General features: G+C 40.8%; 2 protein-coding genes and 1 long non-coding RNA gene across 7 annotated transcripts; 1 reads left to right on the top strand and 2 right to left on the bottom strand.

Annotated features, from left to right (window-relative positions):
* Positions 1–7,470: 7,470 nt before the first annotated feature.
* Positions 7,471–11,792, bottom strand: LOC124503667 (uncharacterized). Its single transcript, XR_006960236.1, has 3 exons — positions 11,760–11,792; positions 10,924–11,109; positions 7,471–7,603 (listed from the first exon to the last, which is right to left on the bottom strand). It is a non-coding gene; the product is annotated as an uncharacterized LOC124503667 (long non-coding RNA).
* RAB14 (RAB14, member RAS oncogene family) lies at positions 11,742–38,703 on the top strand. Its single transcript, XM_047068871.1, has 8 exons — positions 11,742–11,972; positions 20,875–20,933; positions 22,058–22,111; positions 23,604–23,781; positions 28,182–28,248; positions 33,044–33,131; positions 33,529–33,559; positions 34,543–38,703. Exons 2-8 carry the CDS (start codon positions 20,882–20,884, stop codon positions 34,718–34,720), a joined length of 648 nt encoding a protein of 215 aa, XP_046924827.1. The 5' UTR covers positions 11,742–11,972; positions 20,875–20,881; the 3' UTR covers positions 34,721–38,703.
* Positions 38,503–123,539, bottom strand: CNTRL (centriolin). 5 transcript variants are annotated; one of them, XM_047068834.1, is made up of 45 exons: positions 123,434–123,535; positions 120,848–120,959; positions 116,303–116,550; positions 112,643–112,773; positions 108,645–108,775; positions 106,944–107,085; positions 104,350–104,536; positions 100,754–100,947; positions 93,266–93,385; positions 92,499–92,727; positions 91,040–91,149; positions 88,844–89,038; positions 84,190–84,343; positions 82,666–82,886; positions 79,520–79,696; positions 77,250–77,384; positions 73,823–73,968; positions 72,698–72,905; positions 72,035–72,214; positions 69,230–69,409; positions 68,362–68,478; positions 67,952–68,096; positions 67,085–67,233; positions 65,228–65,417; positions 63,870–64,183; positions 62,168–62,373; positions 59,742–59,934; positions 57,110–57,240; positions 56,829–56,969; positions 56,601–56,727; positions 55,154–55,318; positions 54,235–54,394; positions 52,999–53,114; positions 52,698–52,915; positions 49,551–49,708; positions 48,452–48,525; positions 46,880–47,068; positions 46,247–46,472; positions 44,596–44,801; positions 43,451–43,591; positions 42,603–42,875; positions 42,371–42,433; positions 40,471–40,677; positions 39,176–39,260; positions 38,503–38,934 (listed from the first exon to the last, which is right to left on the bottom strand). In XM_047068834.1, exons 3-44 carry the CDS (start codon positions 116,517–116,519, stop codon positions 39,204–39,206), a joined length of 7,023 nt encoding a protein of 2,340 aa, XP_046924790.1. In that variant the 5' UTR covers positions 116,520–116,550; positions 120,848–120,959; positions 123,434–123,535; the 3' UTR covers positions 38,503–38,934; positions 39,176–39,203. The 5 variants fall into 5 exon arrangements, with proteins under 5 accessions (XP_046924790.1, XP_046924782.1, XP_046924797.1 ...); XM_047068826.1 differs by lacking the exon at positions 120,848–120,959 and having other exon boundaries at positions 123,434–123,539; XM_047068841.1 differs by lacking the exon at positions 120,848–120,959 and having other exon boundaries at positions 116,354–116,550; positions 123,434–123,539.
* Positions 123,540–129,028: the final 5,489 nt, after the last annotated feature.

The raw sequence follows: 129,028 nt of genomic DNA, 5'->3' as shown, positions 1-129,028 counted from the left end.
ATTTGCTTTGTGGGAAGACCACCCTGACAGTCCATGAACCGGGGGTTGAAAAGTGACGGTCCGAGCACCTTTCAGATCCACAGAAATGCTTTGTTTGACACACCTCGTTTTTTTTTTTTTTAATTAATTAACTGTTCTAACAGTACACAAATTATAACTACTTGATTTAAATAATTTAATCAATAATTTATTAACAGAATTTGAATTTATATAATATCCATAATAAATAACATTAATTTATACAGACCAACAAAATAAAATTAATTGTAATTATGTTAACTTATACATAAATTATAAATATTATTAATAAATTGGAAGAACTCGTAAAATTTCAGAGTTTTTTGAAAATCTTTTAATGGGCATTGTGGCTTGAATTGTGTCCCACATCAGGTATGTTGAAATAGTCCTAACCCTTAGTACCTGTGAATTTGACCTAATTTGGAAATAGAGTCTTCGCAGATGCAATTAAGATGAGGTCATGCTGGAGCAAGAGAGGCCCTTCATCCAATATGAACTGTGTCCTTATAAGCAGAGACAAGGGACACAGAAACACCAGCGGAAAAATGCCATGTGGCTGATGACAGAAGCAGAGATCGGAACAATGTACCTTGAAGCCAAGCAAGAGCAAGGATTGACAGCCACCATCAGAAGCTAAAAGAGGCAAGGAAAGATTCAACCACTTAATCCTCCTCACAACATTATATAAAACCTCATGCTACAGATGAGAACACTGAGGCTCAGAAAGGTTACATGGCTTAGATGATAAGAAGTGACACTGCCCCATTGCCTACTAGGTGCCAGGCACTGAGCTGAGCACTTAATGTGTGAGCTCACTGAATCCTCACAATACCTTTGAGCTAGGTATTATCATTATCCCCAATTATTTCCCCTCTCCCCTGTTTCGATGAGGAAAGTGAGGTGCCAAAGGGCAAGTAACTTGCTCAAGTTAGTCACCACTGAAGCTGAGATGGATGTAGCACTCCATTCCATGCTTCTGTCTGGATCCACAGCCCTTGCTCTACAAAGGCGCAGACTTGTTAGTTAAGGGGTTGTTTACCTTTCATTCATTTGTTCATTGATGAATGCTGTAATGCTTGATGTGTTTTTGAAGGGGGAAGCTGGGTATAGCACGGAAAGCATAGGCTCAAGTGTTCAGAGTCTTGGGTTCTGGTCTAGCCTGGGCCTCAGTTTCCCCATATGTGAAATGTGGGGATTCTACTGGCCAATCTTGAAGGTCCCTTCTTGCACCAAGAGTCTATTTTTCTGTGATTCCCCAGCCTTGGGAAGAAGTTACCGATCACTAATGCAATAGCTCAGGATGCTAACTCATTGGCCAATGTCTCCACAAATGACAGACAAAGCCAGGATTTTAATCCAAGTACACTTGACTCTCAAAGCTTCTGCACTTCCTCCTGAGTTCGGAAAAGAGAGGAACTAAAACAGAGGCCCAAGGACATACAACTGCCAAACCAGATCTGTGCAACACAAATGGGACCACTGACCAAAGCCCACGAGTTCTGACTAGGGAGCTGGCCTGGCATGGGCCTGTTACACCCTCTTGTGGAGCATGTCTGAAATGCTCCGTTCTGCCAGCTTTTTCATTTCGGTACCAGAATAGATGTAGGAATCCCGGAAGCAGGAAGTAGTTGTCCTAATAGATTTGAAAACCAGCAACTCCAGCTATTGTCCTAAAACAGAGACTGTTTGGAGGCGCCTGGGTGGCTCAGTGGGTTAAGCATCTGACTCTTGACTTCAGCTCAGGTCATTATCTTGCTATTCCGGGGTTCAAGCCCCACGTCCAGCTACAGGCTGAGAATGCAGAGCCTGCTTGGGAATTCTCTCTCTCTCCCTCTCTCTGTGCCCCTCCCCTACCTCTCTCTCTCTCCCAAAACTAAATAGCTTAAAAAACAAAGATTGTTTGAAGGCATCAAATAATACAATAAACTTAAAAAAAAATCCAGAGACTGTTTGAAGGCACCCTTCACTTAGGGAAGCCCAGCTGCCCTGTATTCATTTATCTATGAAACAGATCATTTGTTGTTTCTGTTTTTACATCTTGTACATACATTCTGTTTTACATCTTGTATCAGGTATAAAGCAGTAACACAAACGTACTTTTCCTCCTTAGTTCACAGTGAGGGAGGTCAGACATTAAACCTGTAAAACCCAGAATACATTCGAAGGCAAGAAAGAATTTTTCCTTCACGTTCCCTTTTCCCTGTTTTCTTTCCAATATCTGGAGAAGAAAAGGATCTTTAGCAAGACCAAAGAATGAAAGATGAAGACTTTTAAGCCTAACAGTTCATTAAAATTATGTCTATCTGCTCTCAAAAGTTTCATTTGTGTCACAGATGCTGTGTTTTGGGGATTCTAAAATAACTAAGTCCTCACCTATACTGAAGTGCTAGTCCCTCTTCTCCCAGGGAAATCAGCAGCAGTGCCCAGATTTAAGGTTGGAGTCTGCAGGGATCTCCTCCAGGAGGGACCTGACATTATGGCCACCCAAGAAGGATGGGAATAAGGGGGGCAGGTTATGGTGGAGAGGGATTTTAGATATATTCCTAACCTTCACAACAATCCAATATGGGGTACCATATACCTATTTTACAGACGAGGAAACTAAGGCCCAGAGAGATTCAAAACCTTGCCCAAATCTAAGAGCTAATAGGCTACAGAGTTGGAATTTAAGTGTTAGAAAAGCAATAGATTAGGAATCCAAAGTCTGGTTTTTCATCATAGGTCTAAACTGGCTTGCTGAGCAACTGCTGACCAAGTCAGTTAACATCTCAGATCTCTGTTTTCCCTTCTGCATAATGGAGGCTTGGCTCAAAAGGCATCCATAGACCCTTTCTGGTCTGCCAGTATTCGAGGCTGAGCAGAAAAACAGGATGGGGGCCCTGAGGGGCTCCGATGGACAGGAGGAGAGAGGAGCTCAAGTCCAAGTACAATCATTAGTCACTGAAGAGTGAATCACTGTTGAGCAAATGCCCTGTTAACTGTGATGTGTGATCACCTGGCAGCCTCTCATAGCTTGGCTCTCATAGTGGCTCTCATAGCTTTCTTGGGAAGAGAACACAGAACTTCTGAAACCTCAGATTCCCTTATCCAGCAGACTTTAAAGTTTTAAACAGAAGTACCATCCATTAAAAAAAACTTAAAACATTAACTGCTATGTGAGGGTTTGGGGGGGGAGGGAGTGTTTAAGGAGGGAATTGACAGGGTCAGAGACCACCTAATTAGACCTCACAGTGTGCGAGGGAGGTTCAAATATGTGGGCCCTATCCCCTCTCAACCCCTTCCCAAAATGTGTGTGTTTGGGGCGGCACAGCAGGAATGGAAAAGGGAAGGCCCAACCCTTTGCCCTGGACCCTATTCCAGCCAGTCTCTCTGATCAGCTGAAGCTACAGGAGTCTTGTTCTCCCATTTGTCCCGTTGTCTTTCCCTCTCCCAATTACTTTTATTATTCTGCAGAAACTCTTCTGATCTCAGTTGAATGCTGTGACAGCAGATAAAGGTGTTTTTCTTTCCCAACAGACATGGAGAGACTGCTTCAGGAGCTATTGATGGGCCCTCAGAAATGTAATTGCAGCTACTGTTTCCTGTGGGCTTCTTCATACCAGGCACTCTGCTAAGAGCTTGGCATGCTTTACCTCATTTTCTCTTCACAACCACCAGAGGAATTAGATACTACGATTTCCTCATTTTGGAGGCAAGGAAATGAAGAATTAGAGACCTCATGGAACTTATCCAAAGGCACACAGCTCCTAAGAGGCCAGGCTGGGGCTCAAATCCAATTATGGTGTTGGGTAATTTCTGACCTGTCAGTTTGGGTCCTTCTTGTAGTTGTTGGTTCTGTTATGGTTGCTTCTTCTGCTGTTTCTAAGCCTCGCTCTTTGTTCACCATAGACGGTAGAGGGGAACCCCTTTTCTCCAGTCTGGGTTTCAGTTGGAAGGGTTTTTTTCTAACCTCATTTCCTGCTTCCTCTCCCTGCTTTATCCATTCCTGCATAGATGAGGAACGGCTCTTTTGATAAATTTGAAAACACCTGGTCGTGCCTATTCAACATTGTCCTTCTTACGGGGAGGGAGCCGCTCCTGGGGCTCTGCCCCCCTTTAGCAGTGGGAGCTGTCCTAGTCTTTGCAGCCCAGGTCTGGGATTCATTATTAGTGGTGCCCTTCAGCTACCAGCTCTGAAAGCTTCTTTGCCAGCCTGGCTTCTTATCACTAGTAAAGGCGATCTTTTTGTTTTCTTCCCCAACCTGTTCAGAACTCAGGCAAAGTAATCAGGATGCTATTTACTCAGAGTCCCTCAGAGAGCCCACATGGCGTAGCCTGAGGGAATTACACTGGTGGGAGAGTTTCATGGTCTACTGCTAGTTCCAATCCTTATCTTGGTGGCTTCAGAGTAGAACTCCAACTTCCTCAGGCCTTCGAGCGCTATTGCCTGCCCCCTCTTAGGCAAAGGGCAGTGTGGCAGAAATGGCTAGTGGTTTCTCGGTATCTGTTCTTTTCTCCCTCTATTAATAATAGTCCTCCCCAGAATAAAGACTAGATTTCCCAATGTCCCTTGCATTTAGGTGTGGCCACGTGACTCATCAATGCCATGTGAGTAGAAGTGATGAGCACAACTTCTGTGTCATACGTGAAAGAGAAGTCACTTTCTATCCACTTCTTTTTCTCTCCTCTACTGGCTGGAATGGGACATGATGGTGGAAGCTATGTTTTGGGGGTAGCAGTGCAATAACCAAGGAAGAGCTTAAAAATTGCCACCTGAAACCTGCCATATCACCCCTAGACTACCTATCCAAACTTTTATGTGAGAGAGGAGTAAACTTCTACCTTGTGAAAGCCTCTATCATTTTTCGGTCCCATAGTTACAGCATCTGAACCCATGTATCCTAACTAACACAGGTAGGGGCCCAAGAAGTTGCTTCCCGATTTCGAGGAGGGGTGTAAGGCTCTGGCGCCTGATTCACATGTATGAGGGAATCAGTGAATAAGGGAAAGATAGAAGGATAGAGCATCTGTTGGATACTTGGAATATTCTAGATAACTGTGCCTGGTACTTTCAGTTACACTTTCTCAGTTGACCTAGACAACAATTCCATTGGGGTACATTTATTATTCCATTTTGTAGTTTAGGATCTGAGAAGTAATTTGACTAATATCAGGTAACTAATAAAATGTTTGCTGGAAATGGAGCTACAGTCACCATGCTTCTTAAAACCATATTCTTTCATCCGCAGCATACTACACACTCACCAAATATTGTACAACACAATGAAATCTTGCCCCCATTGGAAGCCGACCCTCCATGGGTCTCTCGTTTCCGCACACTTTGTGAGCACAAGGACTATCATTTGTCCCAGACTATTTTTTTCTTTTCTTTTTTTAATCTTTATTTATTTTTGAGAGAGAGAGAGCACAGGAGGAACAGAGAGAAAAGGAGACACAGAATCCGAAGCAGGCTCCGGGCTCTGAGCTGTCAGCACAGAACCAGACACAGGGCCGTGAGACCATGACCCGAGCCGAAGTCGGACGCTTAACGGACTGAGTCACCCAGGTGTCCCTCCCAGACTATTTTTTCAAGGATGTTTATATACCAAAGAGCCTTCAAAAATAGAGTTTCCCTTCAGAGTAAAGGACAGAAATGCTCACTCTCCACTAGGAAAGATTTGGTTTCCCTAAGCTCAGAGTTCCCTTCCTGTAACATATTGTGTGTTCAGACAGCCAAGAACTGAGGCAAAAGTGTTGATGTATGTGTTGCATGAACTGTTGTGAATAATACAGTCCTTTGTCTCTGACCCAGAGGTTTTGCGTCTTTTTGCGTCTTCTGCTTCTATCCAGGAAACTGCATTAGGCTAAATTATTAGCTTGCAACTAAGGTAAAATCTCAGTTCTTGACAGCACCTGCCATATTTGTACCATGGTGACAGTCACCATCAGTTTGATACACTTGTGTCACATCACACACGCTTTTAACCTACATTATTTCAACTAAATGTAAAAGGTCAACAGAGCAATAAAGAAAATCATACTATTTTGCATGTGATAAAAGAGCCAAATCTGCTATTTTCTTAGTAGATTTCAGTTTATCCTGTAGATCTCATGGTGTGGTCATTTGCCATAGTAAGTGTGATTCTAAAGTTGAAAGATGTACATTTTTTAGGGGCGTCTGGGTGGTTCAGCTGGTTGAGTGTCAGACTTCAGCTCAGGTCATGATCTCATGGTTCATGGGTTTCAGCCCCACATCGTGCTCTGTGCTGATAGCTCGGAGCCTGGAGCCTGCTTTGGATTCTGTGTCTCCCTCTCTCTCTGCCCCTCCCCCACTCATGGTCTCTCTCTCTCTCTCTCTCTCTCTCTCTCTCTCTCTGTGTCTGTCAAAAATAAACATTTTTAAAAAAAAAGAGAGATGCACATTTTTTTCACGTAACATGGCCTCTGAATCTAAACCACTCACTTCTTTTGGTGGTCAGCCAAAGAGATGGCCATCAGATCTGACACCAGAGGAAAACTAAGAAACAATAAACAGTCTCTAGTGTGGAGCTTTCCTGAGGAGTTTAAGTATACTTTTCACCTTAGGTAATTCTGCTGTGGTTGTTAAGAGAAGTCATGCCCTAATAAACTGTGATGCCAGAGGATTACAGTTTGGGGGGACTGGAAGAAGATCCATGGCTACGTTGGAGGGGGGACTATTTTAATGGTCAAAACACTTCTTTTCCAATTGAGTATATCATGTACTCATCCTTACATTTATGCATTATTTTCTTCTTTCGTATCATGAATTTGCATCGAATCCTTTTTCATATCCAGAGACTAAAAAGTCTCATGCGCTTGATTATGACTTCTCTGTCAATCTGCTAAATTTTTAAGTACATCAATTGCTATTTCTTCTTTGGTTGATGTAGTATTTTTTATTTGTTTGTTTTTACTTAATTGAATTACGTATCACTGGAGATTAACCAACTACACTTAAAAATGCACTTAAAAATTAGGTTCTTAAATAAAATTCAGAGTACAGATTGTTTTGGTTTTGCTATGTCTTCAATATCATCCAGGAACTAGAACACCAAAATTTTAGTATCTGGTTCTAGATTTATGGCAACTCCAAAACCACTGGACAAAATGGGGCGAGTGGAGAGAGAGACAGACAGACAGAGAGAGAGACAGAGAGAGAGAGAGAGACAGAGAGAGAGGGAAAAAATATATAACCTAAGACTAGGAACAAAAATTCTAAAATGCATGAGCAAAATTAACCAATGTAATTAAGCCTATAAAACCAATTAGGAGATGAACTAATTTGGTTTAAATAAGCACAATAGATAGATCCGAAAATAACTTCAAAATTTTAGGCTCTGGAGAAAGATAAAGACTAGGAAAACATCGATTTTTATTAAAAAACTATACAAATATAAACAGGGAGAAATGAAACAAGAATGGGTAGAGATGACAAAGAATCAGTACCTGGAGTGATCCCAATTCTCTCTCCCTAGGAATAGGTAGCCCCTTGTACATTTGCTGTATCTTCCAGCTGACCGCCAGCTTGTGTCATTTACACCACATGCCGATGATGAACATCTCTTTGCTGCGCTCCAATCTAGGACTGAAGAGTCAAGGTATGTATGGGTTGGTGGGACAGTTTCAGTCCCTCCCTATCTAGAGCCCTCCACCATACCATCCAAAGCCCCTTGCCATGTGGTCTCTCTCATGTGTTTTCCTTTGCCAGAAATGCAACAGCATAGAGCATATCAGTAAGTCTGATGCTCAAATAGCTACTGGGGAGTTGCCAGTCTCCTCTTCCTATAGGCACACCTAGTCTTCACTAGTGATTCCCTGGGAGCCCTGTTCCCTTGCTTCTAGGAAGGGATATAATCCCCCCATGGAGAGCAGGAAGGGATACGTCTCTTTCCAGAACACCACTCTCCCAAAGGCTGACTCCCCTGTCAACTCTCTATTCTTTCCACTGATTAGTGGTGATGGTTTATCTGTGGGGAGAAGGGATAGGCATGGAGAATGGGTGGGGTGTATCGGAGTGGAGATAGGGCTTGGTGGAAGGACTGGTTTCTCCAACCAATGGCTCTTTAAATGTCCTCCTGGAAGACAGCTAGTTCCAGTAACTGGCGGTGGGTACCTTATGTACTTTTTGATTTTTAGATTTGGGCCTCAGCAGCAGTTTCAGGACAGTAGGAAAAATCCCTCTCAATGTCCATTTACACAAATATATATATATTTCCCCCTCCCTTAAAAAAAAGGTGTCCATTCATTTATTTTGGGAGAGAGGGAGAGAGAGAGAGAGCAAGTGTGAGTGGGTGAGCCACACCCACCCCCCCCCACACACACAGAGAGAGAGAGAGAGAGAGAGAGAGAGAGAGAGAGAGAGAATCCCAAGCAGGCTCTGCACTGTCAGCACGGAGCCCCATGTGGAGTTCCACCTCATGGTTCATGAGATCGCGACCTAAGCCAAAACCAAGAGCCAGAAGCTTAACCGACTCAGCCACCCAGGTGCCTCTCCCCTTTCTTTTATAGTTTAACGAATGTTGGCATACTATTTGCTTTTCTTATTTTTTTCACTTGAAGTATTGCTTAAAGATAGTTCCATATCAGGACATACTATGTGCCTCAGTCTTTTAATTGCTGCATATATTACACAATATGGATGTATTAAAATTTATTAGGGGCGCCTGGGTGGCTTAGTCGGTTGAACGTCTGACTTCGGCTCAGGTCATCATCTCACAGTCTGTGAGTTCAAGCCCCGCATCGGGCTTTGTGTTGACAGCTCGGAGCCTGGAGCCTGCTTCGGATTCTGTGTCTCCCTCTCTCTCTGCCCCTCCCCCACTCATGCTCTCTCTCTGTCTCAATAATAAATAAAAACATTAAAAAATTTATTATAACAGCTCTCTAGTGATAGTTTGTCTCTAGTCTTTTACAAACAGTGCTGTAACCAATATTTTGTGTACATATCTCTTTTCATATAAGCAGCCTTAAAGAAAAAAGTTAACTAGGAACCCTAATAGACAGGCATCCAATGGACAGTTCTAATTATGCTGCAGTTGGTCACATACACCTCTCCTTTGAAAATTGTGATTTATTACAAGAATTGACAATATCTATAGTCTTTAATTGTATTGCTTAGCATGTAATAGACACATTACATTCACAACAATGTTTCTCTTCAATGCTGCATCCAGGGTAACCTCTTCCACACAGACTTAAGTAACAGTTAGAAATCTATACTTAATGGGGCCCACTGGCTCAGGTCATGTTCTCACCTGAGTTCGAACCTGTGTCAGGCTCTGTGCTGACAATCCAGAGCCTGGAGACTGCTTTGGATTCTCTTTCTCTCTCTCTCAATCTCTCCCCCCCCCAACCCTCCCCCACTCATGCTCTCTCTCTCCTTCAAAATTAAATAAACATTAAAAAAATAAAAGGAATCTACACTTAAGCTGCTAACAAGTGGAAATAAGGGATGAAGTCTAGAATGGGGCTTAGGAATGGGTGCTCTGAAGTTATATGTGCCTGAGTTCAAGTCCCAGCACTACCAATATTTATGTATTTTATAGTTTCTGACCTGTATGACACACAGTTTTATCATTCATAAGATGGGGTGAATATAGTACTGACTTCATGGGGATGTTGCAGGGATTAAATAAGAAAGTATACATGATTCCTAGGTCAGTTCCTACTTCACAGAGGGACTGCATGCAAATTCCCCCAGGGGCCAAGACGGGGAGGAGAGGCAGAGAATGGTCTTGGGAGCCAGGCTGTCTGGATTCAAGTCCTGGGTCTGTCACTTCCTAGTTGTGGCTTCAGGCGAGTTACTCTACTTCTCTGGATCTCAGTTTTCTTATCTTTAAAATGGGAGACAACAAATAAAAATAAAAAACTAAAATATAAATAAAATGGGGATGATGGTCCTCTCTACCTTATAATTTGGTTGCCAACTCAAATCATCAATACAAGGAAACTGCTTAGAACACTGCATGGCACATGGAAACCTAGGTATTATTTTTTTCAAGGTCATCTCTTTCATTCCCCTGCCTCTCTGCAATCATTTATTCCAGAAGCATTTCCTAACCATTTGCTATACATGAAGTTTTCAATTCAGGTGACAACTGGATATATAGAAACTCTCTAGCCAGACCTAAACTCACAGTTGGACAAGTAAAGGCAATTCGTCCACAGCTTTCATATTTACTTGGCATAGGCGAATTTCTTGATTTCAGAGATGTTAAATTGTGACCGCAAACAAACTATACTTATTGGAGTTAAAGAATACAGGGGAAAAAAAGAATATAGGAATAGAAGCATAGACCTACAGGGCTAGAAGAGATTCCAATATTACCTTATATTGGATTATCACATAATAGCCATTCCTATGTATTCAATATTTATATGTCAAGCATTTTGTACATATTACCTCACTTAATTTTCAAAAGGACCCATGTGTAATAGGTATCATTATCCTTATTTTGCAGAAAAGATTGAGGATCTGAGAAATCAAGTGACATGCCCAATGGTGGGCCATTCGTAAGATGAAAATGAGGTATTCGCACACAGGTCTTTCTGAAAATAAGAGGTTTGTAACCTGTCATGCACTTTCCCAAAGAAATCTCACTTGTCTGTAGCAAAGATAGCTTATGAAAGCTCTTCGGTGTCTAGAGAGAGCTGGAACTTCATTTTGGGTGACTGAGACAGGGCAGTCTTATCCATTAGCTACAACAGGCACAGTGCCCACAAAAATGTTTTAAGTGCTTTTAAAAGTCAGGGGAAAAAAAAGATGAACTTGTAGGTCAAAGAAAATGTTTTGCTGTACAACATTGATATATTCATCTCTATACCAATTTAGTTGTAAAATGTGAGCTATATAAGAATACGCATGTTTGTACATAAATATACATATGTATATGTTATCTATCTACCTACCTATCTACCCACCTCCACAAACACAAGGCCAATGTGTCGCGGTTCCAGGAAAGTCATAACGCGGCCTTGCGAAGTGCGCTAAACTTTCTGGGAAGGGGAGAATAGCAAACCAAGTTGGAGGGTGGGAAGCGGTGGTCAAATTGTGGAAAATGTGGTAACAATTTCTCTGCTCCCATCAAAGGAATCCTAAAAGAGAGGTTAAAAAGACAAAGGTGAAACAGAATAGGAAGCGCCCACGTTCTAGTCGCATGATCTTGGGACCAGTGACTTGATCAACGTGAACCTCAGTTTCGCCATCGATAAAATGGGGATAGGTACCTGGGACCTGGTTAGGGACCAAAGTGCTCACTGCTACGTAGGAATCGTTCAATACATACACGTTGAGTGAACGCTGTAATTGTATGGTTAGCATTGTGGCCGGTGTACCACATGCGTCCAGTAAGTAGTAGTCGGTGGCATTAAAAATTGTAAAAAGTCCAGAAAAGTGACAAACCTAGCCCTCCAAGACCTACTGGTCTCTCCGTAGGTTCCACGCGAACCTGCGCAGTAACTTCTCTAGAAGGCGAGAGCACGCGAATGCGCTTGCGCGGAAGCGCTTTCCTCCGCCCCTTGAGGCGCCACGGTCAGTGGGGTGGGCCTCGGCGGCGGCGCGACAAGTCCAGAGGGAAGGGCTGAGGAAGGGGCGTGGCTAGGGAAGCCAGGCCCCGGCCACCCTCTTCCGGGGCTCCGCCAGCTGCGCGCGCATTCTCCCCCCCCCCCTCCCCGCCTTCTTTTGTGGTCCGGCCCATTGCGAGGGTGACAGGAAACCCTGTGCAGGGAGCGCCGCCATCTTGGACCTGCCCGAGGAAGATCCTGAGGGAGCCGCAGGAGCAGTCGCCGCTGCCACCGCTACTGCTGCCAGTGCGTCTGCACCTCCTCGGCCAGCCCGCTAGCTGCCGGGGCCTCGGCCGATCGCCCCTGCTCCTCTCCAGCTGCGCCCGCACTCCTCTTCATCGTCCTGACGCCCCCCTCCCGCCCGGAAAGCTGCCCAGCCACCAGCAACCCCCCAGGTAACGCGGGCCTTCCGCAGTGTCCGTCCGGCCGAGGCCTCCTCGCCCGGCTCGCCGGGGGCCGGGGTGCGGACGACTGCGAGCAGGGCGGCGGGCGGGTGGCGCCGCAGGGCCGGCCCTGCCAGGCCGCGGCGAGCCCGGGGTCGGCGCCGGGCACCTCGGCGCCCGGCCCGACGGGACTCCCGTGCGGGGGCGGGGGGTGTTCCTGCGCTGCGTCCGCCCGAGCCTCTGGTCCTCCCCGCCCAGCCGAGAGCTGCGGGGCGTGCGGGGAAGGGTGTGTTCGGCCGCGCCTTCCCCGCCTCCTCGACCGGACCGGGCACACACGCACCTCCCGCAGGCCCCTCTCCCCGCTGCCGCTCTGGCGGACCACCCCCGCCGTATTTATCCACGCGGGCAGCGCCGCCTCGCAGCCCACGAGCCCAGACGTGGCATTCCCCGTCCCGGAGGCCGCGTCTGCCCGGAGTACAAAAGGCAGCACCTCGCAGCCTCGCCGGCATCTTGGACTAGCCCCGGTGTCCTTGTCGATGTGGGTAGACCGTGCACTTGGGCTGGGGAAGGGGTCTTATGCTTGCGAGGTCCTGGTTGGGGTGAGGCCCTGTAAGGCCCCGGACACCTTCCGAGGCCTCGAGCTTAGGGAGCATGGAGAAGCGGTGGAGAAGACCAAAAAAGTTTTGGCATTTTGAGAATGGAAGGAAAAACGGCGAAGCCAGCGTTTGTTTTGATGGTTGGCACCTTACCGTGTGCCGGGTGCAGCCCAGGTGTCTTCCCACAGGGTTTTCTTCGAGTAGCCCGTGGTGATAAGCAAAGTTATCTTCATTTGCAAGGGAGGAAACTGAGGCTTGAAGTTACGATGTGACCGGTTGGTTCAGGATGCTTCCTACCGACTGGCCTCTGCCTGCACTGTGCCTGGTGTTTCTCCACTACCCTCAAGTTAGGCTAGGGTTACAGGCATGGCCACGTAAAATGTACCCACAGCTTAATTCCTCTTTCCCTACGTTTGCACTGGATGACAACTGACGACTTCTTTATAACTGGAAGTCTGTAGTGTCACTCCTCCACTGCCAGTCCTCATTCTCCCAACTCCAGAGGGGAGATGGCAAGGTTTTCATTGTATATTTGAAGACGAAACTGGGGTTCCCGAAGGCCGAGTGCTTTTCTGGTGGTCCCACACAAGTGTCAGAGCTCACCTGAACTCTTGCAGAGTTTACTGCTCATTTTGTTACTGTCACAACCGCCTTTTATTTGTATGTGGTTATTGGAGACAGACTTGACCTTGCAGTAATCCAGCTCCCACTCCTTCCCCCAACACTTGCCTGTATTTTTTTCCACAGTTCTGCTTAGGCCCTTTTATTCGTGCATGCCTCGAGGCATGTGGTGGTTAAGAGTTCTGGAGGGTTTCTACACTAATACTGCCGCTTTCTAGTTGAGTGACCTTAAGGAATTGACTTAGCCTCTCAGAGTCAGTGCCCTTATCTATACAGGGGATAGTTGTACCTACATTTTAGAGCTGTTGCGAGGATTAAATGGGATTAAAAACCCTTAGCACCTTGCCTGGCATATAGTAGGTGCTCCATTGTAACAGTGCCAGGCATGTAGTGGTTGTTTAATATTTGTTGATTCAATTAAATCAGAGAGTTGTCCAGTTAGACGTGGGCCTGAATCTTCATTTTCCCTTTGGTAGTGTGGGACTGTGGATATATCAACTCTTAGTTGGTTTCCTTACCTGTAAAAAGAATTTTTAGGATTAGAGATTGTGTATAAAGTAGCTGGCGTATATTAGGCATTCAATAAATGGCAGTTATTGTAAAGAGGTAAGATCCCTTTAGATTCTCATAACCTAAAAAAATTCCTTGAAATTAAAGCTACCTTTTAAAAAGTTTTTGCTTTTTAAATTTCATGTTAAACTTTATTGTTGTGGCATACTTGAACTGTGCGACAGAATTTGGAGTGTTCTTAAAATTAATCTTTATCAGTATTAAATATTTTTGCATAATCTTAGTAAGATTTTGTACTATTAGGGGAAACTTTTGGTTAAGGCAAATATATTAAAACTAGGGCAACTGAGAGATTTTTTATTTTTTTTTAAAGCATGAAACATTTTTGTGTGGTTAAAAATGTCAGGCATGGTTGGAGACAGCAGTGTACAAATAGAAATATCAGAGACTGTACTTTTAAAAAACTTTATGTTCTAGATAGCTTTAAACATGTACAAAAGAGAGTGATATACTGAGCCTTCTCCTACCCATCAGCCAGTGTTAACAGTGATCAGTCTTGTTGATCTATATACACCTATACCCTCTCCACCAAATTATTTTGAAGCAAGTTTCAGACATCATATTTCATCAGTAATTTTTTTGCTATTACTAAACTTTTAACTCTAGTAGTAAGTACAGGGTTTTAGTGTTTTGCCCTTTTAAGTACTTTCATTCTGTGAACAGAGGTGCAGTATTGGAGTACTTCTTATTCATAGCATACCATCATAATTAACTGGAAAATTTTGTCTTTTTCTTGACACAGTAAGGGATCTAGTTCCTAATACAAGTATGACGTTAAATATCTTGTCCAAAGTGAGTTTTTTTAAGTGGATGTTACAAATGGGTGGGTTATTTTCAGAGATTGCATTACTGTTGAGGAAAGGAAATTGACCACTCTCGCTGGTTAGGTTAGATTATTAGATTAACTGCCCAAGTTTTGGGTCCACTTGTCTGACAGATCAAGTAGCATTCCATGTTAGAGGGCTTGTAAACAAATCAGACTGCTTCTGTTCTTAAGTTTCATGAAGGCAAGGAACAATGATTTTTGTGATCATTACTATATTGTCCAAGCCTAGTCCCAAGGCTTTGTGCTTAGTAGATGATCAACAAATATTTCTGTATTGGAATCACAAAAGCAGTCTATCTTGGCTCTGGTATTTAAACAAAATGTCTTGCATGTAAAACACACACACACACACACACACACACACACACACACAAAACAGGCTTAACTAATTTTAACAATGCAGATCAGAATATAAATCACCTGGAATATTTTGTGGGTTGTTTTTGGCCTGTGTTGTCTTGAATAAGTTATGTAAAAATTATACGGTAACATGTTCTAAGGAGTAGAATAAAATAGCTATATAGCAGTTGTGAAAGGATTAGTCAGACATAGTGCATAAGTTAACACGGTAAAAAAAAGCCAAGCTATTTAAAAAAAAAAAAAACAAAATGGGAAAATTACTGTCGATTATTGGAGGGAGTGGTTTTTGTCTGGTTTTTGAGGATGATCATATGATTGACTTCATATGATGTTCCCCATATTGTAAATGTGGAAATAATGTTGAAAGTGTTATGAAAGGGAAGTTTTTTGGTTCTGTTTAGTCTTTAATTTAGTTTGTATTAGAATTATATATTAAAATGTCTTAAATATTTCATAGTTTTTTATTGTCTCTACTTTGAATACTTTAGAACATTACTAGTGAATATAGTACATGCTCGTACTGTTAGTCCAGGCATATATAAAGTTAATAATTTCTGTCCTTTTTCTGCTCTAAATCCAAGTATTCATTTTTCACAATTTGGTGTGTATCCTTCCATATTACCTGTATACAGGATTGAGAGAGAGAGAGAGAGAGAGTGTGTGTATGTGTGTATGTGTGTATGCTATTGCATAAAATTCTGCCAACTTTTTTTCACTTAAAATCATGGATATGTTTTCAGGTTAATAATACGTGTATATATATATAAATGGTTTTTAAACTAAATGCATATTATTTCATAATACAGATGTACTCTATTTAATCATTTCCCTGTTGATAGGAGCATAGATTGTCTCCAGGTTTTGTTTTTTGGGTTTTTGGTTTTTGGTTTTTGGTGGTGTTTTTTTTCTGTAAAAATGCTGCATTAAATGCCCTTGGACCTATAACCTTATGGACTGAAGATTTTGTATCTGTAGGCTACTTCTTGGTCAAAGGGGGATTTGGATTATCTTTAAGATTTTAAAATATATTGATTACTTCCCCCAAAATGTGGTAATTCATACTTCCATAAGCTGAGTGTATGAAAAGTACCTAACCTTCCCATCTACCAGCATATTTCAAATCCAGTCATTTATATGTCTGTATAATCTTATTTGGAGAGATGTTTGATTAACTGTATGGAGACCATGCAATTTTATTTGGGGGGCAACAATGATTAGTTTTAGTATGCACTTAGTAACCATTTAGATAGATCTCTGTGTATTGGCCTGGAAATAGATCAATGATTTTGTTAGGTGAAAAACACTCTGCATAGTTTTATGCAGTAGCATACCCCATTTTTAAATATATTCCTTACTTTAATGGTGATATGTTTTTCTTGTTCAAGAGATGATGTTAATCTAGGGAAATCTTTTGTTAAAGCAGTATTAAGCATAGTTAATATTTAAAAGGGGCCAAACAACAATCATCAGTGCTTAATGTGCACTTATTAATCCTTTCTCTTGACAGCCAGGAAGCTCAGAGCTAAATTTTAGATGAGCTGATAGTAAAACTATGACCCTAAATATTTATTGTAGTTATCCTCCATTTTTCTTTTGAGTTTTTGATTTTATTTTATCAGTCTACATAGCTACCTTAGAGAAAATCATGTTCTTTGGAATCAGGCCTGAATTCAGATTCCAGCTCTGCCATTTTACTAACTTTGTAGCAGTAGCCAAATCAGTGAATTTCTCCAAACCTCAATTTTTTCAGTTTTTACATAAACCTAATAATGATAATGACTCTGCAGAGTTGTGAGAATTAAGTAAGAATTATATTAAGACAAAGTAGGGAAACATAGTCCTGATCATCCCATGGTTTACTCCCAGCGAATGTTAATTTCAGAAACTTTTTTGAAGGGGATATAATTTGAATTAGTGTTATCATTTATCCATATCTACAAATCCTGGTTACAATGCATCCTCTGAATATAATTTTTTTAGTACTACTTAGAGTATTAAATTAGAACCAAGTGAGTGAACTGAAAAAGATAGGTCTTCCTAAGTATCACAGAAGGGTTTCATGGTGCATCTCATAACTATGGAGGAGGTGGGATGGTGTAGTGGTTAGAGGGGGTTCTCTGCAGTCAAAACAGTCTCAGGTTCAGTATAGACTTGACCACTTAGCTTTGTGACCTGGGCATGTTACTTACCTATTGAGTCTTGATCTATAAAATGAGGATTATAGATGTTTTATAAGAGTGTAGTAGTAAAGATTAATTGAGATTGAATGTAAAGCGTTTAAAACATTGCCTGGCACATATTAAGTGCCTAATAAATGGTAATGTAACAGTTACATTTGTTATTAGTTTAGAAGTTATTCACCTGTATTTAATGATGCTTGTTGTCTCAGTATAGTACTTTTTTTTTTTTTTTTTAATGTTTATTTTAGAGAGTGCAAGCAGGGGAGGAGCAGAGAGAGAGGGGGACAGAGGATCCAAAGCAGGCTCTGTTCTGAAAGCAGACAGCCTGATGCTGGGCTTGAACTCACAAACCATGAGATCACGACCTGAGCTGAAGTTGGGACACCTAACTGACTAAACCACTCAGATGCCTCTGAACGTAGTACTACTCTTAAGGAAATCAAAGGCATTGAATGAGAGCTTATCTTCATATGAACTTTATTCACATGCTTTTGTAACACATGGAAAGAAGTGCATTTAATCACATCAGTAGCTGTGTACAAGTTACAGAGTATTTTAAGGTTTTTTAATTAGTGGAGATTATAGTGTTGAATGAACTCATGTTCTCAGTGTTTGAACTGGACCACCAGTTTTTGACTTTTGAGTAAAGCAAAAGAATCCTTAAGTAATAAGAAAAAAACTTGTTTCCCCTTCCAAAGTTACTTTAAAAAGTACATTCTTCACCTTAACAGTGGTATGTCTCATTCCATGTGCAAGAAATGATGTTGAAAAATACTTTTTAAAAATCATATTAAGCATGGCTAATATTTAAAAGGAGACCACTTGAATATAATTCTACTATAAATACATAATTTTGAGTGAATGTTATGCATAACATTATGTTTAAACCTAGGTAGTATCTTAGCTTATAATAAGAAAGGGAGGATCTGTTATGTTAGTGACTACAGTTGTAGATATTTTCTGCCTTCATTGTCTACTGAAATTACTAAGTTTGAGTAGCTTTCCTTTTTTAACTCTGCTTTTTGGGTCATTTTTAAGAAAGTTGAACCAGAAAATTGTGTGGTGGGGTAAAGACAGGGCACTGGTATTCACTGTGAAATAGTGGTCATTCTCTTTTATTTGGGAATAGTGTGTGCTAATTAATGCTTGATATTTTGTAAAAATGTTTTGAAAATTGGTCATTGTATAGATAATTAATGAATGCTTGTGTGATGACTAGCACGCACACAAATTAATACAACTAGAATTGGTTTATAATTTCCTGATTAGACTTTAGAACATTTCAAGAAGATATTAGGATTGTTAGAGGCCTTGGTTTCAACATAATATAATGGAAGGCAGCAAAGTATATATAGCTACAAGTTTCAGTAAGAAGAGGGAAAGGAAATAGGAAAATCAGAAAGGTAAGAACATGAAAGACAGTAATTTCAAGGTGACTAAATGATTACTTTTCCCCAAGTTTGAATGGGAAAAGAGGAGCTTAAAAAGGAAGTTAAAAGTTAATTACAGGGTTCTGGGAAGAATACAGGTGAAGAAGTTAATAACCTTTAAGTATCATTTTTATTGTGAAAGAATATTTTCTTCCTTGTGTTTGGGATCTGGTGAATAATCCACACCAATTTTAGCCTCAGGACCAACCAAGTTCATTCTTAAAAGTTTTGAGTCCCCATTGTCTGGAAAAAGGGAAACAAATTATTATGTTCAGAATCAGTTAATCTAACTAGAAAAACTCCCTTCCTGTACGAACTGGTTAAGGGAGTTTTCAGTGATGTTGAAGACTGATTATAAAAATGTTACAACACATCAAGCTGGAATGGGTAGCAGGGCATCCACTTTTGTTAAAATAATCCTTACAGCTCATTGAGAAGACTCTACTGTGTCCTGATTGTCTGATACTTTACTGTAATGAACTTTTTTCTCTTCCCTGATAGCAGTTATATACTTATTTTAAATATTTTTTCTACATGTTAAATTTTATTATATAGTAATTTTGTTAGTTTTAGTAATTGAACTTCTACAGATGTCTTATATAATGTGACAATTGACCATGGCAGTAAAGTCAGATTAAAAAATACTGGAAATTAAAATTTTAGAAATAGGGTCAAATATTTATAAGTGTGTGTATGTATAATTTTTTATCTTTTCCTTAAGCTGAAAACTGGTTTGAGAATAAATGTTACAGGAAATCATTACCAGTATTAGAATTTACTTCTTGTTTCTAACACCTAGCACTGTGTCTGACACATTCAAGGCATTCATTTGAATAAATTGGAGAGGTTTTTCTTAAAGTTATTAAAGTAGAAAGAAATTAGAATTATTTAGGTTAAGTCTATCTGAAGGTAAAGAATAGGCTGTGATCTTTAGAAATATTTTCTAATACAGGGGCGCCTGGGTGGCTCAGTCACTTAAGCGTCCGCCTTGTTAGGTCATGATCTCACGGTTCGTGGGTTCAAGCCCCGCATCGGGCTGTGTGCTGACAGCTCAGAGCCTGGAGCCTGTTTCAGATTCTGTGTCTCCCTCTCTCTCTGCCCCTCCCCCACTTGCATTCTGTCTCTCTTTGTCTCACAAAAATAAATAAATGTTAAAAAAATATATATTTTCGGGGCGCCTGGGTGGCTCAGTCGGTTGAGCGTCCGACTTCAGCTCAGGTCACGATCTCGCGGTCCGGGAGTTCGAGCCCCGCGTCAGGCTCTGGGCTGATGGCTCGGAGCCTGGAGCCGGCTTCCGATTCTGTGTCTCCCTCTCTCTCTGCCCCTCCCCCGTTCATGCTCTGTCTCTCTCTGTCTCAAAAATAAATAAACGTAAAAAAAAAAAAATTAAAAAAAAAAATATATATATTTTCTAATACATAAACTTGCCAATTTTTATAAACGTAAGTGGTATTTTATGCCATTATTTCAGCTTCTAGAGTAGTATGTAGTAGGCATTTGAGACATAATCTTCAAATTCTGTATTAGGTTGAGCCATATAAAACTGCAAAATAAATGACTTTTTAAAAAATACAAGAACAACAGTTTCATGTGGTTTTATCTAATCCTGGCAGTAATTTGGTTTGGAAATCATATGATTGGTCTTTCTTTGGAAGCTATGCTAACCATGATTTAAAGTAGAGTTTTAAAAAGGGTTATTTTATGTTTATAAGTTAGTGGTTACTTTCTATAACATTCTGTTGTGAAATCAGAGTCCTGAACAAGTTGGACATCAGTAATTCATTTGATCATTTGACGAGTGGGGACTTCAAAGAGGAGGGAGGACTGTTCCTAAAAAATAAGGATTTTGTAAAGTTTATTTATTTTGAGAGAGAGAGAGGAAGCATTAGCAGGGGAGGGGCAGAAAGAGAGGGAGAATCCCAAGCAGGCTTCCTGAAGCGGGGCTCTCAGGACTGTGAGATGCGACCTGAACCGAAATCAAGAGTCAGATGCTTACTGGACTGAGCCAACCAGGCGCCCCTACAGTGATATTTAACTTAAGTTTATAAAGATTTCCTTGTTTGAAATTTTGTTATTGGATGTTTCCTACAGTGAGATACTGGAATTGTTCTGATATAATGGTATCTTAATATTTCTATGGATAGTATGTGAGAATGTTAATATTCATCCAAGAGAATTTATGCATTTGGTCAATTTGAGAAACGTATGCATGCATACATTTTGTTTATAATCATATGCTGTATTTTATATATCTTTAAAGGCTAGCAGCGGTCAACTGGGTAACTTGTGTATACTTGCCTTCTGCAGTAACACACTTTTCTTTGTTTTTAGTGCCACCATGGCAACTGCACCATACAACTACTCTTACATCTTTAAATATATTATTATCGGTAAGTTTACTTAACTTATACTCTTGTTCTGCAAAGAAAGTCAATGTATAAAATATTTATATACTAAAACTTAAGATACCACTCCAGAAGAAGTGTATGATTTTTTTTCACTGCAAAATTCAAGCTCCTTTAATAACATTTATTTTTGCAGTAATATACTTTTTGCATTGTGGCCATGGATACTTCTATAGTACAGTGGTGGGTACCTTTTGAACTGATGTTGATTGTTCTTGAGGACTGCCTGAAAGCTGTTAATCCTGGAAATGGGACAGATTTGCTAGGAGTACTGATAACTTTCCAAAAATATCATGAAAGCCCTTGGAGCCCCCTGGATTCCAAAAAGTGATAGAGAACACTGATTCAGAGTAATTGTGTAATATATATAATATGATATTGGTAGTTTTTCCATTAAGTTTCAAGATATTGCTCAAATTAAAACACAATGCTATTTACCCAAGTATAGTTGTAAGAGCTCAGTTGAAAGTACATATACTTTATATATTAGACGATTGTACTGATTGTCACATGTTGATCATATGTGATTGTATTGTAACACTTTTCTTCACCAAAGGTTAAATTGCTATAGTACAGTTGGAGATGGCATCTGTTCTGTTGTGGTTTTCATGTAGTGTACATGCTTTTCTTTTGTGGAATTCTATAAGAAATACAAGGAATATGAGAAAATACGAGATCTAGTCCATCAGACTTCTAGAATTTTTTATTTCTGCTAGTTATATGCTGCCCTGTTTACTCCCAGAAGTCTTTTGCTTTAATGCATGGATTAAGGGAAAAAAACAATACAAAACTTTGAAACAGCTCAAAGTAGAAAATGCTCTTACAATAGTTCCTCTGTTAGAAAGCACTTCCTATCTGATGGTTATTAACTAACATAATTTATAACTTCAGTTCTATCATACTGAAGGTTAGGAATCATCAGTCTGTACATCACATTGAAAAGTGACCTGTATGATCTTTCAGACTCATTATATATTAGGGAAATAAAACTTCAAATGTCCCAGAAATTTGTGATGTGATATGGTAGGGGATATAACAGTCATTGTATATAATTATAAGAGTATAAAACTGAGTATGTAATTGCCACTTGAAATTTTTCTTTGAAACAGGGGACATGGGAGTAGGAAAATCTTGCTTACTTCATCAATTTACAGAAAAAAAATGTAAGTTCAATATATAAGGTAAAACATTAATACATGCTTTATTGTCACTTTCCTACTTTTCAGAAAGTGCCATTTTCACTATATGCATTTAAATACAACATTTCTTTAGAGAGTGAATTTAAATAGGTGTATATATAGTGAAATACACCTGCATGTACAGAGTGTTGATTTTTATATACCATATATAATTTGAGTTTCTTGTTTAGTTTGTTTTGATGGTAGGAAATTTTTTAAAATGTATATTACAGTGTCAGATTTAAGTAATCTTTTCTGTGACTTCACCATTTTAGAAATTATTAGAAATTTGCTGCATGTATCATTTGTCAACTAAATAATAGATTGGAGATATTTAAATAAAATTCTTTCTGTATCCAGGACTGGTTTATTAATATTTGAAGTACAATTCTGTCTTGGGTGGTAGAGGAAGAGACCATCTTATTTTATGTAACTGATAGGCTGAATGTAGTTGAAATTGTTTCCATATAGTTGAAATTATTTTTATGGCTTGTTTTGTTTTGTTTTTGCTTAATGTAACATTTTGTGAAAGCTCCAGCAGTCTGTGTGTACTTGTACCGCAGAGTAGTGGGTTTAGGTTTTCAGTGGCCTAATTATAAGGAAAGGACTAATAAGCTTGTCCTACTGGATTAGACATATATAACCTGCCAATATATGATTGTAAGTATATGTTAAATGTGTTTTTCTTTGAGGTATCGATAGTATTTTCCAGGATAAAAATTTGACCAACAACTCCTAGAGTCTTAAAACCATTGATTGGTTTGTTATATGTAATGATTATCAGAAGTCTAAATAGTATAATGTTGATATTATGAAGAACTTATTAAAATCTTTATTTTTAATTTGCAGATTCTTTTAGTCCAGGGGTTAGCAAACAGTAGCCTGTGGGCAAAATCCAGTCACTGCCTGTTTTTGTAAATAAGGTTTTATTTCCACAACCATGCTCATTCTACTTACTGTCTCTGGCTGCTTTTTGTGCTTCTGCAGCAGAGTTGAGTAGTTGTGACAGACCTTTTGGCCTACAAAACTTAAGTATTTATTATTTGGTCCTTTTTTTTTTTTTTTTAAAGTTTATTTAATAGAGAGAGAGAGATGGTGCAAGTGGAGGAGGGGCAGAGGGAGAATCCCAAGCAGGCTCCACACTGCCAGCACAGAGCCCAGTACTGGGCTCAAACCCACGAAGCCCTGAGATGATGACCTGAGCCGAAACCAGGAGTTGAACACTTAACCGACTCAGCCACCCAGGTCCCCCTATTTGGTTCTTTATAGAAGTTTGCTCACCTCTGTTTTAGTCCAGTCAGATTTCTTTGACCTCTGGGTTTTTGTTAATTTTTTTTCAGCGCTAGCTTGAGTCCATTCATAGCCTACAAGCCTTAATAAGTCATTTGATTATCCAGTGGATTTTTTTCTGCTGGTCTTAATCTGAAGCTTTCTGGAAGTTGGAATATTATATTCTATTTCTTTTCCTCTCTAACAGTTATGGCTGATTGTCCTCACACAATTGGTGTTGAATTTGGTACAAGAATAATTGAAGTTAGTGGCCAAAAAATCAAACTGCAGATTTGGGATACAGCAGGACAGGAGAGGTTTAGGGCTGTTACACGGAGCTACTACAGAGGAGCTGCGGGAGCGCTTATGGTGTATGATATCACTAGGTAAGAGATTCATAGTTTTTCAAACTTCGTACTTGAAAAAAGAAGTCTACTTTAGGCAGCGTGGTCTCCTTTTTTATCGATGTAGGCATTCTTTAGTTTGTGCTTGTGTGCCTATACATGAGCTTATTTGGGCTTTATGGTTTCTTCTCTAAATTGTATAAGACTTGATGTATGTAACATGTTGATTTCCTTTTCTGAAAGTGGATATGACTGAAGAAAAACTTTAGGAGATGCTGGTGGAGCTAATAGAAGAATACTATTCTGAAAAGCAGCATCTGTTCAATTATTTGAGGTGAAATAATATTTTATACCAAACTTTGTTCTTTTCACTTCAGTAGAAAGCAAGCGAGTCTTGAGTTACTCTGTTCAGTCTCTAGTGTTAAACACACTTTTTCAAAGTAAGGTCAGGGAAGAAATTAAGTAGTTTTGCTAATCCAACATGGTAGGTTATAAAAAGTTCTTATGCTTGCATCTGAAGGTGTTTGAGGTATTTAATTGTTCATTCACTTAAATTCTTTTTTGCTCTAAAATTCTTTTTTGAAATGGTTTGCAATACCACATGCAGCAAGATTAAGTTTATTTCAGCTTGGCTTTCTGGAAACTGAAAGCACTTGATACAACATAACAAAGCTGGACCCTATTTGGGTTGAGAAAAACATGGAAAATTGGGCTACTTCATTAAACTGTGCTAAGCTAGCAAATGAACTGGATCACCTTTCATATTAACGCAGAGTGCCAGTTTATTATTATTTTTTTTAAAGTTTATTTGTTTATTTAAAGAGTGTGTGAACAGGGGAGGGAGAGAGAGAATCCCAAGCAGGCTCTGCACTGTCAGCTCCGAGCCCAGTGCCGGGCTCAGTCTCATGAACCGGGAGACCACGACCTGAGCCAAAACCAAGAGTCAGACGCTTAACCAACTGAGCCCCCAGGCGCCCCGCAGAGTGCCAGTTTAAAGCATTGTGACTCTTGTCTTATTTTTTTGAGAGGAGGTAGGGATGGGTGAGTGGGGCCAAATGATAATTAGACTTTCAAGCATATTTCCTTTTGAGAAATGCTTTGTATGTTTGCTCTTGAAGAGTCACAATACAGTGCACATTAACATGTTAGCACCCTGAGAAGTTCTGTAGAAAAATTCTTTAACTTAATTTAGTTTGGTGTTTCCTAAGCTTATTTTATTGAGGAACACACTGGGAAATGTGGACTTAGAATGAAGATAGCGGCTGATTATAATTACAGTGCTTGAAGTTCATTGAGTTCTAGAGTTGGGTGATCTCAGGGCAAAAGGAGTGAAATAGTCTTAATGCTTTTCTTTATAGCCAGGAACTGGTAACATGATAAGTAAATAGTTTTGTGGGAAGAATATTAAAGAACCTGGCCATCTCTACAAGACACCCTTATGAGGGGTGCATTCCCGAAGACTTTGCATAATTAAAAACTCTATTCATTATTAATCAATTTAAATGTGCTGATATGTGCTTAGAGTTATCAATCTGTAATGTAGTTGGTTTTATTTTGTGTGTGCTTGTGTTTTTCCCCCTTGAGCTTTACTGATAATATAGTTGACACATAACATTGTGTAAGTTTAAGATCTACAAAGTGATGATTTGATACATGTTTGCTTTTAAGCATAGTAACTACTTTTGGTAGAATATGTGTCTGTTCAAGTCATCAAAAGTACTTTGGCTGGAAACTGCCCAAATGCCCATCAACTAAGGAAGAGATAGACAAATGGGTATATTCATGCAATGGAGCATAATTCAACCATTAAAAGAAAAGAAACTCCCATATATGCCATAAGGTGGATGAGTCTGGAAAACATTTTGCTAAGTGAAAGCAGTCAGACATAAAAGGCCACATGTATGATTCCATTTATATGAAAGATCCAGAATAGGCCAATTCATAGAGACAGAAAGTAGATTGCCAGGGGACAGAGAGTGAATGCTGATGGGTACGGAGTTTCTTTTGGGAGTGATAAAAATGTTGTAGGATTAGATACTGGTGATTGTTGCACAACTTTGGAATATATACTAAAAACTGATACATTGTATACTTTAAAAGGATGAGCTTTATGGTATGTTCATATCCCAATAAAAGTATTATTGAAAAAAAGTACTTCAGGCTTTACACCCGTGTTTTTCATATGCTACATTTCATAGTAGCGTTAATCCTTGACATTTTGCAAACTTGAAAGTTCCTGCTTTAGTAATATTTTTTATTCTTGGCATTAACTATAATTGTTACATGATACTTTTCTAAATTGATAACATAGCTTATCATGGCAATTTTTTTGGCTATATCAGTTGTTTGATATGTCATTTAACATCCATGCCAAAGTTAGGGATATAGTTGCACTTTTTTTTTTTTTTAGCACTATTACCACTAATTAATGAATATTCTGATGCTGCTGTATTTATAGATTTGAAATTATGGTGAATTTAAGTTAATAAAATAATTACTAAAACTAAAGTTTACGTGATCTGTATACTTAAAAAGGATGTGTAGATTTCTGTTTACCAAAGTAATGGCAGTTTGTAATTCACTGTTGCTGCCAGCTTTGACATTTTAAAATTTACTAAAATCAGTATAAATACTTTTGTATTTGTGCTATTTGAGTTTTTGTGCACAAAGTAGGATAAATTTATGTGTAAAAGCAAAGTATGTCAGTGCTGCAAATACTGAAGAGTAAAGTGATATGGCTTGTGCTTTTTAAAAATATTTGACCATTAGAAAATTATAAAACATCAGGAAAATGTTACTTTTGTTTATTTGATTTTATTTTATTTATTTTATTTTTTTTTTTACAGTTAGGTGGTGATTTGTGTGTAACATGATTTAGCACAGTAAAAAGAGAATCTTAGGACTCCTTTTCAGTGTCCACTGGGAAAGGATTAAGTGTTTGGAATATTCCAACTTTATATAGGTACTGACAGCTGGAGATGATGGAATATATTCACAAGGCTAAATTTGAAACACTTTGAGGACAGTGTGTGTGCAAAGGGTTCAAGGCCTGGCTCTGAAATCATTTGGATCTTTGTGGGGCTTCTGTTTACTTACCTGTTAAATGAGTAGGATGGATTAAAGTTCTGTGAATGTATTTAAATCAGAAACCCCTTTTTAAAAAAAGTCTTTTCTAATATTTATTTTTGAGAGAGAGAGACAGAGTGTGAGTGAGGGAGGGGCAGAGAGAGAGGGAGACAGAATCTGAAGCAGCCTCCAGGCTCTGAGCTGTTGGCACAGAGCCTGACGCGGGGCTCGAACCCACAAACCGTGAGAACATGACCTGAGCTGAAGTTGGACACTTAGCCGACTGAGCCACCCAGGTGCCCCCAATCCGAAACATTTTTAACCTTCAAAATTTTATTTGATCCTTTCGGTAGAGTCTGAGAAATATTAATACTATACTGTATTTAATATTGTATATTATTTAAATTTGCTTGCTCTCTTCAGGCCTGTTTGGCTAGGGCAAATGAGCCTATGAGTTTCTAAACTAATGCTTGGAGAAAGTGGAGAAATAAGGCAGTCTGGATCCCAAAATGATTTAGCTGCTGGGTAAATAAGAGTACAGAGTTAGAATAAACTTGCTCTGATATCTAGGGACTTCAATTTCCAGTCAGATGTATTAAGTGCCTTTTTAAGGCCACGTTTGTTTTAAAATTTTCTTAATGTTTTTATTAATTTTTGAGAGACAGAGAGAGAGCACAAGCAGGGGAGGGGCAGAGAGAGAGGGAGACACAGAATCCGAAGCAGGCTCCAGGCTCTGAGTTGACAGCACAGAGCCTGATGACACAGGGCTTGAACTTAACAAACTGTGAGATCACGACCTGAGCCGAAGTCAGATGCTTAACCGACTGAGCCACCCAGGCACCCCTAAAGCCAGTTTTTATGCTGTCGTATTCAACTTTCTCTTTAAGGAAAGGTGAATTTTGTATCTGTCTATAGTGTGACTGTCTTGGTTTCTAATTTGAAAAAGACACATGCAAACATGTTTGCCACTGAACATACACCATTTGTGAGACATTTTGGTGCTATGTCTCCATTTTGTGGTCGAAAATCTGGATGATTTAAAAATAATCTTAGTTTTTACTTCAGATTGTAAATTCTGGGTTCAGAATTGTTTTCATTAATTTTCTGTGTTGTTCCTTGCTTGCCTATTGGTGTGCTTTATGAATGTACTTTTAAATGCAAGCAGTTTACTCCTGAAATGTAATTAGAAAGTTGTTGGATTATTGTTTATTTATTTAAAAATAATAGGTTTAGGCTAGATTTTTGGAAAATATGTGTTTACATTCAACAGATTTTGATAAAAGTGAATATTTTAAATATTTATTGAAGTTTGTTTTTAAAAAATTGAAATGGCAATTGTATGTGGTAGTCATACACGTAAACTTTAATTTTTGCAGAAGAAGTACATATAACCACTTAAGCAGCTGGTTGACAGATGCAAGGAATCTCACCAATCCAAATACTGTAAGTTGAATAACCTTTGTTCTACAGAAAATTTGAGAACTACACTAACCCTGAAAGGAAAGTTATTTGTTAATAGGATTTTTGTATTTGAGTACTAAGAATGAGAGAATATTTTATTTTTAAATTAATTAAAGAGAAGTTAACCTTTTTTTTTTCAGTAGTAATTACTCTAGGTTTTGTATTTATACTTGGTTTTTGTTCATGTTTGTGGTTAAAAAAAAGATGTTATGAATGGAGTGGTGACCTCCTGTGAGGTGGAGACTATGAAATCTGAAACAATCACTTTGAAAGGGATGTGCATTTGTTTCATAAAATCTTACCATTAGAAGAAACTGGGAAAAATATAAAGGGTCTCTATTTTTTCTTTTTTTTTGTCCCCAAGATTTTATTTAAATTCAAATTAGTTGACTTATAGTGTAGTATTGATTTCAGGTGTAGAATTCAATGGATCGTCACTTACATACAACACCCAGTGCTCTTAACAAGTGCCTTAGTGCCCATCACCCATCTAGCCCATCTCCATCCACCTCCCTCCATCAACCCTCAGTTTGTTCTCTATAGTTAAGAGCCTCTTAAGTATTTGCCTCTCTCTCTGGTTTTACCTTAATTTTTTTTCCCTTCCGCTATGTTCCTCTGTTACATTTCATCTTCTTTGTTTCTGGATCTCTATTATTTCTTAACAACTGCTTGTGAATCTACAATTATCTCAGTAAAATTTCAATTAAAGATAAAAGAGTTCTACATGCTTTAAAAAATTAGTTTTTTAATTAAAAAAATTTTTTTACCAAAAAAATCTCAACTATACTTAAATATTAAAAAGTAAATTCAAAAAGTAAGCATTATTGTGCTATATTTTCAAACTGCAAATTAAAAAAACTTTTTTTGAAAGAGAACATGAGCTGGGGAGGGGCCGAGGGAAAAGGAGAGAGAATCTTAACCACTGGGTGTGGAGTCTGACTCGGTCTCAATCTCATGACCCTGGGATCATGACCTGAGCTGAAATCAAGAGTCAGATGCTTATCTGACTGAGTCACCCAGGCACTGTAAAAAAATTTTTTTCTTTTTAAAATGAAAATAAAAATCAGCTTAGCCAGAGTGAGAAGATACTGAGATTTTAAAGGCCAACTACCAGGCTAGACTCTGTAGTAGCCAAAGATAAAGGTGCATCTTGGCCCACGGAATGTTATGGTCTAGTAAGGAGATAGCTGTGTGTATGTGTTTAACTGTGCTGAAAAGCAGAGTGAAATAGGAGTTGGAGCAACTGGTGTGTGTGTTGCTGGAAGTGCTCCAGATAAGCAGTGCTGTCTGGAGAATCCACCTTTACAGAGAAAGTGATGTTTGAACTGGGACTGTAGAGGTGAATAAGGCTTCCAGGAATAGGTGAGGAAAGGCCGTGAGCTGTGACTGACTCTGAGCTTCTTCAGAATAAGGCCTGTGTCTTACTTGGCTTTGTTATCAGTGGTAAGATTGGCTTTTTTTTTTTTTTTTTTTTTTAATCAAGGAACAGCAAGCAATTGGTGGAACTGAAAGTTAATGTCATTTGCCTTTTATGTCAAGGACTGTGCCTGGAATTTTCATATCAATTATCATTTTAAACCCACTGTAGGTATACATACAAAGCTATAGATAAATGTTCATAACAGCTTTATTTACAATAATGGGAAACAACCTAGATGGCCATCAGTAGGTGAGTGGTTAACCCATCTGGTGTATTCATACTACAGAATACTCCTCAGTGAAACAAAGGAATGAACTATTGATGCATATAGCAATTTAGATGGCTCTCAAGGACATTATGCTGAGTGAAAAAAGTCAATTTAAAAAATTACATTTTGAATGACTCCATTTATAAAACACTCTCAAAAAGACAGAATTGTTGCCAGGAGTTCACAGATGGGGGTGAAGGCTATGAGTGGTGTGGGATGACTATAAAAAGGGCAGCACAGAGAATTTCCTTTGTAGTGATGGAACAGTTCTGTATCCTGATAGTGGTGACACAGATCTGTACCTGCAATAAAATTGCATAGAACTGTGCACACACATGAGAGTGTACAGATGGTGAAATTGAGTGCACCAGTGTCACTTCCCTGGTTTTGAAAGTCTGTAAGATGCTACTGTTGAGGAAGCTTGGTGAAGGGTCTTTAGAATCTCTACTTTTGTAAGCTTCCTAGTTATTTCAAGAAAAATGTTAAAAAGAAAAAAAAAACCTCATTGTAGAGGGTTCTTAGAGGAGTATAGTGACAAGTTAGGCATGTCTTTCCTGTCTTATTTATGCCTCTTTAAATTTTACCACATCTTCAGAAGAAAGTGTTAATGGAGGAAAAACTTTGCTCTACCTTTCAAGATTCTTCTGGTTGGTCTAAGAAATAAATTGACAGAGTTGTTAAAAGTTTCTGGAGGTTGAGTTGGTACCCTCTCCCTGGTACTGAGAGGGAAATACCCTTACAAATGGAGATTTTTCTAAGTGTAAATGTCTCTTAAGGTAAAGGGTAACTTTGCGTTTTCAGAGCTTTACCTCTGTCTGGTGTTTCTTAAAAATAAACTAGCTTAAGATAATTAATATTCCAAAGAGGCCTATCTTGAGGTGGCAAAATTTGCTCCCCTACAAAAGAAAATCTCTTAAGGTCCAGCTCAAATGTTACATTTTCTATAAAGTTGCCTTCAATTTCTGTATGGAGTTCCATACCTTCCCATCTTGTCTGGTATATTTTGTATCTCTGTCTTGTTAGCATGCTACTTTCATGTCTCCTTTCAGGATGATAGGTAAAGCACGGCTTGGAACTTCTTAAGGAATTGGGAGAGGAGGCAGCGTTTCCATTCAGCTAGCATTTAAAATAATTTCTTGAATTATCTTTTATTTTTAAAAACAGCTTTACTGAGATAAAATTAGCATAATTACCCATTTAAGGTGTGCAATTCAATTTTTTTTTTAAATATTAGAGAGCACACACACATGCATATGTAGGTACATGAGCTGGGGAGGGGCAGAGAGAGGACCCCAAGCAGGCCCTGCACTGTTAGTACAGAGCCTGACACAGGGCTCCATCTCCCAGACTCTGAGTGAGGTCATGACCTGAGCCAAAATCAAGAGTTGGATGCTTAACTGACTGAGCCATCCAGGCACCCTGGTGTGGTTTTTTTTTTGTTTTGTTTTTAAGTTTATTTATTTTGAGAGAGAGAGGGAGAGAGAGAGAGAGAGCGCGCGCGCATGTGCAGGGGAGGGGCAGAGAGAGGGGGAGAGAATCCCAAGCAGGCTCCATGGCTGTTAGTGCAGAGCCCGATGTGGGGCTTGAACTCATGAGCCATGAGATCCTGGCCTGAGCTGAAATCAAGAGTCAGAGGTTTAATCGACTGAGCCACCCAGGTGCCGCACCCTGGTTTTTTTTTTTTTTTTTTTTTTTTTTAACTGAAATATAGTTGACATACAAAACATTTCTTGTTTTGAGTACTTGTCTTATAATGGCTCTGTATTAGGCCACCATGACTTTATCAGCCTTGATTTTTTTTTTTAAGCTGATTTCCTTTTTTAAGTGTTCTTACCTTATTCTTTAAAAGACTGACTCCATGTGAAAATCTTTCCCTCTTTAGTGGGCCCTTGTCCACACTGATTGAAAAATGCTCACATTTGTTACACTGCTTAAGTGTTCTTGCTCAAGGTTTACAGTCAGATCACAGTGGTTCTTCAGTTCGTTAGACATTGTGTTTTAGAAACAGGAGAGCCAGGTGCTGCAGTGTCACATGAGAAAAAGTTAATGGTGGAAATCACTTTTGGTGGAAACCATCCATTCCTGTCTGCATCTGGATTACCACATCTGTTTGGAAGGGAAAGGAAGAGGGGATCACTCGTTAGTATGAAATAAGGTTATATATGGACAGAGACAGTTTATCCATAAATGCCTCCCCGCCCTCCCAAAGCACCATAACGATCAAAGCTCTGTTTCCAAGGCTGTAGACTTTTTTCTTAGAGCTTTTCAGAGCTGCCTTTAACTTTGGCCTGACTTCACCTGTATAAATGATTCCAAACTGAGTATAGATAAGTGTGTGTATTTTGCCTTGGATTTGAACTTGTCTGCATGTGTGTCCCCCCACTCCCTCTTCCCACCACCACTGTTCCCCACAGAACACAGACATTTGTTATTTGCTACAAATGTAGTCCTGCCTAGGGCTAGCTAGTGTAAGGACAGTTTTTGAAGGTCACAGTTTGGGTTTTCTGCCTTGGTTCTAATATCTTCCTCCCCCAAACGTTGACAAATTCCTTTGCCTTATTTGAGCATTGATTTCCTTACCTATAGCCTGAAGGAGTTGAACTAGTAGTTTAACTTTTTGAGGGTCCTAGAAACTTTAGAAAATCTGATGAAAACCTTGAGCATTCTCTTCCAGGGAATGTACTTGTTGACAACATTCTGTGCTTAATTTCAGCGCATTCGCAGATCCCTGGGAGCTTGTCCGTGACCCCTTTAGTAAGCTTACTCAGATAAGTCATAACCTTTGGCCTAGACCAGTTGTGCCTCATGGACTGTTTTGTTTTTGAATGGCTTGCACACCTGAAAAATCTACTCTTTGCCCTTTATAGACAGTTTGTCAGCCCGTGGCCTAGATAATTGCTGAGATCCCTGTTAATAGTACTGACTTAATGATTTTTCATATGTGTCTGCTAGATGAGAGTGCTGGTACTTGGGTGTCCTTTTTAGGCCCCTGTGTTTTTTCTGTCAAGGTTTTTGGATTTCAGAAATTTAATGGTTGATTTAAATGGTTGCTTTTATTTTAAGATGTCTTTCTTTTGGTCACAAATTAGGTAATAATTCTCATAGGAAATAAAGCAGATTTGGAGGCCCAGAGAGATGTAACATATGAAGAAGCCAAACAGTTTGCTGAAGAAAATGGTGGGTTTCTTTTAAGATTTTTAATGGTGGTTTTGGTTCACACGTAGAATTTCTAAGGAAGGGTGGGATTTTGATACTGCAGATTATGTGACTTTTTTTTTTTTTTTTTTTTTTTTAATGGCAACTGCTTACATTTCCAGAGTGAGGAAATAAAATGTTTCTATTTGACATTCGTGTTTTCCATGTTGGGGGTAGTGCAGGTATTTAATAACAAATATAAAGATTCCCTGCCATCTCAAGCTAACATGTGTTGTTTCATAAAATACTATGATAGGAGTACTGATAGCTGATGGGAAGCTTTTATTCATGGGAAAGTTTTATTCAAGTGTTATTGAAGATAATCCCCTTTTGAGTTAATTTGAAATGTCTTAATCATAAGTCTGAATTTTATTTTTAGGCTTATTGTTCCTTGAAGCAAGTGCAAAAACGTACGTATGGCTAAAATTAATCATTTTCAGTTATGTTTAATTACATTCAAACTTCTCAAAGTAGAACCACACATATGGAAAATGGATTCTAATATATTTGCATGTAATAACGCTTATGGTGGGAAGAATAGTAAGCACACATCCCTTTGTTTCCTGTTTCACATTTAAAAGTAATATTTTTTGTTAACTTTGCCTAAAAGATTGTACCTTGATTATTCCCGTTGGTAATCCAGGTTAATAAATGAAGTTGTGTTAGCATTTCAAAAGCGTTTGACTTTCACAACTGAGGTTGAGTTTGGCATCTTAGACTCAAGCTTGGTTAATGTGTTCATTTAATACTGCTGATTAAAAAGCATGACCTAAGGAAACAATGTCTAAGAATAATTAGAAGCATAATTAATTTTCTGATTGTTACTCCGTGTCCATTATTGAACCCCAGGCCTCCCATCTTCATTTATTAAGTCAAACATCTCTTGCTGGTGAGAAGCTAGCCCCTTTGTTCAGTGCCATCTGTATTGTTAGTATTAAGAGAACTGAAGTGTGAACATAGCCGAGCATGAATATATCACCATCACATGATAAAAACAGTATAGTTGGTGCTTGGCTAATCAGACCATACAAATCCTGGAATCCTGTTCTGCATGTTTTGAGATGTTTGTGTTTGGAATGCCTTCTCACAGTTACAAAACTGGCTCTTCGTTTTCATTATATATTAGTGTATAACATTTTAACGATTAGAACGTACCCTGTTATCCAGTTGGGGCTTGTAGAAACAGCTCTTGGTACCGCGTTCACGTGCTTTTCCACAGAAATTATTTCCCCACATTGCTCTCCTTAGCTCAGTCTTTGGTAATCTCTTGTTAGATGACAGTGGCTAAGTTGAAGACATCATGGCAGTTGACTAAAGGTTAGCAAAAGTGCATCATGTCTAATCTTTCGTGGAGAGCTGTGATTCTTGAATAAAGTTGTCGATTGCCTCTCAGGGGAGAGAATGTAGAAGATGCTTTCCTTGAAGCTGCCAAGAAAATCTATCAGAACATTCAGGATGGAAGCCTGGATCTGAATGCTGCTGAGTCCGGTGTACAACACAAGCCTTCAGCCCCGCAGGGAGGCCGGCTAACCAGTGAACCCCAACCCCAGAGAGAAGGCTGCGGCTGCTAGTGACCTCTTTGCCGTAGCTCCCGTGTGACCTTTCACCTGTCTGTTGGAAGCAGTACTTTTTACTGCCTCATTGTCTTCTGTACATCTTACTGGGTTTAATTAAAAAAAAAAAAAAAAAAAGGAAAAAACAACTCTGTTGTAAAAACAGTTTAACACAATACTAAACTGCTAAACAACTAGGTGTAATCAGGTTATCAAAGGCAAGTAGAGTAATAAATCTCTCCTGCATGGTAAATCTAGACTTTTTTTTCCCCCTTGATCGTCCTCGTGATAGGTATGTCACCAGTACATGATTTAAACTGAGCACTGATGCTGGACTTAAATGATTTTTATCCTTCCCTCTTTTTGGCAAGGCTTTGTCTTACTGTATGGTTTAATTTGATGATATCTTAAGCCTTTCTCCCCATCTTTAACTGTTCAAGTATGTCTGTTGTAACCAGTAAGTTTATTGCTGTGAAATGACTTCTGATGATAGAGAATGGGCTCTATAACTGCTTTTGTTTTGTTTTCGTTGGATAAATTTTCTGTCGTGTGGGTGGCATTTTTCTCGTGGAGGTTTGCTTCTGTCTTAGCCTTGCACAGGGAAATATCCACTTATCTTTTCTCGTGCTTAATTAATAGCTTTATCTTTTTTTTTTTACACCATTTTATCCTTTTCTCTTTAGCAGAAAGTAAATATGTATAAAATTTGAAGGAACCGAACTAACAATACATTCTGTGTATATTATTTTAATGAAGAAAATAAATTGATTACTGGCATTGGAACAGTATAAAATACCAGTTTGTACAGTATGACCTATATGTGACCATGTTACTCCCTTCCATTTCACACAAGGAAATAGACACAACTGCAGTTCACAGGTAATACTGGCTTCACCCTCTGGTGCTGGCAGTGTTTGGGGACACAATGCTGGAAGGAGCTCCTAGCACGAGAGGATTAACACTAGCAGATTCTGTTCCATCTTTGCACCGTGGCTTACCTGCTGATTTTCTTAACTGTTCTTGTGCAATCGACAATGTGCTAACCTGCTTTTCTCTTTGTAAACGTTTTGCATTACAGGCTGCATTTCTTGCCTTACTGTATAGAAAAAGAAAAAAGGCTGGGTTTATTATTGCACATTTTAAGCTTTTATACCTTTATCTTCTTGGAATGGTGAGATTGTGGACCGGACAGTCAGAACCGCAGGTCTGCTGTTAAGGGATTTTAAATTGTGCATTTTTAACACTACAGTGAGATAATTTAAGGTATCCCTTGTGTTCTTAGTATAAGGGGCTATTTTATGTCATGGGGGCATAAATTGTTTTGTAAAAGGGAAAGTGTTTCTAACGGTGTTTCAGTGTTTGCGCCAGTGTTTGCACCGATCCGATCCGAAGTAAGTTATTACTTTGCACTGGGTGGTTTGGCCACTGAAAGAATACTGTGTTGCAAGGGAAACGATCTCTTTGGACAACAAACTTCTGTTTCACCAGGTTCTTTACTTCTTTTGATTGATTTCTGATGGAGTTTATGGTTCAGACTGAGAATTGAGGTTATTTGAAGTAGGATAGGTAAACCTTAGTGTATTATCTAAAATCACTCAGCTCACCTGCTGTGTTTAAAATACACATTTTAAATCCCTCTTTACAGACACTAAAGTAAAAATAAAAAATATGACTTTCTGGGTTGTAAACATGTGGTAGTACTGGAGTATTGTATAGTCAATGTTAAATAAAAGCCAAAACTGGAATGTGCAGAAAATAGGATTGGGTTAATTTGTGGACTCATCTTTATTTTTGTCTTCGTTGAACTTTTTTAAAAACAAGATTCCTGGAGTAGATTGGTATATTCTGTTAAAGACCTAAAAGTGACCCATTTTGCTTACCCTGTTGCTTCACAAGGGACTTGCCCAGGGACCATGACCTGCTGGTGTGTGTATATATTTTCAAAAACAAAACCAACCACCCACCCATTGGGATATAAGGTAGCAATCACAAACTAAAGACTGTGGCTTGTTTAGGTGCAATACCCTGATTCCCAAAGTTAGTTACAGTGGGTCTTATTGTTTTTGTGACAGGATTTATTCAGACTGCTGTACTCTTCATTTGATGTAACAAAATGCTATTAATCTAAATATTTGTAAATAAAGTACCTGTATCTAGATTAAATTAAAATGGTTTGCATTATTTTCTGAATTACAATAGGATTTCGTATTTTCTTCAGGCAAACAGTTATCTGGCAGAAGCTGTCAGTTTTTATTGCAGAACTGTCCTTGTATAAAGAGAAGTCTGTGTATATAGCGTATAAATCCACATCGCTTAGTAATTGACCTACATTTTTATTCTTGTGTTCAGATCACACTTGCAGTGTTTAAGTTGACTTTTTTCAGCGTGAGATCGGCACCCTTGGCGCCTGATAGTGTTCTCCCTTGACTGTACTTGGGGCCAAATTCTGTTATTTGCATGTGTAACCCCCTATAATAAACTTGGGTGCTCAAAAACAGAAGAGCAAATTGTCATATTGTAACACACGTGTGCCAGACACTGGGCAAGTAGAGAGAGTGAAGTTCTTTTAATCTTTAATCCAGGAGAGCTCACTACCTCTGTGGTCACCCGGTTCTCTGGGTTGTTAACCGTGCACCTATGAGGAGCCCCTCTTGATGAGTACTTGGTGCTCAGTACTCTTTATGGGTTAGACTTTCCAGTACAATATTCAGGTGTTTTTCAGGGATAATAAAGTGTTTGATGCAGTAACCTCGATTAAAAAAAAAAAAAAAAATTTCTGGTGGTGATGTTCATGTCCTACTAGAGGTAGTAAAGTTTCTTTGGAAAGCTGTCTTTTGGAACCAGGTGTTTGGCTTCATACATTGATTACCTCACCTAATTCCAGACTATAGTTTTGAGAACTCTTTTGCTCACATATCCATTGTTTCAAGTGTGATCTTTTTAGAAAGCTGTGTGGTTCAATTCACTCCTTCTTAAACCGAAGAACATGGGAATAGAGAGGGTTCACGTGGCAGTTTAGAAAGAAGAATGGGAAAATGTGTCCCTGAAGGATTTCAGTAGAATTGTGCAGAGGCCTGACTTCAAAGCATTTTGCGAAGACTTGTGAAAATGAAACAAGAATGTAATTACAAAAGACACCACCAAATCCATTTTTATTTTGGAAGTAGATGCCTTTTAGAACTTTGAGTGTTAATAGATTTTATGCCACTTTCATTATCTTTATTGTAATTATGTCTATCCCATATCTTACTGGTCCAGGTCTGGCCAAACACCGTGGGCATAACAAACCTCTGTGAGTGGTGAGGGGTTACTGCACTGCACTGTTCTGTACTGTTCTGGTTCAGAAGCTGTCTACGGGCCTAGAAAATAGTCCTTGGCAGTATTTTAAAACCTCATCTATAACCTGTAGTTTCGTACTTCACCTAACCATGAGGGTGATTCTGTTGCCACGTGGTTTTTTGTGACAGGAGTTGCTATTCTTGTTCTGAAATGATGTATTTGTAGATCATGGAGTCGAGCCATTAATTATAGTAGTTCAAAACCTTAAAAGTCTGAACACAATTTGAATTTACCACTGGGTCAGATTCTACTAATTTTCCACCAAAGAATATTTTTGGTTGAGAAAAAGCACCCGAAGTGTAGTTTTATAATAGATTTCCATATGGTGTATGTTCATTGACAGATACAACATACTTCAGGCAAAAGATGGAAAACCATTTGGAAGATGGCCGTTTTCTTGGAGTTAAGATACAAATTTGATGGCTTTACTGTAGATCTACGAAATGTAAAGTCACATGACAGACTATTTTATCTTTTATTTTCATATGAAAATAGATTTTAAGCAAAATCCAAAAATAAAATTTGACACTATAAATGAAGGGCTTGAGTACATTGTTTTTTTCTCTACGTAGCTAGAATTTCACCAGTTTATAGCTTACAATTTGCAATTACAATCAGCGGTAGTTTTATGGCAACACATTCAAAGATAAAAAAAACCAAAACCCTCAGCCGTCTAGGACCCTGGTTTAAGTTGTACACAACGATTCCCATATGTACATGTGATTTACAAAAACCCTGGCATTTAACGATACAGGTGGGGTAAGCTACAGTGGAGGTGCAGCATCTGAGTTCACTGGATCTTGATAAAAACCAAGCGGCACTCCAGTTACGAAGTGAGGTAGAGAAGGTATTTCCTCAGATAGGTTTCCGCATCTGGCTGAACAGTTCTCTTCCTGCAGTTAAGACAAAAGGGAGGAATTCTTGCAACAGTAACCAAAGTATTAACAGAACCAAGTGACGGCACCATGGCTAACAGGTAAAAGACATACTTGAGTACCTCTTTGGAAAAATGTTTTGAGATGAACCACTGTGTAAAATTACCCAAGGGTAAAGGGAAAAGCTTAAGACTGTATAAGACAGAATTGAAGGTCCTCCAACTGGAAGTGGTAGTTAGAAGAACTCTGTAATACGTACCCCCATGAGCCGGGAGCTGGGAATGGCATCAGTGTCGGTAACTGTCCAGAAATTGTGACGGACCCTGTAGAACCTGGAAGGAGCTCTGCAAAGGGAGATGAAAACACTGGGCTCAGAAGCCAGCCCCTAACTCCAACTCCGTTCAGGCTTTCATCCCACACACCTGGATTACGACCCCAGACTCCAAAATAATTCTGACAGTCTTCCCCCCGCCCCCCTCCTCTAACACTTGTTACTCTGCTGAATTTGAATTCAGAGCACCTCAACCCCTGGGGCCACCACTGTGAGCTGACAGTTGAACTCTTCACTTAAACCCCGATGCACTCAACCTCTGCCGTGGGCTGTCTTCCCTCTAAGCCACCTTCTTTCCAACAGCCGGTGCCTCCGGCACTCTTAAGGCTGCCCGAGGCCCATGATGGTTCTGGTTCTGGCCTGTACCCGACTTGGTCCCACCACAGGTGTTAAGGGAATCCTGTTCAAATCTTGCTTTGCTGCTGCAGAGCTATGTGCCTACGAGAGAGGCAACTGCTTCTGAATGTTCCTTGAGGCACAGCCATGCTATATACTGCTCTGCAGTGGTGACAGATGAGCCCTGAAGTCCTGGTTCTGTCTTTTGCCAGGACATTTTTCATTGTGCGCAACTCCTTTATCTACAGATAGGAGGTTATCTCCTAGGAGGCAAAGGCTACATGAGATGATATATGTAAAGTGCTTCGTACATGCACACAGTAGGTGCTCAAAAGTGGGAGCCGTTCCCTATCTCTGGGTCACTATTTACTAATTCCATGAGTGTGTTTCATGGTCCTCCTCAACTATGAATAACCTCGTCTCAGAATGCCTTCGTGAACTTCGGGGGTTCTAAAGACCCTGCGCTAAGAGGCCTGAGTTCAGACTTTGGCTGAGGAGGCGGAGTAGGCACACGCCAGTCATTCTTCCCCACGAGAGAGGGAGACAGACCAGCTAAACCAGGACCCGGACTGGCCTCACAGCCTGAATGCTCTACTGACGGAGCAGAGAACAAGGGAATCCACCGGTGGAGCACAGCAAAGGATTCACTACGTCCCTGATAGTCTCGAGTTCTAGGCTGTTCCCGAAGCCATCACCTTACCCTCTTTCTGTCTCCCAACCAACCGATTCCAGTTTTCTCAGGGACCATTTAAAAAAAGCAAGTCTTCCGTAAGACAAGTTTTCCAGACACTTGAAGGTGGCATTTATGTTCTGAGTCTCCTCTGTGTAGATTGTGGCCCCCAAAGCGTTCAGAGACTTCCCATGTGTAGAACAGAGCCTCCTCTTACCTGGCTCGGTCCAGGTTGAGAGTCCTCAGCAAGGGAAGACTCTGTCTGAGACAGACTGGGTGACGCCGTGGAGTCTCCAGAGGTGCTGGTGACCAATTCCCCCAGAGCATCGACCTGTCTCCTCAGGCTGTGTAAAGTGCCCTCTGTCTGCCGCTTCCCCTTAATTAACACTTCTGCTTGCTTGGACATACAGTGTCGAAGCTGGGCCTGAAAGTGTCACGGTGAAATTTAGGGTTTTACACAGAAGCAACGTACATGAACGATCAGTAGCCTCATCTTAACACCGATAGGCAAATCTCACGATTCTAAAGTAGGAATGGCTGTTGAAAATGCTCTTGTCCTCAAGAAAAAAAAGAAATCCAGGAGGATGCTGGTGGCTACTCTCAGTGTGCGGAAAACTTGGACCATTCCGAGTTGTCATTAACTGGGCCTTTTTTTTTTTTTTTTTTAATGTTTCTTTATTTTGAGAGAGGCGGGGGAGGGGCAGGGGGAGAGAGAGAATCTTAAGCAGGCTCTGTGCCCAGCACTCAGCCCCAAGTGGGGCTCAGTCCCACGACCCTGGGATCATGACCTGAGCCACAATTAAGAGTCAGGCGCTTCACTGAGTCACCCAGGCACCCCGACCTGGGCCTCTTGCTCGGCCTGTTCTCTCCACCGTAACAATGCTTAGGATTTCTGCACCCCTGGCCTCCCCGTTAAATGACTACCTCGACTCTCTCTTTTCCGCCCAGACTTAGCAGAAGATGGGTTTATACGTGATATCTTCAGTGTCTCTCACAGTATATTCAATCCTCAGCCCCACACTACTTTGCGACTTGCCCCTGTGCTGTTTCTTCAAAATGATTCTCTCCAAGGCTACGGCAGTTCTAACACAACTTTCTGTGATGACGGGAATGTTCTGTATCTGTGCTGTCCAAAAGCGTTAGCACTAGCCACAGGTGGCTATTGAGTCACTAAAAATGTGACAACTGAAGCACTCGATTTTTAACCTGATTTAATTATAATTCGTTTACATTTAAACAGCCACACGTGACTGGAGGCTATCGCACATCAAGGGCCTCCACTCCCTCAACATGGTTCACGGCTCCTCCTCAGCCATGCTGTATATGTAGCCATTCTCCAAAGACACATCCTGTCCTCTCATTCTATCCCCCTCCCACTTTCCAACTCCCACCTATACCCTTCACCCCCAAATCGTTAGGTCAACAGTGACCGCTAAATCCCAGACTCTGCAGCTACCCAGGGAGAGAGCGGCCCTGGTTGGCTCACAGGCCTTCAGGCTCCGCGTGTTCTGAGCCTAACAACTTCCCGTCTGACACCCAAGCCTACTTTTCCAGTAGTCCCAGTCTTTACCCCAACCACTGGCCTGTGAGCCCGTTCCGGTTCATCACTGCATCTCTACTTTCTGTCCCAAGTACTCGGGTTCTGTCAGTTGGAGCTGAGGCAAAGCAGCACTACACAGGTTAAGAACACTGGGCCGAACACCACAGTTCATGGTTTTCAATACTGTACTGACTGTGCGATGCCAACTTCTCTGAGCCTCGACCATGCGATCTAGAAAACTGCTGGTGCCGTAACAGAGGGAATGACAGCAGTGCATGCAGGTGAGCAATTTCCCCTACTGTCCTCAACACACCAAGGGTCTCCTACCATATTGTTTCAAAGGGGGACTTTGCAGGGCGCATGGGTGGTTCAGTCAGCAAAGCGTCTGACTCTTGATTTCAGCTCAGGTCATGATTCCAGGGTCGTGGGATTGAGCCCTGCATGGGGCTCTGTGCTGAGCGTGGAGCCTGCTTAATATTCTCTCCCTTTTGCCCTCTGCCCCTCCCCCACTTGCACACGTGCATGCTCTCTCTAAAATAAAAAAATAAAAGAGAAATAAAAAATAATAAAGGGCAACCTTGAGTCGATCTTCACGGTGACGCAGTTTCTCTCGGAGTGCCTCTCCACGCCAGTGTTCATCCTTTTTCAGAGACGGGGAAACATCAGAGTCCCAAACACCACTAGCCTTTCTCTCCTCCCACCCTCCCCCAGCCCCATTCTGGTTTTCAGTTTAACTGGGGGGGGGGGGGAGGAGGTGGGAATAAAATCATCCTTCTTCAGAGTCCAGAGATGAGTGGGATAAACCTTACCATTATGTGAATCTGGGAAAAATTCAGTTTTTCTTCAAAAGGTGATGGTCTCTCACTCACGGTGAATGGGAAGTTTTCTTTCAAGCTTTCCAACCCTCCCTCTAGGTTTTCATTCCTTTCCCAAATAGCCTCCAGATCTGCTGGTAGTTCTGGAAGAAACTGGTTGAGATTCTTCAGGCTGCTTCTGATTTCATCCTTCACCTCACATTTAAGTGATCTCATCGCCTCACTGATTTCCATTTGTCTTCTCTCCAAATCTTTTTGGTGTGTCATCTAAAGAGCGAGAGTCAAATACCATTGGGTAAGGTCTGGGACTTACACGGAACTGAACTATTTAATGCATCAAATATGTCTGGAACTTTCCATCTGCAGAATTAAGCTCTCCCACTCTCGGCGTAAACGGCTCTCAGCCTAGTTACATTACAGGATGGCAGAGCTTTCTCCTGGGGTCATTCCTTCTTGCCTGGGGATCTGGGTCCCATAGATTTGTTTCTGGCAGAAAATCTAACATTTCAACACAGTTCGTTGGGACGTGATAAAATTTCATGCTGAAGAACTGCCACTTTCCTTTCAAAAACTAACAGAAGAAGCCTGCCGCACTTAAGGGGATTTTAGAAGTACATTTTGAACGAATGCTTTTTTCTTGTAGAGGTGCATTTCTCAATTTTAAGACTAGAAAAAAAAGATTTGATTTAAAGGACATTCTCAGAATCGGCTTTTTACAACTTGCACAAAGAAATGCTCCTATTCAAAGAGCTATTTAAGAAAAAAAACCTGAGCCCCGCGGGGAGTGAGCAAGCCCAGCGAGCGTCGTCTGCCCGGCCGGCCCGTGGGGTCCGGGCGCGCACCTGTTTCCTGAGATCCACGTACTCGCGCTGCATCTGGCTGAGCTCCTTCATCAGGCGCCTGGCCCGCTCGTGGTTGTCCTGGGCCACCTGTTCGATTGTTGCCATTTCCTTCTGCATGCAGCTGTTCTCCTGCTTTTGCTCCTGGCACGGGAGGAGGAAAATGACCCCGGGGTCCGGCACGTGGACGCGTGCGGGCATCACGGCCTTACACGCCCACTGGTTCTGACACTTCCCATCTGGGCTCCAGCTGTCAAGTGGGGATAATGCCACCTGCCTTCTTCAGCAGCTGTGGCAGAGCTGGGGGTCCATACGCGGGCCGAGCCTGTTAGCCCACGGTCGGAATTCTGCGTCTGCGACGTTACCCGTGACAACACGTTACTTTCCGTTTCTCCCCCTCCGTTAACTGTCTGTGACGAGCACGGTACTACCTCATCACAGAGTCATCCGGAGGATGAAAATTTAGATGCCCAGATCTTTGCAATCACGTCGCCGAATCGCTAGTTGTCAGTGTATACAGCACCCTCTGGGGAGCAACACACCCGTTCACTCAACAGGGTGACCTCGATTTCCTTCAGGCGGTGTCAGAAAAGTCCATTCCCGTGACAGTCTCTACTCCTGCCCATCTGCCTCCACCCACTGTGAGCTGTTTTGGACCTCCCCAAATTTTTATCCTCAATGTATTTTAGGGATAAAAGCCCGGGAGACTGAACTCCTTGGTTTCAGGACGATGATGAATTAAAGCGAAGGCTGACTGAAAAGGGCAGGATGAGATCCGTGAGTGCTGACTGCAGCGGGGCAAAGATGTCTCCAGAAGAAGCCTTCCTCCCCCAGAACCCTCTCCAGCCCCTGCGGGTGGAGGCACAGGCAGGGGCTCCCTTGCGGAGAACGCTCTCTGCTTTGTGGTGACACTGTCTGCTCACGTGACCATCTTTCCAGCCGGCCGGGCTCCTGTAGGGCTGGCGGCTCAGACTCAGGCAAGACACCATCAGCTTCAAGCTCAAATCAGGCACAGACACACCAGAAACAACAGTCGGGTTAGGGACCGGGTTGACAGGTCACTGATTTTGCCTACACCGAAGCAGTTTTTAGTCGAAGGATTTAAGGGCGCGAATTCCGCGACAACTGCCAGGGCCGAGGGGACTCACCAGAAGGTTCTTCTCCAGCTGGCTCCGCTGGACCTGAAGTGCTTCCTTCAGGCTGGCGACCTGCTTCTCGGCTTTCTTCCTTTCTGTCAAGAACTGGTTCCGCAAGAGGCTGAAGTCTGCCCTCATAGAGTCCGCCTCTTTCTGGAGAGTCAGTAGCTCACTTGACCTTTCCGTTAGCTGCTGCTCCCGTTCCGAAAGCTGTCGTTCTGAAACGAGCATTTTGAGTAGTTTAGCCAGAGGCCCCGGGCTGGCCGTGGGCGGGTTGCGTAACGCCATGTCACCCGCTCAGGCACCACGGAGTCTGCCAACTCCCCCCTGACCCACATCAGAGCCCAGATGAAGGTGCCTCCTGACATCACTGGGTCCTGGAGGGCCGGATCCCAAAGTGACAGACAGCTACTGTCTTCCCTTTGGGTGTCTGAGAGCAGTGAGAATACAGCAGTCCTGAGGTGCAGGAGGCCTGGAACAGACGGCCGAAATGCTTCTTATAAACCTGCACGGAGGTGCACCAGTGCTTCTCCTTCACGGGAGGCAGCGCGGTGCAAAGAACATGGGATCTGGAGCAGCGCGAGCCTTCCCCTAGACAGGAGGCGCCCACTTCCTGGCGTTTAACAGGAATTGTGTATGCGAACGCGAAGTACCTAGTGAGTACTCCATAAATAATGTTTATGAAAAACATTGACGTTCAAAATAGATTTTTCTGGGGCACCTGGGTGGTTCAACCGGTTAAGCAGCCGACTTCGGCTCAGGTCGTGATCTCACAGTCCGTGGGTTCGAGCCCCGCATCGGGCTCTGTGCTGACAAGCTCAGAGCCTGGAGCCTGCTTCAGATTCTGCGTCTCCCTCTCTCCCTCTCTCTCAAAAATAAACATTAAAAAAATTTTTTTTAAATAAATAAAATAGGTTTTTCTAATCATACTCTTTGGAGTAACACCCTGTCCAGGTTTTACTTTTCACACGTCTGGTGTGGTCAGGTGCGGCACATCTGGGAAGTTTCGTTGTCACGATGAAATGGCTGGGTCTGCGTGTATCAAGAGTTGCTGGGGAAAAAGGACTAATAACCCTTTCACTGAGTTCACTCGGGGACAGCAAAGTTTTCTGAACATTACTAAACCCTGAAGACTAAGAACAGAATCACTCATTGATGTGGGAACAATGATTCACCCTGGACTTCCATCTTGACTGAAATATGGCTCAGGAGAGTGCCGACAGCCCCAAAAACGAACACCTGTATTTTGGTACCATTCACTATGTCAAACTGAGACAGAAGTGGAACTGTTGATACTGTTTTCTGATTGGTTGAGATGAAATGGAACACTGTTCCCAAAGCTCAAAACAACGTACTGCTTCACAGAAGGCCTTTAGATCAAGTGCCTTCTGGCACCTCTCTGCCTGAACGTCGCTCTTCCTGGAGGCAGCATTCTGGAAGAAGGCAACGTGGTCAAGTAGAAAGACCTGACAGCCTCAGGGTCAAATCCCGTCTCCACAGAGACAAGTGCCCCGTGTCCTCTCTCACAGGGCCGGCAGGACCCCGGGGGAGGGGAGGGGGCATCTCCTTCCTGCCGCGCTCCTCCCGATGCCCTGCCGGGCCGGGGCCAGGCTCGGGTCTCCCCGACACACTTTGCCAGACCGCCACGTTGGGGAATACGTACTGGTCTGGGAGAGCGCTTTCTCCAGGGTCTCACTCCACCTCTCCTCTTCCTGCAAAGCCCTGACACGCTCCTCCGCCACCAACACCTTTGTGAGCACCTGGTCCAGCTTGCTCTTCTGCTGCGTTAATTCCTTTTCCAGCTCTTGCTGCTGCTCCTTCAGAGTCGCCTTACTGGCTTCTAACTTCTTTTCTTCACATTCTGTCTCTTGCTGGAGTCTCTGAAACATCTTAACAGAGAATAACCTTAGTCATAAAATAACAGACACAGGTGTCCCAGGTGAGGGAAACTTCATGGGCGCTAGATATTTTCAAGTCCAAGAGAAAGCAGAAAACATCCCACAGTGACAGACAGTGGGGGCTGGAAAACTATTTGGCTGGCACGTGAGGCGGGGATTCACGCAGCAAATGGCATGTGGCCATCAAGATTCTTTCCGGGAGCGATGTTCTGCGGTCTTGATGGTCCACAAATATTAATGCCAAGAGAGTCAAAGTGCTGGTGTGAAACCCTCCCCGGTTACACAGAGCAGTGAAGGGAAGTTAGTCCTACGGGGGACCCCTCATAGCTTCCGCCTGGGGAGAAAACACCCGAGTGACAAAGCGTGTCCTTCTCTGTCACGCCATAGATGTGCAGTACCGTTTCTTGTTGGGCTAGCTTCGCCTTGGTTTCTTCAATCTCCGTCTGAAGCACTTGAAGCTGTTGTTGCTTTGTCTCCCCTTCTTTCTGGCAGTCTTCGAGCTTCTTCCTCCATTCCTCGACGTCCTTCTGGAGCCTGGTCTGCTCGCTGAGCAGCACGTCCTTCTGCTCGGCGATGTCAAGCAGGTCCTTCGTGTGACAGAACAAACGGAAGCTACTAACAAAGCCATCCATCCGTTCCAGGGCTGGCCAGTGCCCCGCCTGGCATCAGTCAAGTCTGACGATGTGAGAAGCATCTCAGAAGTCCCATGTCCTCTATTACCTCAACAAACTTATTTAAGGCCCCCGAAGTGCAACTTAATCATCAGGTTTCCTCTGTTTAGTGTCTCAAGAGTAAGATGACAGAAGACGCTGAAACCTAAGAGACCCAGTTCTTCTGAACTTTAGTTGCTTAGTCACTGAGGTGGGAATAAACAACACCCACCTCACAAGATTGCTAAGAAGATTAAGGAGAGCTGTGAATAAGCCTTAATTCCTATTGAAAATGAACCTAAAGTCATGGTTTTGTTACTATTTGAAATATTTATGTGGGTTGAAAAACTCAAGAAAACAGTAACTTCTTCTTTCTGCGAGGAATCCAAATTAAACATTTCTTTTAAAAATGTTTATTTGAGAGGGAAAGAGAAAGAGAAAGAAAGAGCATGAGTGGGGGAGGGGCAGAGAGAAAAGGAAGGAGAGAGAATCCCAAGCAGGCCCTGTGCTGTGAGCACAGAGCTTGACATGGGGCTCGATCTCACCAACTGTGAGAGCATGACCTGAGCCGAGATCAAGAGCTGGACACGCAACTGACTGCGCCATCCGGGCGCCCCTCAAATTGAAAAAAAGTTCCATTTCTAATAACACAGAAAATACTCATTAGAGCCTGTGTAAGAATTTTTTAAAGATGGGATACTTTGATTTGAAGTTTTCTACATCTTAGAAACACAGAATCCTTAAGGTAGATGGAAGGATTTAGACGTCTAATCAAACTCCTAATCTACACAGTGAAAACCGAAGCCCAGAACTTGCCTGAGGTTCTCTGAAACTTAAATCACACATTGTTCTCACAGGACAACACTCAGTTACCTTTAAGAAGACTGTCAGAAGTAGAAGGGTCAAGAACAACTCTCAACGAACATCTGATAAGACGGATGCCCAGATTCCCTGCAGGTGGCAGTTACCGTGCAGCTCAATGAATGACCGCGTCTAAGCCCAGCCTTTGGGGGCCTTGTCTGTGTCATGGATAAGAGATGGTCCATCTGGTGCCTAAAACCCCCAGAGGGGCTGCTGAAGGGTTGGGCTCTGGTCTAGCTTCCCACCTTACTTATAACCTTTGAGTGAAACTTAAAATAAATGAGAAAATCACTGCTCTGCACCAAAAGGTGTGTGTATGTATGTCTTTGTCATATGAAGGCCCGCTGGGACCTGCTGGCGTGACAAGGAACCAACCTACTTGATTTGTTTGTTATTTGAACCAGTGGTCTGCATGCCTTCAGGACACTACTAGAAGATCGCATTTGTTACGGAGCTTACCTGTTTGGCTAGGTTCAGATGGTCTTGGACATCAGCTAGTTCTTTCTGTAGTGAGTTTACTGCTTCTTGTTTTTCTATAGAAATAATATTTACATAAAACGAATACATTCGTATGCATTTTCCAAATCCCCATCGGCCCCCCAAAGAAAGTGGAGGTGAACATAAACTTACCTGTTAAATGTATGGCTTATACCGTGTCATCCTACTAAAAGGTCAGAAGAAAGAGTGACATGTGCGGCACATACACCTGGGCATGGCGCTCAGGTTTATAAAGACTTACATGTTCGAAACCTCACAATAAAAACAGTTTCTAGACAATGCCTAGCACTGATGACGTGCATGGCTCGGAAATGAGTACCTTCTACAATGTGGACAGAAATGTAAATTTGATACACCCTTAAAGGGAGACAATTTGGGAACAGGTTTTATATCTATACTGGCTTTGTCACTTACTAGCTGTAAGCCACTTCTCACTTAAGTCACAAGGAAACTAAGCTTTCCTCATCTATAAATGGGTGAAATAGTTTCTGTCTCACAAAAATGTTACCAGGATTAAATGAAAAAAATGCACATCAAATAATTGCATCACGTCTAAGAGTAAGTGCTTAACAAGCATGTTGTTAGCCAGGATTACTTAGTAACTTCTCCTAATCATGAATATTTACAAAGATTTGGTAATAAAGGCATTATCTGCATTTTTTTTTTTTTTTTAATCACACACCCACAGCCCAAGGAAAAAATCTGGAAAGATATTCACCAACCTGTCAACAGGAATTCCCTCTGAGGGTGTTTATTTCATTTTTTTACCTATGTTTTTAAATTGTTCTTCAAGGAACATCAACTAATTTTTTAAGCGGCTCTATTGAGACAGAATCCACACACCATGCCTTTCACCTGTTTATGCAATTCAGTGGCTTCAAGTACATTCACGGAGTCGTGCAAACACCACCACCATCTATTTTAGAACATTTTTGTCACTTCTAAAATAAACCCCATGCCCATTAGCAAGGAGTTATTTCTAGAATAAGAAAAGCAGACAATGAAAAGCAGCAGCCAGAGCAGGAAAGAGCCTCGTCTCTCCCACCATGCGGCCGCCTACCTCGGAGCTGCTGCTGCGTGGCTGCCATGTCTTTGTGCAGTGAGAGCTTCTCTCTGTGCAGTCGGTCCAGCCCCTGCTGCAAGTTTCTGACATCCGATTCCAGCTTCTCTAAGTTTGCCTGCTCCGTTTTGCTATTCTCTTCTGCAGCTGCCAAAACCCTACCGTCCAAGCAGAGTAAGTCAGACTATGAAGCGTAAAATGTTCAAGCACGCACAAGACACAACCGAGGAAGAGTGTTCTGCCCTCACGGGGTAGTTACGGACTACGAATGATCATAAATCTTAACGAAACCGAAGGCTCTTCAACTCCTTTTCAAAAGATGTCTTGTTTTCCGCTTTCCAAACAGGAGATTTTTGGAAAAGGGACTCTCTAAACTGAAGCTTTATAAACACCAGGGATAAAAACATGGACAGCACTCAGAATTCCAAAAGTCTGGTGATTAAAACAGATCGCTAGCTTCTCATCAGTGAGAAAGCAGGAAACACGATTGTGCATGTAATAGGATTTGTCCAAAAGACAGACGGGCATGAGCATAACTTCTTTTACGTAAATGGAGTCCTACAGTAGGGGCTCGCTTTTGTCTGGCTTCTCCCCCTGAGCGTAGTCACTTTGAGTCATTCATGTTGTTGTGTGTAAGCAACACCGCATTCCCTTTCCATTGCTACACGGTACTCCAAGGGATGGGTATACTGGAATCGGTCTATGCATTCACCAGCTGATGGGACATTTAGGTTGTTTCCAAGTTTGGGCTGTTGCAAATAAAGCTGTCATGAACATCAATGCCTGTCACTCTTTGTATAAACGTACACTTTCACTTCTGAAGAACAATCTAGGAGTGGAATGGCTAGCTCTTCCGGTAGGTGTTAGTTTCCAAAATAACTGCCAAACCATGCTCCGAAGTGCCCTAACAATTTACACTCCCAGCAACTGTGTATGAAAATTCATACGCGAACATTTGGTATGGTCAGTGTTTAATTTTAGCCCTTCTAATAGGTGTGTAATGATATCTCATTGTGGTTTTAATTTGCATTTTCTGCGGGGCCTGCGTGGTGCAGTTGGTTAAGCGTCTTTTTTTTAATTTTTCTTTTTTTGTTTATGTATTTATTTTGAGACAGAGGGAGAGGGAGAGCACACTCAGGGAAGGGACAGAGAGAGAGAGAGAGAGAGAGAGCACAAATCCCAAGCAGACTCTGTACTCACAGCCCAGAGCCGATGTGGGGTTCAAACTCATGAGTTTTATGAACTCATAAATTCAGGAGTTGGACGTTGCACCGACTGAATCACCCAGGCACCCCCCGACTCTTGATCTCAGCTCAGGTCATGATGTCACAGTTGATGAGTTTGAGATCCACATCAGGCTCTGCGCTGATGGTGCGGAGCCTGCTTGGGATTCTGTCTCTCCTTCTCTCTGCCCCTCCCCCGCTTGTGCACAAGCTCGCTCGCTCGCTCTCTCAAAATAAATAAAACTTTAAGAATTTGGACTTTCCTAATGGTTAATGATGTTGAGCATCTTTTTATGTGTTTATTTGCCACCCATTCATCTTAAGTAAAATGTCTTTTCAAGTCTTTTGCCCCTTTAAAAAAACTGGGTTGTTCGTTTTCTAATTACAGCTCTTTAAGATATATGTTCTGGGTACAAGTACTTCTTTTTTTTTAAGAGGAAAGGGTTTTTTGTTTTTTGTTTTTTTTTGAAACAGAACAAGTGCGCACAAGTAGGTGCGGAGAGAGAGGGAGAGAGAGAGAGAATTCTAAGCAGGCTCTGCACTGCCAGGGTGAAGTGAGATGTGGGGTTGGAACTCACGAACCCTGAGATCATGACCTGAGCTGAAATCAAGAGTCGGACGCTGGGGCGCCTGGGTGGCGCAGTCGGTTAAGCATCCGACTTCAGCCAGGTCACGGTCTCGCAGTCCAGGAGTTCGAGCCCCGCGTCAGGCTCTGGGCTGATGGCTCAGAGCCTGGAGCCTGTTTCCGATTCTGTGTCTCCCTCTCTCTCTGCCCCTCCCCCGTTCATGCTCTGTCTCTCTCTGTCCCAAAAATAAATAAACGTTGAAAGAAAAAAAAAATTAAAAAAAAAAAAAAAAAGAGTCGGACGCTTACTGGCCTGAGCCCCGAAGGCGGCCCTGAGTACAACTCCTTTATCGAATACATGTTGCAAAGGTTCTTCTCCCAGGCTGGGACAGGTCTTTTCATTGTCTTAACAGTGTCTTTTGAGGAGAAGTTTCAAATTCTGATGAAGCCCAATTTTACCAATTTATTCTTTTATGGATCATGCTTTTGGGGTCATATCTAGGAAATCCTGCCTAACCCGAGGTCACCAAGGTGTTTTCCCTGTGTTCTCCTAAAAGTTTTATATTTAGGTTTCACATTGATATTTATGGTCCTTTTGGGGATAATTTCTATTTATAGCATGGGTGTGGACTGAAGTTCATTTTTGGGGTTTTCGATATACAATTGGTTCAGCAACAGTTTTTGAAAAGTCTGCCTTTTCTCTACTGAAGATGATGCCTTTGCATCTTAGTCAAAATTGGTTGTCCACACATTCGTGCGTTTACTTCTGGACTTTCTGTTCTGTTCCACGGACTGCTTTGTCTATCTTTCTACCAGTAAGACAGTATTTTGGTCACCACAGCTGTATGTGGGGTCTTGAAATAGGGCAGTGTTAAGCTCTGAACATTTGTTCTTTTTCAAAGTTTTGGTGTCATATCTAAAAAGTTTTAGATTCTATTCCACATCCAATCTTTGCATTTCCACACGAATTTCAGAAGCAGACTCTCAATTTCTATTTTAAAAGCATGTTGCAATTTTGATTATTTTGAATCTAAAGATCAATTTGAGGAGAATGGAATCTTAACTATACTGTCTTTCTACCCACAAACAGGTATCTCTCTCCATTTATTTATATCTTCCAGCATCCATTATTTTCCTTAAACACACACACAACAGGTTATTTAAAAAAGTGCTTTGGGGGGAAAAAAGCCTAAAAGGAAATTCCCCCAGAAATGGTATTGATGAATTGTATTGTGACACTGAGTTCGTGGGGTATTTTTTTTTCCTTTTCTCTATTTTCCACTCTTTTTAAAATAGTGTGTTTATCATGCTTCAGCCTTCAAGAAGAGATCTTGCAAGCTTACTGGTTTTTGCTCTTACCGTTTGCTCTGTGCCAACTTCTTTTCCCAGCTGTCACATTTTTCTTCGAGATCTTCCTTTTCTTTGCTCAAAGACTCAACACACGACTGTAGCACTCGGGTCTCGGCAGTTATCCGCTCTATTTCCCGTCTGTCCCTCTCGAGGACCTGCTTCTGCCACTCAATTTCCCCTTTCCGTTGCAGGGCTGTCTGCTGCAGATTCTCTAACTCCAGTCTCTCCTAAGTCAGATAAAAGGGGACTCAACATGTGCCCACCGAGGAAGACTGCAGTTGGCTAGGGGTAAAACGGCTTTGTTTATTACCTCCAGCACTTCGACCTGAGTCTTCTCTAACTCGGACAACTTTTGCTCATGTTGTAGCTTCAAACCTTGCAGCTCCTTGCTTTCAAGTTGCAGCATGTCCAGAATATTCTTTAGTTCTAAGAGGAACAGAACATGGTCCATGCTGTTAAATGAAGTTCACAGCACTTACAAACTGAAACAGAAAATAGTGCTATGGATACAAGAAACAATAGGTCATCAAAACATATCTGTTGTGTGAATTACTGGAGCTAACTGTATTTTAACTTAAAACAATTCTTTAAAATCTTGTTAAACATTAATTTGTTAAATTTTGTTTAAAAATTTTAACCCCAAAACATAACAAAGATCTAGTTCTACGAGCAAGTGCTCCATCTAAATGAATTTAAAAAAAAAATAGGAAAAACTTCAAAATATGTAAGTTGAGATTCAGATAATAATTTTTTATATTTTAAAATATAGATTTTTAAGTATTAACTTTTTCCTGACTAAAAAAATATTTGGTCACCATAGAAAATTTCAAGAAAAGAGTAAAAAGAAAAAAAAAAAGAAAACCCATCATTATCCCACTATCCAAATATGATCACTACGACGACAGCATCCTGACACCTTTCCTTCCAGGAGCATGCACACACACACGCACACGTACCACACAGATTTTCAAAATAACTTGGGACTCCACTCTATATTCAGTTTTTATCTATTTTTTCAGTCTTCCCATCAGCATTTTTGCATGCCCTTCAATGTTTGAAATATAGCTTTTAAATTGGCCATGGTTCCAAATTTTGTCATTATAAATTTTGCTGTAAGTAGTCAACTCAGCCAGCTTAATTTGTGAAGCAAGGAAATACTTACTCACTACATAAATAAATAAATAAATCCAATATTGCTGCAACGTGCATGAATGCTTGCCCTCAGAAACTAGAACTGAGCTAAATGGTTTAACAGGTATGAATTTTCAGTCCTGAAACACTGGGGGGTTGGTCCAATTTATTTTTCTATCAACAGCCTATAAGTGCTCTTCCCTCCCCACGCTCTGGTCAGCAATGATCAGGACTATTTAGCTTTTAAATAAACTTTATCGATTTGAATGACAAAAAATATTGTATTCCTTTTATCATACTGCTTTCCTTCATATCTTTAAAAGAAGTTTATTTCACTATTCATATTTTTCCTGTGATCTGGAAAAAACACTTTTCCAAACTCTGACTTTATATGATTATTTTCCTTTAAACTTACCAGTTTTATGTTTAGACATCTGCCCTAAAACTACCTGAAGATTTTCTTCCTCTTTTTCAATTTCCTGCTTTATGAGTGCAAGTTGAGTTTTTTTTTCACTAATCTGGACATTGAGTTCTCCTTTCTGAAAACTCAGTTCTTCCAGAAGAGATTTTACTTCCTGTGCCAAAAAAAAAAAAAAAAAAGTCAACTCCCCTCCACAAAATTATGAATGGAAATTATACTGAGAACAGTTTTGTTATTAACTATCTCATCTCACAAAAACTCCAATTCGGAAACAAGTTTAATTTTGCCTTTTATGTCAAGAACAGCACTGTATTTTATTTTCCACTAACATATTTCTGTATAATGGAAGTAAGGAAGTCACATATCGTCTTCATTTAAAATGTATAAACAGTACTTACTATGTGCAAGGCAATGTGTTATAGAAAGAAAAGGCTGACTCTGATACATCTCCTGCCCTCAAGAGGCTGAGCACCTTGGGGGAAATCAGCAAGGAGCATAAACATGGTCATGAAAGGCTCTGATGCCCTAGGAAACCTGCAGAGTGCCTCCAAACTCAGAAGAGAGAAATTCCTTCCAAGGTAAAGGAAAAGTCAGGAAAGTCAACTTAGTGGCATGCAGCTGAACCAGGAAAAATGGCTAGGATCTGGACATTCCCAAAAAGGAAATTCCTGGAGAAGAAATGGTATGAGAAAGGCACAGAGGCCGAGAACCTTGGGTATGTCCAGAAAATACTACGGGAGAGCTATCCATGCAGCCACAGCCTGGATACAGAACAGTACATCAAACTGATGTTACAGAGGGTTCACGATTCAGGAATTTAGAGCTGCATTTGGAGAGAAAACTAATTAAAATATGTTAAGATAAACCTAGAACATCACCCTTGGATTCTTAAGAAAACTAGTAAAGAACACACCCTAATATGATTGCACTTCTCAGTTACTTCGGTTTCTCCCAGTCTCAGCGCCTCCTGGAGGTCAGCTTTGGCCTGGACCATGCTTCCCTGGAGTAGACGCAGCTCTTCCTTTTTATGCCCTAACTCCCTGTCCAAGACGGCCAGTTCTTGCTGCTGATCGGATACCTGTGTTCAAGAAAAGGGAAGAATGCAAAGCTTGACAACCTTCGTGCTTGCTGTGATGGAGAATATTCAGTCCAGCTAACGGTAGTGGGGAAATCAGGGGCTAGCCTAACTGTAATTATCCCAGCTGCAGGAGTCAGGAGGGCCAGGCTGGGGGTACAGGCATCAAATGCCTAATAAAGATCTTGAGTTCGCATACATAAAAGCATATCCATCAAATCATAGCAAAAACAACAAGATGATAATAAGGAATATCCCTCAGGTTATGGTTTTCAAAATACTTGTGTGTCTATATACCTTATTCCATTACCTTGGCAATGGAAGTCAGGCAGGGATTTTTTAAATTTATTCATTTTGTAAATTTAAAAATGTCAACTTTAAGAATAGTACACATTTTATATAAAAAACAGAAAATGCAGATGTGCAAAAGGAAGAAAATAGAAAATATTTATCTCCCCTTATCAGATGACTGCTTTTGTGCTTTGATACAGACCAAAAATATAAGCACGAGTGTTCATAAACACATTTAGTATAAATGATCTTAGGGTGCATCCTGTTTGGTTTTTTTTTTTTATTAAAAAACTTTATTATTGGGGCGCCTGGGTGGCGCAGTCGGTTAAGCGTCCGACTTCAGCCAGGTCACGATCTCACGGTCCGTGAGTTCGAGCCCCGCGTCAGGCTCTGGGCTGATGGCTCAGAACCTGGAGCCTGTTTCCGATTCTGTGTCTCCCTCTCTCTCTGCCCCTCCCTCGTTCATGCTCTGTCTCTCTCTGTCCCAAAAATAAATAAATGTTGAAAAAAAAAATTAAAAAAACAAAAAAAAACTTTATTATTATTATTTTTTTTAGTGTTTATTTAGATTTATGAGAGAGATACAGAGCGTGAGCAGGGGAGGGGCAGAGAGAGAGGAAGACACAGAATCCGAAGCAGGCTCTGGGCTCCACGCTGTCAGCACAGAGCCCAACGTGGGGCTGGAACTCACAAACCGCAAGATCATGACCTGAGCCAAAGTCGGACACTCAGCCAACTGAGGGGTGTATCCCATTTTTAGACCCACTTCTTTTACTCAGTAATATATTCTATTTGTTCTACTGAGTTGCGATTCAAATTTGGGTTGGACTCTACTCTTAATCACTAGGATACAGAGCCTCATTTATGCTTTATATCTTATTTTGTATTTTCCAGTCTTTTCTACAATCAAACATGTATTACTTTTTATAATCGTAACAGAAACGCAGGTTTCAAAGCAGCATGAACTGCTTTTCCAAGGCATCGGTTGCCATACCTGGCTTTTCAGCTTTTCCAGCTCAGCTTTCTTGGCCTGCAGGAGGGTCTCTGACTCTTTCAGGACGTGCAGGTGGTGATCCTCATTGTGTTGTGCGGCCTCGATGTCCTTCTGCAATTTCTGCAGCCTACAAACACCAGCAGCACTGGAGCAGATCTGAAGGAAGGCTGAATCCCAAGAGCGGTCTTCCAGCACAAGCCCCTTGGGCCCCCCAGAGGCTGTACTTACTCTCCGGTCAGTACTTCCTTCTTCTTGTTCAGGCACTGGAAGTCGGAGTCTTTTGCTGCAACAACTTTGTTTATTTCTTTCAAAGTTTCTTCTTGCTCCATTTTGTGCTGCTCCAAACCCTTTGCGTCAGCCTCGAGTAATCTACAACACACTGCTTTACTCTCCAAGGCCCCTTAGACTTAGCCTGCATTATTTATCTTAAGACGATTACTACTCCCTTAGCCCCGAACTTGTCATTGATCTCCCCGAATACATCAATAGCCAAGAGGGACTCCACCTACCTGAGCTGCTGGTCAGCTTTGACAAGGTTAACAGCAGTTTCCTGGGCTCTCCTTTCTAACTCCTCAGCATCTTTTTCGATTTGCAATAGATTTCTCTTGGCATCAGTGAACTTCTCAACGGCATCTTTTGTCTAAAAAAGACACTGTCATTAGAAGCGATTCAGTTACCACACTCTTTTTGCACCTCTTAGGAAAATCGACAAGGCCATACAGAAAGACTGATAAAAATGTGCATTCACTTTGACTCTCCAACTCTCAGAAGAGAATTCAGAAGTAAAAAAATGACTACATAAAAATGCTCATTGTGTACTGAAATACAACTTGACAAGTGATAGATTAAGTGATAAAGCATCAACACAATGGAGTACTGTGTAGCCTTTAAGATGACAATATAGCAACATGGAAGAATGTTAATGGTATTATGTTGGCTGAAAAAAACAAATTTAAAATGGCACTCTAAGGGCAACTATGTGCAATTAGATCTGTGTCTGCAAAGACAGAAAGGCTCTGCAAAAAGAAAAAGTCACTTGAGGGTGGTGACACTGTGAATGATCTTTTACTTAAAAATAATCTGTATACTATTATGCTATCTTATTCAATTAAAAATATCTCCACAATTAAGTGACAACAAGCTGATTTTACCAACAGTCCCTCCTTCACAGAGATTATTACTGTACTCTAGATCTGATCGTGTTAAATAAAACCTCCTTCATTTAAAGATGAATTAATAATGTCTGAGAAACACAAACATTAAGTACTTTTGTCAAAGTACTTAAAACTCCTCCTGTACAGGATTTGGCAGAAAGAGATTACTTTTTTTTTTTCTTTTCGAAAACAGATTTTTTTTTTTTTAATCACCTTGGTTTCCTTTTTTTTTCTTTTCGAAAACAGATTTTTTTTTTTTAATCAACTTGGTTTCCTTTTTCTGTCTAAAATAAGAGGTTTAAGACAATGCCACCAAAGGTCCAAAAATAGTGCTTGCTTTGCACTTCGTTGAACAGTGACTCCCCTTCGGGCCAAAGACTCAAGCTGTGCAGCTGCACCAAAGTCCCAGGCTTGTTAAACTAGTCCAGTACATCTCCGTGTGGATGCAAGAAGGCTGGCGAGCTCCCAAACAGCTAGATAGCTCACCACACTTCCTTCCATTCCAGATCCCTGGTTTCTGTCAGTTTCATCAGCAAAGCACTGGACAAAACGCACTACGTGCTTCAGAAAGTCACATTTCTAAGTAGTTTTCTATCTCTTTCTATGTTAGGTTTTAACATGTCTGGCATCTTTCTCACAAAATGCACCACCTTCTCCCTCGCTCTTCCTCCTTAGCAAGCTGCCTCCCTGAATCATTTTGGGAGGACAAAAGGGGAAGAGCTTACTAGCCTCAGTTCACTTACTATTTCTGCCTACTACTGGTATCAATATTCTTTTATATACCAGTGATAAAGTTTTCTCTAGTCCTGCTCACGCCTCTGTTATCTCACAATCGTCTGACATGTGACAGAGGAACATGATCAGTTGATCATCTGAAAAGACACCAGGATGTTTTTCCATTCTTATTAAAGCCATCACTCACAGAATATCTTTAATAAATCCTTTGTTTCAGTTCCCGGGTTACAGATTTCTATTCATTTAAATCCATCCATGTTGAAATAACATAAAAATAGTTTCTGAGATGCTCCATGTGGGTATGGGACTTTTTTACCCTGGAATTCTCCTCAAACTAAGAAAGCTCTTGGGTGGGGTGCCTGGGTGGCACAGTTGGTTAAGCGACCAGCTTCAGCTCAGGTTATGATCTCATGGTTCGTGGGTTTGAGCCCTAGGTCTGGCTCTGTGCTGACAACTCAGAGCCTGGAACCTGCTTTGGATTCTGTATCTCGCTCTCTCTCTCTCTCTCTCTCTCTCTGCCCCTCCCCCTGCTCATGCTTTGTCTCTGTCTCTCTCTCAAAAATAAATAAAACATTAAAAAAAAAAAAAGCTCTCTTGGTGAGGCAGAAATTGAGCTGTGTGGCCCTGGGCCAGCTACCAGCTTCTCTGAGCTCCACCAGTGAACTGGGCTAACCACTATCTTACAGGGTTGCCAGGAAAGGTTAACGAAGCAGTATTTATAAAATAGCCAATGTGTGGTCAGAGTAGGGGCCCAACAGAGTAGGGGCTCCTTTTCTTCCTCCATTTCTTTCTGTATTGTAGTCACAAGAACACTACCTCAGACCAAAAAATGCTTGATTTTCTATCATGAACTTGAAGAACGAAGTAATACCCGGAAGAAGTCTTCTGAGATCCACTGTTGCTTTTAGATGAATCTAGCATTGACCTATTTAATACAGAGAGATATCAGAGCCCAAGTAATTTAAAGACACACACAGGATTAGGAAGTAGGGTGTGTTAGGAATGGAATGATTTCAGCAGCTCTTAAGTCTTCCTGAACAGCCTAAGTATTCTTGGCCTGAACTGATAGGTGAGGGGAGCAAAGCTGGGGAGTCAGGTGGCTTGCCCGAATTCTCACAGCTCCTTAACTAGCAGCGTGCAGCCTGGAACCCAACTGTCCACCTTGGGTGACCATGTTCTTATCACGATTTCTTTCTAGTCCTTCATGCCACGGGCAGTGAGCTGCCTCACGCCAAACCACAGCAGAACATACTTTCTCCTTCGTGCGTGAAAGTTCACTTTCGGCCTCCGCCAGCAGCCGGTCAGCTTCCCTGAGTTCTGCTCGACGTTTCATAAGGGTCTTCTCGATGCACTCAATTTCATCCACGATATCTTCATGGTGTTTGAGTGACTTCTCTATTTCTAGTTCGTTCATAAGACTCTCGACATTTCCATCAAGGAAGTCTCTAAAAAAATCGTATACAAACATATTAAGAGTCTTCAAATGTAGACGATACAGACACTTGTAGTCTGATAAAAAGATGTACGATGATTTTCTACTCTCATATGAGAAGGGCTGGAAGAGACATTTACATTTGACCATGTTCAAGGCCTAGGTTTACCCTTTTATTCAACATGGTACGCTGCTGACAGTAAGTGCACAATGCATACAAAGTACGATGCAACTGTTTTATCTTTTTTATTATTTTTTTTGTCAGCACTTGGGTCAAGACAATGTTGACATTTCTATTCTCCTATGGTATAAAAAGAAAGCCAACCACCACCATAATAATCATCCATTCCCCTAAATCTATCTTGCTAGTCGCAGCTCACCAACCATCCCAAAGACTTCCTAATTTTGTGATTTACTGTTCAATGATACAACGATAGTAACGGTATTTGACAAATCAGAAAGCAAGACACGGAAGTCACTAACTCAAGGCTAACATGTCAAAATTCTTTGAAAACGAAACTATGACAGGAAAACATGAAAATAAATTCATCAACATTTAACACGTTGTTTCTCTTTAAATGAAGGCAAACATATCCTTTCTTCGGATATTTTCGTGTTATCCAAACTCCTTAAAGTAAGCATTTATTTTACTTTTATAACTAGGAAAAGAAGTGGTTACCCCACTGCCCTACCATCCTCCCTCAAAAAAATCTCACTTTAACCTCTCCCCACCACATGCCTACAAAAGTAATAGAAGCAACCATCCTTGAAACGCTTACACATTTTTTTAAATTTCTTTTTAAGCTTTATTTATTTTTGAGAGAGAGAGAGACAAAGCGTGAGTGGGGGAGGAGCAGAGAGGGAGAGGGAGACACAGAACCTGAAGTAGGCTCCAGGCTCCGAGCTGTCAGCACAGAGCCCAACACGGGGCTCAAACTCATGAACTGCGAGATCATGACCTGAGCCAAGTGGGACGCCCAACCGACTGAGCCACCGAGGTGCCCCAAACGCTCACACATTTATTCCCCATCTTCTCTCAGTGTGACCCTGGCTTTTCCCTGCCAGGTCTACCGGCCAGTCACAGGTGTGCTCCTAGAAGGCAGAGACCATAGCTCATTCACCCCTGGGATCTCCACCGATCTCCCTGCAACCCTGGTGCCTGGGCCAGTCTGGCTGACACGACAAAAGCTGGGGACCGTCATAACTCCTGAACCACTGCACAAGATGGGCTTCTACCCACCTGGCCCTCTCAGCGGATACTGCCTTCATTAACGGACCCTATGCCAGATGCTGGGGCACAAAGAGGCCCAGCCACCGCCCTCCTGGGCTCCTTACAACACGGTGTGAACAGTACTATACCCAAGGTTGCCAACCCGAACTGTGGGAGCCAGAGATGAGGAAGGCTTTGTGTAAAAGGGGATCTCTGACCTTTCTCTGGATAGACAGGGTGGAGTTAGGCAGGGGGCAGGGAAACCATTTTAGGCTAGGACAGTATGTGCAAAGGTGGAGAGGCAGGGGAGAATGTGGTGTTGGGGGAAACCACAGAAAAGCAGGTAGGGCCTGAACAAACACTGCGTGTAGGAGAGAAGGATAAGACAGGCAGGCAGGTTCAGATCCAGAGGGTGGTGTGCATTCTGACGGGACTGAGTCACATGGGAGAGTGGCTAGCTCGGATCTGTAGCCACGTTCAGGGTAGAATGGAGACAGAGCCTAGACACGAGAGGCCAAAGTAGAAGCTATTACGACGACCTGGGCGGAGACGATGAAAGGCCAGGGCGGTGGAGATGAAAGAAGGGGACCAGTTTGACAGCTCTTTGTGTACAGTTGTAGGACCCGGAGACCAACTGGAGGTTTGGGAAAGCGAGGAAAGCGGAGCTGCATACACCCGGCTTGTTTTTAGCCAGAGTAACTGGGGAGGGCGGAGGGTTATGCCATTCTCCAAGAGGGGCCACAAGAAGAGCTCATTTGGATTACGGGCCAAGAGAACTTGGACTTGCCCTGTGCAACCTGGGAGTCACCTGTGGCTACAACTTTAAATTAAACTCTATTCCTCAGTTCCATTAGCCACACTTCAAGTGCTCAATCGGCACACGTGGCCGGTGATTACCGTTTCGGATGGCATGGATCGACAGCATTGCCAAGGTCACAGAAAGTTCAACTGGACAACACCGATTCAGGTTACCTTAATAAGCCAATGTCATGTTTATCAGAACTATAAAAGTGAAATAGCTAATAATCATAGTTACTTTCGCTGTTTATGTTTCTGGATGGTATCATGTAATTCTTCTACTTCATGCTCTAAGTCTTTCTTCTCTTGCAAGAGACCATCAATATTACGATGCAGCTCTTCCAATTCTTTCACCGACTGCCGCTTGGATGCTCTCGTGCACTGCTCCTGTTTCTCTGATTTTAAATGCTGCATGATGTCTTCTAATCTAGAAACTTCATTCTCCTGAACAAAGAAAAAAAAATGCAATACTGAGAAACATCACTTAATGTTTCTCTTCTTTCCTGCCAAAAGCTGCAATCGACTGTGCTTAAAGTGCTACCTATGACGTGAAAATGATGGTAGCTTCTAGACTTCAGTATGAAAACGAAAAATCAAGTCAGGCCAATTTTTTTCACATGCCACAGATGAAACTGATGAACTAACAGAGCTTTTAATTTTTCCATCAGTCCAACTATGGTTGATACACATTCACCAAGCACCCCTTATGGATAATCTCTGCCTCCAGAGTTCAGCAAGTAGCAGAAGAGACGGACACAGGGGTCTCTCTCTAGGCACAGGGAGGGGAGTTTCCTGGAAGGCTGCCCAGAGGGAGAGGGTTTTGCCTGGGTTTTGAAGAATAAGTGAAATGGGGAAGACCTAACCTGAAGAAATAACACGTGCTAATGCACGGAGGTATAAGAGGGCATGTGAGAAACTACAGAACAGCTGGGGACGGCTGGTGGGTAAAGGAACCAGCCCGAGAGGTGATGACAGGCCGAGCTGACGGCGCTGCCGTAAACACACATGCGCTGAGACACTGCAGGGCAACGGGAGGGACTATCGTTCCAACCACGTGAGCACACACAGGCCCTCTGCAACTAGTCTGACCTACTGCCCGGCACTCAGGGGTCCTAGTCCTTGTCTTCCTCTTAACCTTCTGGGAGGAAAAGGAACACAGAAAGAGCTCTAGGCATCTTGAGTTTGAAGGAGGAGTTTGTCATGCATTTTAATTCTTTAGAACCATAAGTTTACAAAATAAGCTGGTGATTAGGAAGTAATCATTTCTTGAAATGTAGCCTTAGAAAAGAATATGAAATACACTAAAAATTTACACAGTTGAGTCAACTACATGCCTACAAATAGAGAAATGTTATGCAATCATTAAAATACTGCTTAAAAACATCTGTAAAACCATAGGGAAATGTTTGTAATGTTAAGTGGGAAAAAGAGAATATGAAATGTGTGCACAATAAGAATTATGAAAAGAAAAAAAGAATCATGAATCTTACCACCCAGAGATAATCCCCATCACAACCTTGCTATATACTGCTCCTACGTGTGAATACACAAAGCACATCCATGTGTATGCGTGCACACACACATACACATGCGTGTACAAGTACAGGCCCCACTACGTGAACACTCCTGTATGTACACATTAGTATCATACTTGTCAACAGAAAAATATACAATAAGCTCTCCAAAAACGGTTAATTTCTGGACTGAAAGTATTTTTGCTATAAAGTGGTTAAACCAAGCTTGTGGTCTGGCCTGGTGCCGTAACTCCCATACAGAAGGATATTTTAGTAAGAGAACGCTTGCTCCATTCTAAACATCAACTTTACGAACATACTTTGGGACATAATCCCTTCATAAGTAGGTCAAATCATCACATACATAACCTTATTCAGTCTCCCATGGTAGCGGGGTAGACGGGGGTCTCATGTCTCTCCACTTACCAAGTTATGGTGTTCCGGGACGTTGCAATGCAGCACCCCCACAGGGATGAGGGGGACAGAGAAGTTGGGGGGTGGAGGCCCATACACGATGGGGGCTCCAGCAGGAGGTGGGCCATAAACAACAGTGCCAGGGCTGAGAGGCTGGCTGTTGTTGGGCAGGGGAGGAGGTGGTGCGTACAGGGCCATGCCCTGGGGAACAGGAGAACCATCGGGAAACACAGTGTACATCATGTATCCAGAAGGAGGCACGAATGGGCGTTCCTCGTGGTCATCCAGCTCACTCTCTTCCTGACTATCTCCTCCACTGTCTGCATCTTGACAGAAATAAACAGAAGAGTATTTTACCCACATGGCTTATTGGGTAAACAAGTTTAGTAGAGAACAGGAGCATTTAGGACAAGATCCCCAAGAACTGGGAGTAAAATTCTGTGAAAAGGTCAAAATAGGGATTCGTATTATTTTCAGAGGCTGATAGTTGAGTGTTTCTTATGCTTGTGTGTTGAGTTGCTTTTTTTCTGTCTTTATTCATTCATTTATTCGGCAACCATTTGGGTGTCTGCCTCAGGCTGCATAAAGATAGAGAAGCGGAGATGTGTGCTGAGACACCAAGGCTCGCAGTGTCTATGGGTGCCATGATGCACGGCACTCTCCAAGGTGCTGGCTTCCTTACTCGCCTCCCCTATAAGCAGGTCTATGTTTGTCTATCACGGATGACAGACAACCTAGCACACAGCAGGCACTCAATAAGTAGCTCTTGAATAAAGAAATTCTCAGAAGGGGACATTCCCATTTTATGGCTTCACAGTCTAAGAGCAGCTAGATAATTTGCCTAGGATCACACAGCTGCTTGGTCAAAGAGCGAGGATTTACCCCAAGTCTGATTGACTCTTCCTCCTGGAGCTTTTGAAGATGGACCTAGAACATTTCATTTTAGTCAAGCTAATCAATGTCATGATACAAGGATGTACGCACCTGCCATGCTCCAGGAGCACAGGTGAAAAAGCCGCTCAGTGTGCCTGGGTAAGGCAAGATGGAGGAAGTCTCCCTAAAGGAGTGGTGTTTGAGGGCCTGAGTCTTGCTGAAAGTCGAGCAGCAGTAGGTTTGGAAGAGGAAGGAGAAGGACATCCTAAAGAGAGGGTTTAAAGCATGGAGGCTGGAGGAACATGGCATGCTGTGACTATCTTAGGCAACTGGGTAGGACTGATGTGCAGAACAGTGATGGGAGGTGAGACAGGAGGTCACTGGCCAAGATCACAGCAGAAGGCCTTGCAGACCAAGCTAAGGAGCCTGGACTCAGTCTTATGGATTTCAGGAAACGAATAAAAGAAATGCAACTTCGCTTATGTGATTTAACTTACCTCTATTTGAAAACGATTTATGTAACCCACTCCTGATGGGAGAATAAACCCAGTATCCTGAGACAGGTGGAGGCCCACTCTCCTCCTTTCCATCCTGCCATCCGCGACATGGTTTTCTAACAGGAGTTGAGGCTGTGTACTTTAGGCCTACACCAGAGTCTTTGGTGGCCTGGGAACTATAGCTGGAAACCTGAAATAAATGACAGCAAAGCCCACTATTAGAAATGAAAAGGCTGAGTTGGAGAAATGCCAAAGTCTAGAACAAAGTTGAGATGTGGCAAAGTTGAGAATGAACTGGTTTCTTTCCACAGATCACAATTCTCATTTTTCACAGAGAGAAGTGAGACATGATTACACAGTCAGGTAAACTGCCTGAGTGTCAGCCTCTCTTCTCCAGTACTCCTCTTTCCTGGTGGTTTCTCCTCTTTTGCCTTGTCCTTGATGGCCCACGGATGAAGGCAAAGGAAACAAGTGAATTTTCAAGGCCATTTGGGAGATCAGTCTCTTACTATCCTGGGAGCCTGGCATGGTTGAAAAGCTCTACTCTCCTAACTCTCCCTCCTTCCCAGTCATAAATAGGTCTACCTTTCGAACCCTTGCCCAGCTTGGCCTTACAATGTTACAATGTCGCATATCTACACAGCTTCCACCTCCAGCCCTGGTTGTCAAGCAGGTTTAGATGTAGACTCTGGTTGACTCTACGCAGCGCTGGATCCTAACTTGTCATAGCCACTTACTTCTCCTTGACGGTTGCCTGTCAGCTGATTGTAGCAGGATGTCACCCAGTCCCTCTGCTCTGGATGCAGGCTGCTTACCGTTCTCTCCTCACGTCCCACGTTCAAGACCCATGCCCTGACCAGTTTGTTTCCTGAACACCCTCTCAGTGACACCTCTTCTCCTCCAGCTCTACTGCTCTAGCCCCAGCTTCTGTCCCTCACGGAATGAGTTCAAACAGCACCCTGCTCCCTCCTCCCCGAGTTTATCCACCGCAAATCAGGCCTCCACAGTCAGCCCAGTTATTGTCCTTAAACTACAGCTCTGATTATATTATACATGTCCTAAATCCCTGAGGCCTCCACAAGTCAGTGCGAGACATTTTGAGCCCCTATGCAAAAAACATGAGCCCAAACTACTTTTCCAGACTCACCTTTCACCATTGCCAGCCAACCCTCCAGCCCCACAAGACCACTCACCATAGCTAAACCAACTCTCCCCTTCCACACATCTCTTCCCTCCTAAAAGCCCATCCCTTGACAGCTAAGTGCTGACTTCATGGCTTTGTGTGAAGCCTTCCTTCCTGAACTTCCCCAATGAGAGGAATCCCTAACACTTCTGTGTAATAGAGCACACAGGTCAAGTCTTTTGTCACATGCATGCCCCTGTTTGTAACTGCCCTGGTGTCCCTGTCTCCCCACCAGTGCATGAGCCTTTGAGAGCAAGGGCTTGACCATTCCTCATGGTGCCCGCCCCATCTAGTACCTGACCTACATTTCAGCAAATACAGAATGAAATGCTGGTTAAAATCAAATAAAATCCAGGTGCTCAGTTCTCTATCAGCCTCTGCATCGTTCTATACCCATTTCCAACAGGCTCTCTGGGCTCAAGTCACCTTATCCCCTTGCAGGATCTGCTATCAGGGACCCACAACATACCACCGGAGCATCAATGGGCAATGGCAATATTCCTTGAGAAGGTCCTATTTTCATCTCACATATCAAACACACTTAAGAACCTCAATGCATGGCTTAGTCTAGACATATTGTTCTTGACATCTGCTCACAAACTAGGGGAAGAGAACATGGTCACACTTCCTTCAAGAAAATTCAGTACACATTCCCAGCATCACAGACTTCCTACTTTTGATGATGATGGTGGTGGCATAAAGTACCAGTAGCCTCGTCTTCTGAAAGGATCTGCCATGCTGCTGATGTAATCGTTCTGATGAGAAACTTCACGTCGAAGTTCAGCAATTTCTTCCAAAACATTTTCAAAGCTTCCTTTGTTACCTGCAAAGGAAAGCCATTCTGTGAAGTTGGGCATGAAATCATGTACTTCCCTCCTCTCAACCTACACAAGTGATTCCATGACAGCCAATGATTTTGGCTCCTCAAAGTTGACTTTGCAGCCTCTCCCATGGTAATAAGTTTTTGCTAACACTCAAAGAGGATAGACGTACCCTTCTGTTGTTCATTTATAAAGGGAGGCAGAGAAAGAAAACAAACAGATTTGTAAACATTATTTCTTTTGAAAATTCAAAATTTCTTGTCTCATTGTAATCAAGTTTCTTAATACCTCACTTACATAAAATGTTTAAATTCTTTGCTTTTATTCATTAAGCTAATTATCACAGCTCTGGAAATCAAGCATGGAATTGATCTATCAGAGCTAAATAAATTGCTAAGGTGAAAAACAAACAAGATGATTTTTTTTTAAAGATGATCTGACATTAGAACTATAAAACCACTACCAAAGTCAAAGCCTAGGGACCCTTGGGTGGCTCAGTCAGCTAAGTGTCCGACTTTGGCTCAGGTCACGATCTCACAGTTCAGTTCATGAGCTCAAGCCCCACATCGGGATCTCTGCTGTTAGTGCAGAGCCTGCTTGGGATCCTCTGTCCCCCTCACCCTTCCCCTCCCCTGCTCACACTCTCTCTTTCAAAAATAAATGTTTTTAACAAAAAAAACCCAAAACAATGAAAAAAAAAATCAAAGCCCAATACTTTACCAGCCCCGGTGAGGTCTAGTAAATTCCGCAGCCTTGCGATCTCTGTCCTTTGCCTCTCCATCGTCTCATTCAGTTTCTCCATCTCCAGCACGTGTGAGTTTGCTACTCCAGGGCCTACATCTACTTTCTCCATCTCAAGTCGAAACTATTTAAAAAATCACATACACAAAATTGCCAACGAATATTCTTTCCCACATGCACCCTGCAATTTGATTTAGTAAATCCAGAACTTTTACCTACACTTTACTAATGAGGAAAACGCATTACTCCTTGTATTTAAATTGCACTCTGCCTGACACGTGGTAGACGACAAAGTGCTGATGAACTACTGACTATATTTCCAATAATATTGTCTCTCGGGAGCTGATATAGGACCAATAAGGGGAAGGTGTCAGGGTACCAGCACTGACCTGCTCCTCTTTATCTCTGAGAAGGTTCTGCAGGAGTTCAATCTCAGCTTCTGCTCGGGTCAGATCCTTGGCCGCCTGCGCTGCCTGTCTGCTGAACTTCTCCGTCTCCTGCAACTCCTGCTGGGACAGAGGTATGAGAAAGGCAGCACTGCCATCACGTGTTGTCGTCTTCATTTCTTTCTGCCCCTCAGACAGACTCCTCTGTTTTCGTCCGACTGCCTGCCTGGCCACCCTATGTGTGCGTGGCGCCTGGTCCCACCTCATCCTGTGCTATTCCCATCACTTGGCAGCCTGCTCCGCCCCTCTATGGGGGCCACGTGAGCAGGGGTCTGCATCTGAAAGAGCAAGGGCTAGCTTTTTCTTCACTGTTCTACAGCCTTCCACGACTGAGGTCTCTCTGGACTCTCATCATTACATTTTCTCTATGATCTGCTGTCCTAATCTCATGAGCATTTGTACCCTTTAAAACCGTTAACAGATACCATCTCAGTCAGGAGGCAAAACAGTCCTGTAGGTCACATATTATCTGACTGCACAAGATGAAAAGTCTGGGGTTCAGAAAGATTCTGTGGCAAGCCTTTAAAACCTTAGCTCAGGTGTGTATGGGCAGCTACCTCCCTAAGCGGAGCTCTACACCTTGAGGTGGGGATGGTATGTTTCATTTGATGGTTCTCGTCAGGGCTCAGTAGAGGGCAGGACCCATGGCAGGGCTGCGACTGGAGAAATACAATCTTCCGTCTGAAGGGGAACAGACAACTTTACGGTGGTTTATAAATCAGCCAAAGCCTATAAGAGCAGTGATACAAGCAGCTATGGTTTGGGGACAGCAGCAGCACCGTGGAAACTTGTTCTGCACGTGTGGACTCACCTCTGCTCGCTCTTGGTTAATTTTCATAACAGTTCCATGAAGGGACCTGAGCTGGTCTTTGGCAATGGTGAGCTCAGCTGTGGCCAGCTTATCAGAGGCGGCCACGGCTTTCTTTAGTTTCTTTAATTCTCTGTCTAAGCCGAGAAGCTGCTCCTGAGATTTGGCATCTTCAAGTTTCTTCTAAAGTGAAAGAAACATTAAACAAACAGATGAGTCATTTGGTAACGATGAATTAAGACATAAGCTCCGTGAGGGCAGGGACTCCATTCACTGCTGCATGGTCTGTGCCTAGAATAATAATACATGGTACAGGGGTGCCTGGGTGGCTCAGTCGGTTGAGCGTCTGACTCTTGATTTTGGCTCAGGTCTGATCTCACAGTTCGTAGGATCGAGCCTGGCATTGGGTTCCGCACTGGTGGCATGGAGCCTGCGTGGGGTTCTCTCTCTCCCTCTCTCTGCCTCTCCCTGGCTCATGATCTCTCAAAAGTAAACAAACGTAAAAAAAATAATACACGGTACAAAGTAGGTGTTCCATATTCACTGAGTGAATGAATAAATAAAACCAACTCAAAACTGTATGGTAAACTTAGAAGGAAATCAGTCTTCTTAGTCAAGAATCTCAGTGATCATAGGGTCGCCTGGGTGGCTCAGTCTGCTGAGTGCCCAATTTTGGGTCAGGTCATGATCTCACGGTTCATGGGTTTGAGCCTTGCATTGGACACTGTGCAGACAGCTCAGAGCCTGGAGCCTGCTTCAGATTCTGTGTCTCCCTCTCTCTCTGCCCTTCACCTACTCACGGTCTCTCTCTCTCTCTCTCTCTCTTTCTCTCAAAAGTAAACATTAAAGGGGCTCCCAGGTGGCTCAGTTGGTTGAGCATCTGACTTCGGGTCAGGTCATGATCTCATAGTTTGAGTTCGAGCCCCGCATTGGGCTCTGTGCTGACAGCTGGGAACCTGGAGCCTGCTTCGAATTCTGTGTCTCCCCCTCTCTCTGCTCCTCCCCGCTCATGCTCTGTCTCTCTCTCTCTCCTTCAAAAATAAATAAAAACATTAAAATTAAAAAATAAATAAACATAAAAAAAAACGTTATAAAAGGACCTCAGTGATCATAGATTCACTCATTCATTGGAAAAACATTTCCTGGCACCATCACCAAGTGATAGACCAGTCCCTTGGGATCACTGGGTCAGGCACTGGGCATACAGCGATAAATAAAACAGACTTGCCTCAAAGAGCTTATGAGAGATGGATATTAAACAAATACTCAGAAAAACATATAACCCAAAATGGTGGTCAGTGCTATCAAGGGACAGAATGAAGTACTATTTGAGAGACTGTGGGAGAGACCTACATTGGTAGGGAGGGAGCAGTCAGAGAGGAGGGTGGAAGAATGTGGCCCAGGAGAGGGAATGACATGCGGGAAGGTCAGGAGAACTTAGTATTTTTGAGGAACTGAAGGAAGGAGCATGGTGATAATAAGAGGGAGCTAAGGAGAGGCAAATCATGCTGGGCCTTATAGGCTTAAGAATTTGGGTCTTTTTTTTATAACAACAACAGAAGTTGCTGAAGAAAGCGGAAATGAGGGGGGCTGACAAGAGCCAATTCATGTTAGTGTTTTAAAGTTTATTTATTTATTTGGGGGAGGGGGTTAGGGGCAGAAAGAGACTCCCAAGCAGGCTCCACACTGTCTCAACTGACTGAGACACCCAGGTGCCCCTTAATTTATGTTTTTAAAGAGCATGTTGGCTGCTCTGTGGAGCAGGGTCATCAGTGGGAGTGGGAGAACTGTCAGGTGGCCACACCAGCTGTCCAGACGAGAAGTAATGGCTGGATGGGGTGGTGGCATCCGAGAAGAAAAAAAGGACCCATATTCCAGATGTATTTTGGGGGTGGACTGAACAGGACTTGGGAACTGAAGGGTTCTCAGTGAAGTACGAAGCACATCATTGAAGCTGGGAGAAGGGAGAAGGGAGGTGTGGGGAGTGACAAGGTATGAAACGGTGAGGCGTAGGACAGTGAACTTCCCAGAGAGAAGGGGAACACTGCCCATTTGAGGCTGATGACCAAGAGGTGACAGTGATACCACTACGCCTGGTGGCTGCTGTTTTTCTGCAGGAATGCTTAGCATGGGCACCCGCCTAAAGAAAGCTTTTGGCTACAGTTTTGTCAGGTAAGTGAGACGGAAAAGGACAAGGGATTTGAGGACTTTTGCAAAAACGGCTATAGTGGTGGACCATGGAATTTAAATTGGACGACAAGGTATACGGCCAGGAAAGCCTAACAGACATAAAAGGTGGGGCTGATGCCCTGGAACTGTGAGGGAGGCTGAGAAATCGTCAGTGTGGGGGCGCAGTGAGAGAGACAGAGTGGGGTGCTGTGGTTCGGGACTGCAGAGGGGGTGGGCACAATTTCTCAACTGGACAAGGTCGACAATGTGACCACGGGAGGAGATGGCTGAGGGGGGATGGAGAAGCTCAAAGAGAGGCCGCAGGATTAGGAAGATGAGGAGTTAAAAACTAATTTCCCGTGGATGTGTCCAACTGTGCACAGGATTTCTGAGGAGGCAAACTCCTGCCAACGGCACTCAAGAGTCTAAAGTCACTCCTCGCACGCCAGCTCTCTCGTTTTCATCTACCATGGCACCACCGTGTCTCGGGCCCTTGATTCAACCACAACGCATCCCGGGTTCCCCTGGGTCCAGTTCCCCTGAGCCAGCAATGCTGCCGGAGGCGACAGCGGGCCTGCTCCCTGGGGGCAGGGTCCAGGCACAGGGACACAGATGGCACACTCCCCTAGTCTTCCCCACCTTTTTCTCTAACTCCTGGAGTTGGGCCAGAATTCTCTCCTTCTCTTCATCAGCTTCCTGAAGTTGGAGATCTGTAAGGCCTTGGATTTCCTCCATACTTTTTAGATTTTCTTGCAAATAGTGAATTTCATTCTCCAACTGTTGGATTCTCGCTTCGTGCTGCCTCTTATCGAAACTAATCTGTGAGAAAATCAAGTTTTGAAGATGATTTTTTAAGCAGAATATAAACTTCTTAGAGAACTACATTTCATTTTACTAAAGAGCGTAATGACATTTTGTACTAATGAGTTACAGGGGGCGGTTTTATCTTGAATGTTCTCTAGGATCCATTTTAATGTTTGCCTCATCATTAAAATAATTACATCCAGAAAAATCAGATTCTGGCATCATACTGCACCCTAGCAATATGGTATTGTTTACCCACAGGTTCAGAAACATTTCTCACTTGCTTCCAGAACAAGGAAAACACAGCCACAAAGAAGCCTGACTGATATCAGTAACCATATTCAGGGCTGAATTTTAGTCGCACGCAGTCTGACTGGTTAAGAGTGAAAATAACAGTAATTATACTGTATTTACGCGAGAAAGGAAGCACTGTAATTTGTTGAAAAACAGGAGTACTGGCCAAACGCTTCCCTCCAGCTGCCTAGGCCCCTTTCTTACTCTCGCTTCCAGGGCTCTCTCGCAGGCATGCCTGAACTCCTCTTGTCCGTTCACCAGTTTCTCTTGTTGCAGAGCCATTTCTTCCTGGAGTTTTCTCTCTCTCACTTGTGCTTCCTGTCTTTCCCACTGGGAGCGTGCAAGGATTTCACTGAACTGTTTCTGCAAATCAGCAAGACTTTTCCCTAAGACATCTGAAGGAGTATGGATTCTGGTAAGGGGGGAAAAAAGACGGTATGTGACCTCTTCTTTCTCATGCCAGACACTGGGTGCAAACTGTGTTGGTAACATCAGTGCGGGACTAAAAGCAGCTGCGTGGAACAGTGACCGGGAATCAGCACACAGAGCAACTGAGCATCTCCTAAGTGCGAATCAATGTTTTACCCAATGACTGCCGTCACTCCGAAAACACAGGCTCCTAGCAGGCTAACAATGCTTGCTCAAAGAATAAATGTCCCCTTCATATATTTAAATGCACCTTGGCTTTCTTCTGAAATTGATTTTCTATTTAAAATGCATAATGTGGGGGCGCCTGGGTGGCGCAGTCGGTTAAGCGTCCGACTTCAGCCAGGTCACAATCTCGCGGTCCGTGAGTTCGAGCCCCGTGTCAGGCTCTGGGCTGATGGCTCAGAGCCTGGAGCCTGTTTCCGATTCTGTGTCTCCCTCTCTCTCTGCCCCTCCCCCGTTCATGCTCTGTCTCTCTCTGTCCCAAAAATAAATAAACATTGAAAAAAAAAATAAATAAAATAAAATAAAATAAAATAAAATAAAATAAAACGCATAATGTGGTTCTACTTCCTGACCACATGCAATGAACTTTCAAGAGTTACTCTTAAAACTTCTGTTTTAATTAAATTAAATTAATTAAATTAAATTAATAAATTAATTTAAATGATTTAATTTAAATTAAAGAATACCTAAAAGTATGAAAGATTTAAAATGTAAAAAAATCAGTGACAGGCAATTTGAATGAAGCAATCTTGTGTCTCAATCATGGAAATATGACTTGGGAAACCTTACAAAAGACATCAGCCATTAGCATAACTTAGGAAGGTGAGTCCATATGAACCTCACATTCATAACTTGGCAATCTTAACACCAGGAGGTCCCATCCCAATTTTCCATTACCTCATTTCCCCGGCTCCTGACTTCAGTTTTTTCCTTAGCTCATCCACGCGAGCTGCCACGTCTTCTGGACGAATCAAACCATCAACCACATGGTTAAGGTGATTCTGGAAATCTTTAAGTTGCTGTTTTAACAGGTCATTGTCATCCTATGGATGGTGGTATAATGGGGTGGTAAAAGTTACCAAAAGAAATTAAAATACATGCACATCCGCATACACAGCCTGTATTACTTGTCATATGATAGTTTTATTCCACCCCCTTTACCAATTTTTTTTAAAAACCCTTTCTACTTGGGCTGACAGTATCTGAATCTACTGATCAACCTAAAGTCACAAAAGACAGAACCAGGCATTAGGATGTTTCCTGATGTGATACGAAAGCAAGTACCTATGTTCTTGCTGAGAAGTAACCAAGATGAATCTAAATAAGCCTCTGTTTAAGAACATGTTAATCAATACCATAAAAGATGCTACCAGCAAAATCTAGGATGCGAAACTCCAAGGGACAAAGACCTGGTTTTCTTTCTTTATTTTTAAATTTTTTTAAATCTTTATTTATCTTTGAGAGAGAGAGAGAGAGAGAGAGAGAGAGAGAGAGAGATTGAGAGTATGAGCAGCAGAGAGAGAGGGAGACACAGAATCTGAAGCAGGCTCCAGGCTCTGAGTTGTCAGCGCAGGGCCCGACACAGGGCTTGAAGCCACGGACTGTGAGATCATGACCTGAGCCAAAGTTGGATGCTTAACCGACTAAGCCACCCAGGTGCCCCTGGTTTTCTTTAAAACATAAAGGGGGAAAGGAGGAGGACATCTATAGACTACAAGAGACTTAAGAACCAAGTCAACCAAATGCAATGTGTGCACTTTATTTGGATCTTGGTTCCAACAAACACTTGTAAAAACAGATAATCTTAAAATTTGATGTTAGGGAATTCTTAAAATTTTAAGATATAAAGAGGTATGTTTATGTTTTTTTTTTCTTTTTTAAGGCTCTGTACAGTATTTACAGATAAAGTAAGATTTTCAGATTTACTTCAAAATAATTCAGTGTGTGAACAAGTGGGAGGGTTGGGGTATGGCAGGCATTATGGATGGAGTAACACTGGCCACGGGTTGCTAACTGTTGAAGATGGGTGATATGTATATGAGGAGTCATTTTAGTATTCTACTTTTGTATGTGTTTGAAATGTCCACAATTCAAAGTTAAAAAACAAAACCAAAAAAAACAAAAAACAAAACCAATAACTTTCCCATAATTCTCTGCCAAGCAACTAAAAACTGAAACCTCTAATACTAAAGCTTCTCTAATAGCTTATATAATTCTCTGTGGGAGTATCTGTTACATGCCAGCATATTTTCACTACTAACAAACAAACATATGTGGATCCAAGAATTAAATTCATACAATGCCCCTTGAAAGGGGTTGCACTAGAGTGCAACCCACTCTCGTTAAATTCCTGGATAATTACAAAGATATTTCAGGGGAAGAAGAATGCACCAATCTGACCCTGTTAGCTCAGTCTGGTGACAAACTGAGTGAAAGAAAGTAAAAGAAAACTGTTAAAAATCACCCTAAATTGTAAAGAAAAACTGTTCTACATCCTAAGACATTGATTGTATTGCCCTGAAGTGATTTACTTCAAACTCAGTGAAACACTCTTAACCAAAATGGAGAATTCAGGATTGCAATGAACATGTTAACTGCCTGTCCCATCTGGAGTCTGTTATCTGTAAACTGTCCTGAACATTGCCCTGAGGTGCCCGTATTTCTACTACTGTCTAATCCTGGGCACAGGTGATCAAACCAAAGGCCAAACAATCCACAGACTAGCCAGGAAACAAGTTCTCACTCTCTCCAAAATTTGAACCAAGATCCAGTACATCGTCAAGTCTGTAAAAGCTGGCCTTGTAAAGGTATGTCAGCTTAGGGCTGGAGTCAATGCTGGGCCAAATACAATACCCACAGAGACAGAGGAGAATGAGAGAGCCATGTAGTTCCTGAAAGACTGACTGATAGAGCAGCTCTGTCTCCTTTCTTGAGCTAGTGTTAGTAGGTTCTGGTTCACTGCAACTAAATGATTGTCTGACAAAGACAAATGCAGAGTGAGTTTAACTTGAACTCTGTTATCAAGAGGTTAGTAGGCCAAGGACCTAGTTTTAACTAAGGTAGTCTCACAGCATGGGCTAGTGTTCTGGAAAGCTGACTTCGGCTTCTACCTTGGAGGAGAAGGCCCCCGAAGAACACATTTTAGTCCCTTGAAGCGACGTATGCTGAAGTATGTGGGTGAAATAAAGATGTATGAGATTTTCTTTTGAAGTGTTCCAGCCAAAAAATATAAAAGGGGACTAACTAAAACAAGAATGGCAGAATGCCGGGAACTGTTTCAGCAGGGTAAACAAAAGGACATAAGACTATTCTATTTTTGTGATTCAAAAATTTCCATGGTAAATATAAAAAAATAATCTATTGAGCAGCCAACACACACACAACTCAAACGAGAATGGAAAACGCACACATCTTTTCTGATACTTGTTTCAGAAATTAAACTGAGAGAGGTAAAAATTAAATTCTAGGTTACATTTCCCTAAACTTTAAGGAAAAAATATCCAAGGCCCTGAAAGAAGGGAGAGAATGTGGGTGAGCTGTTCAGGCTTATTTGTCACAAACCCCCCCTGCCTGGAAGCCTCCCTTAAGACCTTGGCAACTCTGCGCCTTTATTTCTGGTGAAGTAGGACACCTGCCCTGTCAGTCAGCCAAGTGGCCCTTGGCCTCTCGGACTTGGAGACCTGAGTGTTGATCCAGGTACTTGTTCACTCAGACATCTGTGCCCTCTCAGAGAGTTTAATTGTCTGCAAAATCCTGTCCACCTGCTTCTCTGGCAGTTTGTCAGGCAGATTATTGTGACAGTAGCAGTAAAGACATTCCGCCAAGGCAAACCCCCACAGATGTAAAACGACTGCATTTTTAGTAGAACCCTTTCTGAGAAGGCGACTGTGAACACTGTTTACAGTTAAGAAGTTCTGCAGCCCACTCTAGCTACATTCCTGGATAATCACAAAGATATTTCAGGGGAAGAAGAATGCACCCATCTGATCCTTTTAGCTCCGTCTGGTGACAAATCTGCTTCTCAGAGCAACGCAAGGTATGGCTGTCACCCGTGAGTCTCCACAGCACTGGCTCTTTACTCCTGACACTGCCTCCGTCTCTTCACATCACCACCACAATACAAAAGATGCGCATGTTCATAATTTTACAACGACAGGCTCACGAGAGGACAGAGGCTCTGGTACCGTCCCACCCAGAATTCTTCTCTTCTAATAATTCAAGTAGCCTACAACATGTTGGCACAGGCTGTTAAGGGTCTGACTACAGGCAGCAACACCTTAGGGTGTCCTACGTGAGAACGCACCCTGGACGAACGCGTCTCTACCTGCAGCTGTTTAAGTTGTGTGCGGAGCTCGTTGTTTTCTTGGTCGTTTCCTTCGGAGAGCTGCGCTTTTCTGAGGGCATTCCTGAGGGCTTGCTTTTCCTTCTCAAGTTCTGCTTGAAGGGCCGACTGTTCTAACTATTGCCGTGGGAAGCAAACGATATGAAAACATAAAACAGCAACAGCTTTTTCAATCTAAAAAGCCATAAATAAATTTACAGACACGCACAATTCCTTGCTAGCTATGGTTTCATAGTAACTCCATTTTATGTCCGTACGCTCAGATTTCAAAGCCCAAGTTCATCTTTTTCACATGTCTCCTTCAACTATTAACACTTAAGAGTAGACATCACAAGGGGCTCAGCCCAGATATACCAAATTAGAATCTCAGCGCTGGGCCCAAGGACCTACCTTTGAGAGTTCTGTGAGTGATTCAACAGCAACTGCTCCTCTTTTCCTCAGACCAGTATTTCTCAAACTGTGGTCCTCATCAAAAATCACTTGGTGTGCTTGTGAAAAATGCAGATGCCCAAACTACCTCTCAGACTCAATGGGCCAGAAGCTCGAGGACAGAGCCCAGGAATCTGCATTTAACAAGCATCTCAAGTGACTTCATAGAGCTAAAGTACACCAATTAGAGATCTGTGGGTCAGGGAGAGACTGCTACACTCCGTACCCTCAACATATGGCTTGAAGACCAATTCTGGCAGTGCTGATTTCAAGAAGGGAAGAGTCCCTTTCAATACCCAGTAAATCTGTGAAAAGGCTAGGCTGCTATAACACTTTTGTCAAGACTCACGAGGGGGAAAAAAAGGACAATGGAAATACAACGGAGAATAGATCTTAAACTAGTAAAGGCTGGCTTGAAAACTTAAGAGAATTTATTTTTTATTTGAAATGAGATGCCATTTTATTTACCATTATTTAGAAATCTGTATTTATTCTGGCATTTTAATTGTTTTCCCCCAGCTTCCTATTTTTGCACTCTGATCTTATCAACTGTAGTTTTGTAAACCTTGGTACTCTTGAGAAATATAATCCTGACAATTGCCAAGTGGTTTTGATATCTGATAAGTAAAGGGATACAAATTAACATAATTACTATAATAAGCATGACTTTTTCTTTTTCCTTTTCTAATCACACGAATGCTATTTTACATACATTCCTGGGATTTAAACGATCTTATTTTATGTCATTTTCATCCAATAAGTGCATACTGACCCCCTTCGTGACCAGGCACTGAGAAAAGAGAAACAAGCATATACAATCTGGGTATTCACTGTGCTCTGGGTCTAGCAAGAGAGACAGACAGTCTGAACAGATGATTATCAGACACATGATAAAATGTTTTAACTGAGCACAGGCTATAGGAAAACCAAAGCAGGATCCTGAACCCAGATTTCCAGCAGGCACAAGAGGAAGGTCGCGATGGGCTTCCTGGCGAAAGATGCAGCCTATGTGACTAACAGCTGAAGAAAATGACATTTTTAATCTGAGTAAGAATACACTGTAACTGGCCCCTGTCTGCCTCTCTGCCTTGGTCTCTCACATTCCTGCCTACTCTTCTTCTTGCTCCTGGCATCCAAGAGCCATACTTTCAGCACTTCAAATGCACTGTGCTCCCTCTCCTTGCCTCTGCCTAGACCATTCGTCCCTTACCCCTTCCCTTTGCACCCCCGCTGCCTCTGCACAGCAAAATCCAACTCACCCTTTCAGTGAGTTTCTCTAGGGCAGACTTCCCTGACCACCCCTCCCCTGCTATCCCTTTCTTTCTCCCACACCCGTGTCACCTACTGCACTGTCAGCTCCACAGGGACAGTGACTGTGTCTGTGCTGGTCACTGCAGCATCTACAGCACCTGGCCCTCAAAGGCCAATCAGTAAGCGGTTCTTGGGTGAATAATTATTTCTCTAATTTGCAAGTACAATATAAACTAGTAGATACTTCATCCAACCCAAATAGAAAGTAGCAAAATAACATAGAACAAGGTGCTCTGGTGCCCAGTATTTCCCTTATCCTCACTATAACCCCTTTTACAGACAAGGAGGCATTTTTCAGAGACTCAAGAGCTATGACGTGATCTGCATGCTCACACAGGGGTTCACAGAGGTAGTATCTGAACTCAGAGTATCTGACTCCAAAAATGTATACTCTTCCCATCATTCCATATACAGTCTATTACGAAGTCTTTAATCTTGCATTTAATTAAAGAAAGGCTGGTATGCTAAGACCACAGGGCTTGGATTCTAGATGGCTTTATGCTGCTGCTTACCTGGCTGAACCTTCTAAGTTTTTCCAACTCCTCCTTGAGCTGGCTGGCTTCAGCATCCCGTATTTTCAGCTGAGCCTCTAGCTCAGCCTCATAGGCACTGAGATCTCCCTGGGTCTGCTGCAGGGATACATTCACCTCATGCTGCTCCTGGAGGGCACTCTCCAGTTCTGCGAGCTCCTGTAAGGATTCGGTATGTTTATGGAACCCTCTGTTCTGCCTAAGCATCCGCAAGCCATCATAAGTAACCTGAGCCCTGTGAACCAAATGGCCAGCCAATGCTGGCCTGGCACAGAAAGCCCTCATTAACAATACAATGAAGCCACAGGCTGTGCTTATCCAGGCTGGAAACCAAAGTCCTGACTAAATGTAATCAGAAAAATCAGTAAGCTACCAACATGTTTTCCAAAGTAACCATCTGTGTGATACTTTAAATGTGCCTGAATATGTAAGAAGAGAGGGGTATAAAACGTTAGGCCTATTCTCCATCAGACACTGGAATAAATGCTTTCACGTGTATTCTGTTGAACCTTCACGGTAACCGTGGAAGGCACGGCATTATCCTCATTTCACAGAAGAGGACAGAACGAACATGTAAGTAAACTGCACGGGGCTGCGCAGTTAAAAAGACAGGATATGAACCCAGATCTCTGACTCCAAAGCCCGCACCCTCTTCTATTAAACCACAGCATGTTCACTTATTACAAGAACAAAATGGGACTAGCGCTAATATTAAGGATGACAGAGTAACTCGAGTGAGTACTGACAACAGAAATACATACTGATTGGCGTACCACAGTTCTGATTCATGTTAGCCCGTCTGTTTTTTATGATTAAACATTACAGCTTTCACCTATTTATTTGGGATCTCGAAGAATTGGATCAAACGATTCTGGATTAAAGAGGAGGCTCTTGTGATGAGAACTTCCACAGAAGAGTTTCTCGGGGAGGTCTGAATTATTTGAGTTGCTTGTTCAAAATGCAAACTCCATATATAACCAACAAAGGTCCAGAATATTTAGAGAATTCCTACAAATCATTAAGAAAAAGACAGACAATCCAGGAGAAAAAATGGACACAAAACATGAATAGGGAATTCACTGAAGAGGAAAGCTGAGTAGCAAATTAACAAATGGAAGGTGCCCAGTCTCTCCAGTATTCAAGGGAAAATGCAGTTAAAACAAGATACTAGTTTATTTAGAGCATAGGGGAACAAGCTGAACAAACCACGAGAAAACAGCAGACAAATTCAGAATGTGGGACACCCTATGGGACCACTGGCCTCGTTTCTACACATACATTTACACACACAGCTGTAAAAGGCATTCTCGGTACAACTGGCAAAATCTGAACGTGGTTCAGATATTAGATGATATTAGGGAATTATTGTTAATTTTTCCAGGTGTAATAATGGTATCGTAGTGATGTAAGAAAATGTCCTGATTTTTAAGAGATATGTACTTAAGGGACGATGTCATGATGTTTGCCAACTTTCAAATAACTCAGGGGAAAAAAACCAAATACAGCAAAATATTTTTTGAGTCTGGGAGAGCATATAGATATTCGCTGAACTATTCTCTCAACTTTCCTTATAAATGTAAAATTTTCATAATAAAAAGATACCATTTCAAATTCAGCAGGCTGGCAAACAATAAAACTGACAAAATGTTAAATTTCCTGAATGTGATAATTATTCCCTTAGATATTCTATGTTAGAAAATGTCCCTGTTCCTAGGAAATACACGATGAAATATTTAGAAGCTAAGGAGGATGAGGTCTACAACTAATTCTCAGATGGTTAGAAAAAAATTCATATAAAAGTATGTAAAAATTATATATGAGAAGAAGAGAAAGCAGATGTAGCAAAATATTCATTGAGGACTCTGAAGGCGGGGTACAGTGAGTTATGTGGATTATTCTTGCAATTCTCTTGTGAATTTAAAATTATTTCAAAATAAAAGCTTAAAAAATAAAAGTTGGACAACACTAAGGTGTTAGCAAGGATGTGGTATAGTGGTGGCCCTCGCATTGCTGGTTGGAGTGGAAACTGATCGAATCACTATGGATGGTAATTTGACATGTAATGAAGTTGAGCGGGCACATACCCTCTGACTCACAGTTCCAATGTGAACATAGTCCCCATGCTCAAGATTGTGTGCAAGGATGTTACGCTCAACATTGTACTAGCAAAAGACCAGAAACCACCTAAATGTCCTCCAAGAGGAGAACGGATAGGCAATAACTTTGTGGTAGCTACCTACAATGGAATGCTATATACCCTCACAAAAATAAGCAAAGCAGAGCTATATGTATCAACGTGTATAATTTCCCAAAACATAAATAGGAAGGAAGACAAAAGTGACCAAAGAATATGTACACTATGATATCTTTTACATAAATCTTAAAATTGTGCAAAACAATGCTACATATTGCTTATGGATGACTTTATATATAATAAAAGAGAGATGCAGGGAAATAAATATATCAAGATTCTGTTACCTCTGTAAGGAGGTACACACAGGGTTTCGAATATATCCGTAGTTTCATTTCTTAAGCTGAGTTGTGAGTGCATGGTGTTAAAAACAATTTTTAACATTTTTATCTGCCTGAGAAATTTCATAATGTTGCATATATGACCTCAAACTTCCAGCACAAACCCTACGAGGGATGAAATTTGGGAATATGGGTTCTCATGCAAGATAAAGTTTGTCAAACAACTAAAACAGATCAAGTGAAATCTCCAAATGAATGGCAACAAGCCAGGTATAGAAGGGTAGAGTTTACAACACAGCCTCTTGTTTGGTAAATAGTTAAAATTATGAACAAGAAAATTATGTTGTGCTTAATTTTGCTGTACAAATAACAACCACTTAATACAGCTAATGTAACAGCTACAATTTCGCAGTGTTTAGAGTTATGGGATAACACATTTCAGGGATAGAAATTCAGCTAAAATAACCTTCCTTTTCTTAGTAAAGGAAAAATAATGATTCCAAGTGTGTCACACCTGGGGGGGGGAGCCCCACTAAATAGCCACTGCGACTTTTTGTCACTTCAGATTGCACAGCTGCTAACTTCCTTAGCTATCTTAATTTGGACGTCACCTACTTCTGAGGCTCAGGAAACAGGTAAGAAGAAACAAATCATACCTTCCTCATATTTTCTGCATCTATGGCAACTATTTCCAGTTGGTCCCTTTCCTGCTCGACCTCACTCAATCTCTGGAGCAATGTCTCTTTCTCATCCTGTAGCTTTTTGCACTCATTCTGGGCCTGGGTTGCCTGGCCTTTGATAGTCTCCAGGTATTCTTGTAACCCACTGATGACACTCTCTAAATCCTTCTTCAGGGCTTCATTTGCTGCTATTTGTCCTAAGCAAAATGGAAAAAGGGAAGGTGACAATGTATACAAGAAAATGCTTTCAAGATATAGAACTACAGCATTTAGTCTCCTTAGTTATTTGTTACTGGCTAAGAATGAAATTGTAAATGGTGTACTATCTCATTTTTTCTTTTTCAAGATATAATGATAGTTTTTCCCCTCTCTGGTCTACAGTACAGGACTACTAAGTAGCTACACAATAAAAACAGTATATTCAGTGGGTATTGCTTATAAAATGCTCAATTCAGGCTATAAAAAGTTTAAAATAAAATAATGAAAGTAAACTTTTCTAAATAAATTTCCAAATAAAATAATGAAAAATGTGCAGCAACACTGTGAGTTCTTGCCGCTAGATACACAAAACAAAACCACTCAACATAGAAGACTAATCCAAGACCGGCAGCATAAACATGTAACTTGAAGACTTGTAAAAAAAAAAAAAACAAACCGGGGCGCCTGGGTGGCGCAGTCGGTTAAGCATCCGACTTCAGCCAGGTCACGATCTCGCAGTCCGTGAGTTCGAGCCCCGCGTCAGGCTCTGGGCTGATGGCTCAGAGCCTGGAGCCTGTTTCCGATTCTGTGTCTCCCTCTCTCTCTGCCCCTCCCCCGTTCATGCTCTGTCTCTCTCTGTCCCAAAAATAAATAAACGTTGAAAAAAAAAATTAAAAAAAAAAAAAAAAACCACCAACCAAATCATATACTGGGTGCTTACCATGTGCCAGGCACTTTACGAACACTACCTCGTTTAATCTTGCCAACAACTAATGACTGAGACAGAAATAACTTGTCCCAGGCCACACAGCTGATAATGGCAAAACGGGGATTGGGATCGTTTTACACTACTACAACCTATATTATCTTCCTTTCCCACCATTATGGCAAAGTCACAATCTCAATCTGCATTGCAAATGTAGGTCCTAAATTCTTCCCATACTCTCCTTATAACTAGAAACTGAATGCCCTGGTGTCAATGGGCTCTTTGTTCCTGAAAGGATTATATGCTTTGAAAGAGAGCGACATGCCCCAGCTTACCATGATTATACACTGGCTTCTAGCCTACTGAATGCAATGACCTGACTCACTAGGAATCAATACAACAAAACTAAAATTGAATTTTTTTTTTTTTTACTTTTTACTTTGATGAAACAAGTATTTTGGGTACTCTGCAAATATTTCCCTATCAAACACTAGTACGAACAACTGAGGCATATCAGGATTAATGCCTGCCTGAGTGTCACTTGTCTTTTATTAATACTAGAACTGATTTACCTTAAATCTTACTTAAATTCTCACCTTCAGTAAGCTGTTGTTCAAGGTCCTTAATCTCTTCAGTCTCTTTGGCAATTCTAGACAGTATCTCATCCAAACGGCTTTCAAGTTGTTTGTACTGCTTGTTCATGATGTCAAGTTGTTGTTCTTTACCTCTTTTCTGAGCCTTCATATGGCACTGAATTGAAAAAAAAAATTAACAAAGTCCTGAGTTCCTTATACTCTTAAAAAAAATAATAATGCTTACCATTTCTAAAGGCAGAATGGAAAATAAAATGTAACATTTTGAGTCTATTTCTGTCAGGCCTTGTGTTGTTTTCACACAGTGGTTTTCATTTAAACCTCATGATAACTTGATCTGAAAATCACCTCCATTGTACAGATATGCAAATTGAAAATCAAGGAGATTAAATTATTTTTCCAAGGGTACAGCCACGAGGTAATGTAGTCAAGCTCAATATTCTCTGCAGGGCATTAAAAACCAATTAAAATTGGTTTCCAAAATGTTAACTGATTTTTATACTCAGTATAGCCATAGAAAATGAGTGTATTCTAAAATGTTAACAAGAATTATATCTGGGTGGAAGGATTACAGATTTTTTTAATGAATATTTTTAGTACTAAACATTTTGTAATAGACAATACCTTTTTAAACTTTTTTTTTTTTTTCAACGTTTATTTATTTTGGGGACAGAGAGAGACAGAGCATGAACAGGGGAGGGGCAGAGAGAGAGGGAGACACAGAATTGGAAACAGGCTCCAGGCTCCGAGCCATCAGCCCAGAGCCTGACGCGGGGCTCGAACTCCCGGACCGCGAGATCGTGACCTGGCTGAAGTCTGACGCTTAACCGACTGCGCCACCCAGGCGCCCCGTCAATACCTTTTTAATCAGAAAAGCACATTAAACACACTTTTAAAAAAAAGGTTTCTTAGGGAGAAACAGAGACATGGAAGAAATACTTACTTAGAATTCAAGTGTATTTTTGATTCCTTAGACAAAGAAACACATGATTTTTAGGTTCGATACACTGGTAGCTGAGACCTCCACCATTCAGCCCAGTCACTGTCAAGATGGAGGGCCACACGGAGGCACACTCCTCTACCAAGACATATGCCCCTGGTGGAAAACTGAGTTTTCCCATATTCACACAGCCACTCACACCCCAGAGCCACCGCATTAGGGAGCTACTGTCAACTGAAAACTGGATTGTACTTCCAGGTGGGCTCAGGGAAGAAAAAACAACTGAGAATCAATGTCTGGTTTAACCCCTCTTTTTACATGTGAAAACGGAATCTCAGATGTACCAACGACTTGCCCAGGTCTGCCTTAGAGGCAACTGTTCATGTGGAGACAAAATAATTCTCCAGAGAACCTTTGCCCTCTCACTGACACCCTCAGGGCTCCGGTTTGCCCCCACGGGATCAGAGGAACAGAACAATAAACCAAGAGAACGTTAGCAGGAGAAAGAAGTGCATCACAGGCCGAAGAGCCAACTCCCAGGCTCTCACGGCTAATACCCATTTGATTATAAAAGAACATTTCTCAATTTTAGATGTCTGCTGCCACCAAAGCCAAGAAAGAAAAGTCTCTTCATTTTTAAGGAACAAGTGAATGAGAGCCTGGTCAGAAGGTTTTTGTTTGACTAATAGAAACTTGGTGGAATTTTCAAAACTTTTCTTTCTCTGCCCTCCTAACACTAATCTGAAATCTTTCTGGAAAGGTAAGTGCAGATAACAGCTTAAATTCTAAGTACATTTAGAATTTGTATGGCTCAAGAAAGAATTAAAACAAAAACAAAAACCTCCTGCATTCATGTCTCTCTTAATAAACCTTTAAAATTCACCATTAAAAATTCCACTGAAATCTCTTTACACGCAGGGCAAAAAACCCAAAAAAGCTCAATATGCCAATGATTTGCATTAAACACATGGGAGCAAAAGTAGATTCTGCGATTTTCACAACTGTGGCGCTCACAAGAGTTATAAAAACAGGAACTTACATCTCTGACTCCTCCTCCTTTCGAGTCTTTTGCACAGAGAGAGAGAAAAGGATCATACCTTAACTTAACATTTGTCCTGTTAGAACTGAGCCGTTGAGAACAGGGAAACTGTGGGCGGAACACTTTCTAAGGCTGTTTTCAAATTCACGTGTACTTCCCTCTCTGACAGCCACATTTTTGTCATCGGCTTGGAGTCTCAGTAACTTCCCAGGGCTTCAAACCACATTCTTGGCGGAGAGTGAGCGGCAGCCCAACCCATCCAATCACGAGCAGCCTCTGCGGGCAGGCCCCACCCTCCGTGCTTTAAATCACAACACAGGAAGCTTCCGAGGACCAATCACCCACAGCCTTTGCAACAGATTACTACAGGCTAATTCCCTAGAGAACAAGTCAGTCAGTTACCTTTTGCTTCCACAGGGCATTGCCAGGTAGGGAAGAACAACACAAATCTTCCTTTATTATGTTTGCTGCTGTGGTGTTTGTGCCTCTACATATGAAGTTGTGTTGTTTTTTTTTTTATAGCTAAAATGGGATTTGATTTTTAAATAGTATTTTTTTTCCTTTAGAAACCTAGTTAAAAGCTTTCGTTTGTTGAAAACTTGCCTAGGTTTGGCTCTTAGCTAATTTTAAAAATAATTAATCCCTGTACACCTTTAGTTCCTTTGTGGGGAAAGGGTCATTGTAGTAGCAAAGCATGGGCTCAGCCTCTTCCTAAAAAGGTGATTTTAGGAAATAATTTCATCTTTTAAAATCACACTTTCATCTTATGCAAAATTTTAAAAAATGTCCTCAACCATATGGACGCTGTGAGAAAGTTCCTCACCAGTATATGCAAAAAACCCCAGCATAATGGAAAACATCATTGGCACTTAATATATTTGTTTTCCACCAATCGCAGACTGACATACTGTTTTCTAATCTCTCAAAAACTTTTACTTTTAAATTCTATTTGCTACATAGAAAAATACTCTATCTGCTTAGATAATAAAACTCAAGTGGATAAAAGTCTATCCACACCTATAGAAAAGTATGCTGGGATCCCACTCCTGATTCCTTCCCTCTTGCTAAAACGTTTATATTTTGTAGAATGTGAGGAGCCTAAACCTAGCCAAGAAGGTGACTTTGTGCAAATCAGAAAAAAGACGCTCCCTCAGGGTGAACAAATTAAAAAGAAACATCCTCGGGGCGCCTGGGTGGCGCAGTCGGTTAAGCGTCCGACTTCAGCCAGGTCACGATCTCGCGGTCCGTGAGTTCGAGCCCCGCGTCAGGCTCTGGGCTGATGGCTCAGAGCCTGGAGCCTGTTTCCGATTCTGTGTCTCCCTCTCCCTCTGCCCCTCCCCCGTTCATGCTCTGTCTCTCTCTGTCCTAAAAATAAATAAAAACGTTGAAAAAAAAAAAAAAAAAGAGACATCCTCTGGTGCTTTGTTTAAAGCTGTAACCTTAAAAACTAAGTAGCTTTAACGATACCAAAAAGGAGCCTGGGTGGCTCAGTTGGTTGGGCATCTGACTCATGATTTTGACTCAGGTCATGACCTCACATTTGTGGGTGCAAGCCCCATGTCAGACTTTGCGCTGCCAGTGCAGAGACTGCTTTGGATCCTCTCTCCCCCTCCCCTACTCTCTCTCTCTCAAAAATACATAAACTTAAAATATATATATTATTGACCATATGACATATTACTGGAAAATCTACAATTTTTTCGCGTAAGGAAAATTCTTTAAAATAATTAAGTCCTCTTTTACTTTCAATTTTACTAGTCTTAGGCTTTTGTTAGAAAACACCTTATGTCTGTGAATGATAAGGTTACCTCTTCTCAAAATTATCTATGATATTTTATTAAAATGTTTAAAAGGATAAATAACAAATATTGAAAGTAATTACAGTGTATTGTTCTTACCATGTCAAATTCTATGATATCTCTTAATCCAGAGATTTTAAACTTCCTTTAAAATATAACATTATTATTCAAAGCATACCAGTAAAATATGCAGGAATTTTTTTTTACTTCCTTTTTTACCAATACTGGGCAAAATGTAAGCTATTACTAAGACTTCTCAAGACAGAGACAACTTAACTCCATCCTGCAGCCACCTGCCCACCTACGGCCACATAGGAGGACACACTCTAGAAAAATGTTTCCTTTTTTAAGGAAGAAACAAAACAATATGAAACAAATAGCTTTAGAATATTTGCATAAAGGATTAAAGAGGTAGGAAAAGGATTCTGGGCCCTTTTCAGCTCTTCCATCTCACCACCCTGTTCTTAAGAAAATAAGGCAAGAAAAGAGAAAGGGTAAAGGTTTGGACAGCACCTTGCAGCAGGTTTTTCTTGATTTGAAATACAACGAAACTCAGTCACTTAAAAAAATAAGTACCATGCATCTATCATTCTATTAAAAGCTATCTCCTTCAAGCCTTAGGTTTTGTTTTCAACACAGTGATAGACACACACACATACACACACACACACACACACACACACACACAGGTATAAAATACACAACCAGATATATAATGACAGACACACACATCCATAAACATATGTATCACTCAAATCTGTGCATCAAACTCAAAGACTTTCAGAAAGAACTCTGGGACTAAAATGAAGAGACATAATTTCTAGATGGAATGATATTCTAGAACCCATAAAACAAGCCAAAATCTCTCCATTTGCTTACATGTTTTGGGTCTCTGGAATCCAGGCTATCTAGGGCTATTTGCAGGTCCTTGATCTCATTCTGCTTTTCAGCAATTTCTTGCCTTTGCTTTTCCATCTGTGTTTCGAGATCCACAACTTCTTGGCGTAACTTATTGAGAAGTTGTATCCTACTACCCAACTGCTTGAAAAGAAGATCTTTCTCTGCTTCTGAAATCTAATCCCCCCACACACCCCAAAACAGAATTAACAGAGGATAGCAACAGTGATTTACAAATTTAAAGACGATGATTTCTAAAATTCTAAAAGGTATTCTGTGCTCTACCAGTTTTTTAAATAAAAGTTAATGTAAAAGTCATCTAGGCATTCCATTCATCTTATACTTTTATGCTTATTACATGAGGAAAATCTCACTTTATAAAAGTTTATGAAAACTCATAATAGGTAAAAACGAAGTTGTCATTCAGTATAAGCAACTTGTAAATTATTAATAATAACCATAACATTAATGGTAGTTGACTTCGCCCTTACCCTTGTTACTAGCATGTCATCTAAATTAATAGTGTAATGAAAAATGTAGGCTTATATGTACTCATTTAAAATAATTTTTTTCAAGCACATTTTATAAGCATCCATGTATTTCAACATTATATACATTATTTACATCTATCAATCTATATAAGCTCTGGCCAACATTTATTATAAAACATTCTTTTTTAATTAGTAAGCTCCTTCTTGATGGCTCCCTTCACCTCAGGTCCCACTTCCAATGCATTTTGAAGTCTGATCAGTTCACTGCTACATTTTGCTGACAATCAGTGCGCATTCTCTCCGCATCCACCGTCACCCTCCTGGTCCAAACCATTGTCATCTCTTGCCTGTACTCAACAACAGCCCCCTGAGACATGGGACACATCCCCATTCTTTCCATTTCCCTCACCCCATTTTGCTCTCATGCAGTAACCAGAGTGACCTCACAATAACACAAATAGGATTAGCCATTCTGACTTCCTAAAGTCCTTCAAAAGCTTCCCATTCCATTCCGAATAAAATCCAAACCCCTTACCACAGCCTGTGAAACCGGTTATGTACTCTTTACCCTCATCTTCCAGAACACTCTCCCTCACTCCACGGAGCAATCTCTAGTGTCAAGGTCTTTGTGCACACTCTCACTTCTGCCTGGAATACCTGACCCCCTAACTCTGCCTCACTGGCTCCTTGTCATCCTTTGGGTTTCAGCCTAAATGTCACCTCCTCAGAGAGGCCTCTGTGGTCCTCACAATCTAAATTATGTCTTTTTTACTGCCTCTCCTAATTTTCTATTTTGTTACTATAACACATTGTTAACTATATTATTTTTTTTTTCCTTTTTTTTTTTTTCTACTGTTCATTACCTATTTCCTATGCATGTGGGAGGGAAACATACCTGTTTTATTCATCACTTTGGGCCCAGCCCAGACAGGGACTAGCATATAGTAAGCTTCCAATAAACTTGAATCAATTTCTAGTTAGTATATAATTTTAAAATCACAATAGTGTATCTTTTAAAATAATCTACAATTTGAACTTCACATTCTTGCCTTACCTACTGTGGTATGAATGCAGTTACCATCATAATTTTGAAATACTGCTTTTTACAAGTTGCAAATAACTGGAACCTTTTACACACTGAAAAACTGTCAAAATACTTCCTTTTTAAGTTTCTCCCTGTGCAATCACATCATGGGTTTGAGCTGCTTACTTCTGCATGACAAACTTTCCGAGAGTGTATTAATTACTTCTTTTTGTTCACCATACTTTATATCATTGACATTTTTGCTGCTTGTGTTTGATAATGTTCATGTATAGCAGAGATGTCTTCTGACTCTTAACCTAGGTCCCAGGATCTTAAAGGTGGGTAGTGCTTAATCAGATTACAACAGATACAACAGGAAACAGCAACTTCCCTGGGTAAAGGAGACACTTTCCTATTGAACACGTATTTTTACATAAATTAGACGTCATTTACTTCTTCGTACTTTATAGAACACTAACAGGATGTGATCATGGGTGGAAGGAAAATGTAATTGGAAAATGCTAGAACCAAAGCTGACTCTGAAAATTGTTACACCATAATTAATTAGGCAACACTGATTTAAAATGTTTTACGTGGTTATGAAGGGAGAAAACCTTTAATATTTTGCATTTCCTCTTGCATTGCTACTTTGCGTTTACATACTTTTTTAAGCTGTATCGCTTCTTCCAGTTGTTTAAATTCCTCAGTAGCTCTTAAAATTTGTTGTTCTGCCTTTTCTATTTCATCATGTAGTTCTGATAGTCGAGTTTGCGCTGCAAATTTAAAAACCATGCAGACAGACACAAGAAAAATCTTGAATTCTCAAATTTCTATGAGATTTTTTTTCTTCACAATAACCACCTCCTCCCAATTAAATTGTCATTCTAGATCACAGAAATTAAAAAAAAAAGTAATTTCTTATGACAGTTTTCCTCTCAGTTAATCTCTAGTTTCATCACAGGCTATAGAACTATAATTGATAATTTGTAAAATTCTTAACATTAAAGGGGCTTTACTTGCTATGTCCAATACTAAACTCTTTTGAGCAAATAAGGTTTTTATTGATAGATACACACTTCTTTGTCACTAAGTTATAATTAAGTTCAAGCTGTAACAAAAAGCCTGTATTTGAGGTAATTACTTTATGATAGGGCTCAAAATCAAGAAATTCACCACTGAACACTCTTCCAGCTTGGGGTGGGGGGTGATCTCCAATCAGTTACTCTCTACCTCAAACTTCTAATTTCTCTGTCTCCTTCCCTTCCTATAAAACTGCCTCCTATAAAACCATGAGCCCCTTGAAGCTAGTCTACACAAATATCTGATTTATTTCTGCTTTCCTCTTCCAGAACTTTGTACAGAGTGTATGAGATGGGTATCTCAGGTCTCTCTTCTCCCCTCTCCAAGTCAGCCTCTCTACTGGCCTTCCCTGTTTTCCATTTAGCTACCAACCAAGGAAAGATGAGCTACTCCACTGGATTGTTAAAGAGCCCCACCATGGACCATAATTACTAAGGGGATGCATAAACTCAGTTCTGCTTTCTGCTTCCGTATCCATGAAGCCCACCGAGTAAGTGGAGTTTGCCATTAGCAGGGTCTCTAAGTACCCTTTTGGATTGACTTCTTCCTCTTTGTGACTTGCCAGGAAGTGGTAAGATCCTTTCAATCGGATGTTTGGGGACAGGTTAGGAAGAGTCAGAAGCTGGTCTTAGGCCCAAGCCTGAGGAGGGTGCACTGATCCAGCTTATCCAAAGTACTGCTTTAGGTTTTGGCTACATGTATAGTAATCAGTTAAGTGTACTTGCTACAATTATGACCAATTAGCCTTTGAGTGTGCAGCTCCAATGGTGAGAAGGACCTGCTGGCCGGTCAAGATTTAAGCATTCTTGGATCCCCTGGACATACTGCCACCAAATTACTGTCAAGAACCCCATTCTTCAACGTAACAGGAATTATTAAAAAATAATTTGCTCCATGAATTACTACTTTTGTTTTAGGCTTTTCATGTAAACAACACTACAGTAACCTTCAGCATGATTACTCAAAAGAATTGTAAAACAAAATTCGCCTATATATCCAATCTTTTTACATTTTTAAAGAATTTAAAATAACTTTTGTTAACCTGCACTTATTTTTTTTTCTTTGTCTTCCAGTTGTATGTCCAGTGGCGTATGGGCTCTCAAGTTCACGTGCTCATTTTTGAGTTGTTCCCCTTCATCTGGCTCCATCCTTACGATCTTTATGGTCTGGGCATTTGGAATAATGTAACTCTCTGTAGTGAACATATTTCTCTTATATCTGGATTTGCCAATGTAGGGACTTTCATCTGGGGTTTTATCAATTTCGACATACTAAAAGCAAAATAAGTAAAGATTTATGGCTTAATAAGTAACTTCTAAGCAGCCAGGTAAAAAATATATACTTTTTTTTTTTTATCTTACCCTTAACATACCAAAAAAGAACTAAAACAAAAAATGGTCTCAAGGTGTTCCTCTTCCCATCCCCAAAGAGTGGGTTTAGCTTGGTTGATTAAAGAACTGCCTACAGGTATGTGATTATTAGCATTGCTTAATCTCTCAAATCAGAAATTTCAGTGTTTTATTTTGGCTTCTTAGCTGATATGTAAGTAAAACCCCACCTAATAAGTGATAATAATTGACTTTTTTATGAAATAATATTATGATATTCGTTGGAATCACAGATTCCCTTGGGGCTTTTTACCTTTTTTGGAGGCTGCTTTAACTTACTGAACCAAAAATTCACTGTTTCAAGCAAAATATGTTTACTCTGAAAGTAGAATGTCCCTTGAAAATTTCTTTCCACCATCTGCCTCCCCCCACTCCACTCCCTGCTGGCTTTAACTGTGGATTACTAAGAAGTTTAACTCACCTCTGATGGATAATAATTTAGTGGCTCAAATTTGGCATCAATTTTATAAAAGGCCAATTCCTGTTCCATCTCATACTGTTTTTGACACGCTCGCATTAGTTCCATGGTCTTCTGTTTTAGCTATTGGTCCAATTTGATATGAAACAACATACAGTGTCAGTAAGTTAGTATACAAGTATGATGGTATGGCAAGTTCTAATCATAGCTAATAATTAGATTGTTTTAAACCTCGCAGCAAATAGCAGAACACTCACAGCATTTTGTTTTCATTCTAAAGGATTATAAAGAATGCAATATAAAATTACCACTTCATAAGAGATCACATAAAAGACCTTTGAAGTTTATATGCTATTTCAGGGTATAAAGATTTAATGAATAAAGATTTAAAAACTCATCTAAATTTGCTTTATCCAAACGTGAAAATAATTCTGTATCAATTATTTTTATGTAATCTATTAAGTACCTGCTTCCAGACTTTCCAATAATTAACACTAATTTATTTAACTTACTCTACAATTTTAATAGCAGCTTCAAATTATGGATGGAAATGATATTTGGGATTAATTACAAAGGAATCAGAAGAAGGAGTGAGAAGGAGGAAATTAAGAGACTGGTTTTAATTGTTGTACTGTTGTTGCTGTAGTATCTCAGTGTTCTGAACATTATTCTTTGTAATAGAGGATAAAGGATGTAAATAATGTCAATCAGATCCCAATATGTAATATTACATTTTTAATAGAATAATTCTACTATAATTACAGTTTACTTATTCTTAGAAATTTTTAGAGCTAGAAGAAAAGAGATCATCCAATTTAATTCTCTGAAATATAAATAAAGAAATTGAGTCTTAGATTGGTGAGCTGACTTGTCAAAAGTTACACATGAGATTAGTGGCAGATGCTAAATATTTTATTAACTACCACTACGAGCCCCCTTTCTACTAAACCAATCCGGTGAGTTCATTTCAAAGGTCCGCTAAGTGATTTTTGTCTTTTTTATTTTTTGACAGGGTCTGATAGTAGTTACCAGACAAAAACATGCAGAAAAACTTCATTAATATAAAAATGCAAGCTGAAGAGAATAAGACATAAACAGACAGGAACATTTTACAAGGCCCAGGAAATCAAAGTCGTGCAGGATTTAGCTTACAGTCATCTCCTGATTATCCATCAAAATGGAAGTAAGGCTAACTGGGATAACAGGTAATCCTGATCAAGTACTCACTGTATGGGAGACACTGTGCTAAGCCTTTTTTACGTGTGCTGTCTCACTGAATCTTCACAACTACCCTATGAGATGATAAAGGCTGCACCAGGAGGCTAGATAACTTGCCCAATCGCACAACTTGTAGTGGAAGAGGCAGAGTTCAATTCCAAGTCTCCTGGATTTCAAATTCAACACTCTGTCTGCTGCTGCAGGGTGTTCAGCTCATTACCCACATTGATGTTCTCACTGAATGCTCGCTCTTAAGTCCCTGAATCTCAAGAAGGCAACTCACAACCAACAGCATCAACTAATCTTGGGCTTCTCTTCCCAAAGAAAGATCATTGGCAGTAAGGCCCAAACAAAGGCAAATGTGACGGGATCCATGGACAATGTAGGGACTTGTCTCTGCAGGCAAATGATACATACTCTGTGCATCTTAAAATTACCTTTGTGTCTCTTATAGAGCTAGGCGTAGCATTTAGTAAGCATTCAATAAATGTCTGCTGAAGAAATGCATAAATGAGAGCAAATGAGGAGTCTAAGGCCCTGGAAAGTAAGGCTAGTTACGGTACTAGCTGTGGATAACCAAGAGTTGACTGCAGTTAACATATTTACCAATAAGAAAAATGATACAAATTCTTTCCTTCACAAATTCACAGTCCTATGTAAACATCAATTAAAAAAATTACACACACACACACACAAGCACATTTCTTGAGAAGGCAAGCCAGATTCAACACTTAAAATGTACATAAGCATATTAATACAAGGTATCATGCAAACCATGAAAAACACAGTGTGCAATTCATCCCTGAAGGAACTACCTTTAAGGAAGAATAAAGAATCGGCAGAAAATGCTCTGCAAGAAACCAAGACAAGGGCTAAAAGGAGAAAAAAGCAGACAGAGACCATCACCTGGAGAACTTTAGGGAGTTAAGCTGTAGTTAAATAGAAGCTGCTCTTTACTGAAAACTTACCTTAGGAACATAATGTTATTAGAACCTGCACCATTCTTATATGGACACATTTTACCATCATTCTGACTAGGTTACAGATGTACCACCTTCCATTACCTATTAATTCAACTCAAATTATTTTCACCTGTATTACCTTACTTGGTCCTCACGACTCTGTGAGGCTGGCAGGACTTGCAAAAAGACAAAGAGTAATATTAACATTAAAGTTAATTAAAGTTAATATTTGCTGGTGGCAGGAGAAGGGGACTATTATAGTTTAAATGGCACCAGAAGTTTTACTTCATTGTCACTACATTTCTTTTATAGACTAATTGACCTACTACCTGAAGAATTACTTTATGAAACTGGAAAGCATTATACAACTGGAGAAAATATTATCACCAAATAGTCTGCAGAAGATAATGGAAAGTGTTTTTCAAAAGTAGGCTCTTAGAATAAGATCCAGAATTCTTTTTGTAACATAGTACAGTCTTTTGGAATAATGAAAGAAGAACAGGCAAATACGTATGCAATACTCAACTCTCCAACAACTAAACAAAAGTGAAATTAAAGCAATGACATTCTACTTTTTTCCTATCCTATTTACACGTTCAAAATAATAATATCAAGTGGGGGATTAGGCTCTTTCACTCACTGCTGTAGAAGTATAAAGCTGTTATAAGCTTTTAGTGTTTACTAAAATTTAAGATGCAAATTACACAGTAATTCCACTTGTGATTTCTTTTAATTTTTTTAAAATTAAAGAAAGAGAGAGAATGAGTGGGGAAGATGGGCAGAGGGAGAAAGAGAGAGAATCTCAGGCACGCTTCACGCTCCGTGTGGAGCCCAATGCTGTGCTTGATCCCACAACCCTGGGATCATGATCTGAACCAAAATCAAGAGCCAGATGTTCAACCAACTGAGCCACCTAGGTGCCCCTAAATTTTTTCTTGAACTCATAACCCCAAGACTCAGAGTCACATGCTCTACCAACTGAGCCAGTCAAATGCCCCAACTTGTAGTGATTTATACTAAGGAATTACTATTATGAATGCATAGGAATATACACACATGGATTTTTCTCTGTATTATTGTTTCTAATAAAAAAGTGGAAGCAATCTAAATATTCATCAATAAGTGTAGGTTAAGTTATGGAGTACCCATATAATGGAACACAATACAGACTTTGAAAAAAATAGATTTGTGTGTACGTGTGTATGCACATGTGGGTATGTTTTTTAACTTGGAGAGCTATGATATACATTGTTTTGTAAAGAATAAGATGCATAATCAAAAATACAGGAAGTTTCTTTTTATCACACGATATTTAGAGGTACATATATTCAATTACATATACATTATATAATATTTTATAAGCATAGAAAACAAAAAGAATATATATTAACATCCAGGGAATAGGGAAGAGAAAGAGTGAAACCTTCATTGTCTACTGTATACATTTGTGTTGTCAAAATTTGTTATGATAAATATATAATAACTTTGTATGTAAATATGTTTTTAAATGGTTAATGGTAAAAATAACATCATAAGAGCAATGTCTTCTAGCCAAAAATAGTGAACAAAAGCCCAGCAAAAACTGTTGACAAATAACAAAACATTTATTCACAGCAAAACATAAAAAAGATCAGTAACTCAGGAAAATTTATTAAATGTTCATAAATATCAAGTCAAAGTCATACCATAGTAAGTATTGTTTTTTACATATGTATTTTATTTTTAAGGTTTATTTTTTATTTTTAAATAGGCTACATGCCCAACGTGGGGCTTGAACTCATGAACTCAAGATCAAGAGTCATGTGCTCTATTGACTGAGCCAGGCAGGCGCCCCTATATTTGTTTTTCGTTTTTAGGTTTATTTATTTATTTTGAGAAAGAGAGAGAGTGCATGTGCGCATGCTAATGGGAGAGTGGCAGAGAAAGAGGGAGAGAGAATCCCATGCAGGCTCCTTGCTGTCACCATAGAGCCCAAAACAGGGCTTGAACTCACAAACTGTGAGATGACGAAATCAAGAGTCAGGCACAACTGACTGAGAGACCCAGGTGCCCCTATATTTGTATTTTTTTTTAATTTTTTTAACGTTTATCTTTATTTTTGAGACAGAGAAAGACAGAGCATGAGCGGGGGAGAGGCAGACAGAGAGGGAGACACAGAATCGGAAGCAGGCTCCAGGCTCTGAGCTGTCAGCACACAGCCCGACGCGGGGCTCGAACTCATCAACTGAGATCGTGACCTGAGCTGAAATCGGACACTCAACCAACTGAGCCACCCAAGCACCCCCCTATATTTGCCTTTTAAATACAAATGCTAAGTGGTGGCCCAAAGAGTGCACTGCTAAAATAAAACTGATCGTCACAAAAATTTCCAATGATTAGGTTAGGCATCGATCTACTCTATTATGAAACAGAGAGCAACAGATAGGTGTATAGTATAAAATTACTGGTAATTATCAGATTATTAATATCACATACGTCTCTCATGATGTCCTCCTGGTATATATCATCTTTTCTTTTTTTCTTTTTTAAGATTTTTCAAAAGTAATCTCTACACCCAGCATGGGGCTCAAACTCATAACCCCAAAATCAAGAATCACATGCTCTTCTGAATGAGTCAGCCAGGTGCCCCTGTATCATCTTTTTTCTCAGGCAAAGAAGAGCTCAAGAAGGAGGTAGTCAAGTATTCAGATTTGAAGAAATAATTTCCATCTCTACACAGAGGAGGAAACACTTTTCTTGCTAAAAACTTTAAGTGCGTAAGCAGAATTCTTGTCAACAAATCAAGTCATTCAAGCCAGCATGCCAATCTTGAAAAGGGGGGTGGTGCAAGAAAAAGATAAATGTATCAAGGATTCTACTAGTTATATGAGAAATCAAATACTCTAAGTTATACACAGAGCAGAAAAATGAATGGCCAAAAGAAAAAAAAAAAGCAATAGCTATTTTTTTTTTATAGACTCAAATTATCTGGGTTGAAAAAGCCTTTAAAGGTCATGTAGTCTGGGGTGCCTGGGTGGCTCAGTCGGTTAAGCGGCCAACTCTTGATTTCAGCTTAGGTCATGAACTTATGATCAGAAGGTGCCAGACCCAGAGACTTCAGAGGCCTTGAGTCCATGTTCCGTGAAGAATGGCCAAAGCAACAGGGGTGTCCAAGCTGGAGAAGAGGAGATCTAGCGAGCGATGAAAATTACCTTCGAGAGTCAGAGGACTGTTTTATGGAAGAGGGACTAGAGTTACTGACCCAGGTGCCAGAGAAAAATTTAAGAAATGGCAAATAGAATTATAAGAAAACAGTTTTTCATCTGGTAATAAAGAAGAAATTTCTAATAGCTGTCCTGAGATAAAATGTGGTAACTCTGGAATGTGATTGCTATCACTAAAGCAGGCATATATGCTCAGGTTTTAGAGAAAAGAGAAAAAACATTAGATAGGGAGATGGACTAAATGACCTTTATTTTTTTTGTTGGTTTTTATTTGTTTGTTTAAAGTTTATTTATTTTGAGAGAGACAGAGTTGGGGAGGGGCCGAGAGAGAATCCTAAGCAGGCTCCACCCTTGGCACAGAGCCCAATGCAGGGCTTGATCTCATGAACCTTGAGATCATGACCTGAGCCGAATCAAGAGTTGGACTCTCGGGGCGCCTGGGTGGCGCAGTCGGTTAAGCGTCCGACTTCAGCCAGGTCACGATCTCGCGGTCCGTGAGTTCGAGCCCCGCGTCGGGCTCTGGGCTGATGGCTCGGAGCCTGGAGCCTGTTTCCGATTCTGTGTCTCTCTCTCTGCCCCTCGCCCGTTCATGCTCTGTCTCTCTCTGTCCCAAAAATAAATAAACGTTGAAAAAAAAAAAATTAAAAAAAAAAAAAAAAAGAGTTGGACTCTCAACTGACTGAGCCAACCAGGTGCCCTATAAGACTGTCTAAATCTAATCTGTCTAAATCTCTTTTAAAATATCTTTTATTCCTGTTTCAACCATAAGGCCAAATTATATACAATTTAAACATTATAGATGTGCATAAATGGCAATTGGAAAGTGCTTTAAAATTCCGCCCCCCAGAATGTCAAGAGTTACCATTTTTCCCTATATATACTTGTACCATCATACATACTACTTATATAGCATCATACTTGATCTACTCTTTCACAGCCTGCTTTTTCCACATAGCAATATGTATTAGACATACTTCCATATCAGGACATACAGCCCTACCTCATTTTAGCAACACGAGTATTCTACCAGATGCATATCCACTGAGGAACAGGTTAGCTATTTTCAATAGTCTACTTATATAAACAATATTGTAGCAAATGTCCACGTGTGTGTGTGTGTGTGTGTGTGTGTGTGTGTGTATAGGTACATATATAATATCTTCATACATTCTTGCTACCATTTCTACAAAATGCATTAGAAATGTGTATTATATGTAAAACTATTATATGTAACATTTCCAATATGTAGAACATAGGCATGTCCATTTAAATTTGGATAATTTTGTCAATTTGCCTTCTTTTTTAAATTTTTTATTTATTTATTTATTTTTCAGTCTCCTGGTTTTATTTTATTTATTTATTTTTATTATGAAATTTATTGTCAAACTGGTCTCCATACAACACCCAGTGCTCATCCCAACAGGTGCCCTCAATACCCATCACCCACCCCCCATAAACCCTCAGTTTGTTCTCAGTTTTTAGGAGTCTCTTATGTTTTGGCTCCCTCCCTCTCTAACCATTTTTTTTTCTTCCCCTCCCCCATGGTCTTCTGTTAAGTTTCTCAGGATCCACATAGAGTAAATGTTTATTTACTCTTGTGAGAGAGAGAGAAAGAGACAGAGCACAAGCAGGGGAGGGGCAGAGAGAGAGGGAGACACAGAATCTGAAGCAGGCTCCAGGCTCTGACCTGTCAGCACACAGCCCATCTGAAGTCTGAGCTGAAGTCAGACGCTTAACTGACTGAGCCACTCAGGCGCCCCTGTCAATTTGTAAAGTTTTTGCCAATGTATAGTCTCACCAACAATGTTGTTGTTGAAAACAAAATACATACATCTAGGGGCAGTCTGACTCCTCATAGTGGGGGGCTTCACCGTCCTCCTGTTTTGGATACCAGCTTCACATAATGCAGCCCGAGATAGTATTCGTCTTTTGTGGAGCCATTTCACACAGTACACAGTTACCTACAACTTGTAAAACCTTTTGCACAAATTTCTGTTAAACCACACCTTCCCCATTTTATGTCCAAGAAGTTTTGTTTTTAGACCCAAGGACAAAGAATTCTCTATCTCAAAAGAACATAGTCAAAGCAATGTAAAACATGGGCTTACCAATTCATTTTTCGTGTTTAGGTTACTCTCCAGCTCCTCATAGCTCTGTTTTTGTAACATGGCCTCCTCTTTCAGTGATTTGTTCAATTTATCTTGACTTTTAATTTCCTCAAGGAACCTTGTCTGTGCGCTCCGAAGCTCTTCAGTTTCCGTTGTCTTCTTTTCCAGGTCTCTTTCCAGTCTCTCTACCTCTTCTGCCAACACAAATGTAATAGTTTATTGAGCATTATATTTTCTACTTGAATAAAGGTAAGACTATCTCTCAAATAATAGCAAAAGAAGTCTTACAACAGTATAGGTACAATTCTACTTTGAAAACTATTCACTATGGTTTTGGGGGAAAAAAGACTATCTTGAGCTAGAAAGTGATTTATACTAAGAGGTAAGAAGGCATTATCATTTGGATAACAATTTTAAAAGGTAACACTTTACTTCCAAGTATTTCATTCAATTAGTATGTTGGTAAATGAGGGTTTTTTCCAGGTCTCCTACTAAAATACATGCAATATTTTATTTCATATTCGAAAGCATGTTTGTAAAATACTGTGTGATCTTAAAAATCATTCAAAGGCTTCCAACTATGCTTAGAATAGGATCCAAAACGCTTACATGAAGAACTGACAAAGCTCTTCATGATTCGGTCCCAAAGTCCCTCTCCAGCCTCATTGTCAAGTCCACCCCACTGCAGCCTTTCTGAAGTGACTCTACTCCTTCATATTTGTGATGGCTCTTCTTACCTGCGGGCTTTTATTCACACCTCTGCCTGGAACTTTCTTCCTCTATTTCCTACTGGCTTATTTTGTATCCTCTAGGTCTCGATTTTGGAAAATGTTTTGAGAAGCCTGCTCTGACTCGATCCTCTCCCCAGGTGTGATGTTTCCTAGGTATGCTCTTAGGTTACCCTGCATCTGTGCTGTGGCCTTCATCACCCAATGAGTTGTAAGATGTGATCAAATAGCTAGGCTGTCGGCCTTTCCCACTAAACCTTTGTAAAAGCAGAAACTGCATGTGTCTGGTTCACTACTGGATCCCAAGAGCCTTAAAGGCTCCTAATTAATATTCAAAGTCATGTTCATAAGTAATTTAAACATTTGCCCGAAAACTGTATTTATATGATGACTTTCCTTTGCATTATTTATATTTTCAATGATCCCAAAACATAAACTCCAGGGTAACAAATATGGACTTAAAATAAATAAATAAAAATGTGTCCTATTTCGCAAGCATGAGATCAAACCATATGAAACTGCTGTTTTTCGTAAGTCAAAATGGACTAACATTAATTTCAAATGATAGAACATAGACTCATTTCCTAATGCTCTGACATAACTATTTCATACCTTTCTCTTTCTTTTCAAGACTCCCATACTCCTTTCATTTTCTTTCTCAGCTGATGACCTCATATTCCATTGAGAAAACTTAGACCCCACCCCCGGGAACGTTCTCATTTTCCTACCACCAAAGCAATAAAACTACCCACAACTGCACACATCTTTGCTCCCTTCTGATTAAGTGTCTCTCTTATCAAGAGACAATCTTTCCTCTTTTTCTCTGATCCCATCTTGCGCTGTAAGAATTGAGCCATGATTGTCTCTCCACTCCACTCCTGAATATTCTCTTTCTTTCTTTGGTTACTGCATTCAGTTCTGCCCATTTCCTGGTCTGGAAGCTATAGGTGAATAAATATATATATGTATGTATGTATATATATATATATATATATATATGTATGTATGTATATATATACATATATATGTATATATATGTATGTATGTATATACATATGTATATATACATATACATGTATATGTACATACATATATTTTTTAACTGAAAAATTTAAATTTAAATGATTTAAAAAATCATTTATTAGGTACTAGGAGAGAGAAATTATGGGAGAAAATTTCAAATATTCACCCAAATGTCTCCCTTCCATTCACTCTTGGATCTATATAATCTAGCATTTTTCCAACCACTCCTTATATGTTGCCCATCTAAAGCACTTCTCTGTGCTCATCTTATTTTCTCTTTATGTCTTAGCAACATTCAACGTAGCTGACCACTTCCTCTCATGAAATCTTGGGGTTTTGCAACCCACTACTTCCTGGGTTTCTCCTTACCTTGTTGGCCTCTCTTAGTCTCCTTAGGTGGCTCACCTTCTTGCTCCTCCCAACGCCTGTCTGAGTGAGCCAATCAATTCCAGTGGGATTAAATTCTGTTATGCTGACAAACAATTATCTCTAGGACAGATCTCTTTGAACTTCAGACGCACATTTCCAACCTTCTTCTTGGTTGTCTCACAGCCATTCAAACTCAGCATTCTGAATTCTCCCTTTTTTATGTACAATATCACCAATCGAATCACTTACTTAAGCCAGAAGCCTGGGAAATATCCAATTCATTAGAAAATGTTGCTAATTCTACCTCCAAAACTGATCTGTCTATTCCACATCCACCACCTAAATACAAGCCACCATTTCTAGCCTAGATTACCATAATAGCCTCTGAACAAGTCCTTTTATCTCCATTTGCCTTGTTCTAAATCAATCTCCATCTTACATTAAAAATCATCTTTAAAAAAAATTTTAGTTCCAGTATTTTTTTTTAATGTTTATTTATTTTTGAGAATGAGAGAGAGAAAGCAAGCATGAGCAGGGGAGGGGCAGGGAGAGAGGAGGAAAGATGATCTGAATCAGGATCTGCGCTAACAGCACAGAGCCCGATGCAGGACTCGAACTCACGAACCTTGAGACCATGACCCGAGCCGAAGTCAGATGCTCAACCAACTGAGCCACCCAGGCGTCCATCCAGTATTCTTAACATACAGTGTTATATTAGTTTCAGGTATACAATTCAGTGATTCAACAATTCTACACATTACTCAGTGCTCTCATCATGCTAAGTGTACTCTAAAAATAATCATTAATATATAAACTGGATTGTGTCCCACTGCTGCCTAAAAATTCTCAATTGCTTCCCATTGCCCCTGAAATAAAATCCAAACCCCAAGGCCCTGTGTCATCTCATGCCTCCCCTCATCTCTCCCAACTTTTGCTTGAGCGACTCTGCAGTCGTACTGATCTTTCAGTTCCTTAATTTACCAGGGTCTTTCCAGCCTGAGAGTGCAAGCAAGCTGTCCCTCTCCTTGAATGCCTTTGTTTACATGGCTAATCCTCTCCTGCCTCTGCCTTCTGCTTACAGGTCACTTCCTCAGAGAGCCATACCTTTACATCACTTTACCCAAAAGCGTGTCCTCCTCTGTTATTTTACCTGAGTTTGCTCGCTTTTTGTCTGTCTTTTCCACTACAACACAAGCTGCCTGAAGGCCAGTACCAGTATCTTGTTCACCATTGTACCCTCGGTGCCGGACACAGTGCCTGGCTCACAGTACGTGCTCAATGAATATTTGCCAAGTCTTAATAATGTTAATGTACAATTGTTGTATAATGATGTTGATGTCAATTGATTTATGATGCATTTTCCACGCAAATTGTAAGAGCATTATAAAGTTCATACGTCAATATATTTTTCTGGATAACTCCTGCAAATAAATTCCTCCCCCACCCAAATTTAGTTTTTTAAAAATGTCACCTTACCTAAACTGAATCTCTCAAAAGCTTCCTGTCTGTCCTGAGTAGTTACTGGCTGACCTTCCAGACTTTCTAATGAGCGAAGGTGAAAAATGGTAAACTGGATGTAATGAGGAAGGGCCACAACTGGATTTTCAAGTAGGATCAGAGAAGTCAAATCTTGAAGTGGTTTCAACTTGCTTACATCTTGGAGCTGAAATGATATATAACATTAGTATTAGTATAAGTTAATTTTAAAATAAAAACATACCCAAGGAAGTAAGAAATCAAGAAAATTGCTATCAGCATGGCAAGGAACCCATGGTCCTATGCATAGAACCCATTATCCAAAACTGGTGTAAGGGGAGGAACAGAAAGGGAGTATCTGAGTATCTAGAGTATATCAGAGGAGTATTAGGCATTTTCCATATACCATTTCATTTATGATTCCTCACAATAACCTATGATATAAACACCACCTTAATTTTGGAGATGAAGAAACTGAGGTTCAAAGAAGTTAAATAACTTGCCCAAAGCTCAGAGCTTACAAATGAACAAAACAGGATCTGAATTCCAGTCTGTGTAACTTAAAACCTAGTATCTTTTCACTGTACTGACTGAACACATCAAAAATATAAATGGCTATAAAAAAAGATTTTGGCAAATCTTCAGGTAACGGTTACAACTGATAGTTAAAATAAATAAGAATATGGAGGGCTACTCACATTTTTGAAGTATGATTTTTATGTTTATCCAAAGAGGATTTTAAAAGGTTGAGAAACACTATTTAAAAAAAAATTTTGTTAACGTTTGTTAATTTTTTGAGAGAGAGCGTGAGCATGAGCAGAGAAGGAGCAGAGAAAGAGGGAGACAGAATCTGAAGCAGGCTCCAGGCTCTGAACTGTCATCACCGAGCCTGATGTAGGGCTGGAACCCACAAGCCGTGAGATTATGACCTGAGCCAAAGTCATATGCTTAACTGACTGAGCCACCCAGGCGCTCCGAGAAACACTATTTTTAATAGCTAGTACAAATAAATCTCCTCTCACAAGTGAATGTGTATCACTCTTACTGATGTCAATGTCAAATATAAACTGGGATGAAAAAGTCATGCAAAATTAGAAATGATGATAAATACTTATTGAATGATTTTCCTGTTAACATCAGCTGACACCAAATCCTATCTGAAAATCAACTACTTTGAGAAGTATTTTTAGCAAATTTTAGATTCATGGCTCCCACTTTCCATCACTCCATGAGCCACAAGAGCTCCAAAGTGATGCTGTGCAACATAGTACAGGGCTTGGGCTCTTCTGAGGCTGTTGGGCTGTTGCAGTGAAATGGCACAGAGTCATCTTACCACAACTTTATAAAAGGTGAAATAAAAAAGCATAGACAATGTGAATTGCACCGCAATTAAACAAATGTTGATTATCATTATTGGCTTCCATTGGTGAAGGTTTAAGGAATACAACCCTAAGAGTTATTTAGTGTTCTAAAGTTTTTAAAGCATTTTCACATCTATCATTTTATCTGAGCCCCATAACACGCCGGTAAGGAAAGAAGGCAGGGCAGAATTTGGTTTTTTTCCAATTTAAACAATGAGTTTTAGGCAGATAAAGGGATTTTCCAAGGTCACAGAAGGCAGGTCTAGACCCATATTAGAAGGCACAGCTTTTTTTTTTTTTTTTAATGTTTATTTATTTTTGAGAGACAAAGAGAGAAAGTGTGTGAGCAGGGGAGCAGCAGAGAGAGAGAGAGAAAGAAAGACACAGAATCTGAAGAGGCTCCAGGCTCTGAGCTGTCAGCACAGAGCCCCACGCGGGGCTCGAACTCACAAGCCATGAGATCATGACCTGAGCCGAAGTCGGAAGCTTAACTGACTGAGCCACCCAGGCGCCCCAGAAGGCACAGCTTTTATTGTCTATTCTATGACTGATGTTCTTTAAATTAGGCATGATTGTTCCTCATTTTAATATAAATTTAAGTAAATCAATGTTTTTACTTAACAAATACATATTGAACACCTGTGTAAATGTCAGAAGAAAATAATAAATTATACTCCAAAGAAAAATATACAGGATTATCAGATTGTGTGAGCCATGATAACAAAGTTGTTCTAATATAAAGAGCTAGTGATTAACCTTCTACAACACCTGACATTATAATCAAGCTTAATTTGTAAGTCTGAAAAAAACAACAGTGACCTGGATTTTGTTCTGTTCCTGACATTCAGGGACCTGGATTTTGGCCCACGTTGTGTGCTTTGGGTAACAGACTCAACCCAAAAATGGAAAAAAGACTATACTATCTGATAGTATTATAAAAATAATCCCTTTCCTGCCTCCTTAAAAAAAGTTTTCTGAGGCTCAAATGAAATGGTAGATGCAGAAATCCTAAGAGGCCAACTCTCAGTTACCATGGAACTTTGCACAACCAGAAAGGCCTATATGTATTTACCCTGGAGAGTCCTTGATTATGCCTGAATTCGATATCTGGTCACAGGACCAAGAACCTTGAAAGAAGAAATCTCATTTTTTTTAAAAAAAACTTAGATTTTAACTTTTTTTTCCACAAGTCTAAAAATTTGAAAAACATCCTTGCTACTCTGAATAACTTACCGATGATATCTTGTTGCCTTTCAGATTGAGGATTCGCAAAGATTTTAACTTCTTCCCTAACCATATTGGGATATGTTCAATTTCATTTCCTGCAAGGTTTAGCTTTTGCAAATTATGCATATTTTCTATGCCTTCAATTTTGCTGGAAAAAATAAAATCAAATTTAGTAAATATAATGATACAGTGCTTCCCTTGTATGTTTAGAATAAATTGCCTTGGTTTTATGTGGGGTTAATTTTCGTAATTAAAATTTGTTAACCCTTTTTATAAATGAGAAACAAACAAAAAGTGGCTGAAAAGAAATTGATCAGAACAGCTAAGCTGCCAACTCTTCATTACTGGGTCAGGAATCCTACATATCTTACTATCAAACTTTAGGATCCCACAATACAGAAAAGAGTCTGTCCGTGGCATTCTTTTTTTTTTTCTTTCAACGTTTTTTTTTTTTTTTTTTTTTTTTTTTTTATTTATTTTTGGGACAGAGAGAGACAGAGCATGAACGGGGGAGGGGCAGAGAGAGAGGGAGACACAGAATCGGAAACAGGCTCCAGGCTCCGAGCCATCAGCCCAGAGCCCGACGCGGGGCTCGAACTCACGGAGCGCGAGATCGTGACCTGGCTGAAGTCGGACGCTTAACCGACTGCGCCACCCAGGCGCCCCTGTCCGTGGCGTTCTAATCACTGTGAGAAGTACTACTGGGAAGCTAGAGGAGAGCTGAAAATCTCAAGAGCACACACACGCTATGCCAGCAAGATATGGCTGCCATTTTGAACTTGTGGCCTCCCTAAAACAACACTGTATTTATGAACATAAATATTTCAGTCAGAATATTTAAATCAATAAAGCATCACTCACACTGAGGAATTTTCACTGATGAAACATTTTCCCAACTGAATTGTCAAATTAATTTCTTGGTAAGTTTTCTATATGGGCAAATATTTCCAAGCTTTTATATCTTCATTTTCACTTTATTGAAATTGCTTTCATTACGATCAATTATTTTTTATATAAACCTTATGTTAAGGATTTAACTCATTAATCAGGTTTTTTCCCCCATTCCATTTTTGTTGTATTAGAGCCTCTGCCACTGTTAGTTGTTTTATTTTGTTGGCCACCTGTATCTACCAAGTCTAAGACAGGGCGAAGTATATAAAGATTTTCAAGATTTGACAACTGCATCCTTTAGTTTATAACAGGTTTTCTATGTGTATTTTTTTGCCACTGCCAGTTTTATTATGTTTCTTTCTCACAGTAATATATACTATGAAGTGGAAACATGACTGAGAGTGTATTTCTTAGAGCAATAAACAAAAAACTTCAGGATAAACACATAGGATCAAAACACATTGGAATATCTTTAGGATCAAAATGATAGGGTTAAAACACTGCTTCCTGTCAACTTTCTTAATGTAGTAAGGCAGTGGATCAAAGACTCTACCTGTGAAAACTTCCTGTCAAAAACAGAATTAAGATAAAACTTGGTACTCATGTATCTCCTTGGATAACGCTAGAAAGATATTATTCTGCACTTTAGTAATGCCAAAACACAAAAGCAGTTATATGTGAAGCACTAGGCTAGCAATGAATGAGGATCCAGGTGTCTGCTATTTCAAAGGACTCTTTCAATTCAGTAATGTGAGTGGCATTAATCTCTCTAACAAAGACAACCCTGCAATGCTACCTAAAGAAGTACTTACTTACCAGATTTTGTTATATGATAAGTTGAGTTCACGTAATTTTACCAGCTTGTCCATCTTCTCAATCTTCCCTATTATATTATAGCTGAGATTCAGTACTTCAAGTTTAACACATTTTTCCAAATTTTCGATATACTAATTGGAAACAAATGAATACTTTAGACAACAGATTCTTTGACATAAAGTACACCGTGTATGTATGTGCATCAGGGGCTGTTTTGATCAGTCACCAGAAAATAATAAACCCTTACGGCTCTCCTGGACAATCCCTTGGTATGGGATTCCTTTGACCAGGAATAGCAGCTCTCCCCAAACTTTCCTTGCCCTTCGACAGACAACACTTCCTATGTACTGAGACACTCAAGACTGTCCACCAAGAATTCCACCTCAACTTTTCTATCCCTCTCCCTCTTCTCCTTCTTTCTTCAAAGTTCAGCTAGGTACGTACACTCTTGCATCATCTCATCTACCCCCCTCCCCCCACCCCATGCTCTTGCATCTTCAATCTCTATCTCTCCTGGATCAAATTTAAAAAGTCACTATTCAGAGGCACCAGGGTGGCTCGGTCAGTTGAGTGTCCAACTCTTGATTTTGGCTCAGGTCGTGATCTCAAGGTTCATGGGCTCGAGCCCTCCATCAGGCTCTGCATGGACAGCTTGGAGCCTGCTTGGGATTCTCTCTGTCCCTCTCTCTCTCTCTCTCTCTCTGCCCTCCCCCTATCCCCCAGCTCCCTCTCTCTCTCTCAAAATAAATAAAGTTTTTTGAAAAGTCACTATTCAAAAGACAGCTATTATGCAGTTACTACATACCAGATACAGCACCAGGCAATGGATACCAATGAACTAGACCATCCCCTCTGCTACAGGAGCTTTTTTTCGACAGGCTCAGTCTCCTCTGTATAAAGCAAATCACCTCGCGCTGAACCTGTTTTCCTATCAAGCTATCATTTTATCTCCTTTATTTGTGACCATGTCCTCATAAGAGTTGTGTATATTTGTTCATTCTGCTTTCCATTTCCTCTTACTCTATTGGTAAGGCAGTATATCTTCTGCCTTTACTAGGTAATCAAATAGTTCTAAGACTGCCATTCATTCATCCATTCTACACATATTTCTCAAACATGGATTATGTGCCAGGAACTGTTCTAGGTACTGGAAATACAGTGCTGAATAAGGAAACCAAAGTCCTTGTTTTCATTCGCGGAGAAAGCCAGTAAAGAAATAAACAACATTTTCAGACGTTGAAGCATATTCACAAGAAAAGAAAGATAACGTGACATGACAGCATGCAAGGCATCCAGAGGGCAGATCTGTCTGCTGTGTTCACTGTGATAGCATAAATGCCTGGCATATAATGGGCACTGAATAAATACTCAGTGACTGAAAGAATGAGGAGTCACTGAGAAGGGAGTTAATTGCAACTGGGTGGCACACAGAGGATGTACACTGAGCTGAGACCTAAATAACAAAAAGCCAGCTGTGTGAACAGGCAGAGTAAAAAAGAAAAAATACAAAGGCCCTAAAAGAATGAACTTGGTTGGTGTGAGAAACAGAAGGACTTTTTAACCACCAGATCCAAATGACTTCTTCTAAGCTTTAGTCCTATTTAATGATTCCGTGACATTTATCATCCGTTCGTGCTTGATGTTCTCCCTCCACTGGCCTCTCTCCATCATACTCTTAGATCTTCTGTTCTCATAGCCCCTTCAGCCTCTCCTCTGTGTGCTTTCTCTGATTCCCCTTCACTATTTCTCCTCTTAATGCTAGGCATTCTTCTAGGAAGCTCTATGTTCCCAGAGATCAGAAACCGAGCTTATTTACCTGTGTATGGTGTTCCTATAGACTAACATAATGTCTGGCATATAATAAGCATACAGTAAATATTTACCACTTTGGTGTCATTTTTGCAACTTGTAAACTCCAGAATGTCTCCTTTTTCCTTTTTTAAAAATTTTTATTTATTTATTTTGAAAGGGGATAGGGACAGTGGGAGAGAGAATCTGCACTGTCAGTGCAGAGCCCTACATGGGGCTTGATCCCACGACCATGAGATCATGACCTGAGCCAAAATCAAGAGTAGGATTGAGCCAACAGCTGAGCCACCCAGGTGCCCTCTCCTGTTTCCTTTTTAATTACATAAGTAATACATAAATATATTCTAATGAAAATTTCAAACGAAACATAAGAAGCTCTCTTCATCACGTCCCCAGGCCCATGTAAAAGATCCCACTGATCAAAGGTAGCCATTGTTGAAATACATCTGTACCTTTCAATTCATTTACATCCATACATACACATATATAAAAACAGAATTTTTAGATCTTACTATACAAGATGTTTTAGAACTTGCTTTTTTTCCCTATTAAATACACTGGACATTTTCTCATGTTAATACATAGAGTTCTAACTCAATTTTCTAAAAAACTTGGTAGTATTTCATGGTATACTGTATCATAATTCATTTAAAACCAATCCCCTATTGACATTTGGTTATTTCCAACTTTTCTATTTTAAATAATGCTTAATAAACATGCCTATATACTTTTGGATAAATGTATATGTAAATCAAGTACAACAGACATTGAGGAGTAGAATTGCTGGGTTAGTAAGTATAAACTCAGTAAATATAAACTCAATTTCTGAATCAAATAAGTACATTTGACATTTGGATAAATGCTACCAGTCTTTATAAAATGCAGCACCAATCTGTATGTCCCACTAAGACCATATGATAATATGCACTTCCCACACCTTTCTGAACATGAAATAATCCTTTTGATTCTTGTCCATTAGACACACAAGATGGAAAATGGTACCAAACTCTTATTTTATTTCATATTTATTTGATGTTAATTAAGTTGAATACATTTTCATGTCAGTATTAGTCATTTATAATACTTTTGCGAATGCCTTGTTCATACCCTTTGCACATTTTCCATTGAGTTGTCTCTCTTACCAAATTGTAGAAGCTCTTTACATTATATGGGTATTGTTACAGATGTTGAAAACAGTCCCTGCCAGTTTGTTGCTTTTAACTTTTTAAAAGGTACCTTTCATTAAACACTTTTTTTTTTTCTTCAACGTTTTATTTATTTTTGGGACAGAGAGAGACAGAGCATGAACGGGGGAGGGGCAGAGAGAGAGGGAGACACAGAATCGGAAACAGGCTCCAGGCTCCGAGCCATCAGCCCAGAGCCCGACGCGGGGCTCGAACTCACGGACCGCGAGATCGTGACCTGGCTGAAGTCGGACGCTTAACCGACTGTGCCACCCAGGTGCCCCTCATTACACAGTTTTTAATCTTTACACAAGCTAAGTCTGTCAATATTTTTCTACGTGGCATTAAGGCTGGTGTTTGCTTAAAGGGCTTTCCCGACTCTTCTAAAATATATTCTCCTATATTCTTTCCTAATACTGTTACGGTATTTTTGTGGGTTGATTTTGCTTCGGTCTCATTAAGATATTCAACCTTCTGGAATTAATTTTTGTGACTATTGTAATAGGCATCTAAGTTTATATATTTTCCAGTTCAAAAATTTAAGTCATCTTTTACAATGTGTTCATATTGGATAGTTTATGAATAAAGCAGTAAACACTCTAGGGCAGGGATCAACAAGCTTTTTTGGAAAAAGCCACGTAATGAGTATTTTTGGCTTTGTGGGCCTTATAAAAAACAGCCACAGACAATATTCATGATAAATGAGTGTGGCTGTGTTCCAATAAAATTTTATGTACAAAAATAGGCAGCAGGCCCGATTTGGCCTTACAAGCTGTAGTTTGCCAATCACTTCTCTAGAGAGAATCCAATAATGTATAGAATAGTAACAGCTTATGAATGTGAAAATGTCATAGTTCTGACAGAACTTTCACTGGAAACAATACAATATCTGCTACAAATTAGCAAGAGATGTTACTGTAAATCTAATATAATCTTTTAATTTTCAGTTTTAAAACACAGGAAAATTAAAAACAATGCCCATATTTAGAAATGCTGATAACTTACCCTAAATTTCTTGCCACCATCTTTAGCAAGTGAAAGGTTCAGAGATTTTACCAAGGCCAAGTTGTCCTGTTTAGTAAGTTTTTTAACAAGGGCCTCTGTAATATATCGGACTCCTGCATGTGAATCAGCTTCTGCAATTAGAGAAACAGATCATCATCAGTAGATGACATACATTTTCTGAAAAACATATTAGTTTGATGTTATATAACAAAAAAAAATTGTTTTAAGCCATGCAAATATAAAAACAGCTGGTTAGTGCTAATTGCAATGTTTAAATGTTACTCTATATAGCATTATATAATAATAATTATATAGCATCTATAATAATGTCACTAAATATTAACCATGTACCACGCTGTGCTAAGTGCTTTACACTTACAAAATTTCATTTGTAGGACAAATTTTTGAAATAGAAATTACTATATCTATTTATTTTTAAAAAATTATAACAGTTTGCTCAAGATCTTGTAACTAGTGATGTGCAAATCCAGGCTTGAACGCAGGCAGATGAATCTAAAACATACACTTGAAACAAAATTTAACGTTTATTCATTTTTTTGAGAGACAAGAGAGAGTGGGGGAGGGGAAGAGAGAGAGAGAGAGAGAGAGAGAGAGAGAGAGAGAGAGAGAGAGACAAAATCCAAAGCAGGCTCCAGGCTCTGAGCTGTCAGCACAGAGCCCAACAAGGGGCTTAAACTCAGGAACCGTGAGATCATGACCTGAGTCGAAGTCAACTGCTCAACCAACTGAGCCACCCAGGCACCCCTAAAACTTACACTTTTAATAATTATGCAGCACTGAAGTTTTCAGCAATATTTTGATGTTAGCTTTTTTTTTTTTAAATAAACTGGCAATAACCTGGGTTTATTTTTTAAATTCCAACCTAAAGTTCAAAAACACTGGAATTCTTTCTATATATATTTATATATACATATGTGTACATATAATTATTGTCTACATAATTTATCGTGTGTGTGTGTATATATATATATATATATATATATATACATATACATAATTTATTGTCAAATTGGTTTCCATACAACACCCAGTGCTCATCCCAATAGGTGCCCTCCTCAATGCCCATCATCCACGTTCCCCTCTCCCCCACCTGCCATCAACCCTCAGTTTGTTCTCAGTATTTAAGAGTCTCTTATGGTTTGCCTCCTTCCCTCTCTATAACTTTTTTCCCCCTTCTCCTCCCCCATGGTCTTCTGTTAACTTTCTCAGGATCCACATAGGAGTGAAAACATACGGTATCTGTCTTTCTCTGCCTGACTTATTTCACTTAGCATAACACTCTCCAGTTCCATCCATGTTGCTACAAAAGGCCATATTTCATTCTTTCTCATTGCCACGTAGTATTCCATTGTATATAAACCACAATTTCTTTATCCATTCATCAGTTGATGGACATTTAGGCTCTTTCCATAATTTGGCCACTGTTGAAAGCACTGCTATAAACATTGGGGTACACGTGCTCCTATGTATCAACACTCCTGTATCCCTTGGGTAAATTCCTAGCAGTGCTATTGCTGGGTCATAAGGTAGATCTATTTTCAATTTTCTGAGGAACCTCCACACTGTTTTCCAGAGCAGCTGTACCAGTATGCATTCCCACCTACAGTGCAAGAGGGTTCCCGTTTCTCCACATCCTCTCTAGCATCTATAGTCTCCTGATTTGTTCATTTTAGCCACTCTGACCGGCGTGAGGTGGTATCTCAGTGTGGCTTTGATCTATATTTCCCTGATGAGGAGTGACATTGAGCATCTTTTCATGTGCCTGTTGACCATCGGGATGTCTTCTTTAGAAAAGTGTCTGTTCATGTCTTTTGCCCATTTCTTTACTGGATTATTTATTTTTTGGGTGTGGAGTTTGGTGAGTTCTTTATAGATTTTGGATACTAGCCCTTTATCCCATATGTTTGCAAATAACTTTTCCCATTCCGTCAGTTGCCTTTTAGTTTTGTTGATTGTTTCCTTTTCAGTGCAGAAGCTTTTTATCTTGATGAGGTCCCAATAGGTCATTTTTGCTTTTAATTCCCTTGCCTTTGGAGATGTGTCGAGTAAGAAATTGCTGTGGCTGAGGTCAGATAGGTTTTTTTCCTGCTTTCTCCTCTAGGGTTTTGATGGTTTCCTATCACATTCAGGCCCTTCATCCATTTTGAGTTTATTTTTGTGAATGGTGTAAGAAAGTGGTCTAGTTTCATTCTTCTGCATGTTGCTGTCCAGTTCTCCCAGCACTATTTGTTAAAGAGACTGTCTTTTTTCCATTGGATATTCTTCCCTGGTTTGTCAAAGATTAGTTGGCCATACATTTGTGGGTCCAATTCTGGAGTCTCTATTCTATTCCATTGGTCTGTGAGAAACACTGGAATTCTTAAAAATCTTTTCTTAAATGGTGAGAAACTCAAATTTGTTAATCTTATAAATAGAGAATAACACCACATATTTTATAAAGCACTAACGTGATGGATTGCATACCCTGTCCTAAGCCTGCATATTGCTATCAAAGTTTATTAAAGCCATCTTACATTTTACAAAAGCAGCTGTAAAAAGAAAATTCTTCATGAGTCAGAAAAAATTAATGCTGGGTTCCCGATTCAGGCTGTGTGACAAAGATTTCCTATGACTGTTTATAATACATTAATATTACGTTTATTCTGGTTCCAAATAAAATGATTTTCCTTTACTTTGGAAAGAAACTAATATTCTCAAATATTAATCAAATTAGAGTCAGCAATGTACCAACTGGCAGCAAGGGTATAGTCTGAACTCAATTGCTGATCTGATAAGGTTTATTAATAAAAACCAATCAAATAGATAGCTATGACTTCATGACTTAACAAAGAAATCACATAGTTTTCATTCACATTTAGTCACATTAAATCGTTTCGTTGAAAAAAAATCTGAAAACAGATTCCCACACTAACAGACTGTCTTTAAGAAAGAAATAAAAACAAAACCTTGGTGGAATATTTACATGTCCCTTACAGGAAAATCAGTCCGTTCACAGACAGGCACTCTGTCAATAAGCAGACTGGAATAGTGCAAGGGTGGATAACATTTCTGCACTGAATTAAGGCACTCCACTCTGAAGTGAACACATACGCTTTTCCTCTAACCAAAGATGATGGTAAATTTGGCAGATGAGCACTAAGGCACTCTCCCACCACGGGAAATAAAGCTTCCTCTTTCTGGAAGCTCCCTTCTCCTTTGCCCTCAGCTTTCAGACAGCTTCACCCTCACCCAGAAGACTTCATCCTCCACTCTCCTTAGACACTTTCCATCGGCATAAACAATAGGTCGTGTTAGTACCAAGATACGTATTTCACTTGGACCAAAAAGGTACGTTCAGTATTTTCCATCTCTACTCAAGAATATGTATTCAAATTCTTAAAAATTTTTTTTTTTTTTTTAGTGTTTATTATTTCTTTTTGAGACAGAGACAGAGCGTGAGCAGGGGAGGGGCAGAGAGAGACACACACACACACACAGAACCCAAAACAGGCTCCAGACTCCGAGCTGTCAGCACAGAGCCCGACACGGGGCTCAAACCCACAAACTGCGAGATCATGACCTGAGCCAAAGTTGGACGCTTAACCGATTGAGCCACCCAGGTGCCCCTGTGTTCAAATTCCTAAGATTAAAAAGCATTACCTTTATGGTCTTGGTAGTCCAGAAGCATAGTGCTTTCATCTGTGATCTCACCTTGCTCATGCCACTGTCCTCCAAAATGAAAAGGCAGAGTCTCAGATCCACTTAAAGGTGAAAGTGACCTAGATCTCATATTGGACGTGAGGGATGGTGAACTAGGAGAACGCGGTGATGGGGGCATCTTTGCTTTGGAAAATTTTTGCTGAGAACCTTTCTTCATGGCAAGAATAAAGCCAGGTGTCCATCAAAACCTGTAAGAGTTTTCAGCATATTTAATAAGGTTAATTTTTTAGAGTTCTCAAAACTATTAATTTCTAGCATTTTTAAAGTAAGTTCTATGCCCTAAGTGGGGCTCAAACTCACAACCCCAAGTTCAAGACTCGTAGGCTCTAATGACTGAGCCAGCCAGGCACGCCCCTCTTTCTAGTGTTTTTAAGGTGACAACATTAGAAACTCAGAGGCTATAGATGCCAGGATCCATACTATTCCAGGCAGATGGAAGCGGACACTGCTTCAGACACTGCTGATCACCTGGCCAAAGGAAAAGCAGACTTTCAGAGGGTCTTGTATTGACACATGCTCCACCCAGAAGTTTTACTTGTCATTTCTGTTCTCTATTGGGCCAAACTAATCACAACACCCCTCATACCCACAAAGGTCCTAGAATGCAAGAAGGTAGAAATATCTGGCAACCAGCAGTATTTCATACTGATGAGTACTCTCTCCTCCTGATAACGTTTCTTCTTTCACTTCTGGGACACCACATTCTCCTGGTATCCTCCTGCATCTGTGGCCACTCCTTGGCTTCCTTTGCTGGTTCACACTCTAGTCAATCCTCAAATGTCAGAGCTCCTCAAGTCTCTTCTACTCTCTCTAATCTCACTTTACACAATCTAATGCACACCCATGGCTCCCAGTGTCACCTCTATACTGATGTTTTTATATTTATTCCAACCTCTCTCTTGAGGTCCAGACTCCTATTCCCAACTGTCTCCTTGATATCTCATTGCCTTAGTAACTCAACGTGTCCAAACTGAATTTATCATTTCCCCCATTCCTCCATTTTCCTCCCATATAGAACAATGCACAAAACATAAGTGTGCAGCTCCATGAATTCTTATACACTGAATACAACCAGTATCCAGATCAAGAAACAGAATATTACCAGAACCCCAGGAGCCTCCTCATGCCCCCTTCTAATCATTAACCCCCACACCTGGGGAATCACTATCCTGATTTCCAATGCCAGAGGTTTTTTAAACTATTTTTTAAAAAGATTTTGATTTTTGAGTAATCCCTAGACCAAACCTGGGGCTTGAACTCACAACCCGAAGATCAAGAGTTGCACACTCTACCAACTGAGCCAGCCAGGTGCCCCAGAAACTATTTTTGAGCTGTATGGAAATGAAATCATAGAATATCTTTTATATCTGCCTTCTTTGTTAAACATTATGCTTCAGATATTCATTCACATTTGTCTCATTCTATTTGAAAAACATCTGATCACTTCAAACTCGCATGGCTTCTATTGCTTGCCCAAAATCAATTTTGTTGAAGTTCAGATCTTCCAGAAGGAACGGAAGCATTTATTGATGAAAGGGGCCTTAGTCAAATCCCTTTACTCTTCATAAAAGGAAATTAAGGCCCAGAACAGTAAATGACCTGGTCAAACACAATGCTAGCTGTAGTAACCATGAGAATCAGTTCTCCTCTCAAACTAATTTGTAACACAAATAACATAATTAACCTAGTAGAATGTAAGTTCCACGAAAGTAGGGATACTGTTCACTGATTTATTCCAGGCCTAGGACAGAGCTTAGCAGAAAGCAGATAAGTAATATTTACCTAATGAATTCTTCATGAAGAACTTGGAACTGACAAAATGATATTTAGTACCTCAGCAAAGGATATCTTCTTGAGCAATATTAGTCCTCAACCCCAAGACTCCTACTATGCAAGGTTAGGTTTATGCAAAACAGATTGTCATGATATACAATTGCTCTTAGAAGTATAATCATTCTAAAAACATTGCAAAAATTTTAAGTTTGACAAACTTTTAGGCAAAAAAAATCTTATAAAATGGACAGGCCCTGAGCAAGGGTGCATTAACAATGATCCTATTTTTATTCAACATCCATAATCTCTCCTACTCTCCCCTCTTAAAATATTAAGACAAAACACAAATTAATTTTTAGAAAAGTAGTTTTCAATTCAAAGATTTGGGGCAGCTCAAACGTTAATGCTACATAAATTGGTATTAGAAAGAGATATTATAATGGTTTGATGTGTGAAAACCTTCACAAGTATATGGGTATTATTATACAGGCTGGGATTATGAAGAAATTTATTTGTTAAATGGTTGGAACATACACAATATAGGTAAAAGAGAGCTGCCATTAATATAGTCAATCAATTAACCAACAATTGGCAGATGTAACACCTTTCAATGACTATATAGTCATTCTAGGAATGCTGATCTTACGCAAAAACATTTCTAGAATTCTTTTTTGGGTCCTGCTTTCAGAATTAATTTATACATCTCACAAGAAAATCAGACCCATTACTTCAGCTACAACTTTTTCCTTTCCCAGTTTGATCATTAACTTTACCAAGTGTCAAATACTGTGATAAGCTCTTACATGTATCATCACAGTAGAAGGAATAAATACAATTCCACGAAATAGCTGTTATTATCCCCCCCATAAAGATTAAAAGGTTAAGTAATTTGTTCAAAGTCCCAGAACTAATTAGTTAAGCCAAGGCTTGAATCCTGATCTAATTCCAAAGCCTGTGTCTTCATTACTGCATCATATTGGTGAGTTTTCTGGAGTCTAGATGTTTGATTTGCTCTCTAGAGCCTAGCATGTGCCTCACACGAAATAGACCAGAAAAAATGTCACTAAAGGACCTTGATCAATGAATAACATGTAATGTAAGAACAATTCCTGGAGGAAAAACAGAAAATTTAATACAACAGCATCACTGAACAATGATCTAGTTTCTTAAGTGACTAGTTTGAAGAGAGAAAAAAAAACCTGTTACATTCGTTTTTAAAAAGGGATTATTTTGGGGTGCCTGGGTGGCTCAGTCTGTTGAGCGTCCGACTTTGGCTCAGATCATGATCTCATGGTTCGATCTCCTGAGTTCGAGTCCCGCATAGGGCTCTGTGCTAACAGTGCAGAGCCTGGAGCCTGTTTCAGATTCTGTGTCTCCCTCTCTCTCTGCCCCCTCCCTCTCTCTTTCAAAAATAAATAAACATGAAAAAAAAATTTTTAAGTGATTATTTCACAATTATATATTACAATATGGCAACTTCCTTATATCAATAGTCTGGCTCACTTTAAACTACAAACTTCTATGTGTCTTTACTTTCTCTTTCATTTTTTTTAATGTTTATTTATTTTTGAGACAGAGAGAGAGCACGAGCAGGGGAGGGGCAGAGAGAGAGCGAGGCGGAGGACCCGAAGCAGGCTCTCAGCTGACAGCAGAGAGCCCGATGTGAGGCTTGAACTCTCGCACCATGAATGAGATCATGACCTGAGCTACAGTCAGACGCTTAACCCACTGGGCCACCTGGGCACCCCTCTCTTTCATTTTTTCATGTTAAACTATCCATATGGTTCAGAAAAGCCTCCTCCAAGTCACATAACAGCTCGTTATGCCAGTGACAAGGCTTTTGGTCCTAATTTCACAAGTGTGGCAAAAAACTTGTGTTACTATCACACTACTCTGCCACGGAAACCAGTCTCTTAGGAATACTATTGGTTCTGTAATAAGCTGAAATGGCTTCTCTTCTTAAATAAGGTTAGTATGTTCAAACTTGAGGACAGCTAAGAGGCATGTGCTTTAAAAATAAAATGATAAAAACTAATTAACTAATTAGTTAAAAATTGTATTTATTCCTGAATTAAAATGTAATTTTCATAAGGGCAAGAGATTAAAAAAATAAAAGAGGGGAGGAACAGGGCGGGCCCAGTGGTCACTTCTATGTATCTTTCTCTATCCTGTAACATGATAGAAAATTACATAATTAGAATAGTGTGTGCCACATGCTACAGAGATATGCTTTATAGATTTTTGAGTTTCGGGGCTAAAAAAAAAAGCACATCTTAGGGGCCCCTGGGTGGCTCAGTCAGTTGTGTGTCCGACTTCAGCTCAGGTCATGATCCTGCAGTTAGTGGGTTCAAGCCCCACATCAGGCTTGCTGCTGTCAGTCTATCAGAACAAAGCCTGCTTTGGATCTTCTGTCCCCCTCTCTCTGCCCCTCCCCCACTTGTGCTCTCTCAAAAATAAATAAACAGTTAAAAAAAAAAGCACATCTTATATTTCTATGCAATGCAATTATTTTGTATCCCACATCTTAGTCTTCTCTCTAAATTCTTAAAATATTGAACTGAACCATCCTGAATTCTCCTCATAACATCCTAAGGACTAAGACCTTCTGGGCCTCACTAGACTATCATGAAGTCCTCTGCTACCTCTCGCGATCAGAAAAACTCTGATCAGAAAAACCTTTACTCATTTATAGTTTTAAAAAAAATATCTTACAATGCATTTGGGAAATCTAGGTCAACTCCTTTCTTTTATGAATTGTAACGTGGCTCCAAAGTCACAATGCATTCTCAGGTCCCCTCTCTGGGTCGCCATAGCTCCTGTAAGACTTGGACATTCGAACAACAGATATGTATTACAATCTCATAAAACAGCTAACTCAGTAATAGTGAGCTAGGCTGTGCTTGAGAGCAGCTGGCATTATTTCAGAGACTAGCACCTGGACATAGTAAATTGTCAATTACAATTTTAAGGGAGGGATGGGGATGCTCTTTGACCCTAGATGTAGTTTGCAATCCCATAAAGACCAAGCCAGAGAAATAAGACACTTAGAGGCAGGGCTAGAATGTGTGAAGGGGCAGGATAAAGAGAAAGGAAAACAAGTCCAGAGCTGGAGGCATATTTCGAAGGCCCAGAAGGAGGTCTGCAGCAGCAAGAGAAAGTTCTTGGAATGATGGGATTATCAGAATCAAATGACCAGGTCAGAAAACACCATCCATCTTGTCACCCCCTTGCCCTGATACACAGCTTAGGAAAGACCATACCTCCCCCTCTATTCAGCCTTTCCTCGCACTTCTAACTTTCCATCTTGTTTGATCTTCTCCAAATGAGACAGACTTCCATTCTCCCCCAAACCCTCCCTCTTTCTTCCCAGCCCACCTCAATATGCAAACATTGATCCCCATTTCTTGACCTCCACATCCCTCTCCATCCTGTAGCCCTTGAATCACATCTCCGCACTTTCCCTACAATTCTACTTCATCCCATGCACATTGACCCACTTAAATACTCTAACTTTCTCTGGCCCTTTCAAATATGCTGATTCCCACTCCTCTCCAAAGGCAATCCTCCACTCCTGTGCTTGTCAGCCTCTGCCTCCCATACTTCATCCCATTCTCATTGCCGAGTTTCCCCACAAACACTGTCCCAATTCCCAAATGCTGTATTAGCCTCTTTTCCTCTGCAGTTCTTTCCAGCATCCTATCTCAACGCTTCTATATCCATCTTGGCTCCCCAAATTACTCATCTCAGCAAATACCCTGACATCCTAATCTCTATTATTATACTCTGACTTCAAATTATTCTCCCCCAACAAAATAGCCATTCCTCTATACCCAAACCTCTACCCATTCCTCCCCATCCCAATGTGATTGTTTGGACACTAGCCGTTCCCTTCCAACACCCTGACCTCCATGTCCTTTTTCACCCTATTAACATCCCGGGTTCTCTTCTCCTATCTCTCTCCATTCTACTCAGGTATCCTAAAACACAAGCTGCCCATCTCTTCCCATTAATTTATTTATTCGGTAACTCAGTTTTATTGAGTGACTTTTATGCACTAAGAACTGTGAGGCTCAGAAAATAATGCTGAGAAGGCAGGGTTTCTACACTCAAGATGCACAAAAGGATTACATCTCCCTATTATATACAGTCCCTGCACCAAGTAGTCTCCTTTAGAACATCTCACAATTACAATTAAATGATCATTTGCGCCGCAACTTGATTATTGCTTGTTTCCAAGCTACAAGACAGCAGAGATTCTATTGTTGCATGCACAATAAATATTTGTTGAATGAAAAGAGCACAGTGCTAAGCACTCTTAAAGACATTAGCAAATTTAAATTCTCACAGATGGTGTATAAGGTGAGAATTATTCATCTCATTTACAAGTGGCAGTATGTCATTGAGAATTAAGAGCTTGAATTCTGGAACTAAACAGCGGGAGTTCAAATCCTGCTTCTCTATTTACTGTGTGACATTAGGCAAATTACTTAACCTCTCTGGTCCGCAGTTTCTTCAACTTTAAAATGAAGATGGTCACTTCATACAGGTTATTTTAAATTCTCAATTAGTTAATACACGCGAAGGGCTTAGGGCTGAATTTGACACATACTGTACACTCTAAGGTAATTAGCAGTTATTTTTACAAATGAGAAAACATGCTCAGGAAGATTAAGGTACATGCCCAAAGTCACAGAGCGGGTTAAGTAACACAAGTTGGTAGAACCAAGACTTGAACCCAAGTTTTGACATCAGGATTCACCCATCCTTTAACCATTATACAACAAAATATTTGCTTTTCCTTTCAACATTTCTTCCCAATACCCTAACTTTCATCATTCTCCACGTACTGTATTCTGTCGGATACCAGGACACTCGTAAGGACACCCAAACCGTCCTTTATCCCTGCCATTCCCCGCAGACACTTGGCACACCCCTGCCTCTTCGTCCTCCTCCTCCTCCTCCTCCGGGTGTCAGGACCCCCATCCTTCTCGGAGCCGCACCCAACGTCCACACCTCCCCGCAGTCTGGTTCTCCATTCCCAACTGCCCCCCACACCCATGCCCACCAGTGACCTTCTCACTTCTCATCCAAACCTCCCTCCTTCATCCTCCTCCCCACGCCCGTTCCGGCCCTCCCCTCCTTCTCATCCAATCCCAATTTCCAGGCACACGCCCCCGCCCCCGGATCCATCCCGAGCCGTCCCACCCCACGCTCGCTCCAGGCCTTCCCGCCTTCGTCGCCAGCCCCCACCGCTCCGCCCGATGCCGGAGAACGGCCTCGACCCGGCCTGGCACTCACCGCCGAGGAGCCGATCCGAGCGGGCCCGCGGGACGAGGCGGGGCGGGAGACGCGCAGGTTGTTTCCTTCAGGCGTCCAGCGATGCGGCGGCCATTTTGTTGTGTTGTGCCGGTTGCCCAGGGGCCGCGCGCGCGGTGTGGGCGGGGCCTGCCGCGGCCACGCCTCTCCTGGGGCCGTTGAGTGGGCGGGGCACGGCTTCCCGCCGCCTTTGCCGCCCCGAACCTTGGCGCCTTGGGTCGCGGGGCGCTTTGGCGTCCTTGGCTGCCTGTGGACGCGAGCTTTCCTGCTGCAGTCGCCGACAGCCCATCTCCCTTCCCTGGGGCGAAGCCGCAGCTGCCTCACGCCAGACCTCGGACACGCTCCTGGTGGGCTGAGCCAGAGGCCGACCTGAGAGACCGACTTAGCGCAGTCGCCGCGCAACCGCCCTTTCGGTGCTGGCCGCAGCTTCTCCTGGCGCGGCCTATTTCTGAGGCGAGGGCTCTCCTTCCGGGACCAGTCAGGGAGCGAGCCGGGCCCGGGAAACCGGGCAGCGAACGTTCTCGTGCGCTGTGCAGAATATTCCTCCGGTTGGGGACCGAGAAGCAAAAGCAAGCAGCCTCTGAGGAGACGTGGGTTAGGGCTTTCCTGAAAGTGCTGCGTTTCACCACATACATTCAGCATTCATTTAAGTAGAATTTGGCGGATAGTGTGAATTAGGAAACATTCTCAAGAACACCTTCCTCCCCCCCACCCCCAGCCTCCCACTCCCCTGCTTGTACCTTGAACCGTGTCACCAACAGAGGCTGCACCGTCTCCAGAAATCTCCAGTGCAGTCACTACCTCTCTTTTACAGTAATCTTCGAATCTCGTTTGCGCAAAAGACCAACATCCCGGCATAATCTTTAACTTCGTTATGACCTCCTTCCCCCCGCCCCCCATCCCTAGTTCTTAGGCATTCGCTCACAGATTCTTCCTTCCTCAGAGTTCATGGTCCATCTTTGTAACACTTTTAGAAATTTCCCCCCATCTGTGTCTCGGTTTCCTCCTCCACGAAATGGGATAATCACACCTACTTCCTACAGTTTTCCTCATAATTACACAAGTTAATGCCCGTGAAAGAACTTAGAAAAGTGCCTGTCCCACAGTAAGTTCTCAGTATGTTTTAGTTATTTTATTATCAGGCAAAGGTTTCCCGGAAGAGGTGAGCCTGAAAGAGGAGAAGAATTTAGTCAAGGTGTGGGAGAGTGGGGGAAAATTTGCTTGGCAAAGGGGGACAGCTTGTGCAAACCCCAGGAGGAGGGAAAACATAGCTCGAAAATCAGCTGGTTGTTAAGTAGGTCATTATATTTAATGCAAAAATCTGGAATGAAAAAGCTAAAAAAAAAAGAAGAAGAAGAAGAAGAAGGTGGAAGAGGAGCCATATTATAAGCCACACCGGGCCCTTCTAGTTTTTCACGTCAGGTGGATTCACTTCAATAAGAAATTCAGGTGACTTCCAACAGGGGGCACTATTGCCTTCACATTTTCATGAATGATGCTTCCCCGCCTGTCTCCCGCTATTTATGCAACACAGAAGGAAGCCCTTGGAGTTGTTGAAAAGGTGAAATTCCTGGAAAGCTCCAGGTTTTAAATTTAAGAGGAAGAGGTATTCATTTTTTTTAATTGAAATTAGGTTGAAATTAGCTTGGAATAATAACGTGCACGTTGCTGAATTTCTGTTCGGTCATTTTTTTGTTTGTTTTGTTTATTTTGACGCTCATTTCTTTTTCTTTTCCCCCAGAGAATTGGATTTATCGCGTAACCTCACTGCTATGCCTCACAGTCTGCAGCGATATTCAGGTGGGTTCCAATATCAACACATGGTGTGCTGGTATAGTTCATTATCAATGTTATCAGTAGCCACCAAAAATATACACAAAGTCCAGAGGATGGTGCGAAACACTTTTCCTTTTCCTGTGGGTAGTCTCTCAGTCCATATCCAGTCAGCCTTGATGGGTACTCTCCAGTCCCTTATTGCCAATTTTCCTCCTTCAACCAGATACAGTACCCTCTACTAGTGTCTAGCATGAAGGTGTTGGACAGACCTTAGGCCTTGAAGATGTCAGAGGGGAAACCTTTCTCTAGGTAATTTGAACATTAACTGCCTCTCTCAGCATGCTACAGGAACCTCCCTCCCTAAAGCAAGAGTGAAAATTGGAAAGGAGTGAGGGTAACTCATTCATTCCACGCCAATATGTATTTATCTGATAACATGAAAAAGTTGTTTCTCTTCTGAGTTGCATTTACAATACAAATATTAGCCACAGTAGAATGACTTAGCTGTCCCACGGTTCTTTCCCAATGATAGCAAAGTTATTCTGTTTGTTTGAACTTGCCTCATGTTATGAAACCCAGTTTAATCATTTCGCATATTTGCTTTAGAGGAGAATCAGACTAGCTGATCAGACAGGGACGGCAGCTTCCATTACTGCCATTTCTGCCTGTAACTTTTGAAAGTTAACTAAATTACGGATGTATTTTTAAATAAATGCTTGTTTGTTTTTTTTAATCTCACAGAGTAAGGTATAATTTGCAATAGAAAAACAAATCATGTACTTTGTCTAAATGCAAATTTTGCATTAGACACCTATGAATATTGATATGTGAAAATAACCTAACTCTATACAATAATGTACAATGACCTGTCTGCAAAATACCAAATTCGTTGGGCTTGGTTTGCAAAACTGTTGATCATCTTGTCTCAATGTAGTGGGTTCATTTTTTGTTTTTATTGTTGTTCATCTGTCCTTGGCTTTCCTCTCTATTCATTTTTCCTATATATATTAAAACCCTATTATGTGCCAGATCTGTGGGAATGCAGTGGTGAACAAGATAGTTTTTACCCTCAAAAAGATTGCAATCTAGTGGGAAATACAGAAAAGTAAGACACTCTGATAATGGAATAGAATTAGAGACTTGGTGGTGTTCCACTAAAGTTCTAATGTGAATTTGTGTATGGGTTGAATCCAGAATGGGAAGGGCCTGTAATATCCAGTGATTTATAACAACCCCATCCAGGTTAACCTTGGGCTGTTTCCAGTGCCAAGGTTGGTAAAGACACCGAGACTTGAAGAATTTGAGGCCTGCTCTGTGAGCTCAGATCTAAAGGCCAGTAACAGGCTTTTTGTGCTCAGGTCCAAACCAGACCCACTCAAGCAGATCCTGAACTCCTCTGTCTCTGAATAATACCACCTGAATCCACACTATTATCTATCATTTACCTCTTCAGGGTTAGAGTGGCTTTCCTGTGTGACCAGAGAATATTTGAGACCAAAACAACCTCCAAATACTATTGGCTTGTATCTAGCTTTGAAATATTTTAAGCTCTAAATTCCTGTAACTTCCTATTTTAAAGCTTTTGTAAGTTAACATTTTGAATTTCTACAAAAGGGAAACCCTTTCTTTCAGAAGCATTCCAGCTATAGATGAAATGCTCAAGTTAGCAAATTGCCATTTTGCCACTCTCAACATATTTGATTCAAAGATCATCAATAGGTATTAAAACCATTACGTGAAAGACAGTTGGGGAATAACATATTCACTTGGTCTCAAAATATCGTGTACAGATATCAGCAAAAGGGAATAAATTCAGGATAGCATCAGAAAAGGAAGTGAACTAGAAACAAATTTCTAGAAGAAGGAAAACAATGTATTTGTATTGCCAGGTGAATCAGAGTTGAGCAAGATTAACTATTCATATAAAACTTTCCCAGATTCTTTTCAACAGATTTATAGAATGTAAGAACTAGAGAGAATCTCAGGGTTTGGTCATATCCTCTAGCTAACCTCCTTCAATTTGCAGTTAACATTATCATCTTTCAGTCTTAAAAGATAAAGTTATTTTCTTACCTAGAAATGGCCAGGTTCTAGTGTTAAGTCATTGGCTGAAGGCTGCCTGGGAAGAGCACAGCTTGAAAGCTAATGTGGGTCTTGAAAGCATTGACAACTGGAAGCTGTTAATTAATATGCTCCTTGAAGCTGGATGGCAAGCTCTTTCTTTTTATGTTTATTTATTTTTGAGAGAGAGAGAGAGCGCGCGTGAGAGCATGAGCTGGGAGTGGGGGGAGGGCCAGAAAGAGAGGGAGACACAGAATCGGAAGCAGGTTCCACAATCTGAGCTATCAGCACAGAGCTCGACGCGGGATTCGAACCCACAAACCTTGAGATCGTGACCTGAGCCAAAGTCGGACGCTTAACTGACTGAGCCACCCATGCGCCCAGCAAGTTCTTTCTTTAAGGGAAATCCAAGCAGACCATCTTCATGGTTGCCACACTGCTGTTGATCAACCAAAGATACCACTCTGTTGCCAAAGTGCATATGTGCTGAGGGAGTTGGTGTCTGATAAGTGTGCTTCTGTACTGAGGGAGGAGTCTCCTGAACCAAGAGGTCCTGGCCTCTTGTCATTATTTCTTTTTTTCCCCTTTATGTCCTTAACAGATATAACTGACTCTTTCTCATTGTTAATGCTGATCACTACTATGTAAAACCAATCAAAAGCATACTACTGAGCTCTTCTTGTCTCTCAATTCCCCATGGAGACTTAAACAATTTCAGCTAACCTGTTATTGGGGTTTCCTGGGAACTTAAGCATAGGCCTATTGAAGCTGAACCCAAGGAAAGCCAGGATGACAATATGTATTGTCAGAGTCCTCTCCCCTTCTCCATGTAGACTGATGCAGGAACTTGAACTCCTCTTAACTTCCTCTTATAATGACTTCTGAGGACCTCCTTAGTAATTATGCCTTAGATGGCCCTCACTTAGGGTGACACTTAGATTCCAGCTCATACTCTAAAAAGTAAAGTAAAAGAGACGAAACTAATCTTAGAAGATGGTCCCATAGAAGAGAATCTACTTCTAGTACAGTGGTTCTTAGCTTTGGCTACATATTTAATTACCCGAGGTAATGCCTGCCCACCCCACCCTATTCAGAGACCTTGATTTAATCAGACCAAGGTATGACCTAGGACTCAAGATTTTTTAAAACTCCCAAGATGATCCTGATGTGCAGGTAAGACTGGAACCACTACTCTTGGTGGTGATGGAAGCCAAAGAAAGGAGCATCATTTGACAAAATCAACATGTGAGTTCTTCGATTTGTTCAATTCATCTGTTCAATGAATATGGCAAATATGACTCAGCCCTGCCTGCCAGATATGACTACATTTCATTAAGGCAATACAGACAAGTAGAATATAAAGCGAGATTGGCAGAATTGTATAGGAAGTGTTGAAATCAGTAAGAATGGGTCGTAAAGGCACATACAGAAAGAGGCATTTATCCTCTTCAGAGTAGATCAAGGAAGATATCTTAGAAAATAGGGTTTGTAAGCTGAGACCTGAGGACAACCTGTGGAAGTTAGCCACATGAAAAAGTTGAGATGAGCATCTAAGGCAAAAGGAATAGGTAGCTTGTGCGAGGACCAAAGATATTTGAGAGAGCAACTTGAGGAAACCAGAAGTTCATCAGCAGGGCTAGAGCACAGCTGGAGCAGTAAAGCCATAAATTAGGTGCCACAGCCAAAGGGGCTCAGATGAGCCATATTAGGTGTTAAATCTGTAGATCAGTTTGGGGCATA

This window comes from Lynx rufus, unplaced genomic scaffold (genome assembly GCF_022079265.1).
Source record: "Lynx rufus isolate CCGP_SWC_20201006 ecotype Redwood Valley unplaced genomic scaffold, mLynRuf1.p SCAF_10, whole genome shotgun sequence".
In the NCBI taxonomy this organism is placed as follows: Eukaryota; Metazoa; Chordata; class Mammalia; order Carnivora; family Felidae; genus Lynx; species Lynx rufus.
Note: the sequence above shows the minus strand (reverse complement) of the source record. Positions and strands in the feature narration are given on the sequence as shown.

Coding starts and splice junctions, on each gene's coding strand:
- RAB14 (XM_047068871.1), top strand. CDS start 20,882: ATGGCAACTGCACCATACAACTACTCTTACATCTTTAAATATATTATT. Junction 22,112..23,603: donor TCAATTTACAGAAAAAAAAT/GTAAGTTCAATA, acceptor CCTCTCTAACAG/TTATGGCTGATTGTCCTCAC. Junction 33,560..34,542: donor CTTGAAGCAAGTGCAAAAAC/GTACGTATGGCT, acceptor ATTGCCTCTCAG/GGGAGAGAATGTAGAAGATG.
- CNTRL (XM_047068826.1), bottom strand. CDS start 116,519: ATGAAGAAAGGTTCTCAGCAAAAATTTTCCAAAGCAAAGATGCCCCCA. Junction 91,150..92,498: donor AGAAAAAAAAATAAGTGCAG/GTTAACAAAAGT, acceptor TTAAATTTGCAG/CGCAAACTCGACTATCAGAA. Junction 72,215..72,697: donor AGAGAGCCCTGGAAGCGAGA/GTAAGAAAGGGG, acceptor ATTTTCTCACAG/ATTAGTTTCGATAAGAGGCA.